The 132,860-nt window shown below is 53.9% G+C and overlaps 33 protein-coding genes and 2 non-coding genes across 35 annotated transcripts in view; 22 read left to right on the plus strand and 13 right to left on the minus strand.

Moving 5' to 3' along the window:
- Positions 1-6,139: 6,139 nt before the first annotated feature.
- Positions 6,140-11,724, plus strand: EV422DRAFT_505971 (uncharacterized protein; the record flags this gene model as incomplete). The annotated part of the gene is made up of 4 exons (XM_053068523.1): positions 6,140-7,012; positions 7,112-9,195; positions 9,220-11,535; positions 11,676-11,724. The coding sequence occupies 4 exons, from the start codon at positions 6,140-6,142 to the stop codon at positions 11,722-11,724; spliced, it is 5,322 nt and encodes a 1,773-aa protein (XP_052925821.1).
- Positions 11,725-11,749: 25 nt separating this feature from the next.
- EV422DRAFT_35030 (tRNA-splicing ligase RtcB-domain-containing protein) lies at positions 11,750-13,924 on the minus strand. The gene is made up of 2 exons (XM_053066547.1): positions 13,160-13,924; positions 11,750-13,081 (listed from the first exon to the last, which is right to left on the minus strand). Exons 1-2 carry the CDS (start codon positions 13,571-13,573, stop codon positions 12,011-12,013), a joined length of 1,485 nt encoding a protein of 494 aa, XP_052925822.1. The 5' UTR covers positions 13,574-13,924; the 3' UTR covers positions 11,750-12,010.
- Positions 13,925-14,459: 535 nt separating this feature from the next.
- On the plus strand, positions 14,460-16,840 carry EV422DRAFT_527420 (hsp70-like protein). Its single transcript, XM_053070214.1, has 2 exons — positions 14,460-14,825; positions 14,887-16,840. The coding sequence occupies exons 1-2, from the start codon at positions 14,656-14,658 to the stop codon at positions 16,712-16,714; spliced, it is 1,998 nt and encodes a 665-aa protein (XP_052925823.1). The 5' UTR covers positions 14,460-14,655; the 3' UTR covers positions 16,715-16,840.
- A 197-nt stretch (positions 16,841-17,037) lies between these two features.
- EV422DRAFT_619625 (uncharacterized protein) lies at positions 17,038-18,242 on the minus strand (the record flags this gene model as incomplete). Its single annotated transcript, XM_053074074.1, has 3 exons — positions 17,038-17,528; positions 17,640-17,766; positions 18,141-18,242. The coding sequence occupies 3 exons, from the start codon at positions 18,240-18,242 to the stop codon at positions 17,038-17,040; spliced, it is 720 nt and encodes a 239-aa protein (XP_052925824.1).
- Positions 18,243-19,199: 957 nt separating this feature from the next.
- On the plus strand, positions 19,200-21,683 carry EV422DRAFT_35114 (uncharacterized protein). Its single transcript, XM_053066558.1, has 7 exons — positions 19,200-19,313; positions 19,394-19,842; positions 19,921-20,129; positions 20,192-20,469; positions 20,738-20,907; positions 20,974-21,172; positions 21,235-21,683. The coding sequence occupies exons 2-7, from the start codon at positions 19,482-19,484 to the stop codon at positions 21,590-21,592; spliced, it is 1,575 nt and encodes a 524-aa protein (XP_052925825.1). The 5' UTR covers positions 19,200-19,313; positions 19,394-19,481; the 3' UTR covers positions 21,593-21,683.
- Positions 21,594-23,181, minus strand: EV422DRAFT_527451 (uncharacterized protein; the record flags this gene model as incomplete). The annotated part of the gene is made up of 5 exons (XM_053070215.1): positions 22,791-23,181; positions 22,474-22,665; positions 22,306-22,371; positions 21,966-22,214; positions 21,594-21,874 (listed from the first exon to the last, which is right to left on the minus strand). Coding segments are annotated over exons 1-4 (700 nt in total), but the record flags the coding sequence as incomplete, so codon positions are not given.
- Positions 23,182-23,247: 66 nt separating this feature from the next.
- Positions 23,248-24,087, plus strand: EV422DRAFT_619627 (uncharacterized protein; the record flags this gene model as incomplete). The annotated part of the gene is made up of 3 exons (XM_053074075.1): positions 23,248-23,494; positions 23,587-23,711; positions 23,804-24,087. Coding segments are annotated over 3 exons (608 nt in total), but the record flags the coding sequence as incomplete, so codon positions are not given.
- Positions 24,088-25,130: 1,043 nt separating this feature from the next.
- On the plus strand, positions 25,131-26,651 carry EV422DRAFT_505975 (uncharacterized protein; the record flags this gene model as incomplete). Its single annotated transcript, XM_053068524.1, has 4 exons — positions 25,131-25,487; positions 25,639-25,653; positions 25,985-26,210; positions 26,236-26,651. 4 exons carry the CDS (start codon positions 25,131-25,133, stop codon positions 26,649-26,651), a joined length of 1,014 nt encoding a protein of 337 aa, XP_052925828.1.
- A 953-nt stretch (positions 26,652-27,604) lies between these two features.
- On the plus strand, positions 27,605-29,610 carry EV422DRAFT_35232 (uncharacterized protein). The gene is made up of 3 exons (XM_053066564.1): positions 27,605-28,029; positions 28,100-28,190; positions 28,292-29,610. Exons 1-3 carry the CDS (start codon positions 27,722-27,724, stop codon positions 29,375-29,377), a joined length of 1,485 nt encoding a protein of 494 aa, XP_052925829.1. The 5' UTR covers positions 27,605-27,721; the 3' UTR covers positions 29,378-29,610.
- Positions 29,611-30,766, minus strand: EV422DRAFT_35545 (glutathione transferase). Its single transcript, XM_053066589.1, has one exon. It carries the CDS (start codon positions 30,506-30,508, stop codon positions 29,843-29,845), a length of 666 nt encoding a protein of 221 aa, XP_052925830.1. The 5' UTR covers positions 30,509-30,766; the 3' UTR covers positions 29,611-29,842.
- EV422DRAFT_35270 (uncharacterized protein) lies at positions 30,697-31,545 on the plus strand. Its single transcript, XM_053066567.1, has 2 exons — positions 30,697-30,819; positions 31,071-31,545. Exon 2 carries the CDS (start codon positions 31,135-31,137, stop codon positions 31,456-31,458), a length of 324 nt encoding a protein of 107 aa, XP_052925831.1. The 5' UTR covers positions 30,697-30,819; positions 31,071-31,134; the 3' UTR covers positions 31,459-31,545.
- Positions 31,546-32,671: 1,126 nt separating this feature from the next.
- Positions 32,672-39,884, plus strand: EV422DRAFT_35533 (uncharacterized protein). The gene is made up of 7 exons (XM_053066588.1): positions 32,672-33,000; positions 33,080-33,370; positions 33,428-33,826; positions 33,918-34,199; positions 34,274-34,774; positions 34,851-35,114; positions 35,178-39,884. The coding sequence occupies exons 1-7, from the start codon at positions 32,857-32,859 to the stop codon at positions 39,831-39,833; spliced, it is 6,537 nt and encodes a 2,178-aa protein (XP_052925832.1). The 5' UTR covers positions 32,672-32,856; the 3' UTR covers positions 39,834-39,884.
- Positions 39,644-41,022, plus strand: EV422DRAFT_35426 (uncharacterized protein). The gene is made up of 2 exons (XM_053066579.1): positions 39,644-40,505; positions 40,578-41,022. The coding sequence occupies exons 1-2, from the start codon at positions 39,914-39,916 to the stop codon at positions 40,820-40,822; spliced, it is 837 nt and encodes a 278-aa protein (XP_052925833.1). The 5' UTR covers positions 39,644-39,913; the 3' UTR covers positions 40,823-41,022.
- Positions 41,023-41,722: 700 nt separating this feature from the next.
- Positions 41,723-41,794, minus strand: EV422DRAFT_t76. Its single transcript has one exon. It is a non-coding gene; the product is annotated as a tRNA-Glu (tRNA).
- Positions 41,795-43,960: 2,166 nt separating this feature from the next.
- On the plus strand, positions 43,961-45,709 carry EV422DRAFT_505979 (uncharacterized protein; the record flags this gene model as incomplete). The annotated part of the gene is made up of 6 exons (XM_053068525.1): positions 43,961-44,413; positions 44,486-44,589; positions 44,726-44,770; positions 44,877-44,950; positions 45,156-45,268; positions 45,590-45,709. The coding sequence occupies 6 exons, from the start codon at positions 43,961-43,963 to the stop codon at positions 45,707-45,709; spliced, it is 909 nt and encodes a 302-aa protein (XP_052925834.1).
- Positions 45,710-47,894: 2,185 nt separating this feature from the next.
- On the plus strand, positions 47,895-48,504 carry EV422DRAFT_505980 (uncharacterized protein; the record flags this gene model as incomplete). Its single annotated transcript, XM_053068526.1, has 3 exons — positions 47,895-48,070; positions 48,146-48,273; positions 48,344-48,504. The coding sequence occupies 3 exons, from the start codon at positions 47,895-47,897 to the stop codon at positions 48,502-48,504; spliced, it is 465 nt and encodes a 154-aa protein (XP_052925835.1).
- A 1,090-nt stretch (positions 48,505-49,594) lies between these two features.
- Positions 49,595-50,078, plus strand: EV422DRAFT_567007 (uncharacterized protein; the record flags this gene model as incomplete). The annotated part of the gene is made up of 3 exons (XM_053072491.1): positions 49,595-49,614; positions 49,744-49,792; positions 49,863-50,078. 3 exons carry the CDS (start codon positions 49,595-49,597, stop codon positions 50,076-50,078), a joined length of 285 nt encoding a protein of 94 aa, XP_052925836.1.
- A 1,939-nt stretch (positions 50,079-52,017) lies between these two features.
- On the plus strand, positions 52,018-52,421 carry EV422DRAFT_527481 (uncharacterized protein). The gene has a single exon (XM_053070216.1). It carries the CDS (start codon positions 52,058-52,060, stop codon positions 52,313-52,315), a length of 258 nt encoding a protein of 85 aa, XP_052925837.1. The 5' UTR covers positions 52,018-52,057; the 3' UTR covers positions 52,316-52,421.
- Positions 52,422-55,353: 2,932 nt separating this feature from the next.
- EV422DRAFT_619636 (S1/P1 nuclease-domain-containing protein) lies at positions 55,354-57,387 on the minus strand (the record flags this gene model as incomplete). The annotated part of the gene is made up of 3 exons (XM_053074076.1): positions 55,354-56,444; positions 56,528-57,058; positions 57,318-57,387. The coding sequence occupies 3 exons, from the start codon at positions 57,385-57,387 to the stop codon at positions 55,582-55,584; spliced, it is 1,464 nt and encodes a 487-aa protein (XP_052925838.1). The 3' UTR covers positions 55,354-55,581.
- Positions 57,388-58,066: 679 nt separating this feature from the next.
- On the plus strand, positions 58,067-59,272 carry EV422DRAFT_35788 (uncharacterized protein). Its single transcript, XM_053066614.1, has 4 exons — positions 58,067-58,248; positions 58,525-58,690; positions 58,876-59,175; positions 59,233-59,272. Exons 1-3 carry the CDS (start codon positions 58,158-58,160, stop codon positions 59,036-59,038), a joined length of 420 nt encoding a protein of 139 aa, XP_052925839.1. The 5' UTR covers positions 58,067-58,157; the 3' UTR covers positions 59,039-59,175; positions 59,233-59,272.
- Positions 59,273-60,450: 1,178 nt separating this feature from the next.
- Positions 60,451-61,388, minus strand: EV422DRAFT_35629 (uncharacterized protein). Its single transcript, XM_053066599.1, has one exon. The coding sequence runs from the start codon at positions 61,143-61,145 to the stop codon at positions 60,651-60,653; it is 495 nt and encodes a 164-aa protein (XP_052925840.1). The 5' UTR covers positions 61,146-61,388; the 3' UTR covers positions 60,451-60,650.
- Positions 61,389-64,669: 3,281 nt separating this feature from the next.
- Positions 64,670-65,803, plus strand: EV422DRAFT_495847 (FAS1 domain-containing protein; the record flags this gene model as incomplete). Its single annotated transcript, XM_053067832.1, has 1 exon — positions 64,670-65,803. The coding sequence occupies one exon, from the start codon at positions 64,670-64,672 to the stop codon at positions 65,801-65,803; it is 1,134 nt and encodes a 377-aa protein (XP_052925841.1).
- Positions 65,804-68,181: 2,378 nt separating this feature from the next.
- Positions 68,182-71,187, minus strand: EV422DRAFT_578156 (uncharacterized protein). The gene is made up of 2 exons (XM_053073280.1): positions 70,887-71,187; positions 68,182-70,730 (listed from the first exon to the last, which is right to left on the minus strand). The coding sequence occupies exon 2, from the start codon at positions 70,690-70,692 to the stop codon at positions 68,497-68,499; it is 2,196 nt and encodes a 731-aa protein (XP_052925842.1). The 5' UTR covers positions 70,693-70,730; positions 70,887-71,187; the 3' UTR covers positions 68,182-68,496.
- Positions 71,188-72,606: 1,419 nt separating this feature from the next.
- On the minus strand, positions 72,607-73,648 carry EV422DRAFT_527498 (uncharacterized protein). The gene has a single exon (XM_053070217.1). It carries the CDS (start codon positions 73,364-73,366, stop codon positions 73,028-73,030), a length of 339 nt encoding a protein of 112 aa, XP_052925843.1. The 5' UTR covers positions 73,367-73,648; the 3' UTR covers positions 72,607-73,027.
- On the plus strand, positions 73,649-75,236 carry EV422DRAFT_527500 (uncharacterized protein). The gene is made up of 4 exons (XM_053070218.1): positions 73,649-73,981; positions 74,187-74,513; positions 74,587-74,690; positions 74,750-75,236. Exons 1-4 carry the CDS (start codon positions 73,773-73,775, stop codon positions 75,223-75,225), a joined length of 1,116 nt encoding a protein of 371 aa, XP_052925844.1. The 5' UTR covers positions 73,649-73,772; the 3' UTR covers positions 75,226-75,236.
- A 1,273-nt stretch (positions 75,237-76,509) lies between these two features.
- On the plus strand, positions 76,510-77,823 carry EV422DRAFT_527503 (uncharacterized protein). Its single transcript, XM_053070219.1, has one exon. It carries the CDS (start codon positions 76,599-76,601, stop codon positions 77,736-77,738), a length of 1,140 nt encoding a protein of 379 aa, XP_052925845.1. The 5' UTR covers positions 76,510-76,598; the 3' UTR covers positions 77,739-77,823.
- Positions 77,824-78,185: 362 nt separating this feature from the next.
- On the plus strand, positions 78,186-78,257 carry EV422DRAFT_t70. Its single transcript has one exon. It is a non-coding gene; the product is annotated as a tRNA-Glu (tRNA).
- Positions 78,258-81,609: 3,352 nt separating this feature from the next.
- Positions 81,610-82,658, plus strand: EV422DRAFT_505988 (uncharacterized protein; the record flags this gene model as incomplete). Its single annotated transcript, XM_053068527.1, has 3 exons — positions 81,610-82,194; positions 82,270-82,526; positions 82,646-82,658. The coding sequence occupies 3 exons, from the start codon at positions 81,610-81,612 to the stop codon at positions 82,656-82,658; spliced, it is 855 nt and encodes a 284-aa protein (XP_052925846.1).
- A 1,845-nt stretch (positions 82,659-84,503) lies between these two features.
- EV422DRAFT_36007 (Alpha/Beta hydrolase protein) lies at positions 84,504-86,488 on the minus strand. Its single transcript, XM_053066632.1, has 3 exons — positions 85,904-86,488; positions 85,421-85,616; positions 84,504-85,361 (listed from the first exon to the last, which is right to left on the minus strand). The coding sequence occupies exons 1-3, from the start codon at positions 86,333-86,335 to the stop codon at positions 84,550-84,552; spliced, it is 1,440 nt and encodes a 479-aa protein (XP_052925847.1). The 5' UTR covers positions 86,336-86,488; the 3' UTR covers positions 84,504-84,549.
- A 5,561-nt stretch (positions 86,489-92,049) lies between these two features.
- On the plus strand, positions 92,050-93,150 carry EV422DRAFT_36122 (uncharacterized protein). The gene has a single exon (XM_053066646.1). The coding sequence runs from the start codon at positions 92,164-92,166 to the stop codon at positions 92,929-92,931; it is 768 nt and encodes a 255-aa protein (XP_052925848.1). The 5' UTR covers positions 92,050-92,163; the 3' UTR covers positions 92,932-93,150.
- Positions 93,151-112,953: 19,803 nt separating this feature from the next.
- EV422DRAFT_36139 (peptidyl-dipeptidase A) lies at positions 112,954-115,176 on the plus strand. The gene is made up of 2 exons (XM_053066650.1): positions 112,954-113,246; positions 113,317-115,176. The coding sequence occupies exons 1-2, from the start codon at positions 113,055-113,057 to the stop codon at positions 115,024-115,026; spliced, it is 1,902 nt and encodes a 633-aa protein (XP_052925849.1). The 5' UTR covers positions 112,954-113,054; the 3' UTR covers positions 115,027-115,176.
- Positions 115,177-116,015: 839 nt separating this feature from the next.
- Positions 116,016-118,069, plus strand: EV422DRAFT_36161 (uncharacterized protein). The gene is made up of 2 exons (XM_053066652.1): positions 116,016-116,534; positions 116,722-118,069. Exons 1-2 carry the CDS (start codon positions 116,123-116,125, stop codon positions 117,879-117,881), a joined length of 1,572 nt encoding a protein of 523 aa, XP_052925850.1. The 5' UTR covers positions 116,016-116,122; the 3' UTR covers positions 117,882-118,069.
- Positions 118,070-119,907: 1,838 nt separating this feature from the next.
- EV422DRAFT_495808 (PHD-zinc-finger like domain-containing protein) lies at positions 119,908-123,374 on the minus strand (the record flags this gene model as incomplete). The annotated part of the gene is made up of 10 exons (XM_053067829.1): positions 119,908-120,426; positions 120,506-120,650; positions 120,732-120,901; positions 120,976-121,038; positions 121,113-121,670; positions 121,741-121,914; positions 121,991-122,158; positions 122,229-122,305; positions 122,387-122,513; positions 122,586-123,374. 10 exons carry the CDS (start codon positions 123,372-123,374, stop codon positions 119,908-119,910), a joined length of 2,790 nt encoding a protein of 929 aa, XP_052925851.1.
- A 2,691-nt stretch (positions 123,375-126,065) lies between these two features.
- Positions 126,066-126,611, minus strand: EV422DRAFT_505993 (uncharacterized protein; the record flags this gene model as incomplete). The annotated part of the gene is made up of 1 exon (XM_053068528.1): positions 126,066-126,611. One exon carries the CDS (start codon positions 126,609-126,611, stop codon positions 126,066-126,068), a length of 546 nt encoding a protein of 181 aa, XP_052925852.1.
- Positions 126,612-127,570: 959 nt separating this feature from the next.
- Positions 127,571-132,860, minus strand: part of EV422DRAFT_586759 (dynein heavy chain and region D6 of dynein motor-domain-containing protein) — a 14,052-nt gene continuing 8,762 nt past the window's right edge. The window contains exons 3-8 of the mRNA XM_053073470.1: positions 132,790-132,860; positions 130,043-132,705; positions 128,362-129,978; positions 128,094-128,303; positions 127,873-128,031; positions 127,571-127,800 (exon numbers count right to left, since the gene is read on the minus strand). The exon at positions 132,790-132,860 is cut by the window's right edge and continues 3,648 nt beyond it. Coding sequence (XP_052925853.1) covers positions 127,698-127,800; positions 127,873-128,031; positions 128,094-128,303; positions 128,362-129,978; positions 130,043-132,705; positions 132,790-132,860 — 4,823 coding nt within the window. The 3' untranslated portion in view covers positions 127,571-127,697. The remainder of the gene's footprint in view (positions 127,801-127,872; positions 128,032-128,093; positions 128,304-128,361; positions 129,979-130,042; positions 132,706-132,789) is intronic.

Below are 132,860 nucleotides of genomic sequence, written 5' to 3' on the forward strand. Positions count from 1 at the left end.
AAAAAGTTAGGAAAAAAAAAGGTAGGGTTGCAGAAAAAAACTGAAGAACAGCTCCAGGTTGCCTTTGGCCAGACTTTTATAAAAGGAGAGGGCTGTTCAGATTCCCTCCCTCCAAAAGCACGCACCACCACCACATTTCAGCACCTACGCCAATACCGACACCAATACCATCGCCAACACCAGGGCCAACACCATGCCTTTCACCGCATTCACCAACAACACCCTTTCGCCGTCGAGCCTTACCTCATCCATGTCGAACACCAGCCTTCAGGTCGAAATCTCCCAGACCTCATCCAGCATCGGCAGTTTGGATGTGGAGTTGTCCATTTCTGGTTCAAACGGCTCCAACTTTCATCATCATAGTGATGAGGGGCGTGAGGACATCGAGTTGCCAACTTCTCGCTCAAGCTCTTCACATGAGGAACACCATCGCTCTCCTGCCCTTCAGGATGAGCAGTTTGGGGTCTTCCTCAGTACTGGCTACTTTGATGTGGACTGGATGGCCTTTACGCTCCCTACCACAAAGCTGACCACCCTCTTTGGTGCCTTCACCTTGGTTGAACTGTCTGGAGTGATGCAGCATATCAAGGACAGTGAAGCTTTCGCCGGTTGGATGCGGATCGCTAGCAGACCTTGTGTCATTAGCATTCCATTCAATCCAGAGTCGAAGGCAAGGATTCTTGAGTTACTTCACAATGAACATTCGATCATCGTGAGGGAAAGCACGGATCACTCACGATTGATTGCTGGGCGGCAAAATCTGTTGATGTCTGGGTTCCAGGACATCATTGGTGCTGTGTCACCCTCTGTACGCATTGTGCAGTATGGAATGAAGCAACGCATTCAGACTTTGCCAGCCTACTCCTTTGACCAGGAAGTGAGCAACCATCCCGATGCTGCACTCAACACATGGGACATTGGTCAGACATTCAACACTCGTGGTGTCATTCCTTTGGTTTGCTACAATGGACGTGGAGTTGGAGCCACCTTTCCCATGGTCACCATCCTTGGTGAGGGATTTGGGTCCACCAGCTTTGACATTGCGGGTCACGCCAATGTTCGGGTTACTTGCTACCCAAAGCTTGTTCATGCGCTCAAAGCCTACTCTTCGACTTTGTCTTCGCGAATGCCCCAAACCAAGTCCAGCCTTGGTGATCGCAGTGAGACACTGAGAGGTTTACGTCAATGGCTCAACGGTCACCCGCTCCACATTACTGGCATGCGAGTTGAAGTGCGAGTTCAGTGCGCCAGGTTGGAATCAGCGGAACAGATGGTTTTGAATCTCCATTTGGACCAGATCGAGACCATTTTCCAGCACATGGGCGCAAACTCCTTGAAGCTTGTGCCGGTGGAAGAGTACTACAGTCTCATCAATGGCATCATGGACGCTGCCACCAGAGTTCTATTCAGAGGAGATCGCAATAGACAGACTACTGTGACAGACTGTCAGCGCTTCCGAGATGTTCTCAACTCTTTTGGTTTCAATCCCGGATGGTTCAAAGGCATTGCACCCGTCATTGATCCTGCTCGTGCTTGGTGGGGTCATGGGGATGGGGAAGTGCCTGATGCTGCTCCCATTGGCAATATCCGTGAACTCTTCCATCAGCATCGTGATCAGCTTCAATGTCCCAACTGTGGAGGCTCAGCTTTTCATAGCATTGGCGGTCAGCATCGTTTCCGTCTCCGCTGCACAGGTACCCTGAGTGCCGTACGACTTTTGGACAGAACCAAGTCCGTGACATGCTTGCGGAAGTCCTTTAGTACTGTTGAATGTCGTTGATAACTTTACACCAAAACCCTTTTCTGAATGTGCGCTTTTCCAATGTACTCTAAATCAATAAATGCAATACTACTTTCCACCATTTTAAATGTTCCATGACAGAGACAGTTTGGCTGAATTTAATAAGTGATCTGGGAAATCTCTAACCCCAACCCTCTCACTCTGCATACCCTGCAAGCAAGCCCAGGTCACGTGCTCTAACCTGCATGGACAAACTGTAGAACACTGCTTTAAACGGAAAATGTTCAACAGTTTTGGTAAATGACATTCCGCAACGGTCCTACAAACAGTCTACGATGCACAGCGGAATCACAAAATGTTTACTGGAGAACACAGCCAAACCCCTTTGCCTGCACATACGTACTCGTGTCTTTTGTTAGGAGGTCTTGGGGGTCACTACTTGAGAATTGAAAAGGGGCCCTGTTCTTCAGCCAAAAGCAAGGTTACACAAGATTTGCTACCACATCAGCTATGCAAACCATAGGCTACAATCAACTTTCATTAAGTGCCCTCCACTGGATAGTCAGCCAGATGTTGAGATATCACCACATTTTCCAACTTTTTACCCCCCGTCGCGTGAAAATTTCGTTTTTCTAAGTTTCTGAAGCCGTTTCCGCACGGATTGCCAATCCGAGAGTACTTCAATTAGAGAATATGATATGGGGCCAACTTTTAATTAGGACGCCAACTCCAGATCGGCACTAAAAAAATCCCAATTTGCACAAGTCCTATAACGTATATATAACATATATTTCCCCTTTATATCAACCCCCCCCCTCCCCTATTGGCACCCCTGCCCCCCCCCGTACCCGCACCACCACCCATATGACCCATCACTTGCCCTTGCACACCTAGTCCCCCCTGACTTGCCTAGGTGCGCAACACCCCCCGCCACCACACCCCTCAGAGTCAAGAATTTGAACTGTAGAACACACCCAAAAGCCAAAAAACCCGAAAATTTCTAAGTCCCTAGGGTTCCAGGCAACCCAAAAATAAAACCCAACCCAGGGGGTCTTGTAACCCTAACCCTAACCCTAACCCTAACCCTAACCCTAACCCAACACAGTCTGTTCATTACTCGTTATTGAGACTCCCGTCGGCCATTGCTATGAGTTCAATCAAACTCACCGCCTACCTGATGGACGCCGTGGCTATGCCTACTACTTTCTCCGTGATTGCCGGAATAACTGAGTCTGCTATGGTTACAATCGCAACGTTTTCGAATATATCTGGTTCAAGTTGGACCACAGATGGGAACACGTTTAATTTCGCCAACACAACTGCCTATACTGTTTGGGGTATCTCATGGGCTTATGCCAATCAAACCACAACCGGAGGCTGTGCAATAAGAGCGATACAGTATAATCAAGCCGTTCCCAAAGCGACCCTTGTTAGCGCTTCTGCAAATTCTCTAGACGTCACGGGTGCGATAAATACGTACACGGTTACGTGCAATACAACTGCATTAGTGAAGAGCGACTTGACATGTAATACGAACGTATATGCTTCACAAATCATTCAATCTGCTGTTTGCATCAAAGACGGTGTTGTAGATGCGTTGTTAACTAACGGGAATGGCTACACAGGGGGTTTCGGACCCATTGGATGGAAAGCGGGGATGTCTGGGGTCGTGGCCCACGCCAGTTTCATAGGGTACATGAATTCGAACAACAGTCGAGTCACGATAACTGTTCAGATATTGGATCAATCCTCTACCGTTGTCGCCACTAGAGGAGTGTCATACTACTGTGATATCAATACGTATAATACTAGGTATCCGTTCAGTTTCCAAGTGCCGTTGCTGTTCTCTTCGACGAATACTCAATTGAGCGCACGAATTGTCATACCAACATCTATAACGTTGTCTAATTCATACCTCAACTTTTGGACCCAGTGTTATTAGATCTAAATCTCAATATCGAGAACATTCACTCGTTCATTTTTGTCATTTCCGCATATCATTCGCAACCCTTTCTCAGCGAAAACGATTCCAATGTATCCGGACTTATACACGAACTCCAGTTTTTCATTGAAATTACGCCGAGTCGCGATTGAATAGATCTGTTTGAAAATATATCGGTTCTGTTTGTTAATCTTGACGTACGCCATATAACCAGGTTTGTTGCGCATAGATAAGCAGATCCTTTCGAGGCTTTCTAGATCATTTATGGTGAATCGCATAACAAGTGTGTCGTCAATCAACTTGATGTTATCGTTAAGAGCAAAAACGGATGTTGGCATTGGGTTGTTTAGTATTTAAAAGCTTATATATGTTGATAACTGAAACGCTTTACCAGGCGCGCGAGGCGATGATGACCTGCTAAGGTGAACACATGGATGGAGGATTTTGGAAGTGAGCAGGAAGTGTACCACAGGATCGGGGGTGGATCGGGGGGATGGGAAAGCTAATGGGGAGGATAATGGAGAGAATGTGTAGTACAGTATAATATATTTGTTTAGATAATATAAAACGCACACATGCACACTTAGCACACATGGTTTGAAGTTGTATGGATGGGAAAAAGAGGAGGAGGTCATAGGTGACAGCGACGACATCACCACCTATACCCAATAATCAGCAAAGGCGAATAAACGGACCCCCCCTAGGTGTGCATGTGTTCCTATGAGGTCGCTGAGTATGGCGAGCGTTTAGGAAAGAAGTGAGCCGCCTATGCGGCGTCTCAGCGGGCCCGATATGGACAAGTCCTATCAATAGGAGACGTGCTGTAATAGTTCCTCATATGCGATTCGGCCTTGTGGCGATAAGTTTCGGACTTGTACAAATTCGATACTTCAAAGTGTCCGAGTTTATAAAGACTTGGATTTAAAGGGCGTCGGATTTTAGTAGGGAAAACGCTGGATATTTACTGTGTATATGTAGGATAGCTATGGAGGCGAGAAGTTGGAAAGTTAGGGGATTAGAGAATAGACCTGCTTGACGATTAATACAGAAAGAAGAGGATATCCAATTATGACGATTAATACAGAAAGGATATCCTAATACACCGATTAATACACAAAAGCATATGTTTTCTAACGATTAATATACAGTGAGATTAACAGTGGTTCAGTGCATGTGTATTAATCTGAGATTAATACACATGCACTGAACCACTGACATTGACATTGACATTGGCGTTTGACATTTGGCGGTTGACATTGGCGGCTGTCAGTAGGTAAGCTTATGGTATGGGCGCGTTGTCCATAACACTAGGGTTCCTGTAGTTCATTTCCTCACGTGGCTCCCCTCCCGCTTACGCCACGCTTCCGCGTGCGGGACTTCACTCTTTTCTTCCCCTTCGGACCTCGTGTCCTCTTTACACTTGAAACTTTTCTACACAAGACAATACATACTTCACAGTACAGCATTGCACACTACATAGAGTTTGCTCAGTCATCTGCTTCCTCTGCTGACTACTGCTAAGTTTCGCAGCGGCCGCTCAACTGACAGCTTTATCTATGGGCTGCCAGTGGGGCTTGCGTGGCTTCAGTGAGGCTTGGCGCCTTATGTAATGTATCACCGAGAGCTCGAGTGGCCAGCCCGGGTCTCGGATCAAGTAGAAGTAAAGAGATGTAATATGAAATACAAGTGAATATGAGATATCCCCGACAGCTCTTCTCGTACATCAATTTCACATTTTCAAGGACAGCCAAGGAGTCCAGCTCCATCAAGGGTAGAGGGTGAAGAGGAAGTCAGCATAAAACCACTGGTGAGGTTGAAAGTCCAATGTTCGACGTGTACCTGGCAGCCAAAAGTCCGCGTGCAGTTGGGCGAAATGTACAAGGTATTTGGGCATGACGACCGTGGATAGGGCTGGAAGGTTTGCTGAGCCCTGGTGAGTTGACCTTACAGACGTCCTGACGGTTTGCTATGTTCCAGATATAGACCTTGTAGAAGCAACTGTGAGGAGCGGAATCCAAAACTCCTCAACGCGCAACAACACCGCTGAGTAAGCAAGGGGCAAGTTAAATTGCACTGTCACGTGGACTCTCGCCGGTTGAATTGGCTGCATTTTTTCTTCGTTGCCATCCCTCCCTCCGTCGCTCGCGACAAATCCGGAATTGCCGATATCCAGCGGAATTGCGGGAGTTGACCCACTGCACATGGCAAGTGTTCTTTTATGGCCTTACTGTATCTGGCCGTTTTTCGCCTTGCTCTGCGCCTTGCTTGTTGCACAACTTGTGCACGTCCGTGCCTCGCCCTCCGCCCTTAGCCGGGAGAGCGACCGCGATCTGGATGTTGCTTGTGCTGACACTCGCTCTCGCTGTGCTGCTCTGTGCAGTAGCTCTGTCGCTCGCTGCCTCATTGCGCGTCATCAATTTAAACCCGCGCCATTGCCGCCGCTCAGTTGCGGCATCATGTCGGCAGCCCCACTCTCACCAGCGGTGACGCACTCGCCTCACCTCACGAGAATGGCGGCGCCGGCCCCGGCGCCCCCTCAGTACGTCGTGCGCGAGTCTCTTAAGGGAGCGCTGCGCGGACCGCACTATCAAGTTCTACTCGCGCAGCACTACATGCTCGCACGACTCGAGCAGCTGATGACCCCTCGGTTCGGTGTTCGGCTGGAGGTGAACCTCGCCGGCGCGTGGGATGATGTCGTGTTCGATTTCATCGATGCAGCAGGCGCCATCACCGAGAGGCACTTCATACAGCAGAAGCACCATAATGTCACCGGCAGCATGGATTGGGCGTTCGTCAAGAACAAGACGGGCATGGAACTGTACAAATACTTCGATGACTGGTTCCTCCTGCTCTCGCCCTACTCTCCAGCCACGGTGAAGAAAGCTGCGTTGCCATCTGTACAACCGGGTGGACGCTCACTCTGCGTGTTCTGCACGAATGATGTCGCCGGTGCCGATCTGCAGGCAGTCTTTGAACCGGTCTCCACCGCGCACAGTTTCGAACCCATTCCGCTGCTGAATGGTGAGACACTCTCGCCAGTATATCATCGGCTCAATCTAGAATTTCGATTCCCCGGCAGGACGCGACTATCGCCGCTCGAAGTGCTACGGACGAACATCAAGAAGCACTCCCTCTTGATGGATCGCAACAGCGCCATAAACGCCGGCGCGCAAGCACGCCAGAATCCCACCGTGCAAGCGGCGTATGAATATTTCAACGGAGGCGGGATTGCGCTGACGGATGTCCAGATGAACGGTTACATCGAGGAGTTTCTTCGCGATCATCTCCTCGTCGCGACGAATCAGCCACACGTCGACACGTTCGATGCCGTGCTCTAGGTGCAGCTTCCTCGTGTCTTCCCTTCCGCTGCGCACACTACGTCGCATATGAATCTGTTGCTATCAGAAACATGGGCATGGTTTCGGCAGCTGCAGAATGCGAACGTTTGGACGGAAGTCATTCTGCGCCAGTACGTCTCCTCTATCGCGCAGCAAATCACGACGATGCCACAGGAAATCGGCGTCACTCGTGCGCGACTCAACCAAGTCATGACTGAGATGGAAGCACACGTCCGTATCGATCGACCAGGGATTCTGCAATCGTTACGGCAACATCACACGCAAGCTGCGCCAGGGCTGAAATCCAACTGGTATGGCGCATCAGGAGTCGGCAAGTCCTCCCTTGCTGCGGTCCTACTCAGCGAGCTTGTGACGGCAGGCAAATCGCTCTTCTTCGACACACCGCAGACCTTTTGCGCAGCGACGGGCGTTTTCGGTTCGACGACTCTCATCTGCGTCGACCAAGTCGACACAGCCACACAGGCTGATGTAACTCGACATTGGACCAACAATGCTGTCGGAGCGCATCTGCTGTGCATCTCGGTCGAGGAGCTCTGGCCTGCCGAGCCGAAGCTGCTGATCCCACCACTGACGACGGCTGAGGTGGACCAGTACTTGCAGTCCCGCCGGTTGTCGGATCACATGCTGATCTTGTCGAAGATCAGCTTCATGTTGCTTCAGTCCGGCTTGCCACCTCCGCCAGGCACGCCCGATGCTTCCATCACTGGCCTGCAGCAGCTGATGCGCCTCCCGCGTACGCTGTTGAAGGTGTGCGCCCATGCGGTGCCATTCGCGCCGCAGCCCGCCGTCACCGCTGCTGGTGCGTATGCTGCAGCGAAGTCCGCTTCGCGCGTAAGAATCATTCCGCTTCGCGTGAAGCGGCAAGTGCCGACTTACTCATTCGAAAGTCTTTCGACTCATTCCCGATTCATCGGTGCGAAGATCATTTCGACGACGCAGATTGATGCAGCCCTGCTCCACGCTCAGCTCCACGCTCGCAGCCAATATGAACGTCAGATCAGCTCACGTAAGCAGCGAGGGGACGAGTCGTCTCCTCTCGGGCATCTCACGTTCGACGTCGAACAGCTCGGCTTGGACGTTCCGATCGATACCGCTGTGGACCTACGAACGCTGCTGCAACAAAAATTATCCGAAGCCGATTACGAACGCTTGATGGGGAAATCTCTTTGGATCATTCTCCTCGACCGCAATGGTATCGCAGCTCACTGGTCTGCTGCTAGGATGCTGCAGTTCTCGCAGTTCAACATGCTGACGCTGATCACCACAGCAGAAACGACGTCTCCTGTTGACGGTTGTTGCCACTTCCGGGCAAGTAACGGGGTGTCTGCGCCTGGTGACCGCGTGCTGTTCTATCTGGTCTCCTCCATGGATCGTTTCGAACGCCTGCCGCTCGGTGACTCGTACTGCGTGCCGAAAGCTGATCAAGTGTGGATCGACGTCGCCTTGCCGGTACTGGCGACCGCTGGTGTGACACTGCTGACAGCCGAGGCCGGATCTGGCAAGAGCGTCTCGATGAAGATGATTCACTGGGAGTTCCACCAGAATATCGCACAGCAGACAGCGTATACCATCTGCATACTCGTTTCCTTTCGTGAGCTGGCTGCAATCATCTCGCGCTCCGCAACAGGATGTTCTTCTCTCGAGCAGCTGGCATTTCTGCTGCTACAACTGCCACCCGAACTAAAATGCATGGTGAAGGAAGATCTCGCAAAAGGACGAGTACTCTTCCTGTTGGACGCATGGGACGAGGTTCAGTCGTCGAGCGAGCGGCAGGCGCTGCAGGAGGTGATGCGACTGCTCCGTGCATACGCACATGTGATGTACTCGTCCCGTCCGATGGCAACGCAACCAATGCAGCCGAGTGTGACATTCGAGCTGCAGCGATTTTCGGATCCAGACACCGAGGAGTTCATCAAGTCATACTTTAGGTCGGTCGAGGATGTTTCCGACTGGAGCGAGGGCTGCATTGGTGCCCTTCGCGCTCACCGCAGCAGTCTGCACGAGATCGGTCTGCCGTTGCAGTGCTTCCTCGTATGCGAGGCATGGCAGCCTGCATTCGAAGACTGGTGTCAGGACCGTACCTGCACGAAGCCGTGGGATGGTGGTGTCAACCTGGATCGATTATACTTATTCCGCATGTTCATCACCGCTCGGTTCTAACAGATGCTGTCACTCAGTATCCAGGCCACGGCGTTGACGGACGAGTCGGTTGCCATCTACTCGCGACCGTTCCTTGAGCGCCTGCAGGAAGTCGCAGCGGGGGTGTTACTCAAATCGCACCTGGCTGCGATCGACCACTCTTCCATCATCGGCTCCAGTATCGCACGGTTGAATGTGCTCCAAGACAGTGGTGAGTTCATGCACCAGACGTACGCTGAGTATCTTACGGCGCAGTTCCTGGTCCGCACTCTCCTCATTCGGCCGAGCGACGGGTCTCGTTTAGTGAAAAAACATCGCTTCCACTCCAGCCTGGCTCTCGTCTTCGAGTTTCTAGCCGCGATGCTGAGCACACAGGAGGGCGACCTCTTCGTACCGGCATCGGCGGATGCTCGCATCAGCGCGATGCGATCCTTCTGGGAGGCGTTGCTGAGTGAACCGCAGAACTCCGCAGGGAGCGCACGAGAAGTCATGCTGCGGCGATGCTTACTTCGTACTCACTTGAACGACGCCTCTGCGATATTTGATGATTCGGCCGTTGCGGTGATGAGGTCGCTGCACGATTCCGTTGCGCCAGTTTCCAGCCACGTGTCAAACGAGGAGAGCAAGGATGAGGATGAGATGGTTGATGTAGCTGCGGCTGCGGTACCGGCCGGCGCTGCTGCTCAAGTCGACTTTCAGGCGCCGAAGCTGCCCCATCCATACGCAGTAATATGGCGCTGCAATATCATCGATTCCGTTGATCTCCGTGTGCTCTCGGCTGCCGGCAAAGTCAAAGCGATGGCATGGCTGGTCAACCTCTTCGAGCATCATTGTGGATCTTACCGCGTCGCTGAAGCCGTGGCAGACAAGCTGGGTAATCTGGGCATGGCAAGCCCGGCGGTTCTCAAACCATTGGTGAGTGCAATGGTGCGCGAAGGCTATGGCCACAAGGAGTCCTTTTCAGCACTGGTTGGAATGGGCGTGTCGCTCGAGAAGATACAACAACTCGCTGAGGCTCACAATTTCCCGTGGAAGAAGCCACCGGTCGAAACGGTGCTCGCTCAAATCTCTCGAGCAAAGTGGCCCATCTCTATGGTTAAGTGGTTCGCGAGACAATCAGACAGTGTGCGCCAGCCAGATGCTCTGCTGGGAGCTTTGTTTCGAGGCGCGGAGTTTCCAGTTCAGCCGGACGTGGTGCTCTGCGCGATGCAGTTGCACTCTCCAGACGACAGCTTCGACCGAAAGTTGCTCGATTGTGCTTCTGATGGCACCACTCCGGTTTCCAGCCGCCTGCTCATCTGGCTGCATCTCCCTCAACACGGTCGGCAATCAGATGTGCGACTCACGGCGAGTACTAACGCCTCTGGCATCATCACATCCGATTCTCAGACGGTGCTTTCTGAGCTTCTCTCACGATGTTGCAATGCGGAGGAGGCAGGCAGAGCCTGCTGTGCTCAAATCGAGTCGTTCTTGTCGATGGTTGAGAACGATGGTGCCCGAACAGCGTGGCTTCCAACGCTGTTACACATGATCGAAGTCGCGATCAAGGAGCGCTCGTGCAAGGCCCTCATCCCCGTGTTGGTGGAGCACGCAGTCCATCTGCATCCGCCGTTCAGCGACACGCGTTCGCTCTGGATGACTGTCTTCAGCCACGAGACCAACTCCCGTGGATCGTTTTGGGACTGCAAAGCCGTTGTGCCAAGCTTTGGTTTCTCCTTTCCGTACTGGAGTGAGGTCTCCGCAGTCTTCATGGTGTACAAGCTCACCGGCACTTTCTGTGATGATCTTTCTCTCGGCTCCTCGTTCGAGGCTTTCGCTACCGCTGCTGAGAGCTTCTCCGAGGATCAGCAGCGATGGGCGATCTGGGCGTGTGCACACGTCATTGAGCATCGGATCAAGAACGGTGATGACGAGCATCGGGTCCTGCCAGCGTTTCGGCAGTTCGGTTTCAGTCCATTCTCCCCGGCGGTGGTGTGCGAGCAGCTGCTCTCCGATAACCTACCTCGATTCATCTTTCCACCTGATGGCGCGCTTGACACCTCCAAGCTCGATACGTGGGCCGAGTTCGCATCGCATCCAGTAGCGTCACCTGAGACCCGAGCGAGGGTGCTGCAGATGTATCTCGAGCAGTCGTCACGCGTGTTGTCCTTTCCACCGGACGAGGAAGGCACGTTGATCGTACATCTCGATACTCGAGATATGCCCCTGCAAACGACGCCAGATATGCGAACCATCGTCCGCGCTGCAACGTCCGGCCCGGCGCCGCTGACTCAGCTGCAGTTTCGGAATTCCTCCGCAGTCGGATCATCCAGGCCACCAGCCATCAGTGTCGCGGATGTCTACACTCCGGCTCTGTAAGTACCGGCTTTGCATCCATCATTGTCACGGACAAGCTTCAGACTGCAAGCTATACTTCTGAGTTGAGGAACGGCAAGATGTATTTCGAAGAGGGTAGACAGATTAGGCTACGATGATCAAGAATGGCGTTGACCAGGGACCTGCTAGCGAGCAAGTCGGAAACACAAGCATGGCTAGCTACATAGGTTGTGTGGAGCGCGTAACAATAGAACACGCTAATAGGACTTGGCAATTCGACGATTCTGCTCTGGCCGTGACAATACGGGACCAATCGCGTGCGAGTATGGCCAAAACAATCGCTTTAGGACCAACAGTTCCGACGAATACAGTGAACGCCTTTGGACTCGATTGGCATATGCATTTTTCCTAGAGCGATACTCCTTAGTTTCATTGTACATGGCAGAGCGCTCTGGGCGTGCCTGCACCTCCGTCGCTTTCTGAAGGACAACTGCGCTCCCGAAATCTATGTATCTAACGCTCCATGGTCTTGTACGTCACAATAGGTCTTAATCTCGCTACCACGTCTACATACGGGCGCAAGTCCTCAATGACGGCGTCGATGTCTTTGTAACACTCTGGCGCTTCCTCCAACAGAAGCGTTTTGTCCATGCAGATGACGGTGCTGCCAAGTTTCGTGGTGGTGAGGTCGGATTTCGGGTTGATTTTGTGGTGTGATTGAGTGCGCGCGACGGCTCGGCCGGCTCCATGGGCGAGCGAAAAGCCTGTATATGAAGGAAGTGAGTTATATCTGGCAGCAATCAAGCAGGTGAGGATTCTTGGCAATCTGGGTTGCGACGTACCGTTTGGAGTATGGTCGAGATCTTTCGGCATGACCACATAACTGTACGCGCCTCGACTGCCTGGTATCACCACCGGCTGACCTGGGACCGCAGGAGCTGCACCCTTCCGATGCACCCACCCCCTCTCTGCCGCCATCTCCGCGCTCGTAACCGAGTTATGAAAAATATCCACCAGCTTTTCGACCGTATCGGCAAGACCTAACGGGTCCAACAGTCGCGTTGCAATGAGCTCCCGATTCCGCTGGGCCCATGTACAAGCTTGATCGTGTTGGCGAATATACTCGTTGAACTGTTGCGGATCGGTGGCGGAATTCAGGACGGGAGGCGCGGCTTCTAGAATAGCTTTCCCGTAGCTTCGCGATCCGGAGTGGATTAGGAGGTAGGCTACCGATGAGGATATCTGCATTCGAGTGGCGTGATCGGTGTCAAGGATCTCGTCCACGACGAGAAACTCTGCGAAGTGGTTGCCTTTGCCAATCGTCCCAAGTGTCTGTGAATGCGCGGCAGAGTCTTCGAACAGATTTGGTGGGTTCTCCATCGGCCCGTCGATGTTGATGAGTTGTTTTGCGAGTAAGCTGGGCGTTTCTATACGTTTTGAGGTCGATAAGAGAGATGGAAGTTTAAAGAGGCTCATTCCGCAGCCGATGTCAGAGCCGATCAATTTGGGGTAGATCGCTTCGGTAGATGTGATGAAGACGCAGCCGACGGGGGAACTGTTGCCTAGATGGAGGTCTGGCATGCCCTAGAATTGAAAGCAAACGACATGCCAAAGATTAGCTCGTTGACCCATGCATGTCAGCGAGCAATCGGCCACACGTACCACAGCCATGTTGATATAAGGACATCGTTCCACCGTCAGGTACAGCTGCTTGATGGCATCATTCTCCACCGCAGAGTGTTCCGCAATAACGCTCACGTTCGGTCTAGTCCTCTCATCCGTCTCCCCGGCCGTACTCGTCTGCCCAACAAACTGCTGCCCTTTCCCGCACACAACAATCTCCTTTTCACGCTTATTGTCCGTCCGGAGGTATCCGGCGATTCCGTCCTCGTCAGTCAGTTCCGCGCCGGTGTGCAGGACAATCAGCCGGTCAGGGTTTTTTATACGCAACTTTGTTTTTGCGCCATGATGGAGCTGTGTTGCCAGCGCCGTGCTACTTCCGCTAGACTGAAGCAAGAGCACCGTGCGTTTGCGACGGTCAGTGTTGTCGATAATGGTGACTCGAATGGAAGGCATAGTGGTGAATTTCTGCGACGTTTTCCGGACTGGACGACGAGTACCTTATATATGCATAAACTTCTCGGCAATAAACTCTCGGTGGCGGTCGGTTTGCTTACAGGTAACAGGCTATGTTCTTGGTGATTGCCGGTGGGCAAGCTGCTTATCCACCACTGGGATATTCGCTCTCGCAGCTTTTACCCCTGCACATCCCCCTACAGTATGCCTTACATATTTCACCTTCGTCGGCGGCGGACGAGACGTTCGTGCACCGTCGCGTGTGACCGCTTGTCCTGAACATCAATCTCCTTTAGTGGAGTACGTAGCTTCAGTTTTTCCATGATACTGTACAGTATGTTCGCCGAAAAAAGGAGGTCCGCGTGAACCCCGATCTGCGTATGCCGACACTGGCTATATATATCTACATAGAGTGACGCTAAGCAGCGACCCTTACAAGTACTTCTCAGAAGGCCGGTACATAGACAGTTGTCACATGTCACGGTTGCCGCTTTCCCAACGCTTCTCACGATGCTCTCGGAGTTCGGGGACTGTCACGCCCAATTCTCAGACAGGACGGCTGATCGCGACCCTATCTGCGCAAATCGAGGAAGAGCGCTCGGGAAGAAACAAGACTCATGAGGAAGCATCATCGAGGGAGCAAGAAGCGTACGTTCGCTGGGACCGACAGGCTCTGTTGCTCTAGACAACGATTGAAGTGCTATTATGTAGCTATGTACAGTACATAATCCGGATCCACAACGTTTCCGGACGTCACCCTTCCTGATTCAATCCCCATATATAAAAGCACATGACAGGGAGTGGGGGGAGCCACGTGACTCATCTTACAGTGCTTGCCTACGTGGCAAAGCATTGGGACATAGGCGTGGCAGTTTCTCTGCGACATCATTGCCGCCAATGAACGTATGCCATCCCATACCCATACCCATACCCGTACCATGCGGAAGTGCCCTCGCTCTGATCCCAAAATGTACCGACCATCATCCTGCATAAATACAAAGGGGCAAAGCGTCTGCCTCCCACCCCATCATCACCAACACCCAAAAACAAGGAGAGCTAAACAACACTAACAATAACTCGCCATGAGTCAGCGGCGCTCACTGTTTACATCTCCATTGCGTTCGGTAGCTCTACTAGCCTTCGCAGTAGCGATCACTTTCCTCCTCGCAGGGGCCAGAGCAACCAAGACAGAGAACCCGGGCAGTAACAAATTAGGGCCTATCATCGGTATTGACTTGGGGACGACATATAGGTAGGGTTCACTTTTTCTGTGTTCTATTTTGACACACAGGCTAACTGCGCTATGCCCCCAGTTGTGTCGGTGTCCACAAAAATGGACGGGTTGAAATCATTGCCAACGAACAGGGCAATCGCATAACCCCATCCTACGTCGCATTCACCGATACTGAGCGACTCGTCGGAGATGCTGCAAAGAACCAAGCGCCAGCCAATCCTTTCAATACAATTTTCGATGCGAAGCGTCTGATCGGTCGCCACTTCAATGACAAGGAGGTCGAGGAGGATGCAAAACATTGGCCCTTCAAGCTCGTCAACAAAGACCAACGGCCCCGTGTTCAAGTCGAGGTCAAGGGCGAAAAGAAGGTCTTCAGCGCAGAGGAGGTGTCTGCCATGCTCCTGACCAAGATGAAGACCATAGCGGAAGAGTATCTCGGCCGCAACGTTACACGCGCAGTCGTCACGGTCCCTGCGTACTTCAACGATGCGCAGCGTCAAGCCACTCAAGATGCGGGTGTCATAGCTGGCCTCGACATCGTCCGGATTGTGAACGAACCGACAGCCGCCGCTCTAGCATACGGGTTGAACAGAAAGGGTGGCGAACAACATGTCTTAGTTTACGATCTGGGTGGCGGGACCTTTGATGTGTCCTTGTTGGCCATCGACGACGGGATCTTCGAAGTCTTGGCCACCAGCGGTGACACGCACTTGGGCGGTGAAGATTTTGACAATCGCCTCATCCGCCACTTCTCGTCCTTATGGAAAGAAAAGACTGGTAAAGACTGCAACAAAGACGCGAAGGCCATGGGCAAACTGAAGCGCGAGGTGGAGAAAGCTAAGCGTACGTTGTCCACCGCAATGTCCGCCCGTGTCGAAATTGAATCGTTTCAAGACGGCCGTGACCTTTCGGAGACGCTGACCCGCGCCAAGTTCGAAGAGTTGAATCTGGATCTTTTCAAGAAGACCATGAAGCCCCTCAAGAAGGTTCTCAAAGATGCTGCGATATCGAAAGCCAAAGTGGACGAGATTGTGCTTGTCGGAGGGTCTACTCGTATCCCCAAGATTCGAGAGCTACTCGAAGATTTTTTTGGCGGAAAGAAAGCAAGCCAGGGGATCAATCCCGATGAAGCGGTCGCGTACGGAGCCGCCATCCAAGCTGCCATTCTTGATGAACGAGTCGACGATTACGACTCGATACTTCTCGTCGATGTCGTACCTCTGAGCTTTGGTATCGAGACCTCTGGCGGAGTCATGACCAAGCTGATTCCTCGTAACACCCCGATTCCTACCACGAGGTCTCAAACCTTTTCTACCACCGCTGACAATCAACAATCTGTTCTCATTCAAGTCTACGAGGGGGAGCGTCTGATGACGAAGGATAACAACGTTCTCGGCAAATTTGATCTTACCGGTATCCCAGGAGCCCCACGCGGTGTCCCCCAGATCGAAGTATCTTTCACAGTGGACGCCAATGGTATCTTGGAGGTCTCAGCGGTCGAAAAAGGAAGCGGAAAGATGGAGTCAATCACCATCAAGAACGAGCAAGGTCGTCTTTCCGAGGCAGACATTGAACGTATGATTCTGGACGCAGAGAGATTGGCGGAGGAAGATGCCACGCTGAAGAAACAGATTGAGGCCCGCAACAGGTTCGATTCGTACCTTTACTCAGTGAAGGACCGGGTCAACAAGGAATCGGAACTCGACGATGTGGACAAGCAAAAAGTTGTCGTTGCGGTCAGGGAAGCACAAGACTGGTTGGAATCTGAAGGCTCAAACGCAGTCGAGGAGGATATACAGGAACGCGAATCAGAACTCGAAGCAGTGGTTGCCTCTATCATGGCAAGACTTAACACTAGCACCACCTCTAGCGGTCGTGAGCAGTCTTCTTATCACGATGAGTTGTAACAAGAATAGATAGGGTTAGGGTTAGAGATGGGTTGCTTGTCCGGGGACGGCCAATCTTTACCTGAATATAGATGAAGTAGTCAAAATCACAATACTCCTCATGGTACCCTCCGATGTAGAGCTCTGTGCCTTGAGGCAAGGTGCCGATGCAGGAAGTCTCCACGTCCTGCTCCAGGACGGTCCTACTCCTGCCATATCGATGGAAGCTCCACACCGGATGCCGCCAAGTATCCTCGTAGTGTCCGCCTACATGATGTTTTTGCGCATGGTAGCTCTTCCAGCCGTTCTTGATCACCTCGATATGAAACGGGGTGGTAATATTTTCAGGGCTTTCTTTGATCGCGTTGTGCTTTGCGTAAGCTGTTCGATAGGAGTTCAACAAATTGATTATTCTCCAACAACTCTTGAATTCCACGCGCCCGGCGGAGAGCGAGCCTGGCGCGTTCACAATTTCCTCGGTCCTCCAAACTATGACGATATTCCCAACCGGCTGACAACTTGAGATCCGCCAGCCGGTTGGGAATATCGTCAGAGACCGAGAGACCGTACTCCATACGGCCCTGCTCGTCTACCGCACGAAGGGCCGCAATCCATTGATGAAACGTTAGACCGAATACACGCTCAGCAATCTCTCTTATGCGCTCCTTCACGTTAGTGGAGTCCAAATGGAACTGCAATGAGAAGTCGTCGCTTTGGGCGAATTGAGGCGATTCGTCAGGAGTGTGGAGAACAAATGCCCAGGTAGCCGCATTGGACACTATTCCGACGACAGAAGGGATATTGCGGTTGTCCACGCGATTCATCATGACAGCGGCTGTAGTGGAGCACAACTTCAATCAGATATACCTTTCCAAATGACGCCGCCGAGGACGAACACTCACCAGAACAAGCTGCGCTAAACCCTTCTCGTAATTATCCTGCTTACATTCCACGATTTTCAGCACGATTTCGTCCATGAACTTTACGACAAACTCGACCCGACCTCCTGAGAGGGTGCCTTCGACTTTGATTTCGACGCTGAAACCAAGGAGACCCAAAAATTCTTTCAATAGCTGTAACACCGGATGAGCGTCCAGTATGGAGAAAGTATTGCGACAGTAGATGCATTACCTCGAACTCGAAAAATTCCGCTTCGCTTGCTTGCCTTGCCGCATGTCTCCCAACACGAGAAGGGCGGTTTGTAGGTTATATTCAATGCGGGCAATGACCACGTCGGGGAGTGGCAGTCGTTCGGGACCATAGTGCGGTAACGTCTTTGGCAAGCTAAACGCCTTGCGTACTGTCAGCCAATTCCAGTCCGAAAAAGACTTGCCCACTTTATCTGGTAGTCGGGTCAAGTCAGTATATACGTCGGAAAGTTTCTGACACGGCTACCGAAAGGTTACCTTTGAGAGCGTCCGATAGACCGTGGTGGACTTTCGTATACCTTAACACTTCCGCAAAATGGGTCGCCTTTCCCGTCAAAGTCCCTCACGACCTTCACTAACGCCTCTTCCTCTTGCGTCAACAGAAGCCGTTTACGCTTCATACCACCTTGTGTACTAACCCGTACGGTTGGGGTAGCAGCGGGACGGGGAATGTTTGAGGGACGACCAGAGGCGGTGGAGCGAGCCGGGGGAGAGCTGCCTGATGGAGGAGGAATGCTTCCTTCTGGGGGGGAGAGGTCTTGTTTGTCCTCTGAAGTTTGGCGCAGGATGCAAGTGGAAAAGGATATCACTTTGCAAAACGGGAACGTGACTCGGGAACTTCGGTTGTGGGCCCCTGCATGTGCACCTGCATGCACCCACCGCTTCCTCCGCTTCTCGCGCATTAACAGGTTTGGGCCGCTGCGGGTGTCACTTGCCGCTTTCTGTATATGTAGAGTCTCTACGGAGAGGGCGACGAACGATTCGAGCAAGGCAACGTTTGAGGAATGGGCATCGACGCAGTGGACGACGCCTTCCTCCTGGACGTCTTGGAAGCATACTCGACCGCCGCTTACGAAAACGAACTGCGGCTTGGGAACCTTAGGCTGGTATCTCGCCGCTGGAACGGGCTCGTCCAATGGCTGCAACGTAGCTTCGAGAAACGGTCTCTTGCTGTCGGCATTTGCGAAGCCGTGGACTTGGCTGCTATCGCGCAGAAGCAAGGCCGTGTTCCCCCCAACGTTCTTCGAAAGCTCACCATCAACCGCGATTGCGAACACGAAAAAGGAACATGTTCCGCTTCCGAGCCTGACGTTTACGATAGGGTTCTGCGGCAGGTTCCTAAACTCATCCCGAAGCAATTGCAGACATGGTTAGCGAGAGCTCCGGCGATGAAGACGGGCGGCACCAGCAGCGAGGGCTTTCACCCGTGGACAGGGGTCTGCAGCGCCCACTGAACCTCCCCGCGCCCATCCCTTTCCGTTTTCCCAGCACACCGGGTGGATCCCTGGTGTATGAGCCCCCGCCACCACCACCAGTTCAACGACCCCGCCCGCAGACGCATGCCAGCACGAAGGTTTCCCTTCACCGAATCGATAATCACAATCAAGTTCAAAGGGAGCGCCTGACAACGTTCATCGGCAATGTTCACGTCCTTGCGCGCCACACCACCTTCTTTCTCAAGTACTACCTTGGTGAGTTTTTGAGGTACACTGTATATTTCCCATAATATTTCCCATAACAATGTCCTGACTACCACGTCTGCCCACCACAGCTGATCATCCTCTACACGGTTTCCCGGACATCACCGACAAGCACATCAGTGTGATATTCTGCAATGTCACGGATTCGCCCCCATACGCATGCGATATTGCCAACAGACCGCAGCGTACACAGCTCAGAGCATCTTCACCAACCTCAAAGTTAACGTACAAGAGCATTTTATGCAAATGTTTCTGGGCTACGTTAACGAAAGGATTGGTTTGAAGCGAGTCGTACTGCATCTCCATAGAGCCAGAGCCAACCGAGCGCAGCGGAGACAGTATTATCAGCGGGTCCATCAATTTACAAAATTTGCGACGTTTGAAGAGTTTCCAACCGAAGAAGAGTTTGCGCGCCTCACACGACTTGAGCGGACTGTCCTCGACGAGCTATGGGCTCTGTTTCCTCCCCAGGATGAGCCGCTTGCGTACAGCCTTGCGGTGGACGCAATGCCATATTTAGGTGAGTTAGTATATTTCCAGCAACCCCTGCTTCCTCTTTTGTCTAATCATGGTCCGCACCTGCCTCGCTTCATCACAGGTGCCTATTGTGAGCTCTCACGCCTCTATGAGCGCCGTGGAATGTGGCTGTTTTCCGCTATCCCGCTGCGCAAATCTCGTATCCAGTCATCTGTTCGGATCGACACGCTGATCCTAGCCATTCATATCCTGGGTTTGAGCCAACGTCGCATGGGGAAATTCACCGATGAACGCAAGCGGGAGCTGTGGGGGCAGTTTCTCAATGTGAATGTAACTTAAGTCTGTATCCTTTTGCGCCTATTTCAATCACCTCGCTGAATGACGGATTGCAGGACAAAGTCTTCAAGCATCGAAAGAAGCTTGGTCTTAAATTTAATGGATCAATCAGCACAAACGGGTATTCCGCTACCATCCACTTCAAGAAGCCAGGGCTCAAGTATAGGCATCGGGCCCGGAAGCGCAGAAAGGCCCAAATGCGGGAAGAAGTCAAGCAGCTGTATTTTGAGCATCACATCGCCGAACTACGGGAGGATCCAAACATCGTCAGGATTGATCCGGGCAAGAGTGACCTCTTGTTCTGTCGAGACATCAAGAAGGAGCGGCCATTTCGGTACGTTTCAGTTGATTACTACTGCCCCGCTGTTGCCGCTATCCCCGCTGTCGCCGCTATCCCCGCTATCCCCGCTATCCCCGCTATCCCCGCTATCCCGGCTGTCCCCGCTGTCGCCGCTGTCCCCGCTGTCCCCGCTGTCGCCGCTGTCCCCGCCCCCGCCATCCCAATCGGCGCCCTCCTCAACCCTGTCCTTGTCCCACCATCCCCCCCCTCCCCGTCCCCACCATCTGTTGCTGCGTTCTCACAATGCACCACCCCATACCAGATACACATCCAATCAACGGGCGGTCGAGACAAAGTCTCGGTACTTTCAAAGAGACATGACAGAGCAAAAGATCAATGCCGGCATCGCTGAGATGGAATCGCGTATTCCGTCGTACAAGAGCATGAACATCGAGGAGTTCTCAGCGTTCATTGTGGATTACGAACATGCGGGTATGATGTATCATGCATCGTCTTCAAATTTGGTAATACATGGGCTGACATCCATCCATATCCCAGATCCCGCCCTGGACGAGTTTTACCAGGATGAGATTCACGTGGCTCGCAGATTCAAGGCGTTCTCACTGCGGCAAAAGTCTGAGAGCAAGCTCATCAAGAACATGCGACGCCTGTATGGAAAGCATTTTTCGGTCATTTTGGGTGATTGGAGCGACGCTGGAAAAACCATGCGCTTTCAGGAGTCATCAAAGACCAAAGGGTGAGTGACCATCATTGTTTTTTATGTATTTTGATATGCTAACTCATCATCATGGAAATCAGATTCCGCACACTCTTTGCAAGAAACAGCATTCCATGCTACTTGCTAGATGAGTATCGAACGTCTTCCGTGTGCCCAGACTGCCACGGGCGTGTGAAGAAAAACATCCGACGCCGGCTGTCGTCTCGGCTGTGGCAAGCTAGAAAGGGAAGAATGGAATTCGTCCATGGATTGGTGGGTTGCCCCAACCCCGAATGTATCAACCAAGACTGGACGCCATTTGAGATTCCTGGGAGACAACCACTACGGATGAAAGTGCACAATCGGGACGTCCTAAGCACCAAGACTTTCCTCTCGATTGTGCGCTCGGTGGTGTTTGGCAATGGCCGCCGACCAGACGCATTCTCCCGTAACCGGTAGTCTAGATTTCACCCCATCCCATTTTCCATGGTGGTTATCTGCCATCCACATCATTGTACCTCTGCCTGAGGCGTCGCCGATGATGGGAACTTGTAAATGGGAAGCTTGGATCTCAGCACAACTTCCAACACTAACTACATTTGTCCATTGATACAGCAGACACATATGCTGTCCGATCTCATCACTCCATGTTGTCCGGTACGCCTATTGAACATTCACATGCGGTGACTGATTTCGTCGCAGTGCGCCAGCTTTTAGCGGGGGGCTGCATGTTATGTATTACTGTGGAAATGGAACGACAAGAGCGCCTCGAATCAGCAGCTGAACACGCTTTTACCAGTAAGGCTGAATTGCTCTCATATGGGAGCGATACTTACGATCCTCCAAACATGGGGTTGCGCTTGCAAGTTGACCAGGGGGTAAACTCTGTCCTCTTTCTCATCCCGCTGTTCCTGCTTTTTTCCCTCACTTTCGTCTTCCTCTTCCGCCAAAAGCGATACATACGATCCCGACCTGATATGCTGAATTTTCCATCCTTTGGTCTTTCCGTGATGTTGGCCGACATGAATGAATCGAAAGGCAATGTCGTCCGGGAAGTAAGCCGCGGCGTCTAAGCAGTTATCTGTGCATGGTGTTTGTTCGTCGGTTTCCAGTGGGTCTTTTGATCCATCGAAAGCGCGGCGGGGAAGACAGGAATGAACTTTTTTACATACATTGAAGGAGAGGAGCTCCTACTGCGCTTCCGTTGTTGTTGTTCAGGTCCGGGGCAATGCATTCACCTGCCATTGGGGGTCACAACGTCAAAGCCTACAACAGCTTCTGAGCGGCAATCCCCGCTCCACCTCATCTGATTTTGCCCAGATCACCCGGTGATGACTTACAAAGACGTTCGTTGCCCTGCGGACACTGGGTGTTTCGAATGTGCCAAACACCATCTTTTATGGCTTTGAAGGCCCAACGGTTTCGTTTGTTGCCGCTGCAAGGCGCAAGGACGACCCGCGTGACATTGCCATTGGGAGTTTCGTAGTCGGGTTGCGGTGTGAGACAGATCTTTTCGTGGTTGCAACCGGCGTCTGGGCAAAACAGATTAGACTTTCAGTTGGAGAACCCCTCAGAACAAACCAAGATGATCGTGTCAATGCTGTATGCAGTTTGTCCTCTACAGCTTGCTCCAGAAGAGAAGAAGCCATACCCTCACCTCTCTGCCAGATACGTCCGTTGCGCGGAACGAGCCTCTTCCCACCGCCGGCCGCGGCGACTGAGACGAGGATGCTGCTAATCAAGACCACCAGGAGAAGCGCAGGCGCTCCATTGCTTATGCCCTTGTAAATCCCACGTTGCATTGCCAGCGTTGACGGCATTTCTTTTAGGCTGGAGGAGAACTGGCACATGGAATGTTGTAGGAAGATCGGGATTTCTCTTTCGCGACGGGTCCGTTTGTGGGACCTCGCTCTATATAAGTCATCAACATTCTGTGACACTCAGCCTCTTTTGCCTCTCGTATCCTTCCTTCATTGCTTCTAGCAAAGTCAGGCGGCGACCACCTTCTTTTCTCCTTTTGTGGTGAGAGGAAAGGAAGGTGGGAAACGCGTCTGCGAGTGTTCTGAACTTCCATAGATCTAGTCCCAGATGCGCGGACGGACCAGACCAGGGACCAGACAGACAGACGGCCTCGGCAGATGTCGCCTCCGTCATCTCCAGATCCAGATCCCTCTTAACCCCACAAAACACTCCCCTTCAGAGTCATACTGTCACTCCTACTCCCCACTATGACCCTCACAACGGACCCCCTCGACTCGCTCACTACTGCCTTTTCGCGCTCGCTCTCTCTCATCGCCCCAGACGCCACAAAAGACCTCTCCTTGCCGCTGGTCGGCTGCGATGCTCCGGCCACCGACTTTGGTAAACGCTCACCGATGAGGCTCTCGCTCTTTTCCCTACGACAGACCGACCTTTCGCCTCGCTTGCCAATTAGCTAACGCTTCTGCATCCAGCTCGACAGACCATTATGGCGGCACCTTTTCGAAACATTGTATTGGCAGATTTCGAAGATATTCTTGGAATATATTGGAATCTACTCACAAACGTCCAGAACATGGTGCACAAGCACCAGCTGAAGGTGAAGGGGAAACTTCCCGCAGCTCGCGGACCATTACAGTGGTTCACCCTTTAATGACGCCGCTCTATCCACATGCTGTATATCGTTCAAAGATTGTCATCTTCTCGGGCTACGTCCTAGATGCCCTCAATCCCATCGCCGCGTTCCTCACCACCGCGAAAGTCCCGTGTGCATATATATAGGGGTCTCCTGCCTGCACACCTGTAGAAGTACGCACATTGACAGCACCTGGTCATTGACTTTTGGGTTGCACACGGAGGCTGCAACACCAACGCGTTACGTCATAACATGCCTATTGCCACGAGCGCAACCCTGCCCGCACCCTTGAGCTGCACCGCCACCATTCGTTGTCCCTTCCTGCAGCTACGTACGTATATAAGAGCCGTCGCCGGTTCCCCCCTCACCACACCCGCAAACCGCAAAAACACAACCAACACATCTCTTCCAACGTCCTACCCATACACCAAACCTCCAAAACCTTCCTACACGCAATCGCAAACATGACATCGAAGCAAAGCGCCATCGAGATCGCCGAAGCCACCACCACCAAACCCGGCGGCAAGCACCCCTCTGCGTCTGCGTCCAAGTCCACCTCCCGACCGCACAACAAGAGCCTCGATGAGTACCCCGCCAACTCCCACAACCTGCACGCCGGCACTGGGAAGAGCAACACGAGCAAGCCCAACACCTCTGGACGGGGTTAGATTAAGAGTGGGAAAGAACATATCGAGCGGATCGGCTCCCTGAACTGTATGGTGCAGTCGTCGGGTCTTCTCCCCGGTTGACCGGGGGCGTACTGCCTCCGATTCCATACTCTGAATTGTACCTTTGTCATATAAATACATTTTTGGCTTCCATGTCTGTATGAAATATACTCAAATGCCCTCGAACGTGAAATGAATCTCTGAAATATACTCAAATACCCTCGAACGTGAATTGAATTTCTGCGCTGTGTTCGTCCCTTTCTGGCAGCGTTCGCTCCAACGTTGACTGCCAAAGGATATTGGTGGACATCCAGCCGAAATACGAGCAAAACTAGATTCGTGAATGGTCGTGACAGGATTGACATCAGGATCTTCTGTTCGCAGGGTGTCCAGTGCGTTGGTCTTCGGAGCTGCTTCAAGTTGGGCGGTGGGAAAGTGATGCCGATTTCTGGGGAGAATTGCAAGTCAGTGCCCTGTGGTGACAGTGAAGCTCAAGCTCATCTTCAGCGTCAGTGCCTTGCTCGTCAGCACCCTCAATGTGCTCATCCGAGCCATACAAGGGGCGCTTGCCCGTTTCCTTGCTCTCCGCGCAAAAGCGGTGTCAAGTCGGACGGCGATTAGGAGTACAAGACAATATCCGAACGCTTGCGGGGACCGTGGGTATTGGCGAACCCGTCGTATCTACCCGGACTTTTGGCCACCTACTGTCGACACCATGGGCGCCGCCGAGGCTCTGCACGCGGGCCCTCCGGCTTTCCGAAGTCCTCTGGGCGCCCAGCAACTGCACATTCGCGACCTGTCGAGAGTCAAGAAGATATCCAGGGAGGCGGTCCACCCCGTTTACGGTCAAGTTGAGCGGACCATCTTGGCTCTCTATGGCATCATACGCAACAAGTCAGCTGGCATAAGAAGGTCACCGACCCGGCCATTGTTGCGAGGTGGAAGGCCGAGCTACGTACGAGCTGCTCTCGGCCCTCGCCAGAACACGGAGGAAGAGGACGCACCGCTTGATGTAACGCTGTGGGAAGGCCGCTTGGCGGAACTTGCCGCAACCGTTAAGGACGAACCCTCTGTCCGCGATGACAGTCCGACTTCTACCGTTCAAGAGCTTCGAAGATATTTCATCAAGGCCACGCTACGCGAGCAGAGATGAGGGAGCAGGAGCGGAAAGCAGGGCGGAAATTGATCTTACTCACATGTTCCTCCTCTGGCTTCTCCAACAGACATTTGGAGGAACAGTACGCCATCAGGCTCTCTCCCGCGGCACGAACCCGGTTGGAAAGGCTGCTTATCGCCTTTCGCCGTTAGAAGTCCCGAACCCCGGGCAACCGAGAACACACTTACGCGCTACCCGCCTGCGTTTGGCAGCGACCGACAACGACTTGTTTCCTGTTCACTCCTGCAACTGCTGAAAAAAATTTCTCTGAAAGGCTTTTCAATTACGTTGTCGAAGAATCTAAAGCTGTGGCGGAATACTTCGGACTGGGGGACATCGTCCCCGCGGCAGTGCAAGGCGTCTACTAAGCCGACAAATGCGGTCATGACGAGTACATGCATCATCAAAAACAGGCGCTGGAATTTGCGGCCGATTTCGAGAACGTTGGCGACGCGGACAAGGATTGGCATCCCGAAACGAACGAACAAGTTTTGGATCTCGTTCATCCGTCCCTCTACTGCTTGGAAGATGGGAAAAGCAAAGCCTTGCGCGCCGAGACGATTCAATCTTTTGCCGATTCTCTACGTTTCATCAATACAGGAGACGTGCTGCCAGTAAAACTTTCGACAATCGAGGCCTGTCCGCTGGATGCGAAAATTGGAAGATGATTTTCAATGGCTGCCGACCGATGTCAACATCACCTACAATGCCGACGCCGCAGGTAACCGCGTGCAGTGCAAGTTCCAATCCTACATCAACAACATCCACCCGGCTCGAACAGCCGCGTACGATGCTCCACATGTTATTTACCTTGGCACCAAGTGGCAAGTCATCGTCAAAATGGCTAACATCGAGCTCACGCCCGAGAAACCGGGCTATCCCGGGGGATCATTGCATCTCGAAGGCACGGCACGCGAAGACATCGTTGCAACCGGGATCTACTACTACTCCATCGACAACATCACCACCTCGCGCCTGTCCTTCCAATCTGCATTTGACTCCGAAGAGGGGGTCAATTGGGACTATGAACAAGACGACCACGTGGAGATCAACGAGATCCTTGGAGTCCTCAACCACTAACCAGCGGTGCAATTGATGGGCTCCGTTGAAGCCATCGAAGGCCGCTGTATTGTGTTTCCGAACACCTACCAGCACAAGGTGGAGTCTTTCTCCCTTGCTGATCCTACTAAACCGGGGCACCGCAAGATCGTGTGCTTTTTCCTGGTCAATCCACAAAACCCCGACGTCCTGTCCACCTCAACGGTACCTCCGTAACAGAGCAGCTGGTTTTGGGAGGAGGTATGCGCAATCGTTCCCGCGTTGCGAACCCTTCCTCCGGAGATCCTGGCAAGTATCGCCAAGTACGTCGATTCGCCACTCAGACTAGACCAGGCGGCTGCGATTCATGCAGGCGCGGAAGGCGAAGGAAGGGGTCGTGGATGCACACTTCTATGAAGAGGTTCGCTGTATGGGCATTAGATAGCTGTGTAGGACGGGACATGAGTTGTCCTTTTCCATGAACTGGATTTCCGCCGCGTATCCACCGTCATCTTATACTGGGGGAATAGAAATTCCCCGTCCAAGGCCGCATATGTGACGCCGTGACACCATGTGCTTCAACTCCTCAAGACACGCTCCGGCGACCTAACGGCGACGTTCGGGCTCGACAATACGGTCGGGACCGGCAGTGCAAATCCTGAACACCAAGTGCATTGCTTTTGATGTACCACTGTGGATGGTCCCGACGTCGCTCTCGTCACTTCCGTGGTTCTCCGTCCTAGAAGAAAGAGCATGCGCTGTCGAATTCGATGGATAGTATTGGAGTCTACGGGTGTGTATCGCCACGGACACCTCCCGCTTGATCAGAGCGGAGTTTGGTGGTCGCTTACGTAACCCGCAACACTGTCAATCGTCTTTCCATATCTAGCGGTGAACATGATCCGGTCGTTTGTGCGTCAATACTGTACATGGACATTGTTTCTTGCATCAACATGGGCACTCCGCATGCATGCTTCCATGTGGATATCAGTATTGTATGGCGTTGCTTCAATGTCCTCCACCTTGCTTGCGGCGGTGGGCATGAGGCTCCTTGAGGCTTCGGACGGAGGCTCTCAGCGACGCAACGACGCCCAGACACGCAGAGCATCAAGATGGCCTTCCGCCCGGATGCCGATGAAGACCCATCCCGCTTGAAATATAAGCGCAGACACAGACACCCCCTAGCACTCACTATGTCGACTAGTACTGTTCCTCAGGCCATCGAAGGCGACAAGCATCAGCCAAAATGTCTACCCCGAACCCACCCCCCCCCTACTCGCCCCGCCACATGCCCTCCACCCACTCCAAGCGGCAAAGGTTTCCGCCTGCTATGGAACTACGACTTGCCAGTCAACCCGACGGATACTTCACGGCCGGTGCTCGTTGGTACCGAAGTGACCGTTGCAAGTCCTTGTGCTTGGTAAATTCAGCTTGTGCTGGTTGTAAGTCTCTATGTGTCTCACACTTACAATGACTCTTCCCCTGAACAGCGCTAACTCATGTTCGAGTAAACCACGTTGTGATTATTGGAGCTGGGATGGGCCCACGCAGACTTGCCAGTTGCGCGGGTTAGCTAATGCGGTATGTTTGGACACGAGGATATTGACGGAATTGGACCATAGCATCTTAGGAAACGTGCTTATACATCAGGCTCTTATCATTCTGTTTTTTTTTTCTCGCAGATGCCAGAGAAACAGTACCATACTATCTTCAAAATGGTGCCCAGCAATATTCTCGCCGGCGGTCTTCCGCCATTGCACGCAGACCAAGACATTTGGCATCAGTTCGGCACACCCTGGACATCCGACGCATGCATCTCCCTCTGCATGGGCAACTCTACATGCCAGTACGTCGCATGGGCTCCGACAGAGTGCTGGCTGAAGTCGGGCGTCTATGTTGCGACGGATTTTGCTGTGGGATTGCCCGACCCTGCTGTTGCTTATTCATCGATTGATCCGCCGGTACAGTCCTCATCCGCGCCAACTTCGGGTCCGACTAATGCTCCTAGCGCCGGAGCGAGCGCTGGAGACAGTAAAAGCAATGTATTGCCTGCGGCCGTAGGTGGTGCGGCAGGAGCAGCCGTCATCGCGATTATAGGCGCGTTGTTACTTCTGCATCGGCATCGGAAACGAAACGCCATGCGAACTGCTGATAAGACGACCGGGTATCTACCGGCTTCCGCCCATCCGCCAGCGGCCGCGACGGCTGATGCATTTGTCCCGCTTGCGTCAGGAGGGACGCCGGCGCGGACGGAAACTATGGCATCCGGCCCCATTCCTAGTATAGTCAATCCTCCTTTCCAATCCGCACCACAAGGTTCCCACCATATCGTGAACATGGCCGATACTCAAGCATCGGCGTCCCTTCCACTGAGCAGCGATATGGCGGCTGCAACGGCAACGGCAACCCCGCCATCCTACGCAGAATCTGAACGCCAAATTTTCGGCCCGAACATTCCCGTCGCGGGCACTGCCACCGGCAAAAACAGATTCATCCATCCCTACGTACCCCACCACACTGCCGATCACGCCTCCCCAAGCGCCGGGACGCCATCCTCCTCGCCTGGCGAATACCTAGCAATCCAAGGCCACACCCCGGCAAACCCAGAGGAGATGTTGGTGCACAAAGGCGATTGTGTGTTGGTGCAGAGTATCAGGACGGCTCGCGAGGGTGAAGATGCGGGATCTGAGTGGGCGGTTGATGCGGTGAATATTACGAGGGGCGGGAAAGGGGATGTGCCGATGGGGTGTTTGAGGAAGGAGGGGTGAGGCGGGAAGGCGGCGGGACCACGAAGTTGTTCCATCCCTCGGTTTCACGGCGTATTTATTAGCGGGGACCCTCTAGAGTGTCTTCTTGAATACAGACGACAGCCTTTTTCTGTTCTGCGGACTTGGCGTATGTTTGATTCTTCCCACATGTTGCATTCCCCCCCTACTCGCCACTATTTGAAGGGATTGTTAGTCTGTACATCTTTTTGTTCGTTCAGATTCATTATATTGAAAACACTCGGCTGCGAGTGTCTTCGCTACCTCTCAACATAATTCCGATTGTATCAGCTCATCAAGTCTGCACCCGAAAAGTTTCAAAGAATGGGAAGAAGTGGCTGGGTTATCGTCAAGATTGCATACATATGTATGTAAATACAAGCGTGTATAGAAGAAAATGGGGGAAGAGATATCTACAGGGGAATACTATGTATGTACTACGCCACGGACCTGCTCACATTCGACATCTCAGTGGGACTTGGGCGCCGCCTGCACCCACTCCATAACCGCCTTCCAGGTGTCCATCTCCGTGGACCTCTTGAACCAAGCGGCGACATTTGGCCTGGTCTTGATCAAATCCGGCTGCGTGCGATTGATCACATTGAAGTAGGGCAGATGCGCGACATCCGCCAACGAAAACTCGTCATTCGCAAAAAAGGTGCGGGTCGCAAAATGGCGCTCGTAGATGTCCAGCGTGGGTTCGAGCAGTGCGCGCGACGCCGCGAGTTTGGCCTCGTCGGTGGGCAGCTTTGCGACGGGTTTGATGGCCGTTTCGACGATCACGCCTTGGATGTGCGGGTAGAAGTTGAACGAGGATTGGTACGTCCATTGGTCCACCACCGCGGCTTTCTTGGGGTCGGTGGGCACGAGCTTGGTCCCGATGGTGGGGTACTCCGCATCGAGGTATCGGACGATCGCAAGGGATTCAAAGATCATGAACCCAGTCTCGTCTTCGAGGACAGGGATCTTGCCGAAAGGGTGGCGGGCGATATGTTCGGGGAGTTTTTGCTCCCGCTTCAGGACGTTGATGTTGATGAACTCAAAGTTGAGGTTCTTTGCTTTGAGCGCAAAGACGACTTTTTGGGTGCAGGTTGAGACGGACATGCCGTAGAGCTTGTATTGGTGGGCGACCATGATTGCGAAGCGAGGTGGTGGGCTGAAGGTTGGATGTGGGGTTGCGAGGACGCGTTGTGGGGTAGGCGATGTGAGTGGGGTAGATTCACCGGAGTCGGAGGAAGGCCTCCCACTTTATAGAATCTCAACGGTGAGAACGACGCATACTGTACTGCGACAAAGCCCTTCTGGCAAGGGTCGGTATACAAAGAAAGAAAGGAAATCGTGGACAAGCCTCCGAAAGCATTTGAAATACTGTCGGGGAAAGGAAATGAATAGTACCCGTCGGCGGTCGTGGAACAAAGATCTGGGGTTCGGAGGAAGCGGAAGCGGTGAGTGATTCGGAATCTCAGCCAGCTTCGCTGCTCACGGTTACGAAACACGGTTGTGTGAACTGCTGACGAACGGCGAGTGTGGACGGTGGACGTCGATGAACTGTCATTGCTTTGTGGCCATGAAACTGCAAAGTACTGTATGCGGCGTTCGCTCCAACCGTTATTCCTTTCCAGCCTCAGATCCCGATTCCCGCTGCACACATGCAGTCCTATAATAATATCCCACCTCTTCTTTTCTCACCTCCAAGCGCCACCTCGGGGTGTTCTGTCTGTTGGTGGACAAGCATCTCAGCCCAGCCGGCGCAAAGTGCAATGGGCGCGACGCGTCTCCGATGGCAACAGTTCCCCTTCCCTTTTTCCTTGGCTTTTTCCTTGCGCCCCGTCTGCCGTTCAAGTACAATACTGGGATATGGAGGTGGGACCAGTAATGGATCGGGTGCAATGCTGTCTCGCAAACAACTATCGCAACACCGTCGAGATCTCTCTGTTTTGACGGTCGCGTACAGTATGTCGCTCACACTGCATTCGCTCGAACGATCCCAGTATTGTACAGCGCTTCTGTATCTTCCGGCACTTTCACATGAAACGCTTGATATCGCATCTGTGTACAGTAGATTTCGAAGCTGCTATCACTGATCCCAGGGACTCCAAAACGAATGAACCTGCACTGCCAGTGTGCCGGAAGGGATCGAAAGCATACTATCTATGTACATATGTACATATGTATGCAGGAAAGCAAAGGCCGAAACGTGGTCCAGGTCTGATGCACATTGCACGCTGCATTCCATTCCCGCCCCCAGCACATAGCCCACTCTGTCAATTCTCAGGTCACTTACAGCACATCTTAGTCCCGAGTCCGACTTCCACGGGTCACCAGGCTTACCTCCTTCCCGCCAAAAGCGCCACGTTGTGTTCACTTGCCATGTGCAGTGACCCCCACAAGGAACCGTCACGATGATGTCGGGATGAGACAAGGCTGGCTTGATGGCTGCCTGTCTGTCCGGAGGCTTCATCTATACTATTACTGTACCAAGCAGTAGAGAGCACCCACGATCGTATGCGATCGTATGATATCCGCGAGCCGTAAGCCAGAACGACTGCTATGCTTTCGCGGCGGGAAGAGACTGATCCATCCCAAGCTCAGGGCCCGACTTGAGCGGGAAGCCGATTGTTGGCAGGTCGTCAGGGTCGTCGTTTCGGAAAGTGGCTTTCCACGACACAACGACGTTGTACGGCGACAGCATGCAGGCATCGAGTTGTGAACCATTGGATGCATCAGTGTGATGAGCCGCCACGCCACGTCTCTGAAAGCCCAACTGCAGGATGGCTTGGGGTCCTGGAGTTTTCGGGCATTAGGGAGGGAAAACCGAAAACATAGGCTGCGTTCCGTGACTCCCTATCTGGCGGGACGACAGACAACCCGAAGGCGGGCCTTTCCGATGTCCTGCATGCGATGTGCTCGCCCAAGATGCAGCTGGCCCGCTCAAAACGTCAACATCCATACACACATTCAACACACTCCCGTACGCTTGCTCGGGTCTCCACGCCTCTTGTCCGTTGCCGCCCTTTTCCAAAACGCACCCGCCCTCTGTTTTGTGCTCGTGCCAGCCCATCCCGATGCAAACGTGCATGCTGAAGGGCACCCTGCTGCCGGGGATGATTAGATGAGATCGGGTGAGCACCACCGAGCCTGCCGCCTCGCATCGCCCTGGTCCGTTTTCCGTCCGAGGTCAGGGATGGGTATAAAAAGGCAGGGGGGCTGCCTCGAGCCCCTCGGCTCCCGTATAAGCAGGACGTTTGGTCGTCATCAAGAATCTTTTTCAAACGCTCGTCGTTGATACCCGACCTTGACACCAAAGCAAGACGTTCATCCATTCTCACATTCCGTTCGCACTACAAACATATCAAGAAATCTGGCATCACATCGCATACTGAGAACAAACATTACAAGAAATCCATTACACATAACCAAGCATCAAACATGGACAACAGTAAGAAGATCGCCGTTGTAGGCATGAGTTGGTTAGTACATGAATGTGTCAGATGTCTAAGCGTTGGCCAACTGATCTCTCGCTCTCGGCTTTCTGCGCTTCTTCCCTTCATAGCCGCTTCGCAGGAGTTGAAGGCGTCGATGAGTTCTGGGAGGCTATCTCCCAAGGCATGGATATGATCACCGAGGTGAGCTCATCGTGCCAACCTCGATCCGCCACGCCATCGTCGCTTGTTGACCATTTGCCTAACCATCCCACATCCCCAGATTCCTGCCTCCCGCTTCGACTACACCCACCACTTCTCCGCCACCCGCACCGACCCCAACACCTTGAGTACTTCCGTTGGCGGTTTCCTCAAGCATGGCGAAGATTTCGACCCCCGTTTCTTCAAAATGAGCCCTCGCGAGGCCGCCGAGACCGACCCGCAGCAGCGCGTCGTGCTCGAGGTTGCGTATGAGGCTTTGGACAGTGCGGGATATGTGGCGGACAAGACGCCGGCGATGATGAGGAAGAGTTTTGGGGCTTATGTTGGTGTTACCAATTGTGATTATGCGGCGGTGAGTTCGGTTTCGTCCTCGGATGTGCAGGTCGTTGCAAGGCAACGATAATCCAAGTCGTCGCTAATACTTCTTCCACCGCAGAACTCCCACAGCGGCATCGGCCCTTACTACACGACGGGAACCGGCAAATCCTTCGTGAGCACCCGCATCAGCCACGCATTCGGTTGGTCCGGTCCGAGCATCACTGTTGACACCGCAGGCTCGTCGGGCCTCGTCGCCATCCATCAAGCTTGTCAAGCCATCATTCATGGGGATTGCAAGGCCGCTGTTGCGGGAGGGGTGAACATGATCACGAGCCCGCACATGTACGTGGGTCTTTCCCGCGCCTCGATGCTCTCCGCGACTGGAGGGTCCAAGCCGTTTGATGCAGCTGCCGACGGGTACTGTCGCGGCGAGGGATGTGGGATTGTTGTACTTAAACGATTGAGTGATGCCATCGCCGACCGTGACAATGTAAGTTTCGATGATAGTATGCACCACGAGTGCAACCAACATCACTATTGTGGACCTGCTTACTCATACATCATCGCTCCATACCCGACAGATCATCGGCGTCCTCACCGGTAGCGCCGTCAATCAAAGCGGTCCGGCGAGCTCGATCACGTCCCCGCACGCCGAGACGCAAAAAGATCTTCTCGACACCGTGATGGCCAAAGCGGGCGTGCGCACACAACACGTTACGTACGTTGAGGCTCATGGTGGCGCAACCCAAACCGGCGATGCAGCCGAGATGGCTGCGCTCCAGCAGGTGTTCGGTGTGAACCGAATGCATGACAATCCGCTCTATGTGGCGTCGGTTAAGCCGAACGTTGGACATGCGGAGTCGGTAAGTGGATTCCTTTACGCCAAGTGCGTAAGCGCCGGGTTCATGGTTTCTGATATCTCTCATCCGCACATTAGGCCTCGGGACCCGCCTCCTTCATCAAAGTACTGCTCATGATGCAGCACCGTGCCATTCCTCCGCATATCCATCTACACAACTTGAATCCCGAGATCGACCACTTGAAGACATTCAACATGGTTATCCCGAAAAAGCTGACTCCGTGGGTTTCTTCCACATCCCGAACTGCCGTCGTCAACAACTACGGTGTTGGCGGATCGAACTGCAGCGTGGTTATCGAGTCTTTCGACAACACGCAGCAGCGTCAGCAGGACTCTTGTGGGCCGGCCGTCCACGTCCTCACGTTGTCTGCAAAGAGTACAACGTCGCTGCAGAACCTGCGCAGCCGATACTGCAAGTTCCTGAAGAGCGCTAGGCAGGACATCAGCGATATTGCATACACGGCCTCAGCGAGGAGGAACCACTACGGATATCGCCTGGCGGTGACGGGCTCGAGCCCTGATGCGCTTCTGGCGGCGTTGGAAGCTCCTAATTGTGACACTGCGGCCTTTAGGAACCAGGTTCGTGCTTCACGTTTTGTTTGCATCGCTCTGTTCTCGAAACTGATCCTTAGTGCCCCAACCCTCTCATATTCAGCCGCGTAAGATCGTATTCGTCTTCCCTGACCAGGAATGCTTCTATCTCAACATGTGCAAGGAGCTGTACACAACTTTTTCGACGTTTCGCAACGCGTTCAATGAATGTGACGCCTTGATTCAAAAGGAACAGGGATGCTCGATCCACGATGTTGTCTTTGCATGCCACTCTCCGTCGCTTAGCCTGCAGGACACCCAGCTGGCTGTCTTCGCGGTGCAGTATGGTCTCGCTAAGATGTGGTCGAGCATGGGCGTCCGTCCTGAGGTAAGTTGGAGTGCTGGTATCTGTAATTGGAAAGCGCCGCACCTCCTAAAACTTGGATTCTAGTTTGTACTCGGGCACGGCCTCGGTGAATATGTCGCAGCTGTCGTAGCGGGCTGTATCACCGTCAAGAGTGCCGTCCATCTTATTATCGCTCGCTGTAGCCTTTTGGAGCGGATGCACTACCACAAGCACATGTTGACCATCAGTGATTCAGCTTCGCACGTCAAGACGCTGATCCACTCGGCGTTTCCAAACATCTGTTCCTCCACTGTTCCTGAGATCGCATGCCAAAACTCGCCCGAAGATGTCGTCGTCGCGGGCGAAACGGCCCATCTCCGCGTGCTGGAAGAGAAGTGCAAGACAAGGGGCATTGCCACCAAATGGTCAGATGTCGCCTTTCCGTTCAACTCGCGCTTCGTTGAGCCTATGCTGGATGAGTTCCGATGTGTAGCGGCAAAGATCGAATATCGCGCGCCTACCATTGCATTCATGTCGAACGTGACCGGCGGAAGAGTGGCAACCTTGGACGCCGACTACTTCTGCGACCAGATGCGCAAGGTCGTTCGTTTTGAGCAAGCTGTGGATTCCATCCTGGATGCTAATGCCGAGCAACCCCCTGTCTTTATTGAGATGGGTCCGTCTGGTTTCCTTCCAATGATCAAGAAGATTGCCGCGGCTCGCGGTTCGCCCTTCACCGAGCAGCAGGCTCTTGCCACCGTACGCCGCCAAGGTAGCGATTGGGCCCACTTCACTGGCGCCCTCAAGCATTTATACCTGCAGGGCGTCGACCTCGACTGGGACGCGCTGTACGTCGACCGAGTCCAGCGGAAGGTCGTGAACCTGCCCTCCTATGCGTTCGACCGTGTGAGGTGCTGGATCGATTTCAAGGACGTGCCGTTCCAGCATTCGGCGTGCCTGCTTTTCGAAAAGGCACAAGCCGGGAAGTTGGCTGCCGAACACGCAAGCATCCAGCTTACAAGAACCACTATCCAGCATTTGCCCGATTTATTTGATCTGCTTCATCGTGTGGTCCAAATGCCCGCCCATGCCAATGGTCATGTAGCGATCTTTGACCTCCCGACACTCGCCATTGCCAAGTACATCGATGGACACCGACTCGAAGATTTCGCAGTGTGCCCGGCCTCAGTGTACTGCGAGCTTGCCATGGCGAGCGCTTGTGCTATCGACAAAGCAAACTTCGATACCGCGTTTGCCGTCCGAGACCTGGAGCTGATTCATCCCCTCGTCCGACACAAATACAGTGCGATCACCATTAGGATCGAAATGGAGCAAAGAAATGCGGCGTACGCTTTCTGCGTCACATCCTATTCGGATGCCAACCCTTCAGTGTTCGTCAAGCATGCGGAAGGCGTAGTTGAGCTCCAAGCCGTGGGCATTGTGCGGAAGCAAATCGAGCGAGACGTCAAGGAAAATGATATCCGCGGCCAACTCAATCGCATGCAGATATCGGCGGATGCGGACATCATACGCCGCTCGGAGATCTATCGCGTGTTCGATCGCGTTCTCGCCTATACCCCGATGTATCAAGGACTGAAGCGCGTCGAATTGTCCGCGAGCGGGCAGAAAGGTTCTGCGCGCATTTCGGTGGATTTGCCGCTCTCGGCTGGCAGCGAAAAGTACGTCGTGCACCCGGTTTTGCAGGACACCTTCCTGCAGGGTGCGATCTTCCTCGCCAATGGACATTCCTCGTGCCCCAAAACCGAGGTGCGCTTCCTGAATGGGATCAAGGAAGTCATGTTCCTGCAAGGCGGCATGGACCCGACCGCGGAGTACTACGCCTTCTTCATGCTCGAGGATAAATCAGCAAGAGAGAAGGTAGCCAAGATTTACATCTTCGACTTGAACGAAAATCTCGTCGCGGTCATGTCTGGCATCTCGTTCAGGTGCTTGCAACGGAGTGTCCTTACAACACTCCTGAGCTCATCCCTCGCAATGCACACGTCAGCAGTGAAGGAGATGCCCAAAGAAATTCCGAGATCCGTCATGGACAGTCTCCGTTTTCCGTCCCCGCCCGCGACGCCTCAGCTCTCGCCTTCTCCCCTACGCAGCCGCACGGTCTCGATCGCGAATGACTCCCGGTCTTGGTCGGCTACACAGTCTGCTATGGCTTCTGTTAGTGTAACACCAACTAAAGGACAGTCTCCTGTCAGTAGCCGTCAGAGCGTTAGTTCGTCGGGCATCAGTCAGCGCTCGACCGTCACCATCTCTCTTCTCAAGACGATTATCGCCGAATCACTTGGAGTTGATTCGACGGAGTTGAAAGACGACGATAACCTGGTAGACTGGGGACTGGATCCGTTGATGACAATCGAAATTCAGAGTAAGCTGCGGAAATTGGTCTCCTGCGAACTCGGCACCTCCGCCTTCACCGACTATCCCACCATCAGCGGCCTCTTGGCACATCTGAATGGTCATGCGAAGACCACCGTGTCGTCTGCGACGGCAAGCACCAGAAGCGTCAAAACCGCCGCCCCTATGGCATGTCGGACTTCTTATAGCTCCACCGCGCCCACAGTCAAAAGCATCGTGGCCGACGCGTTGGGAATGAGCGTAGCCCACCTTCTCCAGCAAGACTGCGCCCTAGCCGAACTCGGCATGGACGCCGTCATGCTGATCGAGATCCGCGAAGCCATCTTGAAACGCTTACATGTAGATATCGGCCTCTCATTCTTCGTCGACAATCCTACCCTGCACGCGCTTTGCAGACACGTAGACGAGCGCCTGGGCTTTTGCGAGGTGGCAGTCGAAGCCACGCGGAACGTTTTTCAGACGCATGACCGAAACCACGTCCATCGTATTCCGGCCGCGCGCAAACCAAGGATCAATGCGGCCCCGCACCACCACATCACATCGACCATGGTGTCTCGCTACATCCCCGACATTCACCACGCGATGGACAAAGTCTCGGCCAAGTTCTCGAAGTTCGCTGAAGAGACTGGATTTGCCGGGTACTGTGACACTGTCGAAGTCCTGCAGGACCAGCTCTTCATCCGCTACGTTACGGACGCGTTCGCCAAGCTCGGGTGCGACCTCCCGCACATGCGACATGGAGCAAGCGTGGGCCACCTGCACAATGTCCTTCCGGAGCATTCGCGTTTGATGGGTCGGCTTTGGTGGGCTCTTGCGGAGGTTGGTGTTGTCAAGTTCGATGAGGATCGCAACGAGTACGTTCGCAGTCATTTGGACTTGTCCGGCATCCCGCAATCGGACGAGCTGCTTGACACATTGTTGGACCGCTATCCGGAGTATTCGCAAGACACGAGATTGATGGCCAAGACCGGCAGCGTTTTTGCAGACTGTCTGACGGGCAAGGTCAACTCACGCGAGATTTTCTTCGATGACTTCGAGACATCGCACCTGATGCACTCGCTTTACACCGGGTCTCCGATGTTTGCTACCACCATGAAGCAGCTCAACGACCTGCTGCCGGCGCTATTCCGTGTGTTTGACACGGAAGCGGCGCGTCGACCGGTGCGTATCCTGGAAGTCGGCGGCGGAGTTGGCGGAGCTGCTCAAATGATGATTCCCACTCTGGCGAAACTTGGACGAAAGGTCGAGTATACGTTCACCGACGTTTCGCGGTCGTGGTTTGCGAAGGCGCAGAAGACGTTGGACATGTATGATTTCGTTGATTGCAAGGTGTTTGACTGTGATCAAGATCCAGAGGAACAGGGCATTGCGATCGAAAGCTTCGACATCGTCATCGCGGTGAACGGCGTCCACGCCGCTCAAAACCTCAACAGAGCAGTAGGGAACATCTCCAAACTCCTCACCTGCAACGGGGTTCTCATCCTCTCGGAACTCATCCAAGCGCCGTTCTGGCTGGACCTCGTGTTCGGTTTACAGCGAAAGTGGTGGAACTTTGACACCGATGAGCGCAACTACCCCCTGATCTCGACAGACGCATGGCGCGGCGTTTTTGCTTCGTCTGGATTGACCCAGTTTGCGTACACCCGTGGCGTTTCGGCGGAAAGCAATATTCAGAAATTGCTCTGCGGTCGCAAGACTGCTATTCCTGGGAAAGTGCACACCATCATACACTCCATTGACCCGACCATCAAGGACGTGATTGACACCTCCGACGAAGAACTGATGCACGTTCTGCGCCGCGAGATCTCCCTCGTCTTTGGTAGCCTGAGCCTACCGCTCAGTGGTAAACACACGATCGCGGAGTTTAGCAGTATCATCGAACAGCACCTTCTCGACGAGGCCGCTCTGGTCCGAAGCGACCATTTCATCACCACCCATCACTGGCATCCCGCAACTGACCGCTCTCACGACGTTCCCGCCCGCACCGCTCGCTTTCCACTCCTCAACCTCTGCCAGACATATCTTGACGGCATCCACCTCCCCAAAGGGGCGATTCGATCCCACACGTACCACGAGAAAATGATCCCGCACCACATCGACGTTTCCAAACTAGAGGACGCCATGAACGCACTGATCGAGCGACACCCGATGCTCAAGGCCAAGATTTCCGCGGACGGGCAGTACTTTGTTGACCAGTCTGCCGGACCGTATCGCATTCGGAAGCAACATATGCATGGGAAATCGGAATTTGAGGTTAAGAGGGTGTTGGAGGAGATCCGGGAGGACCGGAAGAGTGCTGGGGGTGGAGAGGATGGGTGGTTGTTCTTCTTGGCTGTGGTTGAGGTGGCGCATAACGAGACTATTCTGGTCTTTGATGCTGGTAAATGAGATTTCCAGCACATTGTCATGCTTCGAAAGGACGCTGACAGCTAATATCGTCGCCCATTTTCCTTGTAGACTCACTATTGATGGATTCACAATCCATGCTCCTACTCTCGCGTCAGCTCGCCATCGGCTACTACGAAGGCCCGTACGCCATCCCTAGCGGACCAGACTTCTCCTACGCCGAGTACACCCGCATCATCGCAGCCCGACAGGCAGACTCGGACATCGCCCGAAAGGAAAGAGCATACTGGTTCTCGCGACTCGACACGCTTCCCGGCCCCTTGAGACTTCCTCACAAGAACGGTGCGACCATGACTGTCCAACATCCCGGATTCCGCAACCAACTCCACCGGATCGACAGCGCTCGATGGGCAGCAGTTCGCCACCAGATCACCTCACGGGGTCTAGAGCCGTCAACCGTGCTCATGGTGGTATTCGCCGAGATGTTGAGCATGCAGTCCGGCCAAAACCATTTCTGCTTCAATGTGAAATTTCAGGACCGCGTTCGTGGCATTCACGATGAGGTTGATGATATCGTTGGCAATTTCGACGCTGCGATGCTTGCGGAGATGGACTTTAGGGATGGTGGGGAGATGTTGGTGCAGAGGGCTAGGAGGGTTCAGAAGATGGTGTTGGAGGATCTTGCGCATTCGAGCCTCGTCACTGCGACACAGGGTAGGTGGATGATTCTCGACCGTCGCTGCTGCAAAACTCTAGCTGATCTCAATCGACTTTCCAACACTTCAGTTACGGCCGAACTGAACAAACGACGTGATACCCCCCACAAGACTTACTCTCCCGTGACATTCGAGAGCAAGTTCCCCTTGGTGCGCAAGCTGAAGAAAATGGACTCTCAAGACCGCATGTTCCTGTTTGAGCCTCTCGTCGAGGAGAACGTTACATACCACAATCACGCTACCGCCGGCATGGAGCTGGACCATCAGGTAAGGACGCCCGTCATAATACCAGGCATATGCCGCGATTGTCACTGACTCGTAGTCTACTTTTACGCCACCAGGTTGCAGAAGACGACGCCGGCAGGCTCGTAATGAACTTTGACTTCATCCGGAACGTCTTCCCGCAGGATTCCATCACGGACATGACGGCTTGGTACATCGAAACGATTCGCAGTCTCGGCGACAGCGAGGCCTGGAGCAAGCCTTCGATGGCGCGGATGAAGTCTAACGTGCCAGCATCGATGTCATGCGAGACGCAAGGGAGAACGACATGCTCGACACGGGCTGGATGCTGGTGCCAAAAGCAATGAAGCGACAAAACGTTTAGCTGCAGGTGCATTGGCGTAAAAGATTGGCATCTTCAGCGGTTACACCTCAAGGACTTTTGCATAGAGTCCTACGATATGCGCGGCGTACTTGTAGACTTCTCCATTCATGTATTTTCTTACAAACACACATTTGAAGGTTAGGCGTCATTATGCAACGATCTCTCATTACATGGGCCTCTTTCGCCGACGGCGGAGATGGATCTTAACCAAAACGGAAAGGCCACCTCCATCACTGGCGAGTATGTTCACATTCGCGCTTTTCGATGATATCTTTGCCCATAGCAATGCAGAGGGTGCAAAGCAGGTTCAACGGCGCCTCACGGGAATTTTCCCAAGAGTCTCCGGTTCCTCAAAGAACCGCCCTGGTATTCGTATAGAGCCGATCTTCCGTCTCGTAAGTGGTCACGCCACGCCATACTCGCCGTGGTACTGTAGTAGACCTCAAACACGATAAATGGCCCTACATGTACATATACATATACAGTGGTGGTGGCCGCGGCGTTGTCTCCTCCGTCTCTGTGCTTGGCGTTGTTGCGGTGGTGGTATGACGATACTCTGAGGAGGTGGAAAAGTTCAACGAACAAAAAACGGAGAGACAAAACAGGAGCTCCCCCACCGGGAGTCGAACCCGGGCCACGTCGGTGAAAGCGACGGATCCTAGCCGTTGGACCATGGAGGACTTGATGAATTGCCTCTAAAATGCGCGTGTCTGAATGCGACAGTGCTGTGCGGAGAAACCGCGCGGAGAGTTCGAGGGATCTCCACACTTCTGGAAAGGAGAAACCAGGGAGAACATCCCCAGGCACGATAAGTAGAACATGTACCCGCCCCTGACCCGCCCCCGCGAGTCGATTTGAACTACCACCGAGTGAGGCAACGGCTGAGCGATATCTGCCATCCCCCCGGCCCCAACGCCCCGCGCACCACACGCCAGGAGAGGCTGGCGGAGCTGGCAGAGGAAGATTTCTACTGGCAAGATCCGCGCCTTCATTAGCTACAAAAACACGTTCGACGAAACCGGTCTCGAGCAGGTTAAAGGATGGCTCGTTGTCGAGGCGCACATGGCTCGGCTGGGAGAAGCGAGGGAGGAGGACGCAGACGACGACGACTTTAGAGACGACGACGACGCGCAGAACGTTAAACGCCTGAAGTCCTATGATGTGCGTAAAGTGGTCAATATCGAGAGAGCAGTTGAAAACGGTTAGTGACCCCTTTCATAGTGGTCGTCGGACGAAGGACCTTGGACGACATACTGGGAAACGTTGATGATTAACGAACGCAGGGTGAGCCCAAAGGATCGCCGAAGGTTATTTTCGTCCATATTGCACCAAACACTTCCCTGACGGTTAGAACAGCCGAAACTTCGAGAGTGCAGACCTGCACCAAAATCGGCGTGCCGAAATGCTGCGACGTCCCCGCCCAGAAAGTGGAGTTTCCAAACGCTGTCCGCGAATTGGAGGCAAACAAAGTGCAAGGCCGCCTCTGAATCATCACCCGGAGCAATATCACCGAGGGCCTTAAGTCTGTTATGGACGACAAGCCTCGTGATTGGCTGAACTGGGTCGAGCGCTCCATCGTCGACAGTTACGAGCTTACAGTAGAGGAGTTGGACGTCGGGGAGCACACGTCGGCGTTGAGTGCGTTTGTGGAGAAGATCAAGTTGAGGACAGAGAAGCGTCGTTCAGCGCTCGAGAAAACGACCCTGCTCATCGAGCTCCAGAACGCTAAATTACCCGACCTCCACTGAGAACATATCTGGCGGCAGAGCGAAGACCTCGCCAAGACCTCGCCAACTCCTCGCACCTACGGTGACACTAGCCGACGTCTCGCTGGCTGCATGAGCATGACCGACTGCCTGAATCAGTGTTGAAGCTGGAAAACCTTCTCTTCCTCGACGACGACACGTCGCAGATACCATCTCCTTCGGTCAAGGCCTCAATGTGACCCCTCTGACCTTAAAAACTGTGCTAAAACAAAGGATGAGGATCCTGCCGCGTCTCAAACCCACACCCACACCCACACCCACACCCACACCCGAAGAACCTGCTCATGACCAGCGTGATCAAGACGTATGTTGAAGCCGGGCGTTCTCATGGAGAGAAGAGTGAATGTGCTTGCTAATCATATCGCCGGTGAAAAAAAGGCTCACAACATCGAATACTCGAACACACAGTACGGTGCACTGAGGACATACGAGCAAACCTGGTTCCTGTACGGGGATTCTGAAGACTCTTGGACGCTGCCCATCTTATCAACAATCGAGGCCGGAACCATGGGCGCAAATGCATGGGCTTCCATTCGGAAGGAAGCTGCATTTGTCTCATGGTTCTGTCCTCGATTGTAACGCCGCTAGCGCCGTTCCTATCCCAGAAGATCACCAGACGATGACTGTGACATCGGAATATACAAGAATGGTGTAACCCTCCGACGCCGCTTCCGCCGTGGCGTTTGGCAAGGGTTACTTTCTCAGCTACATTAAGTCTGTCAAGCCCACACTCTCTGACGTCATTGTCGCTCGCATCGCAACTCTTCGTTTCTTCGCTGCGCGTGAAGGCTTGGTCAGTCGCTTATTCAGTCAAATACAAGGAAGCCCGCAGGTTGCCTGAAAATTCCAACATCGATCTTGCCTGCCCATTTTCGCCAAAACGACTACACCACGCTTCAGAAAGAGTTCACCAACATCGCAGGGGCAGTGGCCTATATGTTCAGAGTTCGCGGGCACCATTGGTTGGAGGATATGCAGGCTCGGTATGAGAATGTCTGGAAGAAATGTTTGAAAGATACTGTCGACCCCGGCATCCCTCGGAGATACGTTGCTCATGAAGCCTTGCATGCCATTTACCCAATGGTTCTTGATGACTTTTGGAAGCAAGCTTGCGAGAATGGGAATATTGCCGGAGCCTTGTCCAAGCGTTGGAATAGTGCCCCTGCCGGAGTCGCGGCGTTCAAGGCAGTCTACCAGGGGGCAACAGACCTCGCAATGGCTATTCCCAACATCAAGATTCCCTTCAATGGCCATTACGAAGAGCTTGAGAAGATCATCACTCATCTCCGGGACAATCGTTGGGATGGTTCCATTAACGCCCGATACTACAAGGCCGGGAAAATTCCCTATGACGAGGGCAAGTTTGGGGTTCTTGCAGCTGCTACACTCGCTGCTCTTCAAGCATTCGCTCCTGCTAGCCCTTTGGCTCAAAGCCCCGCTTTAAAGCGTGTTGCTGATAATGCGCCCATCGCCGGTGGTGTTCTTGCTCGTGCGATCTCGACTGTAGCTACTTCTGAGGCTTGGAGAAGAAGGGTATGAGAGGGTAGTAGCAATGGTCGTGCGACCGTCAGCGAACTCAATGCGACGCCCTTACTGATGATGGAGATGTACGTCTTTGATGGAGTGATGCAACGCCTGGAGGATCATATTCGCGACCATATTCGCGACACGAGAGAGGCGGACGCCCTGGCTTCGCTCAAGAAGGAAGGGTTAGGGGGAAGGGGGGGGAAGGGGGGAAGGGGGTGGTTGTTCTGACCCTGGCAGCTCGTCGCGCTGGTGCTCCGTTGCTTCGCGAGATAATGGAGCAGTGTAATCGGTTGGAGCAGACAATCATTGTGTTCGAAGGCTGAATCGGCATGGCTGGAGTGGTGATGGGTTGGCGGCGGCTCGGTAAGCTATCATGTATTGCGCTATTGCGAGGTCGCGTAGGGATGTAAACGGTTTTGGACCAATGGCCTTTTGCTAATCTTTCTTTCCGCTATACCTCTCCTCCCAGGGCTTCGCTGGTCAGAGACAACCGTTGGGCAAGGAAGAACTGTCGTGCTTTTCGTTTGAGGTCTTTTGAGACGGGTGAGCGTCGCCCTATAATGTATACGCCATCATTCTGAGACCTTTGTGGTTGGGGTCTTGGATGAAAATGGTCACTCGCTAGACGTGCTGCGACTGAGGGCGCACACAACCTGTCTCAACCTATCTCAACCTATGCTTTCGTGTTTGGTTTCTTGTTCACTTTCCACGGGCTCACTGCGTTCTTCCTTTCTTCCTACTCACACAGGGAATGAGAAGAAGGAAAAGAAAGAGAAGAAAGAGAAGAAGGAGAAGAAGGAGAAGAAGGTGAAGAAGGTGAAGACGGAGGAGGAGGAGGTGATCTCGGTGCATTCGCACTCGGTACGCATCATCGTTGGCACCTTTGCGCAAGTACCAGACCCTGACTATCATACCTCACCCTTAGTCAAAGGAGGAAGAAGAGGAAGAAGACGACGAACCCGCCGACGACACCGCTCACTCCCCCTCGCCATCCTCCTCGCCCGGCCCGTCCCCCCCCCCCCCCCCCCCCCCCCCCACCCCAGGCAGCCGCCACCGCCACCAGCACTGTGTAGAGACCCATTGGTAGGGTGCCTCTTTTGAGGAATTTTGTGGGTTCAAACCCCACCGCACATGCACAGGTTGCGTGTCCCCCGCCCCCCCACGCCCCCCTCCTTACGTAAGACGGCCCCATACCTCACCCTTAGGAGAAGGAGGAAGAAGAGGACGAAGCCCTCGCCTTCCTCCTCAAACTCCTCCTCTTCGCCGCCCAAGACATCCCCCACCACCACCAACGCTGCGTGAGTCCCGCTGGTTGGGAGACCTCTTCGGAGGAATATTGTGGGATGGAACCCCACCACGCAGTCAAGACGCGGCGCATCTCAAGAACAAGCAAGTCATATCAAAAAAAAAAACCTGAAAGCAGTGCGAGTCCCGATGGTTGAGAGACCGCTGGTTGGGAGATCAACACCCACCACACAGATGGTCATGGTCCTCTGCAACAACAACATTGTCGTCTGAGACGACGGCGACGAAAGCACCAACTCTGAATGGGTCCCTTCCGCCTCCGACGGACCTCCCCACCACTCACCACCCCAAGAAGGCGCTGCCTGCGCCGGTCCCTGTGTGAGAGTGAACGGTTCAGTGCCCCCTACCGGACTCTTGTACCGGCCACTATCTCCTTCCTCGCTTCCCCCAAAGCCGATCAGAGAGAGCTGCTCTTCTTGATGGATATTGTCAACGAAAATATCGCCGTCAGTGACGCCGATTGGTCTCGGCTCTGAACTTCAGGGAATGCACAGAGGAGCACCTTCCCCCCCGACGACGACGGTAAAGACGACGCTATCGAACAGTCCTACATCCGAAGTTGGCCGGTTCCTAGAGGATCTCTGGAAAATCCTTTCCGAACGGAGCGCAGAACACTGCGAGCCTCCTCACGCCTGGACATGGTTAGATCTGCTCCTTATGGCGCCGGCGCCCGCAACTGGGATGGAGCCAGTTCGAGTGCGTCTGCTTCTGCTTCTGCTCCTGCTCCTGCTCTGGCTCTGGCCCTGGCCTGCAAGTCTTGAAGGACGAATACCAGCGGGACCTGGCGTGCGTGAAACACCGCGACGAATCCATCAGCAGTAGCTTCGGACGCCGTGGCTTCACCTTTCCCTTTCCCTTCGGCGGCGTTGGGGGTTACGGTGGTCGCGAATGAATCGGAGGCAAATCGTGGCCAATCCTGCCCTGGATTTGACTGTTTTGGATGACCCACGGGATGGAAGTAACCTATTGTGCACGTCTGATCCCTCTAGTCCAAAATAGCATTCTTCATCGTCGTAGTCGTCTTCCATTGCACCACGCCAGGCAAAACGTGGATTAATTGGCGGACAACGAGCTGAGGAGCGCTAAACACCTCAACCCCAGGGCTGACCGGGCCCCCGCTGGTGTGGCGCTCAGGAGGCGAGAAGAGGGTGGTGGCTATGGCGGTGGTCGGGGCGCCGGCAACTAAGTCTACGTCACAAGGATTTGCAAGTGGTGGTGCTCTGATAGTTAAGCTCAGATCTTCAGTCTTTTTAGTGGGGGCGTTTGCGGCGACAAGACGGCTGCGATGCTTTTGAGGAGGCGGCAGTGCCAACAACGACAACGGATGCCACAATAAAGACGGCAACGGAGGCGAAGGCGACGGTGGGGACTACGGAGGCTACCAGGACGATGGAGGCTACCAGGACTATCCGACCCACCTGAAGGGATTTTTCTTGAAACCTGTCACCTGGAAGGCCGTCCTCACTTCCTACCCCCTACACACCCCGAAAAGTTCTGGGCTGATCCCCATACCATCCTGCGGCGGCGATGGAGCTGTTGAACTGGGCCGGCCAGAACACTTGAATGAAGTGCAAGACACGAGGAAACCAACACTGAGAGAACAATGAGTGCCTTCCATGTTGCCACAGTCGTGGCCGTTTCTGCCCCGCCCACCATCATGTCAACGAGAACAAGACGAAGCGACCCCGCAGATAACATTCCACACCATCCCCGGTTGGGACGCGCTCTTGAACCAATCAAAGCCCAGAGATGCCTATGGCGGTCTGGGGATGGTCTGGGCCCGACAGAGACGATGCAAGCGTCCTTCCAAGGTATGATGCGAACATCAAACTGGCTGACAACTGATACTGATAAATTACATGAACTGTTCAGGTTATGGACACTCGTTATCGAGATGCGGGAGGTCCCAGGACCCAGGGCAAGCGGAACAGAGGGGAACGTCCAGGAGCCGATCGACCGGCCCAAGAGGACTTGCATCCTCCTCCAGGATGGCCGGCGCGGGCCATATGAACAGTTTATAAGCGTCACCACAGAAACTCATTAACGCCTCGCCCAAATGACCCAGCGTATTGCGAGGGTAACCGTTCTGCGGGACATCTAAGGCTCGGAATTCGGTTAGCCTGCTTCGATTGTCCCTCCTTCCCCTTCCCCACCTGTCGCTCTCCCGTCGAGCAGCAACCCCATGGCACGTACGACGTTCCGAGTGCGTACAGACGGCAAACCATTCAAGTCGGTTGACGCCAGGCTCTTGGCTGCGCACGGCCTCTCCGTCGAAATGGAAACGGTGGCCGAATACACCATAGTAAAGGTCGAAGGCCCAACAAGCGATGTAAGAAGCGCTGTCGAAGAACTTCGCAGGTAGGTTTTCGCAACAGCTGCAGCTGTAATCAAAGCGATGAGCTAGCATACAATGGTAAAGCGTTCTCGTTATAGCTCCTTTTCCGATCTCCATTTCACCTTTGGGGTGATCGAGGAAGCTGCCGGCGACGAGACCATGTTCCGGGCGGCGGTCATAAAGAAGACCGCCAAGCACGGAAGCATCATCCGGCGCGGATCAAGCGGTAAGCTATTCCCTGAAGCAAATTGTGCAGTAACCCGTAGAACTCACACGGTGTGGCCTTTCTGTAATAGGTGACATGGACAAAGCATATCTGGTGCAGCCTCCGCCGTCCTATGCGGCATCTGTCGGTCTCCTAGAGCGGATGGCGTCCTGGCCCAGCCACATCAGGAAGAGTGTGCCGGGCGGCCCACAGCGACGGGATCGCAAACTGAAGGAAACCCTCGAGCCGTGACCCATTACCACTCATGAGTGCCCGAGGAAAAGGTCCTCACGAAGGCTGTGGTAAGATGTTCACATTAGTAGGCAACCATAAATGTCACCTCGAGTCGGCACATGAGGGCGTGAGATATCCATGCACCCAAAAAGGCTGCGGTAAATCGCTCTCACAAAACGGCAGCCTCCGAACGCACATCAAGTCGGCACATGATGGCGTGAGATATCCATGGACCTGGGAGGGTTGTGCGAAAAGTTTCGCCCGAGCGGACAATTAGATTCGGAACTGAATGCTGTAGAGACTGCGCCACGATCTGATGAGGAAGAGAAGGCGGTGTGATCCCTACATCCCTAACAGCGGTGAGGGATCTCACCAATTCCATGCAAACGGGATATATAGCGGCCGATATCCCCGCGGCACGGGAGTGATCGCGATCCGTTGTGGCAAGGAGTATCCGACCACCGACAACAAATTTCGGAAATCGCTTCTGGACTCCTTCAAAGCAAGCAAGCGGCAAATTCCTGCCGACGGCATCAAGACTCAGGCGACAGCGAGCTTGTGGGGCCGACATTTCCATGCAGCTGGGAGGGTCGGGAGAACACGTATGCACAACTCAGCGCTCTCCGAGTGCAGGTCGGCACATTATAGCGTAGGATTTTCATGCACCCGAGAGGATTGTGAGGAACTGTTGGCCCGAGCGGATTACATCGAATTGCGCATCAAGGCGGTGCATCTGGGCAGAGGCTTCCATGCACCTGGGAAACTCCACGCAGAGAACTCTCTCGCGAAACATACTCTCGCGACTGTCGCATCGAAGTATGCACGACGTCCAACGCTGATGCGCGTACTCAGCGTATGAGGCATTATTTTTTGATTTTCAGTCTGGTTTTTGGTTTACGACGTCGTGGTGTACTCGAGGGCTCAATGAATAAAAGACAAGCAAGCGGCGACGAGGTGAAGAGAGAGGGGATGAAGAGCTTAATTGGAAAGACCATAAGCCAGGCTCTGATCGTCTTCTCCACCGACCGCTGGGCCATTCAGTCCGGAGGCGCTAGGCGGAGCGTCGCGTAAGATCAAGAGAGACTAGGCCTTCTTACCACCACAAATCATGCCCCGCGCCGCGCCCGTGTGAGACTGAACGTTCAGTGCCTCTGCGGAGGAGAATAGTGAGTTCAACTCCCATTTTGCGAGCATTTGGTATCCTTGGACCTCGAGACGGCGGACGTCCCGCTGTGGTCCGCCGTCCCGCTGTGGCAGGCTGGATGAGCTCACGGAGGAGGTGGCGGACCCCATCTCAGGCTGCTTCGTAAGTATGCTCTATGCACGAATCATGGAGTCCTGATATTGACTGTTTTCTGGTTTCATGCATCGTCTAGGGCTCGATGCAGGAGGAGAACGGGCGTTTGAGGCGGGAGCAGATGGTGAGGGAGGCGAGTGACCGGGCGGAGAGGGAGTTGAGGAGGGTGGAGGGCGAGTTGAGGAGGGTGGAGAGGGAGTTGGAGAGGGAGAATGAGTTGAGGCGGGGTTTTGAGGAGGAGAGGAGGAGGGAGAGGAGGGCGGGTCGTGAGGACACCCGTCGCCGTGGCGATTGAACTTAGGGGGTGAGTTCCAAATTTCCTCGCAAGTGCAAGCCTCGTAACAATGTGCTAATTACTGGATCATTAGGGGGGGTATTTGGGGGAAAGGTGGGGGGGGATTTTTTTTTTTCAATACCAAAAACGGTGGGGCATTGCCACCATGAAATCCAAACCTTCGGCAGATTGCGGGTTGAGGAGGGTGTCGAGCAGGAACGAATACTTCAAGGGTAGAGCTAGGGACATCCGTTGCGCTGATGCTACCCTGCGGACCCTACCGTGCTTCCCAGCCATGTCCTCTCTATCGGCGGACTCTGAAGCTGCCGATTCTGACGCAGGACGCTCCCGCCGATGCGGAAGAAATGCTCCCTACCGGCCACAGGGGGATTCTGCTGCGTCGGACGCCCAATGTATGGGCTCGCTATGTTTGCGCCCTAGTCCGTTCGGCATTAGATCCATGACAGCAGGGCTGTGAACCCAGGCGAGCATACGGGACGTAAGCGGACAGCTGTGCACAGATTTCGTGAACTGAGCGGGGTAGAATGGGTTGGACCATCAACTCGGCGCGCCGTGTCACCCATCCCATTCCCAGTACACCATGTGGCTGAAGAGGGCTCGGCTCGCCGAGGGGGCTTGCGCTGAAAACACGCGACTCGTTGAGAAAGCGAGACTCGGTCAGGAGGAAAACCGATACTCACTGAGGAGGGAAAACGAGGAGGACGATGGGGACGAGGACTACGAGCCTGGCGATGGGGAAGGCTTCGAAGACGACGTCTCCCAAGCTGGTGACAAACGGACCCCGGCGGGCGCAAACAAGCATCCTCCAACAGACGATCCAAGCGGGTCAACCGACCCCAGACAAGCTATCAACAATGATGAGTATCCGCTCGAAATCCCCGCCAGTACAGCTTCAGTATTCGTTTGAAATCTCGCACACGGATCCGGATTACCTCACGGAAGGGCCCAGCCCCCTCTTTCTCCATCTTTCCGCTGTCCTTATATTCTACTGAACTGGGTCGAACAGGATCTTAACATGCTAGCGGCATAGGCGATGATGGCAGCGGCGCTAATGGAGTCAGATGGGAGCTATGTTATATCTGGCACACAAAAAAATCACTATCCGCCGTTGGTGCCAGGCATTTGACCTCCGTCCACAATGTTACTGCCACCATCAACATTATGGCGGCGACCCGTAAACAACATCCTGGCGAGGAGGTGTTAGCCCTCATCTTGACGCTCGCCGCCACTTAGTGGAAGATCTCGATCACTATGTCTCGGACCCTTTTTCGTGCCGGACTGACTTCAATGGGTGTCCCGACGCCGCAAGGGCTCGCGCGCTGTGGCCGCTCGGTGTTCATTTTGCTTGTTTCGATGAGGGCCAGTCTGCAAGGACTCGATTGATGCGTCATCCGAATACAGACCGGCTTCAGTTACACATCCGTGTCGCATCGCCTTCGCGCTGCGCAAAGACCGGCTCCATCGACAACAGCCAGCGTGCCCGGAAGTCGCATTGACGCCGGCGGACTTGACACACCACCGAATCCGCTTAGCGGGAAAGTCAAACGGGTTCCTGTCCTCGGCACCCTATGACGGTTAGTGTGCAATGGCATTTGCCGTACTTGCACATTCCGACGGCTGTGGAGACCAGAATACAGCTTGGCAAATGCTGCAGCGGAAGATATTGGCATAGACCCTCACGCTTCCGTTAGCGTGGGAATTGGTTCCACGCCGACGGATCTCCGGTCTTGAGAAGACCACATCAGCACGAAGACGGTGTTCAGCGTGAAGATCGGTTGTGGCATATTGAGCAAGAAGCTATTAAGGATGTAAATGCATGCATCTGCGAGGATGCATTTACTGTGGGTGGCCAAAAGAGCAGTTATGCGCGGGGGTAGCTGGTTATGTGGCACCATGAAAGTCACTGAACTTCTCCCCGGCAACTACCACCAGACTACTGACAAGATGAGAAGGAGGGGGCCGACGAGCCTCAGCTCTGAATGAGCTGTTCTTGGGCGCGCGTAACTGCTCTTTTGGCCACCCACTGTACATCTGCAAGGCGCTTACGGCTCGCAGCATCCCGTCCTGTCGCTCGAAACTCAAATGGGCGGATCACCATCACGCATTCACGGTATGACGGTTTATCAACGATGTCGCAGCTCTCTGATGCGGGATTTCAAACGCACAGCGGTCGTCGTCTGTCCTCTAAACTACGTAGAATAGCCGTGCGTGCGTTGGCGGGGGTTGGATGGGCATGAAACCTTGGATGTGCTGTCAAAAGAACGCGTTTCACCATTGGCAGAGTGGCGGCCGGTGACTACTGTCACTTGCGCATGATCGGAGTATGGGGGGTCATTAGAAGTGAACGACTCCCCCCCCCCCCCCTTTGACCGGGCATTGAACAGCATCCCCCATTGGAATGTCCTTTCATAGTATGAATTCCGAGAAGGGATACGAGACGGAGGGCACAGGAAGGAGGCCATAGGACGGGGCACACGGGCACAGATGGGATGGGGAATAAGGCGGTCAGAGGGACCCCCTCGCTGATGAGTCTGGAGAGCGGTGAGTGTGACTCGAGGGTACAGTAAATACAGTAGAGGGTCTGACAGTATGTCTGTCTGTGCTGTGCAAGAGAGTGCAAATTTGCGGCCAAAAAACCCTCTCGAGAGTCAAAGGGGGTGGACCAACGAGATCGGAGAAAGCGAAGGACTCCACCCTTGATCTATTTGATCTGCGAAGGAAGGACCCTCTGTAAAGACACATGGACTACTAATAACTACAGCGATTCTCTGCGTGGCTCGTTCTTGCCACTTGGGCTGCGTGCAAACTTTGCAAACTTTCTCCATGCTCCTGCCCCCCACGGGATCCCCTCGTTCATGTTCAGTGCGTTGGGCCGTCGTTGGAATGTGATAAGAAGATGATGGATGCTATGAAGGAGGAGTGTTGTTCTCCGCAGCAGCAGCTTCCGAGAGTCCCTCCGACGCACCTCGCCGCAGAAAACGGCCGCAACTTGCACCGTCCTGCAGTACTGGAACCTTTTCCCACACTAATTATACCCCTCCGCCGCAAGCCTCACTTCGCAGCCCATCCCATTGCTGCAGCACTGCTAGTATCTATCACTCGCCACCGACGAAGGGTCACTCACTCATACTCTACACACAACAACCCCGCCTTCTCGATCCCGCTGGTGGCGTAATTTCCAGAAGCACATTGACCAGTCGAATACCTGTTCCCCGACGAACTCAGAGCACCGCTCCCGAGAGATATCCATGTCGGCAGCAACGCACGACTTCCAAGACTCAATGATAGCCCCCTCCTCCTCCCCACCCCTCGATCCCGCCCCCTACCCGGACTCCATCGTCGTGCCCCCGAAAACAACGCCCCCAACCCCGCCGGCCTCCCTCCACAACCTCCCCACCACCGCCGACCCATCATCACAAACCCCCTCCCCTACAACCTCTACAACAACAACAACATCGGGACTGCCGACTTCTTATTATGAGCGGTATACGCGAAACTACAACCTGGGTGAACGGCAACGGACACTTAGAGAGGCAGAACAGAGGGCTCTGCAGCAGAGACTTGTGAACGCTTCAAAGGGACGGAGTAGCAGAGGGAGGAGAGGGAGTGATCCCGGTGGTGGGACTGGGAACGGGAAGCAGGCGTATTATGGAGGCGAGAATCCGAGTACGGAGAGTTTGGCTAGTAGTGACCACTTGGAGTCGGCTGTGGAGAATTTATACAAAATGGTGAGTTGCCGCGCCAATGCAGTACTTTGCGAGCATCGGCGAGCGTCAGATCTCCCTCCAAAGACGCAAAAACTCCCTCCATCCGCGTTCTTCTGCTGCACGAAAGCGTTCAAGGCGTTCAACCAGCCATCCACCATCCGCTTTCACATGTGCTCTGACTTTCTGCTAACCTCCATCGTTCCCGAATTCCCAAGGTCGAACGAAAAGTGGCTCCAACACTCCCACCCTCCCCCCGCCGGCCTACAGTCGACCCCTCCCAGTACCCGGTCCCCCGCAACCCCACCGGCCGGCGGAGGGCCGACTCCTGGACATCGACCGCCATCCATTCGGAAGTTTCCAAACTTTACCACATGGGCGCCGCAACCGCCGGCAGCGGACCGCGGCAGACGCTGATTACGGGACCCAATAATGCGAGTGAGAGAGACCTTGCGGGTGCGACGAGGACGGGGTTGGACTTGGAAAGTGGGAAGAGGGGGGGTGGGGAGGCGAGTGAGGTTTCGTTGGATTTGCTCTTGCTTATTTATGGTGCGTTTTCGTCATATCCTCTCAGTATTCAGCAGTCGAGTGATCAATGGAAACGATGGCTGACCCTACCTCTTTCTCATCCCCATAGGCTTCCTCTTCCCACCCCTCTGGTGGTACGGCGCCTTCCGAGCCCACGAACCGCCCTCCCGCTACCGCAAATACAACCGCATCCTCTCCGTCGTGGGGACCATCCTCTACCTCGGCGTGGCCGCGTTCTTGGTGTGGTTTTTCCTGTTTCGGTGATGTGCCAGAGGTGATGTGCCAGAGTCGAAGATCTTCCGACATACCCTGGACAGTTCGCCTAGGTGGGGGGAATACTCGCATCCCATCCGCACCGCCAACCCAAATCTCGCGGTAATACCACACGACACAATACGCAGGCGTATGAACACAACGCACACACACACACATGCGCGCCCTAATCATCCAACACACCGCTGCATCATCTTCACCCCACCCTCGCGGCGTACCTCCCCAAGCCCATGTAGTTCTCACTACATGCACTCCCCTCCTGCTTCTTTCCCTCTTTCGTATCACCCACCCGGCGTATTTTATCATCCACTCCCCTCCCCAACCCGGACCTATTTCCCGTATTCCCCCGCTCCGTGGACTGGTATTTGGATTCTCCCCCCCGAAAACGGTTTGGACTCTGTAGCAGTATAGTTTTTGTTAACCCCCCGCCGTGTTGTTTTTTTTTGTTGTATTCCCGTTTGTGTGCTTTGTCCTTTTTTGTGCTTTATAGACTTAAATATTTAACAAGAAAAAAGCTTTCTGCAAACAACGAAAAAACCTGAGGGAAATGGGACGCGCGGTCGTGGAGGGGAAGGTCCCCAGGGGGCCTTGTTTCTCGTGGCCTGCGGAAATTCGTAGTTCGGCTTGAGTGGGGTCGCCTTGAGTGGGTCTTCCGAGATGACCGGTCCGAGGATGTATGGGGGGGTTTGAAAGGATAGCCCCTTCTGCGGGCATCTCCCGGTGTGTGTGTGCAGGACGGCGCGGCCCTTCCAAACGTGGTCAGCAAGTCGAAAGGCACGCTTGAGAACCCAGTCGGTCAATGCCATGATGTAACGCGAAGGCAAAAGTATGTGCAATATTATGAAGCCCACAGTTGGGTGGGTTCTACGCACTCATCATGCTGTACAGACTCCTCCTGTCTAAATCCGTCTACGGCTAACACTCATGTACCGTCTAGAGTCTAGTCTAGACATACACAACAAAAAAAACGGGTTTCAAAATGTTTCTGCCGACAAATTTTAGATCAACGCCGCGATGGCAGCAAGCAGACCCGCGAAGGGGAGGGCGCGGAGGGTGGATGCGCTGCTGTCGATCGGGCCGTCGGTGGGGACCGGCGGGGGGACGGGGACGTCGGTGGGGTCCGAGGTCGGGACGGGGACGTCGGTGGGGTCCGCGGTGGGTTCCGCGGTGGGGACGTCGGTGGGTTCGGCGGTGGGCTCGACGGTGGGCTCGACGGTGGGCTCGACGGTGGGCTCGACGGTGGGCTCGACGGTGGGCTCGACAGTAGGCTCGGAGGTGGGCTCCTCGGTGCAGTCCTCGTCGGTGGTGGTGTTTGTGGGCTCCGCGGTAGGCTCGACGGTAGGCTCGACAGTGGGCTCGGAGGTGGGCTCCTCGGTGCAGTCGTCATCGTCGTCGGTAGTGGTGGGCTCAGCGGTAGAGGTAGTGACATCAGCGGCGGAGGTGGAGGTGGAGATGTCGATGGAAGTGGAGGTCTCGACAGCGGACGTAGTCGCCGTGGTGGTGCCGTTGCTGGCCGGCTGTCCCGCAAGGATGGTGTCCAGGTACTTTGCCAAACGGTATCCACCCTTCGCGATCTGCTTCCTGACAATCATGTACGTCTTCTGGTAGTACTCGCCAGAGAGGTCGTTGGCGGTCCTGGTGCCGGTGCCGGCAAGGAGGTCCTTGTCCCAGACAATGCCGCAGTTGGCGTCGTTGCCGTCGTTGGCCCACTTGAGGGGGCAGGCGTCGGGGCGGCCGTCGTTGTTGGAGTCACCGGCGACGTCGCAGGTTGCCCATGAGGGGGCTTCGGCGGCCCAGGAGCCGTTTTGGATCTCGTTGATGATCCAGCCGCGGTAAGCGTCGATGTCGCCTCCGAAGTTGTCTGTTTTGCAGTAAAGAGGAGGAAAAAACTGATCAGCCAAAATCTTCCCGGTCGTTTGTGATGTGGTATGATTCTTTACTCACCGGTGATGTCCTTGACGGGGATGAAGCTGTCCCAGATAATGTGCAGCTGGACGGGACGGGAGGTACCCATGTAGACATACGTTGTGGAGTTGGCCCAGGTGGCGAAGAACCCGTTTCCACCAGCGAGCTTTCCGCAGTTGTGGAGGGGCTGGGTGATATCACCCAAAAAGTGGGACAGGAACTTCAACGCCTCGGACCGGGCATCCCAGCTGTACTTAGTGGCGTCCTTGACCTGCAAGGTGTAGTTTCCGATCGCATCGACGATGTTGATGCCGCCGGCGCCGTCACGGGCCAGGTCGACCTCGCAGTGCACCTTCTCGGGGGAGTCGACGTCCAGAGGGGTCTCGTCCTCGGCGTCGATGAAGTGGAGGTTGCCGGCCCAGGCGTAGGGGCGGCCGGGGAGGGACTTGATGTCGTCGGCCCAGGTGGAAGAGAGGGTGAAGTTCCAGCCGGTGGGGAGGAGGTAATCACGCACGGCAGCTGTCTCGGGCTTCAGGAGCTTGTCGGCGATGTATCCGATAGAGGAGTGACCTATAAGAGAAGGAAAAATACGGTCAGCTTAAGGAAAGAAAAAAGGGGAACACTGGGGCAAGCACACCCCCTCAGTCATCGCAAATAGCCATTCCGCCGCAATCACGATTCCGACAACCAGTCCAGCACCACCATGTCCGTCCAAGCGACCAAGCCTTCCTCCCTGTCCTTTCCACTAGCCAATGTCCATCCACGACCAGTGCGTCGTCCCCACCCCCCTGAAGTGAGAAATCGCGTTCCATCCCCATTGCCAACCTACCTTCATTGGTCCAAGCATGCGCGGAACCCGCCAACGCAAGCAGCGCAACAGTAGACACAACAGCGTACATATCTGCCTTTCTATCTATTTCTAATGTCCGGGGGTATGAGGAGGATGCGATGCTGCGTTCTGATCAACAGAATGAAGCGACGTTCGGAGTTGGGGTAGGGGTGGAGAGGACGTGGGTGCTGCGTCGACCGCTTTTTGTATCCTCTCTCTACAGTACGTAGTAGATATCGTTGGTAGCGGCGCACACCCTATCACTAAGAAATTTCCTTTTTTCCATCTGATTGACCTTGTGCTAATCAAATTACCAAATGCTACCGCCAACTTCATGATCGTTGAGGGGATCACAGACAGACCATTGAGGTTCATGGGCAATGCCTTCATAAGTCCAAAGTTCATGTTGCGCAGACCGGGATATGAGGGCCAAATTACATTGTGGATGGGCGGTGTTTTCCGGTTGGGATCCTCGGTGCAGGTCGTCTGGTCGCCGGAAGTCGATCAGTGCAGTCGGGATATCAATCCCAGCATCCGAGGGGGTCTCAAGAGCTCCAACGGGATGGGTATCGACCGACAATTATCGATAGAAGCCGGCGGGCCGGCAGCGCTCTCGGGAATCGGGATAGCGACGGTAGGAGGCATCATATCACTTTGAGGTCCTACACGCTACATCTACCACCCCTCCGGCGACAACAGCCGTGGTACGATCTATTACTCCCACCGAATCCCAGCTCCGCCCATGCCAACTTGCAATCATCCACCGCGGCCGGGGGTGCACGTTTCGCCCGTCCGTCCGTCCATCCGGATGGATTTTGAAAAGGAAAGCGCCAAAATTCGATGCGCGCACGAAGGGTGGCTTTATGGATCCTCCCGCCGGGTCGCCCATTTTTTGCGTGTTCCTTTTGTGCAAAAATGGCTGACGGACCAGGTGAGCACGCCTGAGGCACACCCACGTTTTTGGTGCCAGAGGTCGCTGGCAAACCAACCTCGTCAGCAAAGACGGCGGAAAACTCCGCCCTTGGGTTCGCCCGCCGTGGTCGTTCCGTGCAAGCGGGAAAGAAGGGGATGCGACTATCTCACAAGAGTCACAACAAGCGAGAGCGGACGGACGGATGTTTAGGGACCTTTCCTGCTCGGTCCCAACTATCTCACTGTTTAACACTATTCGCATCACATGCTTTCCCTCCATTCCGTCCGAGGGAAGGAACCAGGGCACATCACATTACAATCACATTCACAGCACATCCAGGGAGAAATAAGGGCCCCAGCGCTGCTGTGCGTTACGGTGAAGGACGTACAAGCCGGCACTTCAAGTCGGTCCGGTGCATGTGCACGATGCGGGATCGCTTTGATGGGTGCGAACCGTTTAGGTGAGGATGTGCGAGTTCATCGCGAGGAAAGGCGCCAGCGGCGGATGGCTTCAAAATGGTAGGGGAGCAATCCGACTGATAATGGATTGAAAGAATTCTGCTTGAGGTTGGCCTATCGCGAGAGGTCCCATTTGCTTCATCGCACTCTTCTCATTGCTGTTTTCCACTCTTCTTCCTTACATTAGCCGTAACATGATATTGACAACTCGTTTTCAAATGTACAAACTACATAACATGACAACGCAACAGACTAACACTACACAGAATCGAAGGCAAAGTGTCCCAAAACCCCTACACGGGGGATTAGGCGCTAGCCCAACGCTTGAGATCCGGCCATTCTTCACATAGACGCTCTTGTTTATGCCTCATTCCTTGACGCATCCACCTCACGCGCCCTCTTCAATCGCCTGGTATCCCGACGCATGGCGACCAAAGAAGCTGTTCCCAAACAAAACAAAATCATACGAAGCCGTCCGTAAATGCAGGTTCGAAGAGAAGCAAACGAGAACAGTCTTACAAGTAAATAACGAGTCCCAAAACAGGGAACAAGAAGATGAGCAAGGTCCAGCCGAGTTTTGCGCCGATGCCGCGGGAGGAGTTCACGACTTCGACTGTATGAAAATAAATGGATGAGATCATTAACCCATCAACCCATCAACAACCATCAACCATCAACCAGCCATCAGCATACACGCGCAATGTGGTGCTCGCTTCGCTCGCGAAAGATCTGACGCTCGCTGAGGCTCGCTAAGACCTGCGATGAGGAGAGTTTTGCGCCTTTGGTGCTCGCTCCGCTCCCGCTTCGCTATCGCTCGGGCACCCATCGCAAACCAGACGGCGTTCGCTCTGATCCACCTATCGGTCTCCAGACACACCCCGCTTCGCTCGTTGCAGACAACCAACCACCATCGCTCACGCGATTTCACACCTCGCGCAGGATCTCACACCTCCCCATTTCTCACACCTCTCACTTCGAATTCAACATACAAACAGCAACGAGGTCGAGTCCCAGTACAATAAATCCGAGGATCCCGCCCGAGATATGGAGTCCTAGGGGCCTTGCATCAGCTCCGGTTGGAAGAAGAGTGACGAGGGTAGCGAGAGTGAGGAGGATAGTTTGGATGGGAGTGAAGGTGAAGGGGCGGGTTGTTGTTGTGGCGGACATGTTGGTCGGTTGTTGGTGGGTGAGTGAGGAACGGTTAAGATGAGCTGGGAGTGGAGCAGCTGTTTGGTGGTGGGTTCTGCGTTGTTGTCTGAGGGGCTTGATGAGTGATTGAGCAAGAAAAGGCCTTGGCGAAGGAGTCCTCAGTCAGAAGGGGGGGATGACCTCATAACTCTCTCTCTAATCTCATAACAGGGGCGCGTTAGGGTTCGCGTCGATTGAGGAGGGTAACTAGGGTTAGCCTGCCGCGCAAGTCGGAGTTCCTCTCTTCGCAAATGAAAGCCACGTTTGCACAAGCAAGGGAGCCCCATATCATTGTGATCTCTCGATGTGATAAAATGGCGCTCCATGGCGAGAGTAGATGTACATAGCAGGGCTGCATATTCTACACGCAACATCCCAAGATTCCTCCGTTGACAGCCACCCTCACAGTAGGTAGCCACGGTCTCGTGGAGCGCTACCTTCCAGGTGTGCTCCACCAGTTCTCTGAACGGGTCACATAGTCAAAGGCTTGCTCCGAACCTGTCAACCGACTATGGATGGATTAGTGATCAGTTAGAAGACGGTCTTGATACATTCCAAAGTTATGCGATACCAACACTAGAATTTTCTTTTTTTAGCCCGGGATGCGGATCCCCTGGTAGCCGATTTCGTGGGCATTTTGAGGGAATCCTTCACACCACATGAGCTCTCGCCGAGTCGGTGCAGAGGTGGGTCCGCTTGTCCTTGCGCAAGTGTGTAGTCGAAGGATGTTGCTTTATTGGTTGTGGACACCATTGGATTCTGCAAGGAGCAGGTTTACTCCTTGTTGATCAGGAGTTCCGTCATGAAAAGCAGATCGAGCTTACCTCCCATGCCAAATATGCGTTTAGCTCCACATCTAATCCGCATCTTGGGGGAGCAAGCTCCCGGAGTCGATGGGCAATCTGCACAAGCTTTCTCATTTCCTTTCGCCAGCTGCAACCTGAGCTGAAACTGCTTCGTGACTTCCTTCGCGACAGCGATATCCACCTCCTTCTGCTTCGTGACGTCCTTCGCGCCAGCGACCACCTCCACCTCTCGCCATTTCAGAAACTGGTCCGCAGTGAAACCCGGGGGAGGCACTGCACTTGTAGACGCAATTGGGGGAGTAGCGGCCGACGACGATGAAGGCACTTCAACGAGGAGTTTGTCAGCAGCGTTTCCCAACGCAGCGCCAACCTTGCCGGCACCTGCCCCCGCTGTCGGATGGTGGTAACCGGCGAACGTCAGGCAGGCTTCCAGGAGTTTTTCGATGGACCTGGTCCTCCACATGTCCAGCTCTTCCTGTTGATCCCATGGTTGTGTATGGAATGCAAAAGGACTGTTAGCCGCAGGCTGCAACTGCCATGGCCTCCCAGCCTCCGCTACTGTCACTTGCTACTAGTTGCAACACGATTCAGTCATTAGTGCGGGTGGAAATAATTCGTTGACTGACTCACCTGGAGGTTCAAGATCCATCCCCGTCGTTGCAAGAACCGGCGCAAGAAACGTCGCTATATAAAGATGTTATACAGTATTTGTCAAGGAATTGTCGTGTAGCCCTGGGTTTTCTCTGCCCACTCCACAGGGCGAGGTCGCCCTGACATTCTCATCCGGATGCCCGGCCGGGAGTCGTTGGACAATGTGCACAAAAGGGATCCCGAGGGAAAGTCTCATCGCATAAGATACCGGAACGCGGTCTTTGTGCCTACGGGGTGAATGATGAGCTGAGATGAACACCGCACCTGGTCTGAAAGCGAGCGTACTCGAGTAACTTCATGACGAATCCTCCACAGCCTGGTATCAACGTATTCCATGGTGGGCGCTACAGCACGGGACACATCTGTGTGTCTGCAGTCGGTAACTCGGGATCAACCAAACGTGATGTACCCCTTCGCATCATTCTGAGCGGCTTCATCCTTATCATCCTCCATTGACTCTCATACATCCTGAATAGTCGCCGTCCATGTGATCAATAACACGTACGGCCGAGCGAGGAGGACTGACTTTCACCGGACGAAGGATCGTGCCTATTCGGCTGACTTCCGTCGTCTGATAAGCGGATTCGTGTCAAGATATCGTATGTGAGGCCTTCTTCATGAGGGTACAGCATCGTAGGCGGCCATCCAGCAGGCGAGTCGCCGCCGATTTGCTGATTGTTTCTCCCTTGGTAGTCCTCGGTAGACCTTTTTGCCGCTGCAGGGGTCGTGAAGTGCGAATGCCCGCTGCTGGGCTTTTTTCACTACATGATGAGCACCCTTTGCAAGTCGGTCGGAAGAAGCGCGGTGGCTTTAATCTGCAAACAGGCTGCGTAGCCGTCTTGTGCAATGCCTTTGACATGCGTCTTTTGGGGTGTTCGGAACTGCCATGCCCTCTGATAACAACCTCAACTACTCTCCCAAGTGATCGCAAGAGCGTGGTTGTTCATGTATTGCATGGCAATTCTCATCGAGCCATTGGAATAGACAGCAGATGAGCAGACGGCATCGTTACCGAAGAAAGCCACAGTTGCCGAAACTCCATCGCAATGTCCCATATCGAACAATGCTTTATCAAGAAAATGATCTGCTCGCCCAGAGTTTATTTGCGAAGCACTCTCGGGGCTGATGTCGATGGACGCATATCCACCGCGCCCCACGCGCAGGGCATGCTTGACAGTAGTTTCCTCAAACCGTGCAGTGCGACATCCGAAGGGGGTGTTTCGAAGCACAAATCAACTCGAGATCCCGGCCTTCCGACAAGACCGTCACGTAATGTCGGGCATGACAGGCTGTTCGGATTGCCGGGATCTCTTCGAGCCGTTATGGTTGTCGAGGTCTTCTTTCACGGCGAGCTTCATCAGCGAGCCTCCAAACCGTGTAGCAACGAATTGCGCTGCAGTGTTGGGCCCCAACTGCCGTTTGGACTTTGCGGGACTCCGCGGTCGCGTCCTCTGTCCATCTGAACCCAAGCGGGGGATTGTCAGACGCTGGTCGATGGATGTGTAAAAGTCGCCAAGGAATACCAGTGAAGAAAGCGCACGACGTCGTGCGTCTATCGTGAGTTGCTGCCTCCAGATCCAGTCACCTCGCAAGGATGCACAGCCAACTCTGCTTTCAAAGTTCTCGATCTCGAACGTCAAATCGTGCCCGCTTTCTCGCGAGAAAGGCCTGAGACGCAATCCCAGCTTCCAAGCCACACAAAGCTGCACTAAGCCACGCTGGGTACGCATGACATCATCACTCCTCACGTGTCCACTACGACTCCAACTTGTTCTGTCCGACCCTGTGCGACCCTGTCCCACCAGAATGACTCACCTCAACATGACATCATCCAGCCGCCCCCTGTTCCAGTTCCTTCCAGTCCGTCTCCAACTCCGACTGGGGGCGCCCTCCAATTGCCAAATCCGCACAGACGCAGGTCAATCGCGATCTGGCAGCTCCGTCCACAAATAATTATTTATCAATTTCAGACGGGGGCGTTGGAACGAGGCCTGGGAGCCGGGTCAGCTGAAGAACTTTTGGGATGTTCCGGTGGGAATCGATCGGTTGAAACTTGAGAGTGAGACTTTGCATCGCCCATCGCGAGGGAGAAAGCCACGACTCGCAAACGGGAGAACAGCCGCAAAACGGAACGGAGTGTGATGGAGACGCCCGAGCCAGGATTGTCCGTCGGTTATGGTTTTGGTTTCGCCGCTGTGCTTGCACATGCATGTCCCAGATCCAGTGTACAGTATGCGATCCTCGCGCCCATATGCGGAAGATGCCTGCCGATTCCGCCATTTCCAATGCGTTTCGCTCAATTTCAAGATCAACCACCAGCAAACGTGCTATTCAGCGCCAAGTCAAGGCAATGCCATCGTCTCCCAAATAATACTTTGGAAAGGGCCGCGCGCGCACAGAAGCGACGCGTTCATCTGCAAATGACCGAGAATGATCATTGCGCACTTTTCGTTTTCGCGGCATGACATCACGGAGCTGGCGAGCTGGGGGGACCGCCGGTGGTGGTTGCTCAGCTGCGAACTTGGTGGGTGCTGTTGAAATCCAAATTGCTCTTGTGATTTGTCGCCACCGGTCCACTCACTGCAAATGTCCCAGATCGGGCGTTGGAAATCGGGAACGTTGACATGAATTCGAAGGAGTGGTCGTTGATGTGAATTTAACAATACGTAGTAGTAGTGAATGACGCTGTTTGTTGTTGGCGGTTGTTTAGGGGACGTTTCTGCTTCGTTCCCGTTGGGGCAGGGTCAGACCCGGTGGGTGGCTCCCTAACATCAGTCGCGATGTCGCCTACCCGGAGAGCCTGTCAATCGGAAACAAGGGGCGTACTTATCATAATAGTAAGGGAGTCTTATTTGGAGGTCTTATTTGAAAGTGACAGCAATGACGAAAACGAAGGGCGATGCGATGGAGCAACTCCTCAGCTGTCCTCCTCCCACGTCGCGGTGTTCTTGGCGCATCGCAGTGAATTGAAGATGAGAGCGACGAGAGATCGCCAACTGGGGGCTGAGGCGGGGCGGGCAGCGGAGGGGATGAGTAATGCAGAGCGAGCGAGAGAGACAGAGAGAACGAAAAGGAAAGGGAAACAACCCGATGAGCTCACGGCACAGGACACAGGGCGCAATCATCCATCCACTTCCCAACCCAATACAGTAGGCATTACGCGTGGGGAAAAAACGACGTGGGAAAAGGACTCTCAACGGATATAAAAGGGCGGCGGGGCTTCCCAGGGTCTTCCGTCTTTCCCCAGACACACTCTCAGGCCATCGCATCGCAGTCGCAGCATCGCATCCTCGCTCTCTCTCACCCACCTTCTCACCCCACCAAAAACAATCCAAGATGAAGTACACTCCCGCCCTCCTCGCCGTGCTCGCCACAAGCGTCGCCGCCCAGCAAAACCAAACAAACACCATCCTGCAGAACCTGCAATCCCTTACGGCACAGGGCTCCGCAAAGCAGTACAACCTCTCCACCCTCATCGGATTCGCAGGAAAGATCAACGGTCTGACCGACAAGCTCGGCAAGAACGACACAAACTACACCGTCTTCGCCCCCACCGATGCCGCCTTCGCCACCCTCACCAAGAACTTCCCAGACCTCGTCGCATCCCTCGGCAACAACACTGACGCCCTCGGCGACGCCATCAACTACCACATCGTTCCTAACACCGTCTTCCTCCCCTCCGAGAACACAAATGTCACCAAGCTCTTTGTCCGCACCGCCGACGCAAAGAACAACGCCATCCAGGTCAACCTCGCAAAGGCCGTCACCCTTCAGTTTGACGCCGCCGCTGGACAGGGTAACGCCACGGTCATCGACTCCATCCGCTCCTCCAACGGTGTCATCCACGTCGTCAACGCCGTCCTCACCCAGCCCCGCCCCGCCGTCGACGTCGCAAAGGCCGCCGGTCTGTCCCAGCTCGTCGCCGCCGCATCCACCAACAACGACCTCGTCTCCGCGTTGAACAACCTGAAGGAGAACACCGTCTTTGCCCCCACCGACGCCGCCTTCAAGGCCGTCAACGAGTTTGCGACCCAGAACAACATCAACATCACCGGTAACCTCCTCACCAACATCCTCAAGTTCCACGTCGTCAAGGGTGTCTACTTCTCCACCGACATCGTCAAGTTTCAGACCGCGTCCGTGGCCACCCTCCTCGACAACCAGAACGTGACCGTCACCACCTCCCAGGAGGATGGCAAGCCCGTCGTCAACGTCATCGGTGCTGGCCAGGCCACCCTCAAGCTCTCCGCCGCCAAGGTCGTCAAGCCTGATGTCCTCGTCTCTGGTGGTGTTGTCCACGTCATTGACGCCGTTCTGATCCCCGACATCGCCGCTGCCAACTCCTCCGACCCCTCGGTCCCCAAGCCCGCTGACGTTGCCGGAAACAAGAACGCTGCCTCCGCAACCACCATCTCCCGCGCGGCTGTTGTCGCCGCTGCCGTCGCTGCGATCTTCGCTGTCGCTTTGTAAGAGTAATCCATCCATCTTACTACCCTCATTTCACATCCTTAATACCATTAGAACACTAGCGGCGCGTAGGTAGTGTGTCCGCTACCACCCCCACTCCCATCTGTCTCTTCCGCCCCCCCTTCTGTCTTTTTTTTGGGACAACCTTGTATACATTCGGACTGGTTAAACGTAAATAAAAGTTTGGTTTTTTTTATCGTAATCAGTTGCCGGTCGCAAAATGAGTGTTTGTCTAGTGTGGATGAGGCAAGGCTCCTCTTACGCTATTGCGAAGTGGTGAATAATGCGACATTGGCGGGAACTTTCAGCCATACCTCCAAAACGGCGGTGCATGTTCCATATGCAAGTTCTCGCATCGAGCCCTTGATGTGGGAGAGAGTAAGGGTGGACTCGCCAAGTCTGGGAGCTCATGGGATTCGACCAAGGAGGCTTTTGCGTAGTACTGTATGTAGGGGTACCTCCGCAACCGACCGAACAACGCGCCACCCAGCATCCCACCACCCATTCGGCATTCTCGTTGGCACAGCAGCTCATCCTCTCTTCGGTTCCTCCTGGTGGTGTGGCCTGGGCGGAGAAGTACTCGTGGGGCTCCACCCTTGTGATTCTGGGCGCCGACGCCTTTACATGGACCTGCTGTGACGATCCGAACACCAATCATGCATAGTCAGGCCGGATGAACAGAGGGTTCAAAACTTGAAACTTGACGTTGTGGAAACTTACGAGGGGTGTCCCCCATCACCACACCACACCCTCACAGATTGGTTTTTGTCTGCAGGTCGGTATGCGCCATGTACTGTGCTTCCCTCGGAAGAGCCTTTCGTCCCTTTGGAGCACGGCAAATGACCGCAGACGCAACCCGTGTGATGCCGTTCCTTCAATATCACGCATTCGGTCAGTAGCTTGCAGACAAACATGCGCGACGACCGGCTGCGGCATGGCTAGGGTCATGTGCGGTTGGGGTCTCCTTCACATCGGCAAACGCCCGTCATGTCGGGCATAAGAGCGGTCCAGAAGGTTCGGTTGAAACCACTTCCGTTTCGTCGTGAAGGTCGCAGGAGTGCGTGGGACGACCGCTCTGTATGTGGCAAGAGCGAACTTTCACTGGAGCGATGCGATTCCGACGCTCGAACCACGGCGGCGAACAGCGCCAGATCGTGATCAACAGGTCGACCCATCCACAGTACTTCGACGCTTGCCTTCCTCTGTGCGCGTGTCCAATGAGGTCGGCCGGATTTCTCCAATCCAATCAACAGTGCCGCTAGGATCGAGGTTGTCATGCATAGCCGAAAGGTCCGATCTCGGACCACTTCTCCCAGGGTTCTAATATGTTGCTGCGTCGATTATCAAGTTGATTTGCATGCATTTTCCCAGGGGCGACGTGTGGATGTGTCACGACTCTTTGGAAAGCGGCGAAAGAAGGCACTTGTGACTGCGAGAGCTTTGACCCGTGCCAGCTCCGTCTCTGCTCAGTCGCTAAGAACGATGCGTCTTTCTAAAAGTACACCGAATCTGCAGCGTGCAAGCCCCCTCTCTCTGCGAATGTCACTTGGAGGTCCTTGACAGTGGCAGTCGCGCTGTCAGATTTTGTCATTCCAACATCTCCGCCCCCGCGTCCCTGCAGGATACGAGTTATGGATCCGAGACAGACAGTGCTCAGGTCCCTTGAGCCTTTACCGTATCTCCGTCGCTTTCACCGCCCCACCTGGATACTCATAAAGAGGCAGTCCCTCCCAGCACCGCCCGGATTTTCGTTCCTTTTCCTCGCATTTCGGCGGTGTGCACCATATCCGTCTCTCCCTACGTTTTCCTTTCGCGTCCGATCCAATTCTCAAGACCTTTGGATCTTTTGTTTCTCCAGATTCCTGGCCCTTGAGCGGTGAGGATCGATCCGTGCCTCTCAGGCCCTCCTCCTTCTTTCCCTCGTTTCTCACCTCATAATTTCATGCGAACTTTCCCCCCCGATTGCAAGGCACTTTTCCCACGCTTACCCCCTACATCGGTTCCTCTAAGGCAGCGACTGTCCACTGGCTTCCAGACAACGTGCCATGCCCACTGGGTACACACTGAATCTCGTAAGGATAAAGGCATGGCAGGGGCTTTGCAGCCATAGCCATCGCCCCGCCTACGGCGGCTACCTGTTGCGAATTGGGCGGTGAGGTGAACATGAAGGTGACTTGGATCTCTCTCCCTCGTTGTCGTGAGCGTTGAGAGGGCCCGCCGACCCTGTTCGGACACAACGCGTCGGCACGGGGGGGAATCGGGACATGTCGAACAGGTCTGAATTCTGAATTCAGGAAGTTCCGAGAAGCATTGCGCTGGACATGTCTGGGGGAAAGCGAGCAGCGGCCCGGTGTCCTTGAGCGAAAGCTTGACTTGGGTGCTTTCCGTCCGGATTGCCAATCATTGCTGGAGCACGTGCCGATAGGGTGCAAGGTACGATATGGCATTTCAAAGGGTGGAAGAAGTCAATACACACGAATGGTTAAGTAGTGCAGCAGCAGAAACAAATTGGTATTCCGAGATGTATAGGTGAGGGGTATGATGATGCTGCAGAAACAGTGGGGGTGTGCGAGAATTGCATGTGGTGGTGGTGGGTACAGAAGATTCCGATCAACGGACGAGAGAAAGAAACAACAAAGTAAGAACAAAGAGGAATCATCTACACAACATCTCTACTCTAAGCCGAGCGAGGCCTTTTAGTGCTTCTTGCACCCCTGGAACTTCTTGGCGGCCTCCTTCCACGCAAACGCGGGGTTGATGGTCTTCTCGGTGATCTCGATCCTGCAGTCGGCCGTCTTGCGCGCATACTCGGCGGGCAGATCCTTGCGGTCAGAGTATCCCACGCCGGCATTCACACGCATGAGGGACACCGCGTTCTTGAAGGGTTGCGGTGTGAGGGGGTTGGCGGCCAGGCCGAGGACCGCGGGGTCGTGGAAGATCTGGTCAATGTCGACGACGTTGCCGCCGGGGAAGGAGGAGAAGGAGAAGGGTTTGGAGCCGGCGACGCCGCCCTTGACGACGGAGCGGATGCCGACGTGGTCGACGGCGAGACGGGCGCCGTGGGCGCAGGTGGAGCCGCAGAAACCGTTCGTGAGGAGTATCACGTTCTTGGGGTCCCAGAGGGGTTTGGTGGGTTTGGGGATGCCGGTGACGTTGAAGACGTTGTGGCGTTGGGTTTCGTCAAAGATGGCGCCGCCGTCGACGATGCTGATCAGGTCGGAGTATTTGGAGGTGTACTTGCCGTAAGTCTCGGTGCGGCCGTTCTTGGGGTTCAAGAAGATGCGGTCAACGTCGGAGGGCTTAGGCGGGTAGTGGGTCTTGGGGTCGATGAAGTTTCCGGGGCCGAACATGGTGAGTGGGGTGGTGAGGTTGAGGTCGAGCTTGAAGGCGGCCTTGATGACGGTGTTGAAGAAGGGGGTGGAGCGGAAACGGGCCGTGTCGCGGGGTACGTTGGGGAACATGACGACGACGTGGGCGGTGCCGAGATCACCCCAGCCGCCGCCGTTGTTGGTCCAGTCGAGGATCACCTTCTTGGCGCCGGCTTTCTTGAGGAGGGTGAGACCGGCGTGGATTTCCTTGATGAAGCAGTAGAAGTTGGGGCCGGCAGGACCTCCTGTACCGATGTTGGCCGTAGCCTCGGGGTCGTTCAACGAAGCAAGACACTTCTGCGCAGTAGGTCCAAAGGGCCCATCGGCAGGGTCAGACGAGAACGTGGGCAGGGTCTGCACACCGGTCTCGGCATCCAACAGGTGGTAAGAGCCGAACTCGCCAGCCTTCAGGAGCTTGGGGTACCCATTGCCGAAGGCGTTCTCGGTGGTGTTGGGGAAAGGCTTCAACGCGGAGTTGATGGGGGCAGCGTTCTCGAGAACGTTGTCACCGGACCTGAAGTCCAAGTCGTTGAGGATCACACCAGTGTCGGAATCGGTGTCGCGACGGGTGAGGCTGGTCTCCGGGGCGACGAGACAGTTGTTCGTGTAGAAGGACTTTGCGTCGGTGTAGGGCTTGGCGAGGGCGCCGTGGCGGGCGAACCACGGTGCGTCGATGGTGACCGTCTTACCCTCAGGGGAGACGAGCGTGTACTTCCGCGAGCCCTTGGCGGGGGCTTCCATGGAGGACGAGACGGTAACGGCGCCGAAAGTCTTGCGGATGGCACCGGTTTGGAGGACGGTGACACGCTGGACGGCGACGTTGAAGCGAGTGCCTCGGTCCTTGACGGTGCCGACTTGAGTGTCGGAGAACTTCTTGATGTAAGAAATGGCATCGTCACCATCAATCTTCTTCACGGTCCAGCCGGAGTACTTCGCAGGGTCATACCCAGCAGCCTTCTTGACATTCTCCCAGAGGGCACCAGCGGCAGCCGCGGGGGCGGGGTTCTCGGCCAACCTCACGTACTGCTTCCCAGACTTGCTGTCAACAATGACATCGAAACCCCAAGGCTGGTAGTAAGAGTAGGCAGAGTGGAAGCACAGACTGCGATAACCGGTGTGGGCGTCGCCGAGCTGGCGGAGCAGGAAGGTAAGGTCGTCGTGGAAGTCCTTCTCGTGCTTGTAGTTTTTGGTGCTGATGGCTTTGAGAGATTTGCGGAGGTCGACGTCCTTCAGATCCCAGACGCCGCCGTCGATCTTGGAGGCGACGGAAGCCATGTCGGTAAAGGCATACCACCCATCAATAGCCCGCCTCACAGTCTCCGTGGTGCTCTTTTGGATGTCCTTGTTGATGGGGAACGTGTTCAGGCAGCCCACGGCGCTCTTGTACGGGAACCATCCTCCGGTGGTGCCGTTGAATCCGACGGCAGCGTTGACAGCGCATGCGTCTTGGGGCTTGGAAGGGGCGGCGGTGGCGCTCGCCGCGAGGGCAAGGAACGCCGTGAGGGTGGTCGAGGCGAGGTGCATTTTGGGAGCGTATTGGAAGGTTGAAGGGTATTCAATGACTAGAAATGCGTGGAAGGTGATATAAGAGTTAGTCCGGGTTCACGATGGGGCACACTTCCAAAAGATGGGCGCCCGCGAAATGCATTTTGGTTTCTGGCGGCCAAGGCAATGCATTCCGACGAAGATCACCTCGTCGCCACACAGACTTGACATACCTTTCCAACGCCGAGTCAAACGCAGGAGGGTATCGAACAACAGGAAGGACGGGGAGGACGGGGAACACCCTTGGCTCCTTTTATAAGAGTGAGATTTTTCCGGAAATGAAATGGAATCAGCGTTGCGCAATGCGAGCGAGGCTCCGAGCGACGCCCTGCTCTCCAATCAGGACGGAGATGGTGATTGCGATGATGATGAGGGTGAGGGTGGGAGTGTGTGTGCGTGCCTGTGTCCCAGTTGTTGTTGTCGGTACGTACAGTAGTCGTACAGCCGATCAGCAGCGCACGTCTGGAGTCTGTGGGAGGGATCCGGGGGGGGCGAAAAGACGCGCAGGACAAAAGACCCGGTGGGCCAGCAAAGAGGGCGATCCAACGGCCCCACGCCTCTTCCCATTGTCCCAAATCCCACGCCGGCGGCCCGCCCGTCACGATAACATTTGGGGCTTGTGCCATGCCGGAGACTCTCTCGATTGGGACCGTGGGCATGCATGGGGTCCGATTTATTACTTTAAAAGCCTCTTGTCGTTGAGCAATGAGAGCAGACGATGGGCGTATTGATCACAGTGCTTACTTTGGCATCTCGGGCTTTCTGAGAGGCCGCGCGGTTTGAACGGGTAGACCGTCAACCTACTGACACGCATGTATCTGCAATATATCTGCTCTCTAAGCGAGGGGCAGGCACGTAAACGGTCGGTGGCGCCGACGATGTCGAGGCATCGCCCGATGGGGAGACTCTCAACCGCGGAGATGCACCGGAGGTTGGCGGAACGGTGAAAGACCATAGCAAAAGACCGCGTGGTTTTATCCTAGCAAGAAATGTGCGCATTGCGCGAGAAACGGCTTCGCATACGGTGGAAGCAATATCAAGATATCCGGGCGCCATGATGATAAATGGGCGCTATGTACCTCCGTTTCGTGCATCGATTGCTAACAACGGGGTAGTCCATGGACCGAGCGATCTTCGGCAGTCTCTCACACCGATTCAACATTGCAGACTCAACCCTGGACCTGGAGGGCACTCCCGACCATGCTCAAATACCTGCCACGCCTGCAAGTTCTGGCCCCGTTTGAACCGAGGATTGACCGATGGATACTTGGATATCCCCGGGTTGTCGACCAGGTGCACCCGGCACCACCTTGACAATGCTTACAAGGGAGCGCCGCCATCCGGCACATCACTCTTGGGTGCGGTATCATCATCAGGGCCGACAGGGAAACACGGAGCGATACACCAACGTCCGAGACGGGACGAGCTCCCGTTGAGTGTGTGGTTCCCAGCATACTATCAAGTGTACTGTCCCACTTGTTGCCCACATACTGTGAAGCTTTCTGGAGCGAAATGAAATCGGAAGAGGTGTCTCACTCATGCACGGTGCACGGAACAAAGGGAATGCAAAAAACCGGGACTGAAACCGTCCCGAGCGACGACCGCAACATAATCCGATATCCAACATGCATATGGTTCCTGGCTTGCGAGTTCTCCGGTCTCGGCGGAGGTGTTCCACTTTCCGACTATATGGAGCACGAGCCCTGCCTGCCTTTGACCTCCCGGAGCACCAGGACAATGACGTTTTGATTCATCAAGAGTCGTGGGATGAAGGTAATGGGATCCCAACCGTCCGAACTCCGATGCATGGAAGACTGCGTCGTACAACTCTGGCCGCAGTCCGTTTGTACGTTGAAGCGATGGAAGAGTACGAGGGACAGCGTCGACGGAATGTGTACATTATATATTCATAAATTATAAGAATTGATCGGCCCTGATCAAGAAAGAGCCTTCCAAAAAACTACATCCCGCCGGTATAACCAACACGGGATCTCTACACGGTCTAATGCGGTCCCTCCATGTAATCGGATTATTATCGAGCTCAGCCTGGCAGATGTACTGATTCTGAGGTGGTTATTTGAAAGCGATCAGAGACCTGTTCCGTGCAGCCGGCCGACGTGCCTTCCAGCTTTTGAAGTATCCCACAGCTTGCCATATCCAAAGCATGCGGGCAGGATAGGCTGTCTACGATGTTTCGCGAATGTTCACGGAGCGCCCATGGGCTTCGATGCTTCGGAATTCTCTCAGACGAAAGGTTCAGCCGCTCGGGGCGGTGGAGATGCGGTGTGTTCGCCATCCGAATCCACGTCTCGCTCTATCTTGCCGTTCCACCGTACGTCGTCCTGGCCGCCGTTCCCGCGCCTTTCCAACTCTCGTACTGAATAAACACGTACAGCGCTCCAGTAACAATCAGCGCAATCTTGATCCCCCTCCACGCAGCCATAAGCGTTCCCCTCAGGATGTTGAAGACGGCGACTGTAGCGAGGTAGCCAAGTAACACCGTCACGAACAGAACGACGAAGGAGACGCGTTTGTCCTGATTTGCGAGGGACAGGCCGTAGGCCTTTAACGTGTGCACCGAGAAGAAGGCCGGGATGGGGATGTTACCGGGGGAGTGTGGTGGTGGCGGGTCGTATGCTGTACGGTGGGTCATTGCTGCTTGCGTTCGTTGGCGTTGAGGTGCGTTGGAGATCGGTCGAGGGTTTGGGGGAGAAGTGAGTTGGTGTGATATGTGGCTGAAAAACGGCGTCGGTTCGTCGAGTGCAACCAAGAAAGCTAGATACTGTAGGCGCCCAACTCAATCAATGGAGCCTATGTGTTGAGGGGTGCTTTGCGTTGTGCATGTAGCAAGGGAAGAATTGGGCTCTCCAACTTTGTCGGGGCAATGGAGAGAATAATGGAGACGCCCAGGTGGGGAAGCCTCCAGTCTTTGACAGCTCCCTTTCCCAACCTCAGCGAGATTGGCGCATGTTCTCACGGCAACCGAGACAGGGCTGCGGCAGGGTCACCAAACTCCAAGCTCGTCACACCCACCACACCCACCACACCCAGTCGTAGTAATGCCAGCCCACCGCGGCTTGGAAGTGCACGTTCAGATCGACAACCAGAACCTCGAGGAATTTCAGACAACCGTATCGGACGATGGCAAAACCGTCACTTGCTACATTGCCTCCCAAGAAGATAAAGACTATGTGCTGTTCTACGACCTGTTTCCAGAAAGGGGTCACATTGACCGGAGAGAGCAGGGAGTGAAGGCACCCCACTATAGGTGAGCTACCATCGCAAGTGTTCTCGCAAGAGAGTCCCGCGCCGCAGGCGCACCTCTAGCGAGGAAAGCGAGTAAATGTGAGCCACATCGAACGGTCGTTTATCGTTTATTGTGGCCGACCGCTCCGTGCTGTCTTTGATGATCGTTCGATGGTTGATAATGATACCATGATGGCCGTTGGCTGATCGTCTTTTGTTGATGGTAGGTGCAAGGCGATTCTGGACGGTGTTCCGCAGACCAGGACAATTGTCTCGCAATCGAAGTTCCAGCAGAAGGGTGTCCACCGCGGGAATTTCCTCTACCCTTTTCGTTTCGGGAAACTGGACCTGGACGCACAGGACGAAGATGTACCTTTTGTACGCCCGTCACAGGCCTCGGCTCTGCAGGAGTTGAGCACCATCAAGGTCGAAGTTACTCGCGTCGCCAAGTCAGAAAGCTTCAGCCGGGACCAGCCCTGGGTCGATGCTCCCCCTGAGTTAGCGGCTGGGAACGTTCCGAAGAAGAAAGGGGCCTTCCTTAGTCATCGCAGTGTGTATGTCATCGCAGTCATGGTTGCATATAACGCAATTCCTAGGGTGTTAAAGCTCTTTCGTTGTCCGCCACAGCCTAGGCGATGGGGTAGCAGCACCTCCTCGGGCGTCGTGCCACTGCGTATTCATGGACAACGAGCAACCTATCGTGACGTTTGTTTTCCGATACCGATCGCGTGGTACGTGAGGATAACGATCGTTTCTTTGAAGCTATTCTGACACTCTTAACAAAACACAGCGCTCCTCGAAGCCGACGATATTATACCATTCGTTCCAACCGAGGCCGACGCCGCAGCCGACAACGACGCCGACGCCGGCCCCGAACCCCCTCGCAACCCGCGTCGCAACCGCATCAACTTACAGAAGAACCGATCCACCACCCCAATCCAGATCGACGAAGGCGACGACATTACAATTGACCTCACAGCCGAAACAGAATCGTTCACTGTCACCCGCCGCAAACGCGAATCGGGAGCATCGTCTTCATCGGTCGTCAAAAGGGTAAGGACGAGGGGCGATGGCGGCGTGGTCGACCTCGTGAAACGGGAGACTTCTCCTGAGGAGGTCAATCAGTTGCGAGAACGGGTCCGGTTTTTGGAGTCGCAGCTGAGCAAGCGGGGCGGCGAAGGGAGTGGGAGCGGTGGGAGTGGGAGTGGGAGTGGGGGTGCGGACGGCGCGGCTGGACCGGCTGTTCCATCGTCCTTGACGGCGTAAAGGAGTTCTTGTACGGCGGCCCGTTTGAGGCGTAGCGTAGGGCGACGACGGATCTCTTTCCGCATGCATTGCCCACGGCGCTTGCAATTTGCATACATCAGCCAACGCTCTTCATGAGCAGCATTCTCACCTTTTTGGTTTTCACATGGCGGTTAACATACACCCGTACATGTCTTGCACCCCTTTATATTCAATTATACCACCGGAACATCTTATATACCTATTTGCTCCTTGTACAACTTTTCAAGCAAAAGAGATGGATACGAGTGAGAGTGCTCGTTGGTGTTGGATGATATCGGTGCAAGATAGGCCGCTCCAGGAGCGAAGAAAAGCGCGGACATCTCTCACCACCAAAATTGACATGACCAAGGAGATCGATCATCTCGACTCCAACCCATCATACACACCATCCCCCCAAAATGAGTCGCCGTCCACCCCGCTCACCCCTCACCACCGTCTCTGTGTCCCTCGGGCCCGCCCACACACCGTCCTCCCACTCACAAGCAGAAGCAGATATGGAGCAAAACGAAGACGACATTGCGCCGTCCTCGCCCATTGCCAATGTTGACACGGTGCCGTCGATGAACATCCCACGGTCAGCGTTTGAGAGGAGGTTTCATGCTAAGGAGGAGGCTTTTCCAGGTGGGTTTGGGTTAGGGGAGGGTGAGGGGTTGGAATGGCGGTGTGCGAAGGTGGCTGGGTGGGCTTGAGTGAGTGCTGGAGACCAGGTCCCTGCTGGAAACGAATGTGCCATGCGGAAGGTTGGGAACATGAACCTACAAACGTCATCGAGAAGGAGGAACAGGAGCCGGGGGGTCATCTCGGCGAGCACAACGGAGCAGATAACCCCACATGAGGAGCGAACGAAAATCTCAATATTGTCCTTGAGGCTTTCACAGATCTGTCCAGGTTTGAGGAACAGCTGCGATCCCGCCTGAAGGATGCGCGGACGGAGCAGAGGCGGTGGCAAGGTAAGGCGGCCGAGAGCAGATATGCAGGAATGGGGAATGGGAGAGAGACTCGGTGTCCCACCAAACCTCTGTCGCAACTCTTTGCTTTCCGCGCTCATCACTCGATCTGCGACCATGCTTGGCCTAACATACGCGGAGTGGAGGTATTGAGCCTGCGTAGAGGGATGTGAGTTCGTTTGGGAGGATGGATGAGATGCCGGGGAAGGATGTGTGGTGGAGGGGCGGTGTTGGTGCTTCTCGAGTCATTACGAGGGAGTGTGCTGGTTGTTGTCGTCGGAAAGAACGGACTGGGGTCACCACGTCACGCGCCTCTCGAGTCTCACTGCATCCACCACTCCCGACTGAGCTTCCGTACTCAACACGACAGTCTTCGTCTTGTCATCTCATCACTTAACGACCACAATGTCCCATTCTAAACACTCCGAACGCTCCCACTTCGACGGAACCCCCGACGCCGCACCACCACCAGCAACAACGACCACCTATGTCATCATCACAGGCGGAAACGCAGGCCTCGGCTTCTCCACCGCCGACTCCTTGCTCTCAACTGCAACTCCCGCTCAACACCGCTTCCATATCACGTTAGCCTGCCGTAACGAAGAGAAAGCAAAGGACGCTGTCCGAAAACTCAGGGACACACACCCGCTTCTGGCTGACTTTGTCGAGTCTATGAAGTTGGATTTGGCGGATTTGGGGAGTGTGAAGAAGTTTGCTGAGGAGTATGAGGGGAAGGGATACCCCTTGCACCTGTTATTGAACAATGGTGGAATCTACCCAAGTTCCAAAACCCCCGTCATCATCGACGTCCAGGCCCCCAACGTCTCCAATGTCGCAGTCGCAGAAGGCAGCACTCCCACGAAAACAACACGTCTAGAACAGACCTTTGCAACGAACTATCTCGGCCACTTCTACCTCACCACCCTCCTCCTCCCCCTCCTCAAACGGACCGCCCGCGAACGCGGCAAGACAACTCGCATCGTAAACGTCTCCTCCGAGCTGCACCGCTTCGCCCCTTCCGTCGACTTCACCAACCTCGACTACTCAAAAGATCCAACGGCATATAGTATCCGCGGCAGCTACGCGACGTCCAAACTGGCGATGATGTATGAAACGATCTTTCTCGCGGGGTGGATCCCGCCGTTGTCGCCAAAGATGTCTGATCACCCGCCTATCAACGACGCGGGCGTGCCGGCAGCGTCTCCCAAGGGCCCTCCACTCGTCTCCATCAACTCATGCACCCCCGGCTTCGTTCCCACGACCCAAATGGGCAACGACAACTCCCGCTTCAACGCATTCATGTCCAATCATATCCTCACCTGGCTGCCGTTTGCAAGGACGATCGAGCAGGGGACGAGGTGTATTGTGCTGTGTGCTACGAGCCCACTGACCGGCGAGGGATCGGGCCACTATATGAAGGATTGCAAGGCGTGTGAGCCGGCGAAAACGTATTGGGATGATTCCAAGTGGGGGGAGTGTTGGAGGTGGAGTTGTGAGGCTTGCGGCTTGGATCCGGATGAGACGTTGGAGATGGTTGAAAGTTGAGTCGACTTGGAAGGGAAGGCCAAAACCTACTTGTACATAGAGGTCACTCATTTTAGCAATTGAAATAGCATGAGAGATACGCGGCATTGCGCATGGAAGTCGAAGTGGTACGTACATGCCGACCGGGGATATCGCCCCTCGCCCGGTCTTTGAATGCGTAACGTGTGGGGACGAGTTCTCCCGACGACGTCCTGCGGAATGAATTAACAATACGCCATGATTGTATGAAAAGGTATTTCTTTCAAATAGCAGCTTTCACCAAAAATCCTCCATCGTGCAACGGCTAGGAAAGGAGTATACAATAGCAACATTCATCAAATGCTCCATGGTCCAACGGCACAGGAGCGGATGTGTGAAACATGATCTCGAGCTTCCGTCCAGCATCCACAAGTTTTCAACCTGAGCAGTATATGAGCCAAGATAAAAACCTTCCTTAACTTTCACAAGTCCTCCATGGTCCAACGGCTAGGATCCGTCGCTTTCACCGACGTGGCCCGGGTTCGACTCCCGGTGGGGGAGCTGCTCTTTTGCCCAGCTTTTTTGCTCGTCCCTCCCTCAGGGTTGAAAGACCTTTTCTCAGAGGAAATTATTCGGCTGTTGAAGGAATTGATCAGATTTTGGATGTTTTTTGGGACAATCACGTAATTCAGACTTTCAAGGCTCGGCTGGTATCTCCGTCCTGCATGTTTTCGGCACACACCGAGCTTCCGGGCCGGTGTGTCGCGACAACAAGAGCGGGCAAGAGCAAGGCACGTTCTTAGACTATGTATAGATCAGACTGCGAAGTTGGCTTCGGCAACACCTATATTATTTCAAAATTGATGTTTCCGAACCAAAAATCCAACACCTGCACCGTTGATGGAATCGCCTCTTTCTTTCTGCGACAGGGGAGGCAGCCGTCTTGTGCTAGCTTGCGCACGTTGGAAGAAGGGCGCGATGTCCATCGAGCTGTCGAGCGGTTTGAGGACATCAACTGCGTCCGTCGTCATATCTCTCTTGTGGAGTTGGAAGATTTCCTCGGCGTTGTTGTGGGCAGGCTCCTGTCACGGTGGTGGTCTACTCCACTCGACGGAAATCCAGGTCGTTGCACCTTTCATGATTTCCGCTCCCTCTCGCACATGATTCCTACTCCGCTTCTGCCTGCCTGACATTTGAGGTTAAAAAAAAGCAGGCTTTCTGGTCAGCAAGGTTCCGGGAGCGAATGCGAACTTCCCAAATGTCATCGAAGTCAGCTATTGTACGGCGTCTAGCCTTCCTTTCACCGCGTCGAGTAATCGAGTAATCGAGTCGCTTTCCAAGACATCAACGTCCTTTTGCATGATTGCAGTCTCCTCCCATTGCTTATGTTCCCGGTGTCAAATCCTTGTGCTCACGTAGAGAGTTGGAGAAGGTCGAAGGAGATGAACGAAGAAACGAAACCTGTTCAGCCACTCGACGATCTTGGGACCCAGCCCAATCTTCTAAATGCCTCATCCAATAGCCCATTTTGGTCAGATGGGCTCAACGCAACATTCTTATTCGCAGGGAGGAGCTTGTTGTCCCACCCAAAGCGATGGCGTCCCAGCCGGAGCTCGACAAGGCTTCCCCTGCACTGTAACTCCCCACACCGCGACACGAGCTTCTCTGAACGAGGAGGACGTACGTAAGACGCTTTCTCGTAATTGCTTCTTATCGTCGGTTGCAATGACAGTCGGAGACCGTTTCATATTTTCGTCTTGTTTCCCAGGCAAATTGGTTCGGCGTACATGGCACCCCTTGGCACCCAACCTATTTCCGCCATTTCGGAGGTTACCTACCGCTGAATGGCGCCGCCACCGACAAGGTGCCATGCACGAACGACAATGCGCCTAGTCCGATGTTCTCCCATTCCTCGTTCATCGATTTTCGATATTCCGTCGTGCATACCCACAAAGATGCCGCCGGATGCGTTGAATAACGTATCAAATCGAGCTTTGTCCGTAAAGTGTTTCTTTACGGGCATGTTTCATATGACCGTTTTGTCGAATCGCACGACGAATCCCACAGAAAGTCATCTCGGTAGCAGGTTCTGCCAGATCCCATTTGAATACCAGCAGAAGACCACGAAACATTCAAGCGTTTTGGAGGAGTTGGGTGCTTTTGGCAGGCTGGTCAAACTCAAACCTACTAAGGACCGAGCTGACCACCTCGTTGTCGTCCGGGAGCGCCCTCCAGAAGGCCCCCTGGGATGCAAAGCCAAGGACCTCGGAGGTCTGCAACCGGATGACCTTCCTGGCCGCAAGCCCCAAGGCATAAGTAGCGCAGGCCGGGGAGGTCATCCGGTTGCGGCATGGAGGTCCGGGGCTTGGGCGGAGGAAAGGCCGCCACAGCTGGGTCCATAGCGAGGAGGGAGCCCGCCAAGGCGTTGAGAGCGGCGCTGCTCTTGAAGAGTGTTGAGGCCGAAGCCAAGGTTGCTCACATCCCGAAGAAAAAAGGGTGGTTGGCGGTTGACCATTGCTTTTGCTTGTGGTGCATGTGCGACTTCGGGTGGCAATATGGGGAGAAAAGAGGGATCGGGAGGGGCTCCCCTCCCCCTCCCAAACTGCTGGCGTCCAGCCAGAGCTCGACAACGGCTTCCGTCGGCGCACCTTCCAATGGCACTGACGTCAATGTCACCAGTTCGGGTTTACTGGCCTACTGAGTCCCTAGATGTGCAACATGAAAGGTCGTGCGTCTTCGCAACTCACGCTTTAGCCCCACAAACACTTCGATGATTTCCAAAACGAGAGCAAGTTGCCGTACACTCTTCAGCTTCGAATGCTTCACGGCTGCACTCGCGGCTACTGCCCAGGGCAGGATGTTCATGAGCGGACCCACTTCTTCGATATGACCTTTACTGGGCCACGGTAACAACACTGGTACGAAGCGATTGCGTCCGTGTCTCCCATTACCGATTGTTGCGGAGGGCCCAGATGGGTGCGCTCGACTCCTAGACTAAGGCATTCGGCTGATTGTTGAGCTGGCGCACCTGACATTGATGTCAGCTTCTTGATATGGATCGCGATTACTTACGGACAACCCCAGCGAGTGCGTCGTGTTAAGCTCTGCGTATAACGACTCGAGTAGTTTCAGTGTCTCTCCAAACATCGCAGACCACTCCTCCCAATGCATTTCCAATGAACAAAAAACAAGGGAGAGCGTGGGGTGGCGGTCAAGAGAAGCAACTTTGTGAACGCCTCCAGGCTTTCCGCTTCCGAGATGGGGGCAATTTGCTGCAGCAAAGCAGCGACTTGCGTCCCCGGCCAGGCGCACGGCCATCTCCAAGAATCTCCCTGCTTCCTCATGGTCAACGATCATCGATTGCTTCGTTTATGTCCCGTCAAAGAGTCGTCGACGGACGAGTCATCGGTGGAGTGATCAACCACGACTTTCAATGAGAAACAGCAGTATCCGTTCATATCTTCCTGCGACTGCGCCCTGTGGGATCGAGCACAGAAAGTCTTACCCAGATTGGTCTGGGTCATCAACCGAAGTCCGCCTCACAACCTCCGGACAGGTCGTTCACGATATCACCGACGCTCTCTTCTCCCTGCGTACCGAACGCTAAGGAATTCGCCATTCCCAACGATTGTATCCTCTCAATTCTCCGCTTGTTTTGGCTCCCCCGTTTCTTTTCCTCCATCAGAGACTAAGTCTGCAGAGACTTCCTTTCCACAGGTCTTTACCCCCGGCTGTTTCACGCTATTCCCTGTCTGTCGGACTGTCTCAGCGGACTTGGGCGGCTGCTGCGAGGAAACCCAGTCAAGCACATTTGCAGTCTGAGCCCAGATTCAACAACAATATCGAAGTGTATGTAGCTGCTGTTTTGGTGCGAAAAGCAGAGACCTTCATTTTCTGACTTGCACAGCCCAAAATGGTAAGGGCTCTCTTGAATGATGCTTGGAGAACTGAACGACTCGATTGCACTGACGACTCTGACGACCGAAACTTCAAGGCGAAACCAAATTCCAACAAAGCCGGCATCGGCCGCTTCAGCCCCGATGCCGATGATAACCAGCAGCTCCCAGCGCCAAAGAAACGCAGATACCACCCATCTGATCCGGCGCTCGACAACGAAAATAAAAACCATGATCTGCGCTCGCCTGCGACCAAGAAACCACCCTCATTCGTCGTACCTCCCTTGCCCAGCCTCAAAAATGAACCACCCTCAAAGACCACAAATGAACAAGTAGCAATCCAACCCAACTCCGCAGAAGCTGCAGAACCTGCAGAATCTGCCAAGTCCGCCGACCCCACGGAAACCCCTACCAAAGCAAACGACACAAACGACATCTGGACCAGGCCGCGATTCAGGACCGTTGTTGATACTCAAGAGCGCCGCCGCCGACCGGACCCAGACGGTACAGACCTGGAATACCCACCCAGCCCTGACTTGCGCGGGTTTGATGAGTACAAGAAGCGGTGGGATGAGTGTGCTGGGCAACATGGTGATGATGAGGTAGGGTGATCAAGCAGACCGTCCCCAATTTCACCCATCCGAGCACCATTCCTCCCTCCCCATATCCCACTACAGGATTCTTCAACCTGGCCCACAACCACCCTTTCTACCCCTCTCGACACCGACGACCTCGACACCTGGACCGCAACGCTCTCCACCCTCTCCCTCTCTGCACCTGTCGACACAACCTCGCGCGACGACCCGCGGTTCTTTCCCGACAGATTCCTTGTCGCGCCGGTCGGGACGCATGGGAGGGTGGATAAAGCGAGGGAGAGGAGTTTGAGTCCGGAGGAGAGGAGGAGGGGTGCGAGGGATTGGTGGGCGGCGTGGAGGTGAGTTGGGAGGCTGGGGGTTGGATCTGGATCGAGGCGGGCGTGGTTCCGTTGCGATGAATGTCAAATTATCTCTCGATTATGCTCTTCGCTCTCCAACCTCTCTCTTTCGAATGCAGGTATGAGGAATGATAGGTCCATCGGGAAGAAAAGCAGGAGTTGACAGTTCAGCTCAAGGAGCCCTGCACATTGTTGCTTATCGTGTGGGGTTTCGATTGGGGGTTGAATTCAGCCTCGGAGCGAATTGAGGGAGCAGAGCTTTGAAAGCCGCACACTTCGCAATTGCTCATAATGTACGTTCCAGGTATGTATTACATGTACAGCACCGCGCGACAAGCACCGCGCGACACGCATGCATCGGGGATGTCCTAATGGACGTAAATGCTCGTGCCATTCAGAAAAAGGAGTTCTGAAGGCAAAATGAATGTTCATTCGCAATATACCCGTAAACAATGTAACACATCTTAACAGCACGTAACGTAGTGTGCTTTCTTGATATTTTGAAAGATGTATATGGATCAGTTTGTAATGGAGCTATGGTACATGGGAACAGGAAAATACGATGTGTTGTTTCCATCTGAGGACTTCCAGCCCAAAAAAGTGCCGCGCCAAGGTGAGCCGATTATGTCCGCCCCTGTCGCGGGCATGACTATCGCGCCTAGCGCGAGGGCACCGGGGGCGATGGACGAGCGCTTGAAGCACCGAGAGCGAAGATGGGGGTTAAACTTCGCAGCATCTCTTTCCAAGCTCAGCAAAATGTGTTCCTTTCCTTTCGGCCTCCACGGCGGCCGTGTACATGTACGGGAGGGCCGAGCGGGAGGGCATGGGTGGAGGTCCCCGCTGCACTCGGCTTCCTAGGCCTTCATTGGATTGATGTTGTCATTGGCTTTCATTTCCTCGTATCCCCCTCACGATCTTTATGGTGAATCCTTCAAAAGAAGGTCCTAGCCAGGGGCATAAAGCTGAAGCACAAGCCTCATGCCCGGGACATCTGGTAGATATGCTGGTATGCTTGGATGGCAGTTGGCAAGTTGCCGACAGAACTCTGGCATGCGAGGAAAACTTGAGCGACGCCCCCTCCACGCGGGCATACACGTATGGGAGACGCTCGAGGCTCTTCCATGTGGTGCAGAGCCAATCGAAGGCGATGCACGGAGCTTCCAGGTGTTCACGATACAAGTGTGCGGTCGCGGAATCCAAACCGCGCCGCTGTCGCAAAGGCCTTTCGCTCAGCAAGTTGAACGCCGCTTCCAGACGAGATTTCCTTGGCAGCAGACCCGCAAACTCTCTAATCAGATGCTCTATTGTTATTCGAATAGGAAAGGCTTTTGGAGCCTTTGTTTGCATTCCGATACAATTTCAAATGAGCGAGCTCCTCCTGCAGGCCGACTTCGGAACGGGGTGAAGATCTTCCACAACGATCATCTGGGCATTCGCTGCGGATACACCTTCGAGCCGCTGGCCGGAACGAACCAGGGGGGGGGGGTGATGGTGACGGTGGAGGGGCCGTTGGAGACGTAGGCGGGAATCTGTTCGGCAGCCGAATAGGGGGATTCCGAGAAGAACTGGTTTATGTTGATGAGCGCCATATTCAAAGACGAGGAAAACTGGAACGAAAGGAGCAGCCTCGAGATTCGAGTGGTCCCTGAACTTGGCGGTTTGAGTGACGGTGGTGGGATAGAAGATGCTCGGGAGCGCTTTAACGGCCTTTTCACTCTCCAATGCAGCTCCCGTTGTTTGTTCGGATGCCCCTGTGCAATGAGGGGAATGAAGATGCCCTCAGGGAAGGTTATTTGGGAGCGGAGTTGCTGCGCTTTGGCTGCGCTCCGCGACTTGAAGCACACTCCGCCCATCTCCTCCGTGGCCTGACGAACGGCACACCTTCATGCACACAAGCGACATATACAACGGTGCTATCTATCTCATTATAATCAGTCTCTCTGCCTATGCGTCGTCCTCTAATGTCACATTCGTGCGGATTGTTCAAGATACCGGGTGTCGCAAACCCTTCTCGCATGAAGTCTCACAACTTATATCCCTTGATCGGGCCCCTCCCTGCCGGCACCGCCCCTCTTCCCCCAACGCTTCTCCCCGCCCCCACCTTCACCAGCGGCCTCTCCTTCAACCACCCTCTGATCACCTCCCCAACACCCTCCCACCCGTCATCCAAATGACAATGATGCCCGCCCTCCACCTCCACAACCCTACAATCCCGCACCAGCCCCTTTCGTAGCTCAATGAGCCGGCGCGAGGCTGGGAGGCCGTGGGTGCCGAGGATTATAAGCACGGGCGCGGTGATGGAGGAGAGGAATGTGTGGAGGACGGGAGGCGGGAGGGCGAGTTCTGGCGGGTAGGAGCGGATGCGGGGATCGAATGTGAATGTGTAGTGGGTGGTTGTGGTGGCCGATGGGATGCGTGTTGAAATTGGCGTTGGTGTGGGAGCAGGAATGGATGATAAGCCCACAGGGTCGAAGGTGTCAACAGCCACATCCGACCCACTCTCCTGATCTCCAACAGCCACCGCCCCACGTTCCACAAGCACCCTCGCCGCCTCCACACTCAATGGCATCGCCCGGCTCCCGCTTGCTCTTACAACCGCGCACTCCTCTAAGCTCCCATACACGCGTTTGCCCCTCCCTCTACCAGGCGCGCTATCCGGTAATGTGAGTTGCGTGGCCCACAACTTCGCGTAGAGCTGTTCATCGGCGGGTGGTGGAGGTGGCCCGAGGTTTTCAATGAGGATGAGGTGGGTTATGCGCGTGGTGAGGATCGAGGCGATTATCGTGCTGATGGCGCCGCCCATGCTGTGGCCGAGGAGGGCGAACCGGGTCCAGCCTGGGGATGATGTGAGATAGCTGTCTCCTTCGCGATTGTTGAAGCCCTCGATTACTCACCCAACTGCTCCACAATCATGATCGAATCCTCCGCCCATTTATTCGGCAAATAATCGCTCTGCGGGTGTCGGTGCGCACTACGCCCATGGCCCGCAAAATCGGGAGCGATGATATCCAGCCCTACTCCAGACTCATCGTTGTGGTGTGCGAGAAGGTAGGGGATGAGGCGGTCGAAGGTGTTCGCGTTGTCCAGCCACTGTGAGATTGGAAAGTGAATCAGTCTTGAAACGATGATGCACGATGAACGGATGAAATGAGTTGGGTCGACCAAATTCGTGTATGTCGAACGCAATTGCCTTCCTTAAGCAAACCTGCGCTTAACGGGCAGAGCCCTCGCTCTCGCGGTCCTTCGCCAGCCCCGCTCATACTTGGGCCTCAACAACCCTGTGCCTCCCTTTCGCTCGCTACAGACCCTCGCTGTCGCTCGAGCAACACAGGCTATCTGAAGTTTCAATCGGTCATACTTCCACCTCCGATACTCACCCCATGGAGCGCCAAGATGGGAACACCTCCTTTCTTTCCCCACCGCTTCACTTGAATTCGCAGGGTCCCAGCGCGAACCAGGAAGCTCTCCTCACGCGGGGCGGAAGGGATGCTGGCGGCCATATTTGTCGGAGAGTGCTGATACTTTGTCGCCTGTTTTCCTTGGGACCTTACACTACGATGAAGAACGTAATTGTCACACTTGAGGGTCAACACTCCTGAAGAGAGATGGACAGACAGGAAGTGAGCGAGAATAAATAGCGGAATACGGCGGATATGGACGGCGGACAACCAGGTGATGAATGCTGTATACGGACGAAGGGAAGACGGGAAGGGGTCCGCGGGGCCACATGCAAAACGACGGTGGCAGGATAAACAGCAAGCATCCCTCTCCGCCCGTCCCACTCTGGCGCTCGCAGACGCGTTTGTCATCTTCCGCCACGGTCCACGGAGGAATGTCGGCCAACTTCATCGCAACTCAGAGTACGATGGTATCAAGTCTAGACGATCTGACGATTCCTGCTGTACCCAAGATCGCCACAAAATAGCTTGTCGGCATTGAATGTATGGCCATCGTCACCCCAGGCAACATCAATTGGCATTTTAGGGTTGTAGGTTTGAAAACCATGTTTCGACACCCAACCCTGACGTACCATAAGTGTTGTACATCCTGTATCGATCAAAATGCGACAAAACTTGCCATGAACCACAAATGCCCACCGTGCGATCAACGCATCGGGTTGCAACTGCAGTGCTTCAGGCCTCGGAAAAATGGTTTCAGTCTCGTCTGGCCGGCACTTGCGCGCCCCCGCAGCAGACGTATTGCCACAATCAACCAGTATACCATCAGCGGACTCAGGGCGTATAGCCTCAAGTTCCTCTTCAATGGACACCATTGCACAATGAGACAAATAAACGGTGTCTTTATTAAACGTCTCTACTGAAAACCCTTTTTCTGACCAGCGTCCCAACGCGGCTTATCCTTAACCTCGTTGGACTTCTTATCCTTCTTCTTAGGACAATCTTGCGCACGATGACCCATCACGCCACAATCGAAACACTTCATGTTTGAGAGGTCAGGACGTGCGTAAGGTTTAGCAGCTTCCGCCTCCTTAGCTTTCCCCCCCTTCTTACCCGCAGTACCCGTGGCAGAAGAGACATTAGCACGTTTAGGTGCACTACTACCAGAAGCAACCGCTTTATTGTTTGCGTCGGTTCCCTTATTGGGCGAGACGACGTACAGCAAAGGAAGTAAGCGCACGATCCATCAAACAAATTAACGGTTATGTGAGCATAGGGTGTTGCTCCCTGCAATCAACCATTGTATGCAACAACGACTGGGCGATCTCATAGCCGACGGTATTGGTCTTATCGCGAGTAAGACAACAAAGAAACAGGTTATTCAAATCGTCAGGAGTGATAACCTCCAGGTTGCGCTGTGCCTCGACAACGATACGTTTGAACTCCGTCACATATGAAGCCATCGATTTGATAGCCATTTCCAAATCCTCTTTCTGCATGTCAACCCTGGATGCGGTATCTAACCAGGTACGTGCGTCGCTTTCAAGCGAGCCAGATACCTTCTGCCTGTACTTAAAGTCATCAATCGGAAGATCAAAAGTAAACATGAAGTCCATATGCTTCTGCAAAAATGTGTCAAAAACAGTGGCCTTGCACCTTTTGCCGTTGAACGGATGCTGCGAGATCCATGTACCATGGTGCCTACGATGCTCGATATAGAATGGATCCACCAACCCATCCTGCAGCACATCACAGCGCATTGCGGAGTCATGCTCCAACGTAGCTCACAAACGATCCTGTCAAGCCTGATGTTCCTCGGCATGTTGATCGCGAACTTCTGCTTGAGCGGCAGCCGCAGCAGCCTTCATTTGGGCATTGAGCTCCTCGACAGAGATCGTCAACATAGCCGTAGCGGGCGGGTGACCAGGAGGACGAGGAGGAGGGAGGCAAACTTCAACACGATGTTCGTCAACCGAACTCCCTGGCTCCTCAATGATCTCAGTAATAACAGCCGTACCCCCAGGAGCAGTTTCATCACTCCTGGTAACTGTACTACCCGTTGATGTACTCATGACGACCTTCTGGCCAGTGTTATCTCGTTTTCAGGTCGAATAACCTCAAACAACAACGAATACAACCAGAATGCGGACAGAAGTACTCTGTTGATGTTGTATACCTCAGTACCTCGAGCAAATACACACAAACGACCAGGTTCTCCAATCAGGTATATGCCGTACGCAACAACCAAAATTTGGGCATAGATTTTCCCTCTTTTTGAGCGAAAAATCCCCAAAATCCACCGTGTCCGATGTCGGCGGGTTTTGGCTGCGTTGATCCTGAACAGGATCTAAAGCTATCAGTTTGAAGAGGCCTTTGAGAGGATCAAGAAGAACCTAACGGCTTAGCTCTGTCCCAGAACTGAAAGACTCTTCCTATCTGCCCGTTTTCGCTTAAGTATCGAATTATCCACGAAGGCGATGACAGATTACTCGTTTTACAGTGATTCAACAATTCCAAAACGTTCAGGTAAATTCAAGGTAATTCTCAGGGTCGGGAAGAACCTTATCGGGGGTCGTGTCAGTCAAAACTGTGATAGTTTTGCTATACAGAGGTTATAGTGGCGACGATTTAGCGCGTTTTTCAATATCTCCGTATCCGTAGATCAAATCTCTTCGAAACTTTCACAAGTCTTCAAGATCAGTGGGCTCTACCAGGTTTCCGAGTTTCAAGGGGATCGAATAACTGGGGTAGATTTCCGATCCGCGAACGGGTTACTAATTGGCTACTAGTAAACACGCGCTTATGTCGACTACGTGTCGACCGTTGAACGTATACTCTCAAGATGTTAGTATACCGAAAGAGTAAGGAATGGATGGCAAACTGTGAGTTACGGAGGTTTGTTTAACCATCCAGGTGCGAAAAGCGAGGTGGTTGCAACGTATCGGTTGTTCCACTAGGTAAATAACCTAGAGGTCGGCGCTTTTCAACTACAGGGCACTAGGGGCTTCAGGAGTTGCAGTGGACGTTGTCCTGGACGTCCTGGAGGCTATATGAATCGTCTAGAATGATTGTATTGACGTTCTGTGACGATGGCTACATCTGCAATTTCGAGATGCTGAAGTTGCCAACGTGTTTATCTACTAGGAAGCTCGTTTTGCTCAAAATGAGTGGTGCTACCATGTGATGTGGACTACCTTCCACACGGGTTGTATAACTGATGTTCGTATACAATAACTACTTTCCTGTAAGGTATTGTAGACGGACTGGGTGTTCGTCGGCTCTGCTATGCGATATGTAGTAGAAGAACTACTTGTTGTGCATAGGAACGCGCGACGAGCACTGTTAAGGTACCCATGAGGTCGGAGTCCACTGGAGAACACTGTCTGGAAGGCCTTTCACTGACCTCGGGAACATGTTTCACTTAGACAGCGAGGAATGTTCCGCTGACGTGTCGTTCTCCAATAAGACCGGACACTCCACATTACAGTACGGATCTCGGTCCCATCAAGAACTGCCTGGGTCTAGCCTTCGGTTACCAGCTCTCGCCGTCAGGGAACCAACTCAGAATCAGCAATGTTACCTATATCCACGGTTTACTCGAACAGTTTGGACAACAAAACGCTACCCCGGTCTCTACGCCGTGCGCTGTCTCGGCGCATACAAGACCTGCCTCCGCAAGTCCCCCTTTTCCTAACAAGCTTCTCTACCAGGAAGCAGTGGGGGCCCTCACGTGGGCATCCATTACCTGGCGCTGGGATATTTCAACTGCCATCGGCTTCGTTGCACGTCAGGTCTCAGCTCCTACCCAAGCCGACTGGAATGATGTACTTTGCATCATGCGCTACCTTAAAGGTACCCGCACCTTCGAGCTTACATACAAGTCCGGTCATCCAGATCAAGCTGGACTTCGCGTCTATACAGACGCATCCTACGCAGACGCTGTCAACGACCGCAAATCCACCGCGGGCATCGCCACCTTCTTCAACGGCCAGCTTATCTACTGGAAAAGCACCAAGCAGAAGTGCGTAGCTCTCAGCTCCACGGAAGCTGAGTATATTGCCGCAGCCCTCGGTTACAACGAGCTCTACTGGCTCCGCACGATCATCGCGGAGGTCTTTGGCGACGAATACGGCAACATCAAGGACCCCACGCCAATCCACATCGACAATCAGAGCGCCCGCGAGATTGCCAACTCCACGGCTATTACTCAATGCTCCAAACACATTGAGTACGCTACCACAAGCTACGCGACGGCGTGGCGAAGAAGGACGTCATACTCCTCGACACCGCGACACAGGAACAACTGGCTGACTACTTCACGAAGCCATTTCCTCCTGAGACACATATGAAATTTATTCAAGCAATTCAGGAAGGATGTGTCGCTTGCAATAGACAGCCGGCGACAACTCGGTCTGAATAAGACATATGGAACACCCATACCGGGACGGCTTCTGGGCACTATATATGACTTTGGCACCTTAACCCGCCACCGTAATAGCCGCCGTTGCCCCGGCATTGGGGGATCCACCGGCTCCAGCTCCGCCTCCACCAGGCGGACCCCCTGGACCACCTTTCCATCACCGTCGTCATCATCACTCGAAGACGAATCATCCATGTGCTTTCGCAAGTACTGGAGTCGCTTCATCAACTTGTCTTGCTCCCGTCTCTCGGCCGCATCACTGCGGCGCTTCGCCTCTTTCATCTTTTCCTTTGATATGCCCCCTTTTCCTTTGTACCGCGACTCCGAGACTGCCTTACACCCAAGGTAGTCTGCTTCCTCCATCAATGCCTCTAACGACCCCTTTTTTCGCTTTGATCGCTGCAGCCTCGCATGAGTAGACGCCAGGTGTTCCGCAAGGTTCTCATGGTTATCCTTCCGATACCAAAACGTCGCCACCTCCATCGCCAGTCGAAGAGCTTCTCTTACTCGGGATTTTGACATCAAAGAGTTGCTTGCAGTTGCGGCGGACGATGCGCGCGTAGAGCGCGTAGTCGGTCGTGAGGGTCCCGGCGGAGGTACAGCTGGAGGGGCTGCTGGCGTCCCCGACTTACGGGCCGTTTGCTTCTTCTTGCCGTCGCCGCTCTTCTTTCCATTCCCGCCGTTCTTGCCTCCCTTTGCCATCATTTCGCGTATCAAGTGGTAGTCTGGGATACGGTGGTTGAGTATGGGTCTTACCTCTCTGGAGCGACTGACAGCTGTCTCTTGTTTTATACTCGCGGCGTTTCCCTCTTCTTTCATTTCTTTCTTTCATTTCCTTTCATTTTGGTCATAGCTATTCACCCGACGTCCGCCCGCTTTTCGCGTACGGCCGCACCATTGTACTCATTGCTTAGATTTATCTTTCACTTAGATAGACTCGTGAGTTTGAGTGGGGGTGTTGGAGGTATCATCCTCCCGAGTCCCTGGTTAGGGTTCCCGTAGGTTATTTCCCCACGTGACTTCCCTCCTGCTTACGCCACGCTTCCGCGTATGGGACTTCACTCTTTTCTTCCCCTTCGGACTTCGCGTCCTCTTTCTACTCGAGACTTCAATACATACTTCACAGTATTACATCTCACACAACATAGAGTTCGCTCAGTCATCTGCTTCCTCTGCCGACTACTGCTTAGTGCGTCCACCTCCCTCGTCGCGATATCCGACCTGCTCTCAAACGGCTGCCGGTGTCCCGCCACCTATCCATCCACCACCGATACGCCAGGGTTGTGCTCCTCCCCGAGCTCCTCCGACACCCTGGGTCCGCTTTCAAGACCAAGATTCACCAACCCCGATCGACATTGACAACCCGGTTGCCGCGCGTCTGCCTGTTCCCACGGTGCAGCATACTCAACAACCCTTGCTCCCGGTGCGTCCCCCTACACCTCTGGTGAAGCGTGCCGCCAATTCAATATCCCCGCTCCCAAAAACTGCATCTCCGGACCCGCCTCCGTTGTCCCCTTGGTCTCCAAGTCCGGATCCCAAGACTGGAGATGATGAAAGCCGAGTGCCCAGCCAGATCCGAGCGCTGTACATCGTTCGACATTGTCACTTTCCTCAACACAACCGAAGTCAAGGGCTTGAGTCTCGCGGATTTACGCCAATGGAGTCCTGCCTCACGAGAACGCCTGCGCGACTCTATGAAGCTGGTCAATAAGACTTGCACGCTGCTCTGTGCATTTGAGAACCCCTCCTTTCTGCTCGGCATCCCGATGCTGAGGTCCCGGATGACAACAATTCATTGAACTCTCGGATCCAGTACCACATGAAAGCTCTTTCGAAAATTGATCTCTCTTGTATGAGTATGCACTTGCTCAACACACAATTTCAAGGCATCCCCACCAAATGTCTCTTCGACGGTGGCTATTGCCTCATCGCCATCAGTTCCGTTATGTGCAAGAACTACTGTTGGGCCCTCTCCAAGCCAGTGCCCACCTTTCGTTTGCGGAAGGTTGATGGCACCTCCCCGTCCATCGAGGGTGAAGTCCACAACTTGGTCGTCCCTATTGCCGGTCATCAGGTTCCCATGAACGTACTCTCCATCGACCACATGGATGCCGACTGTCTCCTTGGACGCCCCTTTCTTGTGATGGTCAACGCTTTGACCAATTGGAAGAACTCCCTATACTCCATGCGCATCCATTCCACCTGGTTGATCGTCCAAGGCAGTACTGGGGATGCCCGCAAAGCCCGCCATCTTACCACTGACGAAGATAGCGAATGGGAAACCCACGGACGCGCCCCTATCGTCAATGATCCACCGCCTGCTCCCCGCACCCACTTGCAAACCCGAGACACTAACATCGCATCTTCAGTAGCGGATGGCATGCATGTTGAAATCGATCACAATGACGACCAAACCCTCGCCGACATCCGTAGTGGTGCCATGTTTGGCTTCCTCAAATGTAAATTCACTCCGCCGCTGGATGCGCCGCGTCTGGATGCCTATCTCGACGCTCGCATGTGGCTTCTGCAGGATTGTGCCCATGCTGGTCTGCCTTCTGGTCGCTTTGCAAAACAAAACAGGGTGTAAAAGGGTGTTGGAAAAAACGTTCATCAAACGCTTCTTGCGGGTAGAGAGGTCACCACCACAAGTGAATCGGACCTCTCTTGGCTGACAGGTCTACCGGACATTGGCGGATGGGCCTTGATCGTTCAGTTTGGACGTCACTGCATTATCCTACCACAACGGTGGTATGGGCTCTGCGCTCGAGATGAAGCCCTTGCATCAAGGCCGCTCTTCACCAGGAACTCACCCGTTGTACATTTGCTGCTCAACGTGCCAAGCAACACATCATATTTGCCGGTGACTTCAACATCATGCACACCGACGCGGATGTACATCCCTCTTGCCTCTCCTCACCACCGCAGTGACCGACGATGAACGGGCGCATCTAATGACTTCGGTCAAACACGGTTTCGTTGACACATGGTGAGCTGCCATTCTCTTGCCAACCCTGGCGCTGGATACACCACTTGGTGGCTTTCCAAGTATGCTTGAGAACGCAACCTCAGTGTACACCTTGTTTACATCTTCCTGGGTTTACCTCATGGTACCACATATCCCCCTCTGCTCAGATGTGACACCATGCCGGGACTGCAAGGATCTGACCATGCTCCCCTGTTACTCACCGTAGGCATCCTTGAAGAGGTGACCATCCCCAACTATCATGCTATGATGACTCGCATGCTCGACGCCGACACCGACCCCTTGTATGTGTCATCGATCCCGGAGAAGCGTACCCATCTCGAACGGGTCATTGCTGGGGTGACTATCACCGCTCGCCCTGCACGTTCAGTACATCCAACCCCCATGCAGAAGTTACCAGTTAGAGAGTGTACCTTCCAAGTTGCCACTGATCTCCCTGATGAGTTTGTGGTGGCCCTTACTCATTGTTGTCCGAGTTTGACCCCAAATTCTGGAACAAGGAAGAGGTACCTCGCACTTTCTTGCGCGTCCCACCGATGTGCCCTGTCCTCAAGCCAGATCCCACTGGCAACCGAGTACTTTGTCGCTGTCATATGAACCCATTTCAAGATCAATAGTGAAATTCAAGCCATGCAGTACCCGATCTTACCTGCACATTTGGTTCTACAACGCATTGCACCATATCGTCACCTCTCAGCTTTCGACTTTTTGCTTGGGATATCACCAGTCGCCTCTTGCCAAATCCACCCGGTGGCTAACCACCATCCTTCTTCCTTGGGGTATCTACCGGTACAAGGTCGGGTCTATGGGCTTTTGTGACACTGGTGAATGGTTTTCCTTTCAAATTGATGTCATGATTTGCGATGTCAACCATCTCAAGGACCATACCTACATGTTCCGTGATGATGCGTATTTGGGCGTGAACAACCTCTTGGATTTGTCCCTCAGTACCATGCACCTTGACCATATTTGCACCTTCTTCGGAACAATTTGACATCACTGCTTCAATATCCGAACACAAGTGCTTGTTTGGTGCCGAACGTATTTCCACGTTGGGCAAGGTCACAGGCAACGGCCAAGTCGCTACGGCGACCAACAGACTAGATTCCTTCCACGGTTTCTTGGGCTTCATTGCTGACGGTCTACCGGATTACAGTCTCCACATGCAGCCCCTCAATAACCTCCTCAAGAAATATTACGCTGATATTCATCGCTTTCGCAAAGTAATGGACTGCCCATCAAACATACGCCCGCGCATTCCAAGACGTGAAGCAACTTGCCACTGATAGTTTTGTTCTGCACGCTTATGTTCCCAATTGCCCTCTGATCATCATTGGTGACGGATCCGGTATTGGGGCGGGTGTGGTGCTTGCTCACTGTGCTGATCCTGCTGACAACTACAACGTTACGGCCGCAACAAAATACACACCATGCAAATTCTTCTCTTGCAGCTGGACCAACGGCGAGTTACGGTATGGTCAACCAGAGCGCAAATTGGCCGCTACAGTGTTCGGACTCGTCAAGGTGGAAATCAACTTGGGATTTGAATTCTACATCGTCACCGATCACCCTCCATGGGTCAAGTGCCAAAACGCCAAATACCCAATCGTTGTATCCTGAAATGGTGGACTTATATCAGCTCACTCCTCGCTGCTGATTGATGGCCTTGGTAGGTTTTCCGCTGAATCCCCCTCTGCAGCGTGCAAGCGTGCTTTGGTGTCATCTGTGGGCTTGAGTGCACGTGCAGCAGTGTTGTCAGGTTCTGGGTCAAATTCAAAGCTCGCTAAGCTGTAATAGGAGCAAGCTGATGTCTCTTGATCCATATGATCATCATCCAGGCTGTTGTAGAACTTCTTTTCATTGACCTGCAGGTCTCTGGATTTGGTAATGGCGCCCTGATCATTGGGTTCGGGTGACTGGAGCCTCCAGGCTTTGCTGGAAGAGCTATAACCGAGAAAGAGGCACTTCTTGGCTTTGTTGTCCAGCTTTCCTTGGTTTTTCTTGAGAATCATAGCATAGGCTATGCAACCAAACACTCTGAGATGTAGGAGGACCAGCTTGCGAGCGAAGAATGCGTCGTACGGCATCTTGAAGATGTCTAGGGCAACCATAGGGCATCGGTTTGAAATGTGCACGGCTGCGACCAGGGTTTGTCCCCAGTATTCATGTCCAAGACCAGCCTGGTTGAGTTGGCATTGCGCCATTTTGACTAGAGTTCAATTTATATGCTCCGCTACTCCGTTCCGCTGTGGGGTGTCGGTATCAGCCGCGCTGGTGCTGGATTCCAGCCTTTCTGAGTGCGAGGGCAAATTGGGTGGATTTGTATTCAAATCCCTGTGTATTGAAGAGGATGTAGTGAAGGGAGGCCGCCCAGACACTTGACGATCAACCACAGGACGCCTCTTGACCTACAGCGGTCCAGTTAGCTGGAAATCACGCAAACAACACACTATGGCACCCTCCAGCACTGAAAGTGAATACATGGCACTCACAGACCCCTGTAAAGAACCTGACCGTAAGGATGATGGTGATATGGGAGTGTGGAGTCCTCTATGCCAAACTCCCTCTGCAAAAATCCTGCTCGGGATCATTATAGTAGGAAGCGACATCTTGAAGAACGTGGATGGAATACTTCTCATCCTGAAGTTCATATTTGGGTACTTCTTGAGGATAAAAAGAAGCTGCAAGGTGATATGGGCGCCAAGTGTCGAGTTTAGTGGGAGACTTGCAATCACAGAACGAGTGTCCAGATTGACCACATCGATAGCAGCCGCGGCGCTCGGGATGACCAGATGGTAGCGAAGGCGGACACTGATTGGCATTGGTAGCAGCCTTCACTTGGAGATTTTGCATACGATTGGTCAGATCGCTGACCACGCTGGCAGACACAGGTGCCGGTGGTGTTGGTGCGGGCACGGCAGCGGGGGTGGGCCGGAAGCATCGCAGTCAGGTATCGAGGCGAAGGGGCAGAGTTCGTTGTTTGTTGGGGAATATACGCCGGCGCTGCAGGTCGTGACAGCGGCGGACGACGGTCCTTCGGAGCAGAGTAAGTTCCATCGCCCTTGGAATAGTCGGCACACAAGCGGACAAGTTCTTCAATGTTGAATTGATTGAAGTCGGGGAGACCAAGAACCAATGCTCAGGTAGAAGCAGTGCCCAAACCGCAGATGAACACATGACTGATTTGTGAGCAAGTCAGTTCTGTGGCAACAGTGGCGATATGCATGTTGAGGTATTCAAGTTTCTATACCAAGGATTTGTGAGCAAGTCAGTTCTGTGGCAACAGTGGCGATATGCATGCTGAGGTATTCAAGTTTCTATACCAAGGATAGGAATGAGCTGCCTTACTGTTGGACAGTTTTGCCTTCGGTGCGGTGGAATGCTTGTAGCCCCTCGGCAACACGGGACGGGTCACGATCTTGAGCTTTGGTGCATTTGAGGACCATGTCCATGCGGACGTGAGTCCAATATTCGTCTTCTTTATACAAGGTGTACCAGGTCCAGGTAAGGTGATCATTTTTGTCGATGGCCTTGGACCACCACTGGTAACGATCCTTTTCTTGCACACCACAGAATGCTGCAACCTTGTTAAATGTGCGCAACCATTGGAGAATGCGGCAATTGTCTTGATTGTCCTTGGTGCTGTCGTATTTTGGAAGGCCTTTAACAACAACCATAGAAACACTGGCGGGAGCAGATATGTTGCTCTAGCGCTGCATTTGTTCGAGGGTGGGGTAGGTGAGGGCCACCATATCTTGCGGGGATGGATTATCATCATTGAAGGGATGACCGTGCAGATGGGCTCGAGCAGGGGTGGCACCGGCAGACGGTCGAGGGTAACTACTACCGATGAGACGCTGAACACCAGACAATCCTGGTGCTGATTGAGCATGGCAATGGTGACCAGGACCGGCATGATAACAGTCACGGCTATCGCGCCAAGCGGTGGCAATGTGGATAGTGTCTGCTAACTCTCGGAGCGCAAACTGGGAATGGTTAGCATCAATGGCATACTGGAGCGCGGTAAGGTAAACATGCTCCAAAGTCCCCGGGGCCAAAGCCTCACAAACAGTTTTGTGGTTGATCCCCATGTGGATGCAAAACCTCAGCAATCCGTACAGGACTTCAGCATCAATGTGCAATGTACAGCCATACAACCCCATCTGAACACTGTTGTAGTCAAGACGAGAAGCCGGAATACAGCTATTGATGAGTGCGAGAGCGTGGTCCGAGGCGCAGGTGCAAGCAGAATGGCTATCGCTACCCACATTACTACTGAAGGTCTCATCGAATTCGCTAACGCTGTGGGTTTGATCACGCCAAGCGTTGTTGGTTTCAAGAAAAGTGCTATTCAAGGCCAAAGTGGATATGATAGGTCGCTTGTTTGTGGGAAAATCAATGGTACGCAATCAGGTAGGTACAGGGAAGAAGATGGATTCAAGGCCGGGTGATGATGGTAGACATGGGTGTATCTTGGCTGTCGCGAGTGCCCAAATGCAGGCTGCGCCATCAAGCGATCGGCTTTGGGAATGTTGTAGGTTGGAAGAATGTGGATTTGAAGGCGGTAGGTGCAATCAAGGATGTAGAATTCGATGGTGTTGGCAGATTTCTTGTTGGATGGTTGTTTGTTGTTCAGATGGATGGATGGATGGATTGAACAAGCCGCGAGTGCAGCGAGCAACGGTTTGAGTACAAGAAGAAAAACTACAACAAAGTCAAATGACTGAGAGAACACTACAACTCATAAGAAAGTACCCAGCTACTGACCATACCACATAGTGATGGTCTAGAACGCTCTCTGGGCACTCCGCGGACTTGGCAGAGGCTTGTGGGACTCCTATAAAAGGCAGACATGTTGCCATCCCCTCGCTTCACTTCTTCCTCATCAATACACATGTTTCTCTCGCACCACTCTTCCTACAGTACTCTCCTCTACATCACAACACTGTCCTCTCGGTCCCCACGTCTCTCAGTCATCGCCGAATTAGTCTTAGTCTTAGCCTATATCAGCTATGGTTCCAATAGGTTATGAGCCCTGAGCTTTATTCTCACTCACTCTGTCTTCGCCAATCCTATTCAAGATGTTCCCAACCCCCTACGGTCGGTACTTACGCCCGATCCTCATATATCCCTCCAAAATCACCAATTTTCGGCCGAAAATATCCCAAAGTGCTCAGCTCGACGAGATACGCACTACTTGACCCCCAAAAACGTGCCCACCGATACACCACCATCAGAACGCGTCCACACACTCAAAACAGATAAATCTAGCTCGAACACACGATGGCTGGAGACTCAGAGACTTCAATGCTCATGGTGAACAAGTTCATGGGGGAGAACTACCATCCATGGAAGTTTAGTATGATGATGATGTCAAAGGCAAAGGGACTTTGGGTGGCAGTGGAGGCTGGGACAAAGCAGAACGAGGGAAGCGCTGATACAGCGAGACACGCCAAAAGGGGAGGGGTCTGAAGGGGAGGAGGAGGAATCGATGGAGAAGAAGGACAAAAGAGCTTTGTCATACATCTACCTAAGTCTGAATGACACCCAACTTATGCACATGCATAGAGCTCAGACAGCTTGGGAAGCCTGGTCTAAGCTAGCTGAGGTGCACGAACAAAAAGGACTCGCCAGCAAGCTCTTCCTACATCGAAAGTTCCACAGACCACATCAACAAAGTTGGACAGCTAGCACAACAGCTGGAGGCTATCGGCGCACCAGTACCCGACACCTGGATATACAGCTTGCCAACCAGCTACGAACAAGTCATTACGAGCCTCGAAAGCAGGGTGCACCGGTGCCCAAAGACAATATCATGGCAGCCTTAATATACAGCTTACCGACCAGCTACAAACAAGTCATTATGAGCCTGGAAAGCAGGGCAGATGACTTACACATGGAGTTCTTGACGGCAAGGCTTCTGAATGAAAAAGCTAGGCGCAAAGAGAACTCAAAACCAGTCAGATCGACTGAAAACGCCTTCGTTGGGGTTGGGGGACACCAGCAGGAGACTGGGGGTTCAGCCAGGTTTGTCAGGAAGAAGGGGAATTGCATTGTGGCTTTGAAGGGCATTGGAGGAACAAATGCAAGAAGCTCAAACGAGAGCTACCTCAAGCCAACAATGGGTATGAAGCTGAACCACACCAGGCTAGACAGGGAACCAGGTTCCTCTTCATGGCAGCTATGAAAGGCACTGAAGTCAGCCCAGAGTGCTGTTTTATCGACTCAGGGGCCTCCTCACACCTGACACACATCAAGGAATGGCTCCAGGACTACAAGACGCTGAAAACCGGGATCCAGATCCAGTTAGCTGACAACCGGTCAGTCCTAGCCATCAGAACAGGCTCCATCTCGATCAGAACACACGGGGAGCACGCTGGCACCCTTTGAAACGTCTGGATTGTTCCCAACTCGAGAAGAACCTCATCTCAGTAGCCCAGCTGACTCAGACCAGAGCACTAGTGGAGTCCTTGAGTGCAGGATGCACAATCAAGACCAGAAATGATGCTCCCACCTGCAGAGCCCTCAAAAAGAATGGTCTCTACACCATGAAGGCCCAGGCTATCCCTGAACACGCCTACTTGGCAGGAGCACCTCTTAGAACACCCTTTCATATCTGGCATCAGAGACTCGGTCATCTGAATGCCCAAGACGTCCAGAAGCTCACCAACAGCTACCAACGCGACATCAGAGCCACCGGACACCCTGATGGTCACGTCTGCAAAGTCTGCACGCTCTCCAAGCAGTCCAGAGCTCCCTTCCCGAAGAAACATACTACCCAAGCCACAAATGTCCTGGCACTCGTCCACACTGACCTCTGTCGCCCCATGAGGATGTCTACCTTTGGGGTATGTACCTACTTCGCATCATTCATTGATGACAAGTCCAGAATCGTTTGGGTCAAGCTCCTACACAAGAAAAGCGATACCTTTGATGCATGGGAGGAACACAAGGATCTTATGGAGAAACAGACTGAGAAATACATTAAAGTCCTCAGATCGGACAAAGGAGGCGAATACGAATCCATCCAATTCACCCTCGCACTCAGAAAGGCTGGAATCCAATGTCAGCGCGCTGCTACCGACACCCCACAGCAGAGTAGCGGACCGTATGAATCGAACTCTAGTCGAAATGGCGCAATGCCAACTCAACCAGGCTGGTCTTGGACATGAATACTGGGGACAAGCCCTGGTCGCAGCCGTGCACATTTCAAACCGATGCCCTACGGTTGCCCTAGACATCTTCAAGATGCCGTACGACGCATTCTTCGCTCGCAAGCCGGTCCTCCTTCATCTCAGAGTGTTTGGTTGCATAGCCCATGTGATGTTTCTCAAGAAAAACCGAGGCAAGCTGGACAACAAAGCCAAGAAGTGCCCCTTCCTTGGCTACAGCTCCTCCAGCAAAGCCTGGAGCCTCCAAGCACTCAAACCCAACCACCAAGGTACCATTATCAAACCCAGAGATGTCCCAGAGGAAGAAGTGAAGCGAGGGGATGGCAACATGTCTGCCTTTTATAGGAGTCCCACAAGCCTCCGCCAAGTCCGCGGAGTGCCCAGAGAGCGTTCTAGACCATCACTATGTGGTATGGTCAGTAGCTGGGTACTTTCTTATGAGTTGTAGTGTTTTCCCAGTCATTTGACTTTGTTGTAGTTTTTCTTCATGTACTCAAACCGTTGCTCGCTGCACTCACGGCTTGATCAATCCACCCATCCATCCATCTGAACAACCATCCAACAAGAAATCTGCCAACACCATCGAATTCTACATCCTTGATTGCACCTACCGCCTTCAAATCCACATTCTTCCAACCTACAACATTTTCAAAGCCGATCGCTTGATGGGGCAGCCTGCATTTGGGCACTCGCGACAGCCAAGATACACCCATGTCTACCATCATCACCCGGCCTTGAATCCATCTTCTTCCCTGTACCTACCCGATTGCGTACCATTGATTTTCCCACAAACAAGCGACCTATCATATCCACTTTGGCCTTGAATAACACTGTTCTTGAAACCAACAACGCTTGGTGCGATCAAACCCACAGCGTTAGCGAATTCGATGAGACCTTCAGTAGTAATGTGGGTAGCGATAGCCATTCTGCTTGCACCTGCGCCTCGGACCACGCTCTCGCCCTCATCAATAGCTGTATTCCGGCTTCTCGTCTTGACTACAACAGTGTTCAGATGGGGTTGTATGGCTGTACATCGCACATTGATGCTGAAGTCCTGTACGGATTGCTGAGGTTTTGCATCCACATGGGGATCAACCACAAAACTGTTTGTGAGGCTTTGGCCCCGGGGACTTTGGAGCATGTTTACCTTACCGCGCTCCAGTATGCCATTGATGCTAACCATTCCCAGTTTGCGCTCCGAGAGTTAGCAGACACTATCCACATTGCCACCGCTTGGCGCGATAGCCGTGACTGTTATCATGCCGGTCCTGGTCACCATTGCCATGCTCAATCAGCACCAGGATTGTCTGGTGTTCAGCGTCTCATCGGTAGTAGTTACCCTCGACCGTCTGCCGGTGCCACCCCTGCTCGAGCCCATCTGCACGGTCATCCCTTCAATGATGATAATCCATCCCCGCAAGATATGGTGGCCCTCACCTACCCCACCCTCGAACAAATGCAGCGCTAGAGCAACATATCTGCTCCCGCCAGTGTTTCTATGGTTGTTGTTAAAGGCCTTCCAAAATACGACAGCACCAAGGACAATCAAGACAATTGCCGCATTCTCCAATGGTTGCGCACATTTAACAAGGTTGCAGCATTCTGTGGTGTGCAAGAAAAGGATCGTTACCAGTGGTGGTCCAAGGCCATCGACAAAAATGATCACCTTACCTGGACCTGGTACACCTTGTATAAAGAAGACGAATATTGGACTCACGTCCGCATGGACATGGTCCTCAAATGCACCAAAGCTCAAGATCGTGACCCGTCCCGTGTTGCCGAGGGGCTACAAGCATTCCACCGCACCGAAGGCAAAACTGTCCAACAGTAAGGCAGCTCATTCCTATCCTTGGTATAGAAACTTGAATACCTCAGCATGCATATCGCCACTGTTGCCACAGAACTGACTTGCTCACAAATCCTTGGTATAGAAACTTGAATACCTCAACATGCATATCGCCACTGTTGCCACAGAACTGACTTGCTCACAAATCAGTCATGTGTTCATCTGCGGTTTGGGCACTGCTTCTACCTGAGCATTGGTTCTTGGTCTCCCCAACTTCAATCAATTCAACATTGAAGAACTTGTCCGCTTGTGTGCCGACTATTCCAAGGGCGATGGAACTTACTCTGCTCCGAAGGACCGTCGTCCGCCGCTGTCACGACCTGCAGCGCCGGCGTATATTCCCCAACAAACAACGAACTCTGCCCCTTCGCCTCGATACCTGACTGCGATGCTTCCGGCCCACCCCCGCTGCCGTGCCCGCACCAACACCACCGGCACCTGTGTCTGCCAGCGTGGTCAGCGATCTGACCAATCGTATGCAAAATCTCCAAGTGAAGGCTGCTACCAATGCCAATCAGTGTCCGCCTTCGCTACCATCTGGTCATCCCGAGCGCCGCGGCTGCTATCGATGTGGTCAATCTGGACACTCGTTCTGTGATTGCAAGTCTCCCACTAAACTCGACACTTGGCGCCCATATCACCTTGCAGCTTCCTTTTATCCTCAAGAAGTACCCAAATATGAACTTCAGGATGAGAAGTATTCCATCCACGTTCTTCAAGATGTCGCTTCCTACTATAATGATCCCGAGCAGGATTTTTGCAGAGGGAGTTTGGCATAGAGGACTCCACACTCCCATATCACCATCATCCTTACGGTCAGGTTCTTTACAGGGGTCTGTGAGTGCCATGTATTCACTTTCAGTGCTGGAGGGTGCCATAGTGTGTTGTTTGCGTGATTTCCAGCTAACTGGACCGCTGTAGGTCAAGAGGCGTCCTGTGGTTGATCGTCAAGTGTCTGGGCGGCCTCCCTTCACTACATCCTCTTCAATACACAGGGATTTGAATACAAATCCACCCAATTTGCCCTCGCACTCAGAAAGGCTGGAATCCAGCACCAGCGCGGCTGATACCGACACCCCACAGCGGAACGGAGTAGCGGAGCATATAAATTGAACTCTAGTCAAAATGGCGCAATGCCAACTCAACCAGGCTGGTCTTGGACATGAATACTGGGGACAAACCCTGGTCGCAGCCGTGCACATTTCAAACCGATGCCCTATGGTTGCCCTAGACATCTTCAAGATGCCGTACGACGCATTCTTCGCTCGCAAGCTGGTCCTCCTACATCTCAGAGTGTTTGGTTGCATAGCCTATGCTATGATTCTCAAGAAAAACCAAGGAAAGCTGGACAACAAAGCCAAGAAGTGCCTCTTTCTCGGTTATAGCTCTTCCAGCAAAGCCTGGAGGCTCCAGTCACCCGAACCCAATGATCAGGGCGCCATTACCAAATCCAGAGACCTGCAGGTCAATGAAAGAAGTTCTACAACAGTCTGGATAACGAAGATACACATGGAGACACGTCAGATCGCTCCTATGACAGCTTAGCGAGCTTTGAATTCGATCCTGAGCAGAACAACATCGTTTCACACGCACCCAAGCCCACAGACACCACCGAATTACGCCCGCACGCTGCAGGGGGGGATTCTGAGCTCCTTGACGCATCTCCCAACCCACAACCTGACCCTGATCAATGGGCAGAGGCCCCAGAGGACCTAGATGACCAGGAAGACCAGGAAGACGGCGACATGGTGCACTACGGATGCATCACACGCTCCAAGAGCACTTGAATACGCCAAAGCAACCTTGCCTATGACCTGGCTATCGAAGTACTGCACACAGAGCCCAAAACCCTCAAGCAAGCTCTAAACTCCAAAGACTCAGCCAAGTGGAAGGGAGCCATGGATGCTAAATACGCATCCCTTGTCAACGTACGGATTGCAAGCCTGTATCAACTCCCAGCGTTGTGGGAAGCCCTCTCACCAAGGAAATGGCACCTCAAACGCCTGAAGAGACTGCAGAGATGCAGAACAAGCCCTATCGAGCCATTGTAGGCAGTCTGATCTACGCACTGATCGGCACAAGACCAGACATAACCCAAGCAGTTGGAGCTGTGAGCCAGTTCTTAGCCAATCCAGGCAATGGACATTGGAAAGCTGCCAAACGCATTCTGGCGTATCTCAAGACGACCAAACACTACCAACTTCGACTGGGAGCCGTCCAAGGAACCCCCAAACTCGTGGGATGGTCAGACTCAGACTGGGGAGGCTGCCCAGACACTCGAAGATCGACCACAGGATACCTCTTCACCTTCGGCGGTCCAGTAAGCTGGAAATCACGCAAACAACGCACTACAGCACTCTCCTCCACCGAAGGCATATACATGGCACTCACAGACGCCTGTAAAGAAGCCATGTGGCTCAGATCTCTACTCAGAGAACTGAGCACGCACCAAGACAAGACAGGACTCGTCCAAGGCCCCACAGGCATCTGGGAAGACAACCAAGGAGCTATGGCACTCGCCACAAACCCAGTTCACCATGCACGAACCAAGCACATCGACATCCGATACCACTTCATTCGTGAACAAGTCGCACACAAGACAGTTACCCTCCAGTACTGCCCAACAAAGTAGATGATAGCTGATGCGCTCACCAAGCCCCTCCCCATGCCGGACTTCACACGTCTGAGAGCTGCGATGCACTTAGAGGCTGCAGAGCCTTCAAGTGAGAGGGAGTATTGAGATAGCATCAAGATGCGGCACTTAGAAGGCTCTGCAAGACTGAGGACACGTCTTGGAAGGCTCTGAAGATGTCTGGACCATTTCCCAGACATCCAGGCGTCAGCACTGCGCTTTCATGATGTTCTTAGAGCTCATGGCGGTCAGTAGTGCCCGTATGGAGCTGTGATCGGGTTGTAGTAGCTAGATCGGGTTTTATTGAGCTGGTGGAAGCCTGTAGCACCTTCTGCGGGCTCCGCGGACTTGGCAGACGTCCATTGGGGCATCAGCAGGTTACACAGACTTAGCAAAACCTTACCAACTTTAACTGCGGCACTCAGAGACGCCTTGGGCGTTCTGAGGGGGTCTCAGAGGGTGCTTTGGACGCCCCACCACATAGCTAAATCCCCAAGAAAGAAGCCCCAGATTTGTATAAAAGGCAGACCTGTTGCCCATCCCCTCTCTTCACGTTATCCTCTTCAATACACTACTTTCTATCGCACTACTCTAGCCACACTACTGTCTTCCACATCACAACACTGCCCTTTGGGCAGCTACGTCCCTCAGTCATCGGCGAACCAGTCTTAGTGACCTCTCATATACACCTATATCAGCTAAGGTTTCAATAGCTTGACCCAGACAATTCTGGACTTGTCCTCAATCCATGATGCAACGTAGGTACCACCCCCAAGGCAGACATCCTCATGGGCCCTCAGAGGTCAGTGTGGACGAGGGCCAGGACTTCTGTGGCTTGAGTAGCTTGTTTCTTCGGGAAGGGAGCTCTGGACGGCTTGGAGAGCATGCAGACTTTGCAGATGTGACCATCAGGATGTCCGTGACTGTGATATCACGTTGGTAGCCGTTGGTGAGCTTCTGGACATCTTGGGCATTCAGATGACCACGTCTCCGATGCCAGATATGAAAGGGTGTGCTACGAAGTGCTCCTGCTGAGTAGGCGTGTTCAGGGGTAGCCTGGGCTGTCATGGTGTACAGGCCGTTGTCCTTGAGAGCTCTGAAGGCGAGAGCGCCCTTGAATCTGCATTCTGCACTCGGAAACTCGACTTGTGCTCCGTTCTCAGTCAGCTGGGCTACTGAGATGAGGTTCTTTTCCAGTTTGGGAGCAAACCAGACGTTTCGAAGGGTGCCAGCGTGCTCCCCTTGTGTTCTAATCGAGATGGAACCTGTTCCGATAGCTAGGACTGGCCGGTTATCAGCTAGCTGGACCTGGATCTCAGTTTCCAGCGTCTTGTAGTCCTGGAGCCATTCCTTGATGTGTGTCAGGTGTGAGGAGGCCCCTGAGTCGATAAAACAGCACTCTGGGCTGACTTCAGTGCCTTTCATAGCTGCCATGAAGAGGAACCTGGTTCCCTGTCTAGCCTGGTGTGGTTCAGCTTCATACCCATTGTTGGCTTGAGGTAGCTCTCGTTTGAGCTTCTTGCATTTGTTCCTCCAATGCCCTTCAATACCACAGTGATGGCAATTTCCCTTCTTCCTGGCGAACCTGGCTGAACCCCCAGCCTCCTGCTGGTGTCCCCTGTCCCCAACGAAGGCGTTTCCAGTCGATCTGACTGGTTTCGAGATCTCCTTGCGCCTAGCTTCTTCATTCAGAAGTCTGGCCATCAAGAACTCCATGTCTAAGTCATCCGCCCTGCTTTCGAGGCTCGTAATGACTTGTTCGTAGCTGTTTGGCAAGCTGTATATCCAGGTGTCGGGTACTGGTGCGCCGATAGCCTCCAGCTGTTGTGCGAGCTGTCTGACTTTGTCGATGTGGTTTGTGATCGAGTCAGACTCGTTCATAGTGATGGTAAGGAACTTTCGCCGTAGAAAGAGCTTGCTGGCGAGCCCCTTTCGTTCGTGCACCTCAGCTAGCTTAGACCAGGCTTCCCAAGCCATCTGAGCTGTATGCACATGCATAAGCTGCGTGTCGTTCAGACTGAGACAGATGTATGCCAAAGCCCTCTCGTCCTTCCCCTCCATCGACTCCTCCTCCTCCCCTCAGCCCCCTTTCCCTGCGACAAGCTTGCTGTCGCCGTGGCTCCTTCCTTCTCCTTCTTCCCAGCTTCCACTGCCAGCCAAAGTCCCTTTGCCTTCAACACCATCATCATCCTAAACTTCCAAAGATGGTAGTTCTCCCCTGTGAACTTATCCACCATAAGTTTTGAAGTCTCTGAGTCTCCAGCCATTGTCTGTTCAAGTTAAAGTCGTCTGTTTCGGGTGTGTGGACGCGTTTTGGATGTCAAGTAGTGCGTATCTTGTCGAGTTGAGCACTTTGGCGCGTTTTTCGGTCGGAAACTGGTGATTTTGGAGGGATTTGTCAAGAGTAGGGCGTAGGTAGCGTCCGTAGGGGGTTAGGAATGTCTTGAATGGGATTGGCGAAGACAGTTTTAGTGATGATAAAGCTCAGGGCTCATAACCTTTTGAAACCTTAGCTGATATAGGTGTATCTGAGAGGTCACTAAGACTGGTTCGCCGATGACTGAGGGACGTAGCTGCCCACAGGGCAGTGTTGTGATGTGGAAGACAGTAGTGTGGCTAGAGTAGTGCGATAGAAAGTAGTGTATTGAAGTGGATAACGTGAAGAGAGGGGATGGGCAACATGTCTGCCTTTTATACGAATCTGGGGCTTCTTTGTTGGGGATTTAGCTATGTGCTCAGGCGTCCAAAGCACCCTCTGAGACCCCCTCAGAACACTTAGGAGTAGTCAGCAGAGGAAGCAGATGACTGAGCGAACTCTATGTTGTGTGCAATGTAGTACTGTGAAGTATGTATTGAAGTCTAGCGTAGAAAGAGGACGCGAGGTCCGAAGGGGAAGAAAAGAGTGAAGTCCCGTACGCGTAAGCGTGGCGTAAGTGGGAGGTGAGTCACAATGGGGAACTTAACTAGTAGAAACCCTATCTAGAGACTTGGGAGGATGATACCTCCAACAAGAACGCCCAAGGCGTCTCTGAGTGCCGCAGTTAAGGTTGGTAAGGTTTTGCTAAGTCTGTGTAACCTGCTGATGCCCCAATGGACGTCTGCCAAGTCCGCGGAGCCCGCAGAAGGTGCTACAGGCTTCCACCAGCTCAATAAAACCCGATCTAGCTACTACAACCCGATCACAGCTCCATACGGGCACTACTGACCGCCATGAGCTCTAAGAACATCATGAAAGCGCAGTGCTGACGCCTGGATGTCAGGGAAATGGTCCAGACATCTTCAGAGCCTTCCAAGACGTGTCCTACGTGTTGCAGCGCCTTCTAAGTGCCGCACCTTGATGCTATCTCAATACAAGCTCCTAAGCAAGAAAAGCGAAACCGTTGATATCTGGGAGGATTACAAGGCTCTTATGGAGAAACAGACCGGGAAATCACTCAAAGTCCTCAGATCAGACAAAGGATTTGAATACAAATCCACCCAATTTGCCCTTGCCCTCAGAAGGGCTGGAATCCAACACCAGTGTTATGATCTCGACGACGGAGGCGAAAGCGAAGAAGAGAAGACAGAGCGAGAGTGATAGGCGACAAGAGGTTGTATTGGCGAAGCAAGAAACAAGGACTAGAACAGGAGATGAGAAGAACTGGTGTTGATCTGCTGGGGAGGAAGGGAATGGACGAAGAGGGGGCGGCTATTTATAGATAAACAACCCAGCAGATCAAAGACAACAACAAGAGGGGACTTGGTGAGCACCAGCTCTGCTCCCTAGCCTAGAGCGAGCGTAGCAGGCGTAGAGAGCAAGCTACAGCTGCTGGCTGTGGAGAAGTACTGGGGGGGTTGACAAATGGCTGGAGATTGGCTCACAGATGAGCGGGGTGGAGGAGGAGCGGCGAATGGGGGATTGGCGGACGAGAGGAGAGTGGGGGATTGGCGAAATGAGAGGGGAAGGCATTGACACTGACATTGACATTGACACTGACATTGACATTGGCGTTTGACATTGGCGGCTGTCAGTGTGCTGTCATGAGGTAAGCTTATGGTATGGGCGCGTCGTCCATAACAACCAGCGCGCTAGTACCAACACCCCAGAGCAGAACAGAGCAGCAGAACATATGAATCAAACTCTAGTCGAAATGGCATGATGCCTCCTCTCCCAGGCTGTTGGGGGTATCATCCTCCCGAGTCCCCGGTTAGGGTTCCCATAGTTTCTTTCCTCACGTGACTTCCCTCCCGCTTATGCCACGCTTTCGCGTACGGGACTTCACCCTCTTCTTCCCTTTCGGACCTCACGTCCTCTTTCTACTTTAGACAACATTGTATAACTTCTTATACAATTCAAGGGCTTTGTCTCCCCATTACATAGAGTTCACTCATAGTCCGCTCTCCTCTGCCAGCTACCGCTAAGTCAGGCTGGCCTTGGACACAAATACTGGGAGAAGCTCTGCTTGCAGCCATGCACATTCGAAACCGATGCCCCACAGCTGCCCTAGACAACTTCAAGATGCCATTTGAAGCATTCTTCGGTTGCAAGCCCATCATCCTCCTTCACCTCAGAGTGTTTGGGTGCATAGCCCATGTGATGGTTCTCAAGAAAAACCGAGGCAAGCTGGACAACAAAGCCAAGAAGTGCCCCTTCCTTGGCTACAGCTCCTCCAGCAAAGCCTGGAGCCTCCAAGCACTCAAACCCAACCACCAAGGTACCATTATCAAACCCAGAGATGTCCAGTTCATTGGGAACAAGTTCCACAAGAGTCTGGAAGATGATGATACGCATGAAGCCACGTCAGCTTGCTCCTACAAACGCTTAGCGAGCTTTGAATTCGATCCAGAACCAGACAACATTGCTTCACGCGCCCCAAAGCCCACAGACAACACCAAATTATGCTCGCACGCTGCAGAGGGGGATTCTGAGCTTCCTGACATGTCTCCCAACCCACAACCTGACACCAATCAATGGGCAGAGGCCCCAGAGGACCTAGACGACCAGGAAGACCAGGAGGAGGAAGACTTGGTGCATTACAGATGCGCCATTCCCAAAGCACTTAAGTGCGCCAAAGCAACTTTGCCTATGCTCTTGTTGGAGGTATCATCCTCCTTAGCCCCCAGTTAGGGTTTCCCATAGTTCATTTACTCATGTGACTCCACTCCCGCTTACGCCATGCTTCCGCGTACGTGACTTCTCCCTTTTCTTACTTCCCCAGACCTTGCGTCCTTCTCTCTGTCTTTAGACAAGACTTTATAACTTCATACAATATAGAGCTTTGTCTACCCTACACAGGGCTTTGTTCTCTATCTGTATTCCTTTGCCGGCTACCGCTAACCGCTCTGGCTACCGAAGTACTGCACACAGAGCCCAAAACCTTCAAGCAAGCTTTAAATTTGAATGAGTCTTGAATGCTATAAGGCCTGACTAGTTGCCCAAGGCTTTTCACAAGAAGAGGGAGTTGACTACACCGAAACCTTAGCCCCAGTAGCCAAGTTTGACACCATCAGACTACTTTTGTCCTGGGGAGCAGCCCAGGATCTCGAGACGGACCAAGTGGACGTATCCACGGCGTTCCTGAATCCAACACTCAGCGAAGAGATGGACATGAAACAGCCACCGGGCTACATCAAGCCCGGAGAAGAGCATCTTGTGCTTAAACTGAAGAAGATACCCTATGGTCTGGAACAAGCTCCGAGGGAATGGAACATTGAAAATCATGGCATCCTTGTCGAGAGAGGCGTCACACGTCTTGATTCAGACCATGGCATCTATATCAGATTCTTTGAGGGATGGCTACTTGTCCTGATCCTCCACGTCAACGATCTGATACTTATGAGCAACAAGAGACTGACCTCGACCACTTCAAAGCCAAGGAACTTCGGAAGGCATACAAAATGCGTGATCTTGGTACCATACACTACTTCCTGGGCCTGCTAGTCAAGAGAGACCGATCTGAACGACTCCTGACACTCACCCAAACCGGGTACATCGAACGATGCCTGGCAGTACTGGCTGTATAGCACGATAATCCAGTTGTGGTAGCTAGTGGGTGTTTGTAGTAGACTTATAGCGGCCTGGAAGAGTCCAGAACATGCTCTGGACTCTATTGGACGTGCAGAGGCTTCATTGGGGTTCGCAGGACAACCATGAGCCTACACGGGACTTGGCATGCATTCGGAATGGCGTAGTGGCACTCTCAGCACCTTGGCGTCTTGACGGGGTCTCAAGAGGTGTTAGAGGTGTTAGAGGCAGCAGCACTTAGCTGGAACTACTGGGAAACCGCCCGAAAGCCTCCAAAGGACAGGTCGGCTACCCATCCCGTCCCTTCACTTCATCCTCTTCAATACATATCATCGACGGTCCTACTCTCTACCTACAGTATTGTCTTCAACTTCGAACACTGCCCTTTGGGCATCAACGACCTCAAGTCATTGGCACGGGCCTTAGGGACTCTCAGATACATCTATCAGCTACGGTTCAGTCCATACAGCGTGTCTGTATGGCACCTTTCTGGTGTCTGAGTCTCGTGCTCCATCTGACGGGAGAGCAGAACGGGCCTTATGGTAACCCTTACAGTGGTTTTCCCGGACTTACCGCAGATGATATGCCGTTGGCACAACAGTAGAAAAACGAGATGAGTAACGAGCATCTCGTCGATTACCATGGTACACGTCTCAGAGGAAGTCTCCGCGTCCATTAGCGGCCCAACGCCCCGCCTGAACTTGGAGCCTCATTGTTGGCGGGAGGACATGAATGCACCAATATAATAAGGGAGAAGCTACGGCTTGATGCCCGCTCTGCTTCTCATTCCCGGGCACCTCACACAAATACTTGGAAAGTGTCGCCCTGCCGAGTCGTTGAACACACGTTACCGAGGTAACCAGTATTGTGCCCAACCCCCCCCCCCCCCCCCCCCACACCATCGGCTTCGAGCAGTCAATTGCGCAACGAAGTTCAAGAAGTAGCCCCTCACGTTCCCGAGATATCCCCGAGGACAATATTTCAGCTCAAATGTCCTAGCACCCACCAGTTCGTAATTGCGGACGGAACTGCGAAGGAATCACGGCGGTCTGTGAAGGTTCGCGCAGGTTCAATTGCCATTGCCGTGCCGAGCTCAGCAGCTACATACAGTACATAGCAACGGCGAATCCTGGCGACTGTCTGATAGCCAGCAATGGCGAACGCCGAACGGCCTGAAAAGTGTGGCATCCAGGGCATCACGGTCTCTTCATTTTAGAAGTAAGGTTTGGAGTATGTAGTTGGACGCCTAATAATTTCCGGAGTTGTGGTCGCTGAGAGACGGCAGGACGATTGACATGGATCCCGGCCCCCAGGTTGCATGACCTTGATGTCAATGACCTTGATGCAAGAGGGAAAGGTTGCATTGGGCAATCCCAGGGGCTAGCAGCACTGGCAAAATGCGAGCCTGCGACGGCATCCAGAAATGCGATCTGCAGATAGTGTAACTTATATGAGTTTTGATCATGAGGGACTCGGGAGTCGGATATGGACGCCGTCGTCTAATCCGTCATATCGGAGATATTGAGGTCACGCCGGAGCACCCGTAGCCCGCCAGGAGCGCGGGTGATGTCTGGCTGATCACGTTGCAGTGATAGTAGCTTTCTGCCGTCGTCGTGTCGCACAGGCCCCACGCCTGCCACTCGGCGAGCCGGCATGAACTGGCAGTCGTTATCGGATTCTTGAGGCGTTACCTAACTTACCTTCAAGTCATCGAAAAAGCCTTGAAGTGTACAGTACAGTATGTCAATGTAGGATGGTCATCCTGATCTATCGCTACAACCAGCAGACTCGGACGCCCACAAGCGGTATCCCAAGCGTAAAAGCTTAAAAACATGGCCGACGCACAAACGTCTAAAAGGTTACTTTTCATTAATAAGAGCACTTCAGATTACTTGCGTGGGGTATCTAAGAGCGGTTCCACACCGTCACCGGGAGGCTGGCATCCACCGGGATGCAACTACCGCCCTAATTCTCTGGGAATCCGGTGGTGTTTAAAAGGATCGGGCAGACCCAACTTCCCTCATCTCCCTCCACCCCATCCGTTCCGCTCATTTTCTTCCTCCCGCTTCGAAAATGCGCACCAAGCTCCTCCTCGCCTCTGCGGCGTTCGCCGCCGGTCTCACCACGGCCGCCCCAGCAGGCTCACTCACGGTGTCGGAGTGGCTCAAGTCTGTCAACGACCGTTTGGAGGTTGCTGACCCCATCATTGGCGAGGTCCAATGGGCTTACTCGACCAATGTCACCGATGAGACGGCCGCTGCTCAGGTGTGTACATAGAACCGCGTGAGTCGATATTGATGAAGGCTGACATGGCTTTGTTGACTCCCACCATCAGGACGCCGCATCGATCGAATACAGCAAGCTCCCCCTCGCCATCCTCTCCGAGCTCGCTGAAGGCGGCTACGAGGCGAAGGCGACCACCTTTGACGAGAAGCGTTTGATCTCTCTCCTCAAAGCCGGAAGCATCACGCCCAAGAGCAACGCGACCCAAGCCGTTCTCGCCAAGACTCTCTCTGATATGAGCAGCGTGTACGCGTCCGGCAAGTTCGAAGGCAAGGACCTGGACGAGCTGAGCGGGATCCTTGCCGAGAGCCGCGACTACGAAGAGCTGAAGAAGGTGTACCTCGGCTGGAGGGAAGTCGTTGGCCGCGCCGAGAAGCCGCTGTACGAAAAGTTCGTCAAGGCGACCAACGAAGGTGCGCGCGATAACGGGTACGCCGACACGGGTGCCGCGTGGCGCGACGGCTACGACATGACGCCCGAGGACTTCATGGCGATGATGAGCAAAGCTCTCGGCCAGGTGCAGCCCCTGTACGAGCAGCTCCACTGCTACGCCAAGGCCAAGCTCTCCGACCTCTACGGCAAGGAGAAGATCATGACCGCGGACGGTACGATCCCCGCCCACGTGTTCGGCAACATGTGGTCGCAGGACTGGGGCAACATCGAGTCGATCCTCCGTCCCTACCCCGACGTGCAGGCCGTCGACGTCACGGAGGAGCTCGTCAAGCAAGGCTATGATGCCGTCAAGATGCACCGCTTGTCCGAGGAGTTCTACACGTCGCTGGGCATGGAGCCCATGCCCGAGAGTTTCTGGACCAAGTCGATGCTGGTTAAGCCTGCCGACGGCCGCACCGTCGAGTGCCACGCCTCCGCGTGGGACTTTTACAACGGCGACGTCCGCATCAAGATGTGCACCCGCATCAACCACGAGGACCTCATGACGGTGCACCACGAGCAGGGCCACATCTACTACGACCTCCAGTACAAGGACCAGCCCGTGCCGTACCGCACCGGCGCGTCCGATTTCTTCCACGAGGCCATCGGCGACACGATGCAGCTGTCGGTTCTTGTTCCCAAGCACCTGAAGGAGGTCGGGCTCATCACCAAGGAGCTGACCGACGGCTTGGAGCAGACCATTAACTTCCAGATGGCGGTCGCGCTTGACAAGATTGTGTCGATGCCGTGGACTTACCTCCTCGACCAGTGGAGGTGGGATGTGTACTCGGGCAAGACGACTCCGGACATGTACCAGAAGGCTTACTGGGACCTCATTGAGAAGCACCAGGGTCTGAGCCGCCCTGCACCTTCGACCGCGGAAGACTTTGACGCTGGCGCCAAGTATCACGTCCCGGCCAACACCCCTTACATCCGCTACTTTGGTGCCAACATGCTCCAGTTCCAATTCCACGCCGCGCTCTGCAAGGCCGCCGGACACACCGGCCCGTTGCACGAATGCTCCATCTACAAGAACAAGGCCGCCGGCGCGCAGTTCAAGAAGATGCTCGCGATGGGCCGCAGCAAGACGTGGCAGGAGGCCATGTCGGTCGGCACCGGCGGCATGTACGATAGCGTTGACGGCACGGCGGTTGTGGACTACTTTGCGCCGTTGATGACGTTCTTGAAGGAGTTCAACGCCAAGAGCGGCGTCAAGTGCGGATGGACCCAGGCTGGAACCACCCCCACCGGACCCCCTACCACTACCACCTCTACCCCTGGCCCGACTCCGACCAAGTGCCACCGCAAGAAGGCTGCCAAGCAGCACTAGATCTAGACATCTCATAGATTCTTCACCGACGATTTCGAATAGTAGATGGACACCCGATGTGAGGAGAGGAGACGATTCTGTGTCATGGTAGAAACAGATTTGTACTAGAAGCTAATACCCATACAAATGCAATGCCCTGTTTGCAAATTGACGCAAACACTTCGACACTTATGGTACAGTATTATGTCACCCGACGTTGGTTCGAGCGTTTACAACATATATAGGTCAAAAGTCCGCGGTTCGTCATATTGCCCATGCCCCTGGCCTAGCCAACTCGAAGCAGGCGTCCAAACTCGCTGTTACTGTACATGTACAGTACGTACTACGTATGCAGACGTACTGTACATATGTATGCAGCAGCCTGCGATGACATCCTGCGTTCGTACTGTTTGTCTGACGTTGCGCGAGGCGAGTCCCCAGGGTCCTCTTTTCGTCTCTTCCCCTTGAGCGCACGGGGGAATGATGAGATTTGATGTGCGGGTTTCCATGTTTCCCATGGGCTGGGGAGGCGCAAGTGGCGCGTGGGGTGGCGCAGCTTCCGGAGTGGAGTGACGCCGAGAGACGGGGACCCGGTAACGTAGTTCCAGAGCCAGCTGTGGCTGATTATTATTATTATTGCGGCCTGGGGGCTTTCTTGCGCGGCGCTCGCACAGTCGGGTGAGAGAGAGAGAGCAGAGCGACAGAGAGAGAGAGAGAGAAGAGAGAGCAAAGTGGCTGCTGTGCTGAACTGTGACACTGTGCTGTGCTGTGACCCTTTCGCAGAGACAGACAACAACCCAACCCAGCTTTCGTCACTCGTCCCAAGTACAGTACTGCAGGACAGAGAAAGAGAAGGAAGGCGCGAGAGAGAGGCCAGCAACCAGAGTATCACAGTTACATAGCAGATATCGGTCGCCAACTTCCTCTTCGCTGATCTTCCTCCTGCCCGCAAGGAAGGCTCAACGACCGAGACTTACGCTCGCCAAGAGTGTGGAAGAACGCCTTTCCCCAATCACTGTCCTCGCCAGCAGGCACAGCTACTGACAACTCCTCATTTCTCTCTCTCACGACACACGGCACCACTCGACGACGTTAACAACAACGAAGCGAAACAAAAATGTCTTTTTGCGAGCGGGTGTGCATCCCCTCCCAGAAAGTTACAGTATCAAACCCATTTGCTGTTGTTGTCTACACCGGCAACTTCACTCCTGATACGGACGAATGGACCGTCAGCTTATTCCCCGGCGAGGTTACAACAGCTGCTGTTGCCGGACCATGTGTAGCGCCCGGAAACTCTCCTCCACTGCAAACTTGGTCGTCCTCAGCAGCAAACAGCTTGAACTGGGAACAACTGACGCCGACAAACGCTCAGACTCAGCTTACCATCAACCCCTCGGATAAATTGAATGCCGCGATTAAGAGTGCTGGTGGGCATTTCTTTTTTCAAATTAGGGCTGGTAATAACCAGAATTGTCAAGTGGGGCCTTGGAATTCGCCTGCGGGGGGCCCAGGGAACTTTTTTCAACTAGGTAAGCGATCGGAGGGAGCCCACTGTAATACCGAGCGTTAGCGAGCATTCGATCTTTTGCGAGCGCAAGCGAGCTGCGAATCGAAGGGAGCGATCCGATTTATATGGAGAGGACCTCGCTGCGCAAGTTCATGCATACGTTCATCAACGCATCGATGCTGACCTTCCTTCACTCTTTCAAATTTTAGCCGCACCGGCGACATCGACGAGCATTACACCCACCCCCACACTCACCCCGACACCAAGTGCATCGGTTGCATCTGCAGCGGCAGATGGGTCAACCACCGTCACGCCCACACCAACACCCGTCCCGCAACCACAGACACCACCCTCGTCCGGCATCGACCCGAATGGCCCCACAACGAACGACCCTTCCTCCGGCAAAGGCGCCCCAGTCGCCATGATCGCGGGTATCACCGCCGCCGCCATTGTCCTCCTCGCGATTGCCGGCCTCGTGTTTGCGCGCCGCCGCAACCGCAGCAGGACCGCATGGAACCGAAATCCAGACCATCGATCAAGTAAAGGCGTGTTATTGGCGAGTGGGACGGATCAGCCCTCGCTGAACCGCCCGGGTGGGAGCGATCGCGGTACGCTTACACCTGAACCTGTGACGGAGGAAATTCATGTTGGAAACGGTGCCCCCCACGCGGCCGCATCCATCGCTCCCGCCGCGACGGCTGGTGTCGCTACTGCAGCCGCCTTAGGAGCCTCCGAACCCCACTCCCGATCAATCCCACCGACCGCTTCACATGCACCATCCCAATCACCAACCGTGAATACAGCAGCACCAGCAGAAAACCCCTTCGCAGACCCATCACCCGGATCTACAACAGGAGTAGGAGCAAGCGCGGCAGCCGGAGCCGCCAGCTTAACAGCGGCAGCAGCAGCAATTCCCTCCCGCAACCGCCGCTCCATCCTGGCCTCTCTTCACGACAGCTACCGAACTCTCACCCGTGCCGATTCTGCCTCCACAATAACCTCCGACATTGAAAACCCCTTCGACCCGCACCACGCTGATCACACCTCCGCACAACCGACGACCACCGACCCTTCCTCATCCGTATCATCGTCCACATCTCAATTACCACCACCGTCCACGAACGCGCACCCATCTATAACCCCTGAAGTAGCACCAAACACCGATCGCCACACCATGGCCATGCTCGTCGCCAACGCTTTCCGTAAAGGTCTCTCCAGCGGCGACGAGTTTGGCAACTGGAGAGGTGGTGCTACGAACGAGGGAGCGGCCGAGAGCGGTGGGGAGAAAGTTGAGCAGATGCAGCAAGTGAAGCATGTGGAGGGGATGCGGCAGCTGGGTGGGGGCGATCTGCGGACTGCCGATAGGTGATGACCGCGATGTAGAGGTTTGAAGCCAGCGTCCACGGATCCGGCGAGGAGTGTTGGCCTTTGACAACCTCCTATCCGATGGGTTGATCAACTCCGTCAAGTTCGCGTAAGCATCACACCCGATGAATTCTGATCGACCTGCCTCCTTGTCATCGCACCGCCTTCGTTCTGACACCGGGACTGACTCAAGGCTACCGATCACCGACTGTACCACTGGTTCAGTTTTTTTTTTGACTTGTCGTTTCCATCCGAGCCCTCGATTTGTGCTCTGTACCTACTGTACCCTACTTGCACCCTACTCCACCCCATTTTCATTTTCCGTCTATGCACCGCACTCACGGCGTAATTCTGGGGGGTTATTGACCCCCCTTTTTACATGGCAGTTGTTCATAGTGGTTTGTTCTTTGTCGGCGGCGTAGAAAACCGACTTTGTTTTCCCTTGAGTCCCATGTATTTTGGTCCTTGCCACCTTTTTCCATACCCCTCCTCACCCTTGTCTTGTACTAGTTGCGTCTGTCAGCCCATGTTTCTTCTTTTTTTGCATTAAAGAATGAAATTGTACAGTTTCTCAATCCCTATGTGCACTGAAGTCCAGAGGACGATGGGACTAGAATTCATTTAATCCAAGTCACATCAACGATCTTCGCATGTTGCCATCACTTTCTCCCCCAAACAGGATATTTCTACAATCACATAACTAGTGTACACGAAAAAACCGTTACATACACATACACCTTCCTCATCTCCTTCCCCACCCCGTAGCCCAGAGCACATCCCACATCAGCGGTCAAAACCACTTTTTCCACTTTCCCAATATAACAGCCGTTTTCCTCCGATATCACAGGTTCGTGTGTTCCCCTTGGCCCCGTTCTCCGGCCAGCACCACAAATTCAGTCGTCGCGCACTTTCAGTGATTCGCCGGTTCGGGTGTTGGCTGTCGGTAACTGAAACCTTCCCACCCGCTGTTCGTTTCCTTTCGCCTTCTTCACCATGGGACCCTTTCGACCTTAATCGCATCATGTCGCACTTGAACCCGCACCCGCACCAACCCCCAGAAAGCTCATCATCTCCCCATTCTCTTCCAAATCCAGCACTTCCGGCCTGATCGGCAGCGCGACGCCGGGGAAGATATGCACTACGGCGGCATCGGTGAGGTCGTTTGGGTTTGATGAGGTTGGGGATGGTGTTTTCTGGATTGTGGGTTTTGTTGTTGCGTCGTCTTTGGTGTTTTTAGTGTTCTTGGCGGGGCTCGTGTTGATTTTTCCCGGAGACGTGATGGACCCTAAAGACCTGGCGGGACGGGTCGACTTGCCCTCGTCGCGGTCGTGGATGGAGGGGAGGGAGACTGATTTCCTGCGTTTGGAAGACGATTCCTGTGGTTGTGGCGGTGGGTCGGGATGATTGCCTTTTCGTGACGAGCGGCGGAGTGTGGTGGGTTCCGTCGTCGCTGTGTCCGTCGTAGGTTGCGGCGCAGTCGCCGTTGACTCATCATCCGCTCCCACAACCTCGTCCGCAACGGCCACAGACTTTCGCCTCCCCTGCCGCTTGCCCTGCGTTTCTTGCACCGTCTCCGTCTCCCCCTCTGCACCACCACCACCGTTAACATCCATCTTCTTCAACCGCTTCGAGACTCTCGCCGGCGTATTCTGGTCGACACTGGCAGCAACAGCAGCAGCAACATCAGCATCACCATCCGAGTCCCGTTTCCGTTTCAGCAACCTTGCGGCGCGGTCGGATTTCGGTACCTCCACAGGTGGGACTTTCGATGTCTTGGGCGCACTTTTGGCAGGACCCGCGTTGCTTAACCGGCCATTCTTGCGCCCCGTAGTAGGGGGAGCAACGTGGTCGACTGGCGGGATATTCTCCGATTTACCCTTTTTGGCGTTGCGCTTGGCAGCCGATGCTGCCGTCGCGGCGGCGGTGCGTTTAGAAGGCGTGGTCGATTCTGCTCGCACCGGAAAAGGAACCAGAGTGAGTGAGTATCACCTAGTCACAGCACCCCAACCACACATGGGAAGACCCCGCCATCACCGCTTACCTCGCGCCTCGGCCTCCAGTTTCAAGGCCGCCCTGGTCCTCGTCGTCGGTGCATTTGCACTCATCAGATTCCCCGGAGTCCTCAACCCCTTTTCCTCCCTTCTCTTCGCCTTGGCCGCCGCAGCCGCTGCAGCCGCCGCCGCAGCAGCCATGGCAACCTCCTTCTCCTTCGCCGCCGACCGTGCCCTCGTGTTCCTCAATCTTCTTCCACCTACTTCCTCATCCCCATAATCATCCCCACCATCATTCCCTACATCGTCATCCACCAGCGGAGCCTTCGGGAAAATCTCCCTCTCCCCACCGCCATACTCCCAAAGCCATTCATAAAACTCCTTGGGTACGATATCAAGCACGCCGGTTTTGCCATCAATGGGCAGCGCCGCCATACGTTTGGCAAGCTCCTGGAGGAGTGGTTTGGCGCGTTTTTGGTGCCGGTGGGCGGCTTTGAAATAGTCGGTTTCGGCGGAATTGTAGAGCATGCTGTTGGTCCAGATCAGGTCGAGGTCGGTCTGCAAATGCAAATCCATACCCACATATGCGTAAGTGGTCAGGAACCCCTTCGGTCGGAGAGACTGAACCAGCACAAACCTCGAACCCCTTCACGTCCCGATACTCGTGCGCTTCAAGCTTCGACTGCATCGTGCTGAAATCCATGGGTTGCTTGACATACGCATGATAATCCGGCGCGACGTCGGGCGAAACCGGGTCCGCAAAATACCCTTGTTTATCCCACCTAAAACAACGGGTGTCAATATGCTTCCTTTGACCTCGAATCGAGACTTATCTCAGGGGACCTGCGTTCCCAGATACATACTCTCTGATAGTCTCCAACAGCCCCCTCAACTCCCTCGTGACCGGGAAAACCAGCAGCTCGCAGAATTCGACGCCGGCGCGGTACTGCTTCAGCTTTTTGATTTCGCGGCTGCGGATCAGGTCCACAAGGCAGCGCACCCGTTCGAGGCCTTTGCGAACTTCAACGAGACCCTATATCAATGATTACCGCTCTGTTTAGTCTTCTGCACGGAATATTCCTCCTTCATCATGTTTTCTTAGCGTACCTTGTTACGAGTAGCCCTTGCCTCCTCATCCTGCTTGAAGACAGAAGCCGACGCAGTCCATGGCTAGATAAAAGAGGCAGTAAGGAATCCCAACAGCTTAACCCCCTCAACACTATTGCATCACAAGGAAAGCCCACCTCCAAATGCAATCTCTTCAGCAGCGGCGCGCCCCGCCTCGCTTCCCTCTTGAACGCCCAATATCTGCACACAGCAACCACAAACGCCCTCATCTTCTTATCAAAGTCGCCCTTCATCTTGCGTTCCTTAAAGTCGTCTCTCAAATTCGCGAGCACGCGTTGCAGGATGTAGTGTGGGATGATGACGGGGGCGTTGAACTGGAGGTGTGGCGGGAACTGCGCGAGAAGTTGTTGGTCGGTTGTTGTTCTCGCAGAATCGATGGGCGTAGTCGCTCGCACCCTCCCCCGCTTCCGTTCTCCCTCCGCCTCTCCATCGCCCTCCTCGTCCTCCTCGTCCTCCTCCTCATCGCTCCTAACAACACTCTTCCGCTTCCTGCCCCGTTTCCTGGTCAGCTGCTCCTCGTCCCCGCTCGTGGTAGGGGGCAGAAAATCGTCGTCGTCGTCCGACGCTGCGAGTGCGGTTATTTTCTTCCTGATGAGGGATGTGCGCGTTTTGAGCTGCTCTTGCATGAAGGTGCGGATGGATTGTTCGATATCGACTTGGTCGCGGTACTCGGGCTAAAGAAAAGATACCTCATTAAAAGCTGTTCGTGTGTGGAAGTGATTACGGTTTTTTTCGCTCACTTACCGGTGTATGCCGATCGCAAAACGCGCGGAAGGTATTGTTATTACTCCCATACTGCGAGCGCATCTTCATGAACAGGCCCGCTTTGCGAGCGCAGGTCGGGTGGAAGGAGGTGTAGCAGTTGCGGTTGGAGCATTGGATTGGGGCGCCGACGTGTTGGTGGCATAAGAAACATTGCTAAAAGATGACGGTCAATCAGTCGGTCATCAGTCAAAACACCAAACTAAACGCCTTGTGAAATGATAACACTCACCAAACGCCACCGACTCCTCGGAATCCTCTCCACGTCCACCACCGGCTCCATGACCGTCAAATTCTGGATACTGCATTCTGGCACCCACATCGCGCACAGAAGGTGGGCCCAGCCCTGGCCGCTGGTTTGTTTGAAAGCGCCGTCGGTATGTGGGCAAAGGATGCAGCTCTGTGGGGTGGTATGGACCGTGTGAGTAAAGCCATACTGGGATTTGCGCAGGGATGGGAGCCTGACGTACTACGGGTTTGTGGGGACTGAGCATGCACCGCCGACAGAGCCATTGGCCTTCGGGTACAAAGGGGATTCCGTAGCAGTCTGTGAAAAACACACCGTAAGTATAAGGGAAACAAGCTGTGACTAAGCGCGCACCCGTGGTCTCCTCCTTCGTCCACATACCCTGATGCACAGGAATGTCACACCCATCGCAAAAAACGATCGCATTCGAGTTCTCGCATTCCCCGTCATCGCAGACCGCACAGACGGGATCTCCTTCCTCGTCGCGGGTAGAAGGAATATCCTTCGTCTGAGAAGAACCTCGGGAGATAAGTTGCTGATTTCGAACCGGGGCACCAGAACGCGACTTCACGGCACTTACCAAATCGAACCACTCCTTCTCCAAACAATCCATAACCTGCTCAAAATAATCCTCCTGCACAGCCGCGAGCCCCGTCTTTTTCCTCTGCTCATTCACCATATTCAGCCAACACAGATCATGCTCGTCCATGTCGTACTCCACGCGCGCAGCCAGCTCATGCTCGTTCGGCTCGGCGTGGTGGATGTATGCCGCGGTTAAGCGAAAGCGTTTGGCGGTGCGGTAGCCAAGCTCGTCGGTGTCCGTTAGGAGGCGGAAGGAAGGGGTGGGTAGATTAGTTGGGGCGGGTGGGAGGGTGGGAAGGGTGTCGAGGGTTGAGAGGAGGTGATCAAGGCCGTCGTAGGGCGTTGGGGCACGGCGGGTGTCGGAGCCTTCGTCGCTGCTTGGTATGTTGACGGACGCGGGGGTGGCGGAGTCGTCGGTGAGGGAGTCAGCGGTAGGTTGGAGGGAGACGACGTCTTCTTCGGGGAATAGGGCCGTTGCGAGGTCAATTTCGGTGGTTTGTTGTTGGACAGTGTAGTCCAAGTCAACGGATGATGGCTCAGCGTTTGTTTGATCGGGTATATGCACATCTACATTATCGACACTCGCAATTTCGGGTTCACCTTCTGCAACTTCCGGTTTTCCGGTGAAGAGTTTTGTTGAGATCTGCTGAGCTGCTGCTATGGCTGCGTTCGCTAGAGCGCTTAGAGTACCGTTGGGTTCGGGCCGAGGCTCGGAGGCGTCCGCTCGCTCTGGAGAGTTTGTTAATGGAAGTTCTGGCGATGTCAAAGATTCCTGATCCAACTCCATGGTCGTCGTTTCTATTTGTGCATCGAGCACTACATGAGTGGAGATCCCATTTATAGCGTCACCCGCAGGATATCTCCTTGCGTTCATTATCGCCTCTCCGTTCGCGATCTGCTGTCCATATATGGTACCACCAGCAGGAGAGCTCGCTTCGTTCATGGTCGCCTCTCCGTTCGCGACGTCCTCTCCGTTTGCAATCGCCTCTCCATTGACATTCGCCTGTACATTCACATTCACAATCGCCTCTCCACCGGCTATTGAGTCTTCGCTAGCGATCAACTCTCCGTTCGGTATCCCTTCTCCACCAAAAAGCGCCTTTTCATTCGCAGCCGGCTCTTCATCCGCTCTCTGCTTCGCTACCACCTCCTCCACCTCTGGCCTTGGAACAATCAACACCGGCAACTCCACCGTAGTCTCCAAATCCGGAAACAAGACTCTATACGACCCTTCTTCGGGCGGGGCATTATTTGCGTGGTCATGGTCATCCTGTCGCTGCTGTTGCTGCTGCTGGTCAGGAAACGGCGACGGCGATCCTGCATCATACAGATAAGCGTTTTCCTGCACACGCCGAGGCCTGCCTCGGGTGGGCGCTACGTTGAGTTTGAGCGCTGTGCTGGTGAGTGTTATTGAGAGAGGTGGGTCTGCAGGTGCGATGGTTGGAGAAGACGTTCCCGTGAGAGGGGTGATGGAGATGCCCGTGTTTCGCCTTGTAGCCCTCCCCGGTGGCATTTGCGCGGGTGTTGGTGGTGGTGGTAGAGGGTCTTCCTGGGGCATGTTCTCTCTCCCTCTCCCTCCACGATGGCAAGAAGGGTTGACTTTCTGTTTTCCGCCGGAATTCCCCTCCCGTTGCGGCTAACACGGCATTCGTTTTTGAATTCTCAGTGGGTGATATTCTTCTCAGGAAGCTCTTTCGGGTTGTCGTAGACTGTTGTAGGTGAATTGAAGTCTAAGCAGAGCGAGATCAGTTGCTGTGGGGAGTAACTGTCAGGGTTTTGTGGTTGGTATTGTTCCCACTGTGAGGACTTCGGACTCCTTCAAAAGAACCAACGCGGGAGTGCAATAGACGGTCGAAAGTGGAAGCGAGTCGAGAAGAATACAACAGGGCTGGCAGGAGTGGGTCTTCGGTCTTGTGGATGAGCTGCTGCTTGTGTGGGTCTGTGGTTCCAATGTTGGTCCCTTGCAGCCCTTTCTCTCCCGCTGTCCGGCAAACCAACGCGTCTCTCTCAGTTGCGCACCGTTTGTCTTGTCCAGAGGGGAAGGCAACCAACCACACACACAGCGACAAACCGTTGCAAGCTACATACGTACAGCAGACGGTGCTGAGCGTGGGGCCAGGGCAATCTGGGGACTGTGCCTGAGAGAGTCTCAACCGTTGCGAGCAAGGGATAGAAGTGGGCTCCATCCTCTCCATCCTCGCGCTTCGCGTCTTGATAGTAACTCTTCCGACCATGGAGCGAAGGGAAGCTCAGAAGAGCGGAGCGCGGGTAGCCGTATTGAACGAACCACGGCAGCAGCGAATCTACGGCTCAATCAAGCACTGGATAAGGAATATTGGGAAGGAAAATAGAAGAAGGCGTACCCTTGAACTGCCGGGCACACTCTGATCTCCTCTCACATAAGCGCCGGCGGACAGGAAGGATACAGCTCCGCCGATGAGCGTGAGGACGGCTACGACTGCTGCAGCAGAGGCCGTTCAGAAGGATCAGCTCTGCCTAACAGGTGTCCGAGAGCGGCAGGGCCGCGTTTTTTGGATACAGCTCGGGCCAGCATATCGAATGGCGAGAGAGTTTCAGTAGCGTGGGCTACGAAGGCTGCAAATATATACAGCGGATGAGACGACAAGAGACCGCAAGGGAGACACAGGGAGCGAGGAGAACCAGGACGGGAAGCGTTGCCCACCGCCAGGAAACGACAGATGAAGGACCAGTGCCGGTGGGGATACCTTTTCGACTCCAAGCGGCAGCTTGAAGAGATATGCCCGAGGCGAATGAACCCCGGTGGCCATACAATACTCATCAAGCGCAAAGATGGGAGGACCGGACCAGAAGGGAGAGGTGGGCGAATTTGTCACAGCCTGGATTGATAGAGTAGTTTAGGCTTTCGCCCGTTGGATGAGCAGCGAGGCCGAACACGGCACTACCAGAAACACACGCACCACCTCGCCCCGCTCCCAATCCATTTGACAAGCTAGTAAAACACGGCATGAACACACGCGCCTCAATTGACAAAATACAGATAGATCTTCACTTACCTTCATTCTGTGTGATGGTAACTCCTTCCATCGGAAGTTTGCCTCTCTGCTTCTGCTCCCCTATCTGTTGCATAGATCCATTGCTCCCCGGGTATATGGAGAATCCAATGGACTGGTTCTCTTGTTACCCGCACGAGGTTGAGAACGCTCGCGGTTGGGAGGCGTAGAGGGAGAAGGCTTGACGGAGATTAGGGAGGATGTTGCGTATGTGCGTGAGGGGATGCGTGAGGATGCCAGCCCAGAGCTGGGCGGATTTTTGTGAAGAGATCAGAAGGTGGCAGGGTTTTGTAATGTAGAGCGGGCAATCATTATTGGTATTTACAGCTAGTAGCCAAAAAAAAGTCATTATAGGGGATTACAGTGTCTTTACACGAACTACTCTAGTGAGAAGAAGGCCGACTGAAAATGTGCAGACACATCCCAAATGTCGAAGTAAGTGTTTATCAGGCCGATAGCTGCGGCGGCGCCTTCCGTGCCTGGCGCAACTTCCACATCCCCACGCCACCTCCCACCAGCGACACGATCCCACAGGCGAGAAACACCGCCGCGCCGCCGCCCAACGCCTTGATAATCGTGCTACAATCCGTCACACACTCGAATTGCAGCGTCGGGGCCGTGTGGTCATAGTACCCATACCCGACCTCACACGCGCTCTTCCCCGTCGTCCGCGTACGGTCCAAACAATCGTTATGTATCACGATCCCCGCAATCAGCGTGACTACACTTTGGAGGAGGAGGACGCTGCCCATGGAGAGGAGGACGGGCGCGCGGGTGTACCGGTTGTACCAGAAGCAGAGGAGGAGGTAGGCGAAGGGGCCGATGAAGACGGTGGTGAAGGCCGCGATGATGGCGGCGAGGTGCGGGTGTCGCGGGGCGAGCACGTAGGCGGCGTCGGACTTTGTGTGCTCGTAGTGGTGGGGTTCAGGGCTGTGTACTAGGGGTTTCTCGGAGGCGAGGTGCGGTTGGGGAGTGGGTGTTATGGTGGACATCGTGATGAGTGTTCTGTTGGTGTTTACTCGGGAACTTGTTGAGTGATATGGCAGTCAGGGTAGATGAGGGCTTTGGCAAGTGTAAGTAAGTGAAGACAGTAGCTGCGACTGGATCGTTATTTCTTGGCTGCGAGTGATGATGGAAAGAAAGGACGTTCCCAAAGCAAGCAGCAGCGAGCTTAAATACTCTGAAGAAACGTCAGGGTCTATGTCATGCAGTTGCCTTCACAACGTGAAAATGGAGTAAATTCCGGCCCCAGACCGATAAAGCGTGCATGTTCGGCACTCTTCGGGAGGAGGAAGGCTGAGAAGAGCTGACAACCTTGAGGGTACTCCTGGAAGATCGGAGACACTGGCACCGGATCGCACGCATGCATGTCTCCGCGATAATCTCATGGGCCATGATGTCTTTGCTCGCCAAGAGCAGGGGCAAAACGGGGTGGCACGACGTTGCGCGAGCATGCTGTCGGAAGTTACGTATCTGCTGTGACGAGATCATTAGATGGATAGATGGGAAGCCGGCTGGCATGTGCAAGCGATGAGCGTCTGCCGACTCCAGCGACTCTGTTTGACGGTCAAAATGCGCGCAAACGCTGCAAAAAGCAGGTTCCGGACGGAGCCGGCAGTTCCATGTCGTTTTTCGCGCGTTGCCTTTTTCGCGTGCGGAGTTTTGAACCCGCGTGTGGGGGTGATCAGTGATCAGTGATGATCAGCAAGAGGAGCAAGAGAGGAGGACGGGCACGCGCTTGTGTGACGGCGCGACTCACCCAATGGCATGTGAAAACTGGGTCGCGGGCGCTGCGCCACCTGTTGGCCACCCCCGTAATCAGAGCTTTTTACGCGTGCTGGACGACGCGTTTGAACCAACTCCGCAATGTGCTGGAAGCCTGGAACACTCCATGAAAGTGTGCAGAAAAGGCCGAAGGACGTTCAACGATTGCTCATCATACTTCACATGTGGATCGAGCAGGAAAACGTGCAGAGTGACAGGTCTTCTATTTACAAAGTGCTTTGGGTATAAGTAAAGCAGCACGTAGTAGTAGTATACATGATATAGGGTCCCAAAAAGTGTCTTCGAAAATAATCTCAGGTCAGTGATGCAAGGGCTGCCGTCCCTCGTTTGATGAAAAAGTCCTGGTCATGCTGCCCAGTCTTCAATTCGACTGCGATGATGAACGATGGTCTTTCCCTGTAAATCATGGTCGGAACGTTTAGTGGATCAGCACTGATGAAATTCGCTTCTGACAACTTATCGCTTTACCTCGTGCCAGAGCGCACTGGGTAGTAGTACAGCGGGCATGCGTAGGCGCCCTTTGTCATTTTCTTTTTGCTATCGACAGGCTTGAAATGGATTGGCGGAAGCGCTGTTAGGAGCTCCATTGGTTTTGGCTCAGAGAGGCAGTTGTTTTTCCTATCCCAGCTGTGATAATCGAATGTTAAAGTAGCTGCCGCGCAAGATGTAACAAGGGATCTTATGGGTACCTTGCGCCTTCCAGATAAAGGTTGTTTATGTAAACGCCTTCTTTGGGTGCCTGCTGTACGTGAGCTTCGTCCTCAAGCTGCAGCACGGAGAACTCCCATGATAAAGCGTCGATGGCGATGCTGTTTCTTCGTGCGGCAGTTTGCAGCACTGCAGTCAGGAATCCGGTCGGGAATGTGAAGGCTCCTAGCCAGAACATCTTTGGCTCGTTTCTGTGGAGGAAGTTGTCAGCATGTGAACCTCCATGCATAAATGCTATCGCAAACCTACCCTTTGGCCCACTCGGCAAAGAACTCCACGCGTTGTGTCAAATCTCGCGTCCATGCCGCCAGTAGCTTTTGGGAGCCATACGCTTTGCTCCACTGCGGCGGTACTTTCCCTTCCGAGATGAACTTGAAGGTTTCCTCGAGTTCCGGTGACATGACTACGATTCCCCTGATCCCATCCTGCACATCCGTCAACGACTTTCTCATTCTATCCAGCAATTGATTGTATCGCTCGATTTCTTGCAGCAATACGACATTTGTGGGTGACAGATCATGCTGGATCAACTTGTATGTAGTGGTGTAGTCGATATTCTCCGGCAGCTTCCGCAGAATATCGGCCGCGAGGGCCAGAACCTTGTCCTCAATCGAAGCACCGCCCGTCGAGCTGACCTGCGGCTGGAGGGAAAGGAGACTCTGGAGCATGTTTGCCGACTCCTTGATCTGACTAGCGATATCGGCGTTGGAGTGCTGCCCAAACACTTCAGGCTTGTCAGCGCCAGGAAGCGAGTTGATGTAGTCGCGCGTGGCGGGTAGCTCGAACGTGTCGGGGATGTAGTAGTTTGGCAGGCTCGACACCTTGAACTGCGGCGTCGTCACTGCTTCCTCGCTGAAGAGAGTGTTCACGTAACTCCGCAACACACGACGATCCCAGTCATCCGTTATCCGGCCTCCGTAATTGGCTTCCGCGATGAGATACCTCAACGCATCCCACGGCGTCTGTGCGTACTCATCCAACAGCACCGTCATGATGTTCTCGCAAATGTCAAAGTCCGAATCGTTGAAATCCGCCGTCACGTTCCACCCAAGCGTCAAGAACTTCTTCCGTTCCAGCAGAATACTATGGAAAAAGCAGAGCGAGAAGAGCAGCTTCTTGTACACTTCGGGCTTCGTACACCGCTCGTAGTTCTCTTCCAGGAAGCCAGCGTACAAGCGAGCCAGATTCGCCTTGACACCCTTGGGAGGCTCGGTGGTCATTTTGATCCCACTTTGCAAGATAGAGATGGGGAAGTCGGGGTGCGGGCTACTGGACAGCCAAATGCGGAAATCGGGGTGGATCCGTTCGCTCGCTAAACTCTCCAGCAGTTTATCCAAACTCGGCATCCAGCTGATCGACAGATGACAGTTCGCGAGGAACACCCAGTTGCCGTCCCGGATCCCGTCGGTGATCAGCTTGGTCGCTTTCGGGGCTTGGCCCTGACCGAGAGACAAGTAGTTGAACCGGTCAGTCATGCCTTGCTTCTCCGCCAGACTCATCAGGTTGCTCGTGGGGTCCATCCCGGGTGACAGCACGAAAATCAACGGCGTGCGCGGGGATGAGTCTGAATAAATATCCATGATATCCAGTATGGGCGGTTCGACGAACTTCTGCCCAAGGTTCGCAACGACAAACTTGCTGGCGCAGAATATCAGCCGGTCGGGGCGTAGCGACCGAACGATGAGCATGCGTTGGAGGTCGTTAAGCTTGTTGTCCCAGTCGCCAGGGAAGGCGGTTTCTTCGGGGTCGCTGGTCATGAACCAGCTCTTCCATTCTCGTTCGCTTTGCTCGAGGGAGCTTACGAGGCCGGCGAAGGTTGCTAGTGCGTCCAGTTCGGTAATGTCATCCCATGCCGTTTCGGTGATCCTGTTGCGATTGTTTGTTAGCGACATGAGAAATCATGCGGCATTCCGCTTCGATCCCAACTTACCATTCTGAATAGGGATTCGGTAGTTGCCGCTCCCTATCAATGACCTGACCACCTCGAAGCAAGAAGTCATATTCATCCTTCGCCAGTTTTCCTGCCGCTGCCATGATCTTGATCGTCATCTGGAAGGCGAAGAGAAGCTTGTGGGCTTCAAATAGACCCCGACATGTGTTCTTGTACACTGCATAGGTATGATAATCGTTGAGATTGAGGATACGCTCTGCCAAATCATCCGACCGTTTGCTTTTCGCAATCGACTTGTCGAACAATTCCGTGTACGCATCCAACGAGAACTGGTACATCGGATCGACAGTCGAGAGGTCATTCAACACGAAATACAGAACGGAGGCCCGTTGAGCACAAGGCCGGTAGCATTCACGCGCCGCATCGATTCGCTTCTCGGTGTCCTCGCTGACGATCAGTTGCTGGGTCACCTGCTCGGCAGTGGTTTTGGAAGACTGGAGCGTGAGGACCAGCTTCTCGTCATCCAGCAGCGATCCCTGGGCGGTACTCAGTAGTTGCAGAATCTCATCTTCTAGATCCGCTAATTTGGTCTTGGCCGCTGCGACGTTGACTACCAACGTGCTCTTCTGGGCCTCGAGCTCTGGTTTCTCCCGCCTGACGACGATCCCAAGCAGTTGATCCTCCAACCCCTTCTCCTTGACAGCAAAGTTGACGACAGTGGCTTTGGCGAAGATCTCAGGCGCATAGTGAGGATTCGCAAGCTTTGTTGTGATGTAGAACCGGAAGTTCGGGTTGTATTCGATCTCCTTGTCACCCAACTTGATTGTCAGCTGAGCCCCCTTTTTCACAACGGATTTGTTCAAGATGGGGTCAAGCATCGGGTCGATCGTGTCGAGAACGCCTTGCAGAATCACGGGCTTTCCGTACTGGATCGCATTCTCGAGAGTTTTCATAAAGTCCGATTGCTTCAAATCAATGATCTTCAGGTCCTTCCCGGAGCCCTCCATGTTCTTGATCCACTTGTTGGCCTGGTTCTGCGGGTCGACCATGATGGACCACCGTCGCCCGCGCGTGACGATGATACCATTCTCAGCCGAAAATGCATCGCTAGGAAGCCCTTGGATGTTCCACTCCCGTATATCTGTCGGTCTGCCAATGAAGTTGTCAAAGGTGAAGTTGGTGGAAAACGGGATCTCCAGCGCTTTGATCTGCCCAAGCCAGAGATTTCCGACAAGCTGTTGGCGGTAGTTGCTCGGGAACGGACCCGCGTACGACAAGAACGCTGCCGCGAGCAGACAGTCACCGGGTAAGTAGTTCATCGCGTTTTCGTAGTTTCCGATGCTCCGCTCCCACCGATCCCGCTCGCCCGCCAATCCGGATACGAGCTGTTCGGCTCTCAGCAGCTTCAGCTCCGTAAGCTCGGAGTCCTGGCGGAGTTTCTCTTTCAGCCCGACTTTGTCGTCGTACTGGTTTTTGAGTTCGATCAACTTGTCTTGAATCTCCTGGAGTTTGGCTTTTGCTTCACGCATGGACTTTTGTTTCTTGTCCAGTGTTTCCTGGGCAGCGCGGAGTTTTTCGCGCTTCGGGGCTACCTGCCGGAATATTGTCCCGTACGTCTCCATGGCACGCACCCACATACAGAGGGATTTGGCTGCACCCGATACTCTACCAACGACATCTGGCTGGAATGTTTCGTCGGCACAATATTGCGAAACCCTCTTTAAGATCTTGTCCGAGATGTTGTCCTTGTCGAATCCGACTAGCTGTTTGATGAAGTACGGATTTCCTAGCTGCTTCTTGGCCTCCTCCCAAGTTGGCTCGGATTTCCGCAGTACCATCACCGCTTCCATGACCTTTTCGACAAGCGGGGGAGGTTTGCCGTACGAGCGAATCTCGTTCAAGTCCTTCTTGTTCAGCCCTTCCAGAGCTTTCATAGCAGCATTCAGTGCTGGCAAAGCTTGATCCAAATCTGCTTGCGCTGCGTCTGCTACAGCTCTAACCTCTTCTTCTTCGACTTCCAGCTTCTCGGCTTTTGTTGCCACACTTTTCGCTTGCTCGTCTGCCTCCCGTTTCTGCTGCACGATAACGACCAGATAATCCTCACATTGCTTTTGAAACTGCGCGACCTGCTTCTTTGCCTCCTCGAGCTCGACCGAGATCTTCTCCACATTCTGCCGGGTATCATCAAGCTTGCTGAGACCATTTCGTAGCTTCGACGCCGCTTTGCCGATTTCCACCCGCTTCTCCTTCAGGAGCTGGATGTACCCGCTCACAAGTTCAAGATAGTTGATAGGAGTGACATAGTTGTATCGTTTGAGCTCGGCCCGCATCTTCGCTGAAGTTTCCACCACCGACATATGCACACTCACGAAAACCTGCGAAACCGCCCGCCGCATCGCATCGCTTCCCACATCAACGGTCTCCATGTACTTTACACCGACCTCGAGCAACGCGTCCTCCGGCCACTCCGAGAACCAATCGATGGTCGTGCAGTTGACCAACGCTGGGAACATCCGCAGGCGGTTTCGGAAGGGTTCCCCGACGGGGCTCATACATATGATCATGTGCAGGTTGGTTCGCGCTCGCTCGAGGAACCAGGTGTACGCCCCATCCGGCGTTTCTAGGAGCTTTTCACCTTTGCCTACCGTTTGAAGGGTTTGCTTGATTTCTGTTAACTCTTCTGCGGTGAAGAGATTTGGTACCTGATTCAATTGGGCAAGGTCAGCCTTCAAGGTTTATCCAAGCCCAATAACAAGCAGCAAAGTTTGCGAATAATGGAAACTCACCTCTCCGCTGCTCAAGATGTTGCTGATATCCTCAAGAAACGTATCTGAAACAATCTGCTGGTCTGTGATCA

Source organism: Fimicolochytrium jonesii (genome assembly GCF_025526975.1).
Source record: "Fimicolochytrium jonesii strain JEL569 chromosome Unknown EV422scaffold_10, whole genome shotgun sequence".
Classification (NCBI taxonomy): domain Eukaryota; kingdom Fungi; phylum Chytridiomycota; class Chytridiomycetes; order Spizellomycetales; family Powellomycetaceae; genus Fimicolochytrium; species Fimicolochytrium jonesii.

What these genes read in the sequence shown, in the direction of transcription:
- EV422DRAFT_35030 (XM_053066547.1), bottom strand. Translation starts at nt 13,573, where the DNA reads ATGCCTTCCATTCGAGTCACCATTATCGACAACACTGACCGTCGCAAA. An exon ending in CTTATATCAACATGGCTGTG is followed by an intron (nt 13,082 to 13,159) that starts GTACGTGTGGCC and finishes TTTCAATTCTAG; the next exon opens with GGCATGCCAGACCTCCATCT.
- EV422DRAFT_527420 (XM_053070214.1), top strand. Translation starts at nt 14,656, where the DNA reads ATGAGTCAGCGGCGCTCACTGTTTACATCTCCATTGCGTTCGGTAGCT. An exon ending in GACTTGGGGACGACATATAG is followed by an intron (nt 14,826 to 14,886) that starts GTAGGGTTCACT and finishes CTATGCCCCCAG; the next exon opens with TTGTGTCGGTGTCCACAAAA.
- EV422DRAFT_35114 (XM_053066558.1), top strand. Translation starts at nt 19,482, where the DNA reads ATGCGATATTGCCAACAGACCGCAGCGTACACAGCTCAGAGCATCTTC. An exon ending in GGCAGTTTCTCAATGTGAAT is followed by an intron (nt 20,130 to 20,191) that starts GTAACTTAAGTC and finishes GACGGATTGCAG; the next exon opens with GACAAAGTCTTCAAGCATCG. An exon ending in GAGTCATCAAAGACCAAAGG is followed by an intron (nt 21,173 to 21,234) that starts GTGAGTGACCAT and finishes CATGGAAATCAG; the next exon opens with ATTCCGCACACTCTTTGCAA.
- EV422DRAFT_35232 (XM_053066564.1), top strand. Translation starts at nt 27,722, where the DNA reads ATGGCCTTCCGCCCGGATGCCGATGAAGACCCATCCCGCTTGAAATAT. An exon ending in GTTGCAAGTCCTTGTGCTTG is followed by an intron (nt 28,030 to 28,099) that starts GTAAATTCAGCT and finishes TCCCCTGAACAG; the next exon opens with CGCTAACTCATGTTCGAGTA. An exon ending in TGCGCGGGTTAGCTAATGCG is followed by an intron (nt 28,191 to 28,291) that starts GTATGTTTGGAC and finishes TTTTTCTCGCAG; the next exon opens with ATGCCAGAGAAACAGTACCA.
- EV422DRAFT_35545 (XM_053066589.1), bottom strand. Translation starts at nt 30,508, where the DNA reads ATGGTCGCCCACCAATACAAGCTCTACGGCATGTCCGTCTCAACCTGC.
- EV422DRAFT_35270 (XM_053066567.1), top strand. Translation starts at nt 31,135, where the DNA reads ATGGGCGCGACGCGTCTCCGATGGCAACAGTTCCCCTTCCCTTTTTCC.
- EV422DRAFT_35533 (XM_053066588.1), top strand. Translation starts at nt 32,857, where the DNA reads ATGTGTCAGATGTCTAAGCGTTGGCCAACTGATCTCTCGCTCTCGGCT. An exon ending in CCATCGCCGACCGTGACAAT is followed by an intron (nt 33,827 to 33,917) that starts GTAAGTTTCGAT and finishes CATACCCGACAG; the next exon opens with ATCATCGGCGTCCTCACCGG. An exon ending in GCATGGGCGTCCGTCCTGAG is followed by an intron (nt 35,115 to 35,177) that starts GTAAGTTGGAGT and finishes CTTGGATTCTAG; the next exon opens with TTTGTACTCGGGCACGGCCT.
- EV422DRAFT_35426 (XM_053066579.1), top strand. Translation starts at nt 39,914, where the DNA reads ATGGATTCACAATCCATGCTCCTACTCTCGCGTCAGCTCGCCATCGGC. An exon ending in CCTCGTCACTGCGACACAGG is followed by an intron (nt 40,506 to 40,577) that starts GTAGGTGGATGA and finishes CCAACACTTCAG; the next exon opens with TTACGGCCGAACTGAACAAA.
- EV422DRAFT_527481 (XM_053070216.1), top strand. Translation starts at nt 52,058, where the DNA reads ATGAGCTGTTCTTGGGCGCGCGTAACTGCTCTTTTGGCCACCCACTGT.
- EV422DRAFT_35788 (XM_053066614.1), top strand. Translation starts at nt 58,158, where the DNA reads ATGCGCGCACGAAGGGTGGCTTTATGGATCCTCCCGCCGGGTCGCCCA. An exon ending in AAAAATGGCTGACGGACCAG is followed by an intron (nt 58,249 to 58,524) that starts GTGAGCACGCCT and finishes GTCCGAGGGAAG; the next exon opens with GAACCAGGGCACATCACATT. An exon ending in GATGGGTGCGAACCGTTTAG is followed by an intron (nt 58,691 to 58,875) that starts GTGAGGATGTGC and finishes TCCTTACATTAG; the next exon opens with CCGTAACATGATATTGACAA.
- EV422DRAFT_35629 (XM_053066599.1), bottom strand. Translation starts at nt 61,145, where the DNA reads ATGTGGAGGACCAGGTCCATCGAAAAACTCCTGGAAGCCTGCCTGACG.
- EV422DRAFT_578156 (XM_053073280.1), bottom strand. Translation starts at nt 70,692, where the DNA reads ATGCACCTCGCCTCGACCACCCTCACGGCGTTCCTTGCCCTCGCGGCG.
- EV422DRAFT_527498 (XM_053070217.1), bottom strand. Translation starts at nt 73,366, where the DNA reads ATGACCCACCGTACAGCATACGACCCGCCACCACCACACTCCCCCGGT.
- EV422DRAFT_527500 (XM_053070218.1), top strand. Translation starts at nt 73,773, where the DNA reads ATGCCAGCCCACCGCGGCTTGGAAGTGCACGTTCAGATCGACAACCAG. An exon ending in TTCCTTAGTCATCGCAGTGT is followed by an intron (nt 74,514 to 74,586) that starts GTATGTCATCGC and finishes TGTCCGCCACAG; the next exon opens with CCTAGGCGATGGGGTAGCAG. An exon ending in TTTCCGATACCGATCGCGTG is followed by an intron (nt 74,691 to 74,749) that starts GTACGTGAGGAT and finishes AACAAAACACAG; the next exon opens with CGCTCCTCGAAGCCGACGAT.
- EV422DRAFT_527503 (XM_053070219.1), top strand. Translation starts at nt 76,599, where the DNA reads ATGTCCCATTCTAAACACTCCGAACGCTCCCACTTCGACGGAACCCCC.
- EV422DRAFT_36007 (XM_053066632.1), bottom strand. Translation starts at nt 86,335, where the DNA reads ATGACAAACGCGTCTGCGAGCGCCAGAGTGGGACGGGCGGAGAGGGAT. An exon ending in CCATCTTGGCGCTCCATGGG is followed by an intron (nt 85,617 to 85,903) that starts GTGAGTATCGGA and finishes CCAATCTCACAG; the next exon opens with TGGCTGGACAACGCGAACAC. An exon ending in CATGATTGTGGAGCAGTTGG is followed by an intron (nt 85,362 to 85,420) that starts GTGAGTAATCGA and finishes CATCATCCCCAG; the next exon opens with GCTGGACCCGGTTCGCCCTC.
- EV422DRAFT_36122 (XM_053066646.1), top strand. Translation starts at nt 92,164, where the DNA reads ATGAAAGCTCTTTCGAAAATTGATCTCTCTTGTATGAGTATGCACTTG.
- EV422DRAFT_36139 (XM_053066650.1), top strand. Translation starts at nt 113,055, where the DNA reads ATGCGCACCAAGCTCCTCCTCGCCTCTGCGGCGTTCGCCGCCGGTCTC. An exon ending in ATGAGACGGCCGCTGCTCAG is followed by an intron (nt 113,247 to 113,316) that starts GTGTGTACATAG and finishes TCCCACCATCAG; the next exon opens with GACGCCGCATCGATCGAATA.
- EV422DRAFT_36161 (XM_053066652.1), top strand. Translation starts at nt 116,123, where the DNA reads ATGTCTTTTTGCGAGCGGGTGTGCATCCCCTCCCAGAAAGTTACAGTA. An exon ending in AGGGAACTTTTTTCAACTAG is followed by an intron (nt 116,535 to 116,721) that starts GTAAGCGATCGG and finishes TTCAAATTTTAG; the next exon opens with CCGCACCGGCGACATCGACG.